A 144,179-nucleotide genomic window follows, 5' to 3' on the forward strand; every position below is an offset into this window, starting at 1 on the left:
TGTGTGTGTGTGTGTGTGTGTGTGTGTGTGTGTGTGTGTGTGTGTGTGTGTGTGTGTGTGTGTGTGTGTCTGTGTGTCTGTGTCTGTGTGTCTGTGTGTCTGTGTGTCTGTGTGTGTGTGTCTGTGTGTGTCTGTGTGTGTGTGTGTCTGTGTGTGTCTGTGTCTGTGTGTGTCTGTGTGTGTGTGTGTGTGTGTGTGTGTGTGTGTGTGTGTGTGTGTGTGTGTGTGTGTGTGTGTGTGTGTGTGTCTGTGTGTCTGTGTCTGTGTGTCTGTGTGTGTGTGTCTGTGTGTCTGTGTGTCTGTGTGTGTGTGTCTGTGTGTGTCTGTGTGTGTGTGTGTCTGTGTGTGTCTGTGTGTGTGTGTGTGTGTGTGTGTGTGTGTGTGTGTGTGTGTGTGTGTGTGTGTGTGTGTGTGTGTGTGTGTGTGTGTGTGTGTGTGTTGTGGGGATTATTGATCCTCTGACATCACTCCCAAATGTTGCATCGATCAGCCATCTGATTGAAGTTCTCTCCATGAAGTGCAGCACACACTAATGACCGAGTCACATGTTGCTCACCAACACACATTTAAACAAAGAACAAGCGGGCATGCAATGAGGGAGTGCATTGTTCTATATTCTTTTAGAGTATTTTGGATTCGACAGAATCCACACTTTGTCTTACATCGTGGTGTTCTCTGTGGTAAATCTCACAGATGTTTTTTGTTTTTTTTCTTGGTACTTACACATATAAGGAATTCGATCAATAAATGAAAACATTTGCTACTGAACATTTTTTAATTCTCAAAACACTCCAAACATTTCAAGAGAAACTGACATGGACAAATAACTAAAACATCAGTTTCTGCCTATATAAACCTAATAAATAATAGACTTAATAATTATCTAAATAATGAACCTAATAAAATGTTATTTGATTTTATGCTTTGACCAAAATGGTCTTTGATTATGGTCACAGTTGCAACAGCTGTTTATATAAATCACTGGGGCACATTTTTTACTCCTCTACCATAGTGACGGTTGAATAGTCTTTTATAAGTCTCAGCTGTGTATTATAAAGAGTAAAGCATTCTGTTGTAGAGTACTGAATGGCAGTGACTGGTGACTTTTTTTTTCTTGACTCATTACCTCCCCCTGTTGGCAAATATTACGTAGGTCTACACCTGAAAGGCAGCTTTATTACGTACAACTGAAAGGAGGACGCTTTAACTAGTATGTACTGCTGAAAGCAAGCTTTAACTACAGGGGTTAATGATGTTTTTTTGTATTATTAATTCAAATCTTATTTTAAACTGAAGTTTTTTCATTAAGATATATTAATTCGAACATCACATATAGAACAATATTGTTAAATTTGGTAGGTGTTTTGGACGTGTAGCATGTAGGCTAATATAACTCCATTGTATTCTTTAAAGTTCTATAAAAAACATTGTATATTAAATGAATGTACAGTAATAGTTTTATTCACCAAGATCTGCTTTTTATTTTGTCTAACTTTAGTCAGGCATTGATGTGCCTTTTCTGGTCTTCTCATAAACTTAAGGGTCAAAGAGTGGCTTGTAACTCCCCCTGTTGCATCCTTAATTCGTTTTTTAACACAAGAGGACACATTGCAAAGACAACCTTGTTCTGTTCGCAAACTTAAGTGGATCTATAAGGAGTCGAGGAGGATTCTGTTCGTGTTGCAACATAGTGGTTCAGGTGTGTACAGAATGTGCAATTGCATTTACAATCTTAAAAGATTCCTGGAAGTGCACAAACATGGTCACTAAGATAAGAATTGTGCTGTAGGCCTTATGAGTAAATGACAGAAAAATAATACAAGAAACCTTTAGCATTTGTGAATCAATCTTTGATATGGTTGAACTGCTTGATTAGAGCAGTAGTTTAGTTCCCATTGGCCTATGGGAGAGCAACACATGCTGTGTAGTCAAACCGTCATGTAATATTCTGACTTTTTAAACAGAATAGTCCAACAGAGGGCAGCATGCATCAGTTGAAGAGATTGTTTCAAGATCAAAGGATTTGTTCAGGACACTGTATTTCATTGACCTTGTACTGTACTTATTTGAAGTCTACATTAAAAGCAATGGTTTCGAGACATTCTATTTTTTATTATTATTATTATGGTCAGTCAGTTTGCACTTTAAATCAGATTCAACAAAATGTGTCCATCTGGGATGAAAATAAGAACTAAGCTAAATAGTATGTTCAGAAAATACAAACTCTTTGAAATTTAAATATATTCCTAAACAGCTCAATCTGTTTTTTGTTTTTTTTAAATACTGTAATTTGTTCTACATCAGGTTTTGATTATATAGGAGAATAAAAAGTAATGTCCACAGAAATTGCACAAGTCAAAACTTAATTAATGAATCTTATTTCGGACTTCAAACCTAATGCATGCTTCTGTTTATCCAGTGATTTTGAAACAATGCATATTTGCACATGACAAGCAGAAAACACATTACCAAAACACCAATCCTTGAAAAGAAAACTAGTTTTGAACCGGATTTGTGTGAGAGTAGAAAGTTTTCTTTCTTCTTAACTGTCTTTACGAGAACACAGTATCAAAAACCACATCGTCCCCCTCCTACACAATCCACGGATACCGTGTTCTCTATCTTCCTCCCACAAAGGTCATCAGAGACGAAAGAAACACACAGGTATTCTGAATAGTAAACAATGAGTTTGGCAGGATCATTTCAACAGTTTGAGCATGTGTTCAGGCCATTGCCCTTCACGCTATATACAATTATGTCTGTGTTCATCACTGAAATTTTATTTAACAACGAAATAAATCAGTCAGATGAATCATGATATGCATTGATGATATGCATCCTCATTGAGGATTCCTTGAATATAAAACAACTATACAGGACTGGATCCCTTTATTGTTATTTTTTTCTGTTATTTTCATACAAACTTTCAGAATTGTGCAGTTTGCAAAAATGTGAGTTTGCACAGTTTTTGCTAAAGAAAATCGACATTCTGGCTGATTTAGTTCAGCTTGAAGTTCATAATTACATTAAAAGATACAAAGTCTTTAGTAAACGCTAGGTATTTACCATCTGAGATCAGGTTAAGAGCAAAGTGGCTCTGCAACTGATTCTGCAACTGCAGCCTGCTAATAACAGCCTAACTGATCAAACATGTTGAGTATTCAATGAAAGTTCTGCATTTAATGTGTAGATTAGTTGACATCAAGTAAATAAAGACCACAGGAAATGTGAAATGTGAACATGGCTGTTGATATGGTTTTTACGCCCACATGCGTCAAAGAAAACATTCTTGTTCGGCGGTGTGAATTCCCTGTCACTGATACAAAACTGCTTTGTCCACACTTTTATGTTTTGTACTTTTTTTTTCCTTTTCTCGATATTGTCTGATATTGTGTTTTTCTTTTAGCTGTAACACAGCACCCTGCTGACTACAGTGCAAAATACTAGATCAAGTTATGAGAGGAAAACAAATGATCAACAAATTATGATGTTGATGTTTATCATTTTGTTTGTGTGTCTGTGTGTGTGTGTGTATATATACACACACACACACACACACACACACACACACACACACACACACACACACACACGCACACGCACACACACACTGGAAAATTAAGGATATATATAATGTATATAAAATGTACAATATCAAATATAAAAAAATCTCTCTGATGACTTCTGTCATAACTATTTTCCTGTGGTGCATTAAATTAGTGTGTGTGTGTGTGTGTGTGTGTGTGTGTGTGTGTGTGTGTGTGTGTGTGTGTGTGTGTGTGTGTGTGAATATTTTATTAACATAAATTACAATGTCATCACTTTAATTTACAGATTTAGGGAAATAATAGGCTATCTCTGTCTGTGGTAATCAAACAGAGTATTGAAATGATATTCTTTAACAAAACCCAAATCTTAAAGAATATATAGGCCTACTTGCATTTAGTTGGGTATAAATGTCTGACACCACATTGATAATCAAGTTTAAAATTAATTTAAATGTGGAAATAAACTGATTTCTAAGTATTTTGAGAAAATTAAAACAATGAACTTGTAAAAAATGTAATGTAAAAAAAGAGAGGAAATATTGATTTTCTGCAATATTTAGATAAAAAATATGTGACATTGGACATGTGAACTCCTATAAATAAATAGCCAAATGTTCTGGTTTTCAGTGATGCACAACATGCTCTTTGGTACAGCTCACATGATCATCTCGTACCAAATACTCAAAAAATCAGAAATTCAACTTTTGACTTATTTTGTAATGCTGATATTATAATTTGTATATATAATTTTTTATTAAATTAGAAAATTCTATCCAGAGTTATTTGTAAACCAGACTGAAGAGCAAAGATATATGGTTTATTTAAAGGGGACATATGCCCCTTTTTTACAAGACGTAATATAAGTTCCAGGTGTCCGCAGAATGTGTCTGTGAAGTTTCAGATTAAAATACCCCACAGATCATTTTTGAGTGGAAGGAAAAACATGCTGTTTTCGTGCATGTATCTCTAAATGCAAATGAGCTGCTGGTCACCACCCAGCTTTCCAGAAGAGGGCAGAGCCTGTACAGATTTATGCCTGGCATACTCTGCCAAAAACTAAAACATCGGTTTGGTTTTTTTAATTATTTTTTATCATCATGAAAGTTTTTATAATCTGCATACGTTTTTAAGCCATATAAGTCTAAACTTCTGATATATGGTTTTCTGAGCGCACACATCCAAAGCACGTGCACAGAAAGCTGACTGTCAGACGTCCCTTGAGTATTAAACTAAGTGCGTGTGTATATTTGTATTTAAGTGAAAGCAGCGTAATATACCTACTGCTATATATGCTTTTAATATGAATCAAACAACGAAAAATAAAATAAAAATTTATAGGGGGGTTATGTACAGTGTACACACACTGCTGACACACATTTATATTCAAAATTAATAGAATACATGGAATACAAAAATCTGAGACCATGAAAATCTGGAATTGAAAATCTAATATAAAACTGCAAAAACAAAGTTGTCAAATTTAAAAATGATGTAAATGATACAACTTTATGGTGTAAAATAAGTAAGCAATATACGAGATGCTTTGCTGTATTGTGAATATGGCACGGATAAATTATATAATATAATTGATATTGATTATTAAATATAATGATTATAATAATAATGATAATATAATAATATGTTACATTAATAATATGTTACAAAATATAACATTTTATTCAGTTATATTAAATTATTTCAGAGTTTATATTAATGTCATTTGTATAGTGTGTTGCTTTTACAATAAAATGCACTGAAGCACGTGGTCTTTGAAAGAGGACGGGTGATTCAACTGCAGCCGTTACAAAAACTACAAGACCCATAAGCCCACTAAGTTTGTGTATGTGTGTGCGTGAGTGAGTGATTGAGTGCGTGTATATGCGCGTGTGCGCGCGCTTGTGTTGTCTGCCGACTCGCCTGACGTCACCGCTGGAACTGCCCTGTCACGCGCTGTTAGTAAAAGTTGGGATAGGAGCTCGAGCCTCGAAACGGAGAGGAGAAGCGAATTTACGGACGAACTCGACCAACGGTCGCGCTGACGCACAACGCCACGGGCAGAAAGTTGAAGCCGCTGCGAGTTCGCTGAATCTCCGCAGAAGGTCGAGCTGTTTGGATTATTCTGAGGGAGAAGCAATAACATTTTCTGCACGGACTTAGAGAAATACAGCACGGAGGAAAAGTTAAAAAGTTTTGCCTTCAATATTTGTCAATGTAGTGAGTTTATTAAAGAGTCGGCGTACATAGACGGGGTGAGCCCGAGCTGTCAAACCCGATGACTACTGCAAACTGCCCCGGGAATGAAGAGCTGGACTTCAGACTGATCTTCGGGGAGGACGGGCAGCAGCCGCCGTTAGGCCCCGCAGGTCAGTGCCTTTTCTTCGGGATACTCTCTCACACTCGTTCAGTATAGATTAGCTCATGAATCATGCATCGAAAAAGTGAGGAGGTCTATAGCACATTGAAAACACGCAATCAAAAGCAGCGGACCGCGCCGTTAGAACGACAGCACTCGCCGGCTTTTCGCTTCACACCAACAGCTGCAGTTCTGTTTAGTTTTTTGTGTGGTTGTAAATTCAGCCAATGAAAACGAGAAGCGCAAGTTTAGGCGGGTGAATGGACTAAAATATAACCAACAAGCACCTGTATACTCTTTCCTGAATACTTTAAGCCGGTCAAAAAAAAAAAAAAACCTAGTTAGCCGACTAAGTTACCTAGAAAGCCTTTTTGGGACAACATAGTCGCGTTGAGGTGATTTGAGACAGACTGAGCCACCACGAATCTGACAGCTGCTGCACAATGAAATGCTATAAAAGTTTCTGTTATCACTTGCTTCTGCCTTCAGTTAGAGCTCATGGAAAAAGTTTCAACCCATAAGTTTCCACTAATACTAACTTACACTGTTCCATCTCTCCATATTTTACATCAATACAAACAGTATCTAGTTCTGTCACCGTTTATTTAGGTAATACACATTTATTAAAATGTATGATTATATACAGGTGAAACTCAAAACAATTTGAATATCGTGCAAAAGTTCATTTATTTCAGTAATTCAACTTAAAACGTGGAACTAATATATTATATAGACTCATTAAATGCAAAGTGAGATATTTTAATGAAATATACCACTTTTTTATTTTATTTTTTACAATATTCTAATTTTGAATTAGGGGTTTTCATAAGCTGTAAACCATAATCATCAAAATTTTGACAAATAACAAATTTTGACAAACAAATAAAGGCTTGAAATATCTCACTTTGCATGTAACGTGTCTATATAATATATCAGTTTTACCTTTTAAGTTGAATTACTGAAATAAAATAACTTATGCACGATATTTGGATTTTTCACCTGTGAGTCCCCATTACAGTTCAGGGAGGTGTAGATCTGTTTTTCCTTTTCCAGAATATAAACATATTCTGTGTGTGCATCTGATGTCAATTATTGTGTTCATCCATAAAGTCATAAAACTGCTAAATTTGATATAGCCTACTCTTTGATGAAGTATTCTTGCTTTTTTCTCATTATCAAACTACATAGCTATTCAAATATTTCATTAAGCAATATTTACATGCCAATCACATTAAGATTAGCACTAAGTGTTGCTGTAATAAATGTGAATATTTTCCTAGAGGGATAGTTTTTATGCTTTTGCATTATCAAAGTTTTAAGAGTTGTTAAATATCTCGGCAAGTGTTTCCACTTAATGTGGAAATTTAATTGATACCAGGGTTTTGATTATTTGATAATCACATTTTGTTTAATAATAATAATAATGTAAAAGCAGCAATGCAGATTGTCTCTAGTTTGCTACCACAAGCAAGGAATGACATAGACTATATGTGTGTATGTTTGTGTAATTGCCTAAGGAAAAAAAGTGTGTGAGAAGCAGCACCCCTATCAGCCTCTGTCAATGTACTCGAGTGTGTCGTGAAGGAAAGAGATTTGGGTATAGTGAAAGCAGAATGCCTGTGTGTGGGTGGACCCATGTCTGGCTTTTTTTGTTTGCGTGCTTTTTTTTAAAGTATTGCATGATGATCAGTAAATTGCATATGGATATTTCATACATTGCCTAGGCAAAAGAGGACTGAGCGTTTTATCATATTTTATCGGAGCAATCACCATGTTTTGTTATTAGGTAAAATACTGCATTATTTTGGTGTGAACAGTAACTTTGCTACTTCAAAAACTACAGGAATCAGTGGAAACATCACTGTTGTGCTTTTGTTAATGCACAAAGAGATTTTACCTCACACACGACCGCCTAATGGTCTGTATGGAAATTGACAGACGAGAAGAGAAAACCTGTAATTTGAGACAGAAGTTGGGAGGATGTATTTGGACTAAATGTTGGAAATAAAAAAAAACTTTGTGCAAGGAGGTTTAAGTTAGTTGCTCTGTATAATTTGGCCCGTATGTATGATTTGTGCACACGCAGACACAGGTTTGATAAGAGATTTGTAAATTATAATTGGTAGCGAACTGTGTTCATTTTTTTCAGCTACCTTATAGTCCAACTTTAAGAAAAATTTCAAACTGATTTTGCTGAGAAAATAATTGTTTAGGAACTTAAATTTCTATCTTGCCCGTTGGTTTGCATAGTCTAATCGCCCCCCCCCCCCCCCCCCCCCCCATATCATCAGTGACATATCATGAATAAAACAGGGGTTTTATTTTATTTTTAAGTAAAAATACAAGTTGTTGAACAGGTTTTATCCCAAGGTATGCTATGTAGGTGTCCGCTCATGCAAGAAGTCATCAGGATTTTAATGTAGCTAAAGGGCAGGGCTGTTGTTACTGTATACACAGTCACTCGTCTGTGTTTTATGCCTCTGGTTGTTTTTAGACAAAGATAACTGAATTGTATTTGTTAATCAACCTGAGACGGTTGAATTAGGTCAGGTCTCTATTTGTAAGATATCACAATATAATCACATCCTATTCAATTTTGATGACTAATTTTGTTTATTTTAATTGTAATTTATTTTTTGGCTGCCATGTTTTTTCAACTCATTTTATTGACCAAAAAACTTAACTCTGAAACTTTATAAAACAGAATTGAAACCTTTCCAAGCATGACATTATGGCCACTTGAAGGTGAAAAATGCTGATAATTGTAAGCATTTGCATTTTTATAGATTCACAGCAAGCTGTAATGTCTGCCGATTTAAACAAATATATATAAATGTTAAAGGTTTATGGATTTTTTAGCATGCCCATTTTCAAGCTTAATTACTGTAATTCACCTAAACTCAATAGTTAGTGTACAGTTAGATAGAGGAGAAAAAAATATAAATGAATTTAAAATGAATCAAACAACAAAGATGATAAGACAAATCTGCGTATGGGTGATGTAACGGGAGTGCTGACACTAGGCAGTGTGTGTAGCGTTAGAGACCGTTTAAGTGCTAATGTACTGATCTGAGTCTCACTCAAAATCAGTCACACATCATAACGCTATCTCTAACAAATCTGATTTGTTGTTGCTTGTTGTGATAATTGCAATAACAGCAATGCATCAACATATTTGTCAGATTCAACCATTCAACCCTGTTGAGAAAACTGCATACAAAATATTTAATGACCAACATTTAGTCCCAAAATAGTTTCATTTAGATCTGCCACCCTGTTACCCATTCTGTCACCATTTTTCCTTTTTTTCCACATGTAATCGATTTAGTCTATTTAATTTATAAATAGAAAAAAGATGCTATTTTCTTCTGGAAATAAACTTTTTTCTCTTATTATCTCTGTAAAGCTGCTTTGAAACAATCTGTATTGTAAAATGCGCTATATAGGTAAATAAATGTGATTTGACTTGACCTGACTATTATATTTATGTAAAAAAAATTTTTACATAATCAGACAACTTAATCAAATCAAAGTAAATCAAATACAATTCCCAACTTTTGTTAACAGGGTTAATCACACTCAATAAAACTCTAGTTCTGTTAGTTCTCAGTGATGTTTAGTCCAAAGTGAAATCTCACAGGACTGTCTGCTCGTTTGGTTAATCTGTGAATATTTGCATAGTGGCCATCGTCACCTTGAATGACCCACCCCAGATGAATTTGAGTAGGCCATGAGGCAACTATTAATTTGAACTTTTCTGTGCAGTTTTTCCAAACATAACCGGATGTGACATGGCAATATATTTATTATTTTGAGCAGAAAAGTAGAAACCATACAATTATTTAATTATTTATTTGTTATTAATTATTATACTTTTTTTTTTTTTTTTTTTATAATTAAGTTTCATTGTAACACATTTTTTTAAGGTTTTTGACTTATTGAACATCTTTTTCTTTCATAGCTATTTCATATCATGTTACTGAATCCAAACCACAATTTCTTGATCAGGCTCCAGACATTTTGTGACTTTTTTTTCTTGCCGGTGCAAGTAGCCTACATTTTGTTAGATGTCGCACTGATAAGAGCTGCCATTTATGTTGCATATGAAAAACAAACAAACGAAACAGCGCTTCTTGTTTGAGCTGCGCGGACTATTAATCTCAGAACAGGATTACTCGCGTAGTGATCACGCAATACTGTTACTACACAGCACTGGGAGATTCATTGGAGAAAGCGTTTGAGTATTAATAATCGCCTGATTGATCGGTTTTGCCGGCCAATAGTTTTTCCCGGATGTGTCTGTTGCTGAAGCTGCTGAGAAGTGTGCGCTATCATTAGCCTATACATTACGAGAGCGGCCTCTAGAGGCAAAATAAAAACCACCACTGATGCTTCGTGGTGTTTGTTTTGACACATGAGGCTGCACAGAACGGGACACTTCAGATACGTTTTAAAACATAGAAAACGAAACAATATACAGTGCGTGTTTTTCATATTATTATAAATAATACATTTTGATGCTGCATTATGTTTGCCGTCCAGGCTGAGAGGTTGCTAGTAACATCAGTAGCCTACCTCAAGCTGTTAAAATAATGTGACAAAAACAAATCCAACACCCAAATGTTTAATAAGGTGAGAGAGTATTACAGTACATACTGTAGGCCCTATGTGTCTAATGCTATGGCCTTTGTGTAGATAGGCCTATTTAAAGATGAACATCTTTAAGCATGACTATTTGGATTTATATGAAATGCCAACAGTACAATAAGAGTCCATTTGTAACATTAACTAAGAGTAATACAAGTTGTTCATTGATAATTTCAACATTTAGGCTACTAATACATTTTTACATTGTATAGTTGCAACATTAGTTAATACACTATGAACTAATATATTACTAATAATATATTAATACCTATATTTAAAAGTATAGTAGCCTACATTTTCAACACTATTTTATGGGTTATGTTTGTTACCATTCAGTATCCATTTGAAAGACAATGGGTTGATTAATCGGTTATTGTCCAGCGTGGTCCAACCTAATTATCGTTATCGGTAAAAAACCTCTAATAACATCATTGCGAGATCTAGTGAAAAGCATTCAAATTTGCCACAGAATTCTCTTGTTATAAACCATTTCCGATCAAAGAGTGCTGACGTGGAAACCAGGAGAATCATTGTGCCATGAACGACAAACATTCATCGTTGATTTAAAGGGATAGTTCACTTTGAAATTAAATTTTGGTATGGTTTAGCTTACCTGAAGTGCATCCAATATGTAGGTGTTTTTGTCTCTGCAGTAGTTTAAATTTTGATATTTTTAGGTCAAACCGTTCTTGTCTCTCAGTCATATAATGCAGGTATATCCAAAACTGTAAACTGTATCCAAAAGCATGCAGAGATGTCTCTAATAGCATGCAGAGAAAAGTCCAAATTAAAAAAAATCCCCATCGTAAGTGCACAATGATTGGATGCACTTCAGGTAAGCTAAAACATACCAAAATTTTATTTCAAAGTGAACTATCCCTTTAATGTAGTAACACTGTAATCATGGTATTTTGGCAGAAATAGTCAAATGTTTGAATTCATTTCAGGGTTCGTACAACCCTTTGAGAGTGAAATTCAAGCACTTTTCAAGGTCTGTGCTTCATACTTTTTTCAGCACTTCAAAGCTCTAAATATTATCCAATTTAAATGTTATTTTTAGTGTATGTTAGTGGAAATCAGGTTCTGGTGCCACCATCTGTAGAACTTAGTTCTAATGTTAGTCCATTAAACCAAATGTAAGTCTGGAGCCCTGTTGATGTTTGATGAATCTCTAGTTTGGAGATTATAAAATATCAGAACACAAACCATAATTTTTATGAAAACTGTCATACTTGCCTGCTACTATTATGTTATGCTATCTCAAATTCTTAGTTTCAAAAATCTAAATAATTTTATGCCGTCAGAATGAAGGCTTTGTCCCTTGTTTCTAAGACAGAGTTTGAGTGTGCAGTAAAAGTGGCCTCTTCCACTGTAAAGGTGGCAGTAGTAGGGCAGAAGGTGCTCTCTCAGGGCTGGGTAAAGTCAGATAGTGTGGAGCTGTCTGGCGTAGTGCCCAGACACAGCATGTGGTCTTCAGATGGCAGTGGAATTCAAGGGGAGGGGCACGAGACCCTCCTGCCTAGACAGAAACAGAAAAGGGGGTTGAGTCTTTCTCTGTCTCTTTCTCTTTTCCATTAGTAGTTGGCCCAAAATGCCACCTGTAAGTGTGTATGTTTTGTCTTTTAGTTTTATGATACACCTTTGTATCTTCTTACGGTCTTCAGGCTCTGAAAAACCAGGTTGACAGAGTGCATGAGTACCAGTCTAGAGGTATTTTTAGGAATGGGTAGTTAAATGTCGGTGAAGAAAAAGCGGGGCGTGCAGTGTTTAGCATCTGCTAGCATGCATCTGCTCATCTGGCTGGCTGGCTGTCTCAGTCGTGGGAAAGACTGAAATTACATCGCTCTCAGGGTGGGTTATTTTAAGCCACAGCAGAATTGGTAGAGGGCAGGTTCGCTAGTCCCGTCAGAGGAGAACTCCCCCCTCGTCCAGCAAGTGCCGCCGGACAAATCGCCACACCTTTCAGCCCTGCACCGCCTCGCGCTGTGTGTGCCGAGCAGCAGAGAAGTGTTAAAATGCTGTGCGCTACGTCCCCAGGTGAGGCCGCAGACTCAGGTGTATCATTGACGCTTGTTGGTCAGGGGACGAGTAATGGGGTGTAGCTTAGCCTGGCAGTTTTATTTAGACCACAACAGTGTAACTGCAAGCCGCTAGTATGGTAGGACGTTACCATGAAATCTATTGTGACATTAAAACAATTTTAAACATTGATTGGGAAAAAAATGTATTGGAACATTTTTTGTTGCTGCTGCTTCCTAAAGAAAGCATCAATTTTGGTTTCTAGATTTTTTTCTTTTTTTCTAAAACATTACCCCTAACCGTGTTACTCTACAGTGCACAACTTGTCGCACATCATTGTGCTACGGACATGAATGATACCTAAAATGGTGCGTCTTGTTTAGGAGATGTGCCATTACTTTTTCTAGACCATTGGGCTAAAGAAGTTTGCCTGGCAAATGTTACAAAAATTAGGGGAAAATACTTCTAGATTTGCATTGAAGGAGAGAATGCCTTATGCAGGGGGTTGGCTCTTTCTGACTTAACCAGTAAGAAACCACCTAGTAGTAATCACCCTAGCAACCGCACAGCAATACCCTAGCAACTCGCAACACCCTAACATTGTGGCAGTGAATATTCAGCAGAAATAGTTTATAAAACTCTCAATAGCATAAACATCATCTGCTCAAACATGCAAGTGTTTGTGTTAATGAAGTGCATTTAAAAAAAAAATTATATTCATATTCAATTCTGCCCAGGGTTTGAAGCAGGCTAACAGTGCTGACTCATTTTTGCCTCTGCAACACCGTGTTAACATGCAACATAAATGTGTGAATGATCTGCTTGCAGGCGATCCATCACAGAGGAACCATGATGAGATATTATGGATATTGTAGCTTCAGAAGTTTGCTAAACTCCAGCATGAAAGTCTACATGGAAGTTAACGATTTCGCACCCCCACAAAATTTCAGTCATTAGCCTTATTATTCAATTGTTCACAGAAGTTGGTCTGTGCGACCTTGGTGGTCAACAGGTGAACTTCAACAGCCGTGCCAGCTCGCCTCTGCTGGGTTAAAGGCATCTAAAACACAAAATATGTTTTGCAGAATAACCATTGACTTCCATGAACCAAAAACAAAACAGTAAAACATTTCTCAAAATATCGTCACTTCATTAGTTCCACAGAAGAAAGAAAGTCATACAGGTTTAGAGCAACATGAGGTGGGCTCTCAAGGCCTTACCAGTGATCAATAAGTTTCCCATCTCCAATTAATTATTTTATTTTCAGTCCAACAAATATGATCTGGTTAAAAATGCTTCCTCTTCTTTCTCTTATCCTCTGGAAACGCAAAAGCATGTATTGCTAAAGCTACAGCTTCGTTGTCCGTGGTGGTTACATCCATGTGGCGCTGCTGTTCTTATTTTGGGCTTCATGTTGATTTGCTGCCAGAATGTGGTGTTGTAATACATGACAGTGAATCAGCTTTACACGCATTAAGGGGACTTGATACTAATCGTAAGGGTCATCAACATTTCAAACTCATGTCCCACAAGTTGTTTCTAGAGCTATGTTTGGGGCAGTTTAGCTGTTAGCTTAGCTCCAGTAAGAGGACCATGTGTACCGGTGAATCGTCTGACTCGTCGGGTGTCAGAGTTGGTGTGTTTTTTGTTACAGAATCTGAACACTGTGTGAGAGGGGATCTGTAATGTGGTGGGTTTGAGGGGCTTGTTTCCTGGGGCGAGGCACGAGCAGATATGTGTGGCATTTGTCTAGTTTAAATTTAGTGTAACTGAAACCGGCGACATTCATTGGATGCTAATGCACAGGGGACATTTCTGAAGTTTTAGAGTTGGGCCATAGTAAGAGGTAGAGAGACGGGAGATTGTTGATCAGACACAGGTGCCAGCTGATTTTACATTTCAAATGGAATGCGTCATAGAGGCAGAGGCACCTTTGGCAACATTTTTTAGCTTTAAAAAACAAACAAAAAATAGATAAGATGACTTGTTTTACTTTACAAGAATAATAGTTTTAACAAAATTTACTGTAAAAGTGCACTACTGTTCAGAAGTTTAGTGTTAGTAAGGTTTTACTTTTATTCAGCAAGGATGCAAAGTGTGAGAGAGTAAAGGTTATGACATTGTTACAAAAGATTTCTGTTTCAAATAAATGTTCTTTCTTAACTTTCTATTCATCAAAGAATCCTGAACATTTTTATCACAGTTTCCACAAAAATATTAAGCGGCACAACTGTTTTCAACATTTATAATAATAATATATATATATTTAATTTTTTTTCTTGAGCAGCAAATTGGAATATTATAATTATTTCTGCAGGATCATGTGACACTTAAGACTGGAGTAATGATGACTGAAAATTCAGCTTTGCCATCACAGCAATAAATTACATTTTAATATATAAAACAGTTATTTTAAATTGTAATAACTTTTCACAGTATTGCTGTGGTTTTACTGTATTTTAAGAGAGTTCCAAAATCGAAATCTTCTTAAAAAAAAATTTAACGGTAGTGTACCGGTATGTTAATTGAGAATTTTTTTTTACAGTATTTTACAATAAAATTACTTATATTGACACACTTTACAATAATTTGTTATATTATGATTTACAGCATTTATTACCTGTCTAAATGTTAGTAAAAAAATCTTAATGTTCACGTTTGTTCAGTGCTTTAACTAATGTTAACAGATTTTAATCAACTTTTAATCTTAAAAATTTAGTAAAAGATGAGATTAACATTAACTAAGATTATTAGATACTGTAGAAATATTGTGCATTGTTAGTTCATGTTAACCAATACAGTGAACTGTTAACTGATGAACATTTTTTGAACTGATGAAAAGTGTTACCAATTTTACACATAAAATTATTAATATATTTATATTATTCGTTTATTTGATTAGTCAATTAAGAAATAACTTCAAATAATTATTGTAGTAAAATTTGGAACTTAAAACAGCTTCAGTCTGAAGATAAAGCATTGTCAAAAAAACTATAAAGTGATATTTTAAAACACTATTATTCTCTCGTCAGATGTGAGAGCTGGTATTTGGTTATTTTCTTAAGCAATATCTGAAATCACAAATCATATGAAATCCCAATAATTTTGTGACTTTATTGTTTTTTCTTTTCAATTTCACATTTGATCAGAATTTTATTCCGGATTAGCAACTTGTCAAGCGCAAGCCTCATTTTTATTGAAAAATTAATCAGGGGTTGTTCACACTCAGAAGGGATTTTTTTTTTCCTGAAGTTGATTTTCTTGAGTATTATTTATTTTTTGTGTACTCAAATTAGGGGTGTGTGATTTTTTTATTTTTTTATTTTTATTTTTTATTTTTTTTTTTATCGTGGACGATTAAAATGTCTCCACGATCTGCTTTTGAAGAAATATCGTAGTGTCGTGCTACAGTGCATTCTTCTATCAGTTGCAGTTCTGGCGCCTCCGTCTCAACATGTACAACGCAATGTATATTCATCAAATGTTAACGCAGAGTAACGGGACACTTCAGTTCACAGAATTGAATTATTTGCATGTGCTTTAAAGGGGTTATAGGATGCAAAATTCTCTTTTATATGATGTTTACATATGTGTCATTGCAGTGTGTGGACACAACCACCATACAATAAAAAAAAAAGAGTGAGTGGATATTTTTCAATCCTCAAAAAGCCTAAACACTCTCAATAATCAATAATCAAGCCGTTGTCAAGCCGACAAGCCGTCATATTGCTCATGCTCCGCCCACGACCACTGACGAACTGTCCCGTATTAGCATATTTCCGCCCTCAGCCATAGGGCTGCACGATAATGGTTAAATTGATAATCACGATTATTTTGCTCAAAATTATAATCACGGTAATTAATCCCAATTATTCTCATTTGAGGAATTACAGAGAAAGAGAAGAGACTTGTATATAAATTGCATAATTATCAAAAGTGGTAATGTAATAGGCCTAACGGCCATTTCGCGCATTCTTTACCAACCTACACTTCACCTAAAAGGCCTGTAGGTGGCAAGTCAATACAAAATGCATGGTTTTGACGAGTGCTTTGTGATCTTTACATTATATCTTCTAAGCGACAATTCGGTTGCAAGTGAGACAAACTACAGATCCAGATCGCTCTGCAAATTCATACTGCAAAGAACGACAGCCTACTTGTTGATAGATAGTGAAAATTGTGTCAGTGGCTGTCTTTTTCAACTGATTCACATCACGAAAACTGGTAAAACCTTAAACTTCAAAAGATAGAACAGTGAAATTCCTCATTATTTCCAATAATTCCAAATTATTGTTTATTTAATTCTGCAAATATAATCCCAAACAATAAGGTGGAGATCCATGTTTAGATTTTTCCCAAATAAATTGCTGAAGGTTTGATTGGCAGATTTAGTCACACAAAAAGCACAAGTGGTTTGTGAAGTAACAGACTGGCTGTATGACAATTTCATGTAAGCAGAATATCGCTGTGGAGATTGCTAAACTCCAGTACATGTTTGTTTTCAGATCATCAGTGCTTTTTCTTCAGTGTAGAGCGAGCGTGCGCAGGGTTGCCAGATTGCCCAGATTAAGTAAAACACCAGGCAGAACTTGTAAGAGAAAAGCTCTTTTGGGGGGGATTTAAGCTTACATCTGGCAACTACAAACATCAACGCTAGCGTTGACTTGACACAAATGTCAACAACAAAAAAAGGCGTTTTTCAGTTTAAATAATGAGTAGGCAAATATTGCTACGATTACCGGTATTTAAAATGAATCGAGAGAGGCAGATATTGTTATCGCGATTAAAATACGATTAATCGTGCAGCCCTACTCAGCCATTTGTATACTGTCTGCCAAGGCAGCACTTTACGTGTCTTGCACTTTACATGAAGACCCTAAAGAATTATAGCAACTTGTGGAAAATGGGCATTCGATGACCTCTTTAAAGCCTTGCCGGTTAAACATGTGATTCACGTGCTGATGTGCTGTTCTAACATGCGCTTTTCTGAGCGCAATCACCCGAAGCGCAGGAACTAAAAGCCTGTCAAACAGCGCTTGTTACTGGTTATCTTTCGAGTCTTATTGTTGTACTAATACTGTCAAATACACAAAGTTGGTTATGTCTAATGTGAAAACAAACAGAGAAAATTTAGAGAAAATCTGCTTGTCAAATGTGTGTATATTAGTCGCGTGCAGGTCTTAATGAGACATTAGCCTAATAGTAAACATGCTGTCGCTTGTCCTTGAAGGGATAGTTCACCCAAAAAAAAAAATTCTGTCATTATTTACTCAATCTAATGTTGTTCCAAACCTGTATTCATTTCTTCCTTGTGCTGAACACAAAATAAGATATTTTGAAGAATGTCACACTCCAAACAGTTGCTGGTCTCTCTTTTGAACTCTCCCAGTTCAAAACTAGACTAAAGACGCATCTCTTCAGCCAGGCATTCATATAAATGTTTTAATCTTACAGTTAAATCCGGCCTCTAGTTCATATAACCGCCAGAGGAGAACTGGCCCCCGACTGAGCCTGGGTTTTTTTTTTTCTCCATTAGGTCACCTGATGGAGTTTTTCGTTTCCTTGCCACTGTTGCCTTTGGCTTGCTCAGTTGGGGAAATTCATTTTAATTAATCAATGAATAATACTATTGATTAGCATTACCAAACATGGACGTTTTATTATTATTTTAATTTAATACTGTGAAGCTGCTTTGATACAATCTGTATTGTGAAAAGCGCTATACAAATATTCTTGACTTGACTTGGTCCTCATTGACTTCCATAGTAGGAAACTATGGAAATCACTGGTGTACATCAACTGTTTGGTTAGCCACATTCTTCCAAATAACTTTTATTTTCATCAGAAGAAAGAAACTTATTTGGGTTTAAAACAACTTGAGAGAGTAAATGATGACAATTTTCATTTTTGGAAGAACTATCACTTTAATTTTAATAAAACAACAAAACACAAAATCACTCACTGCTCTTGATTAATTGTAGTAACTTTAATAAGAATCAATGTATAATTTATACAGTGAAATCTATGTTGTTTTATTTTCATATTTGTTCATTTACCGTAATTACTTTCTTGAATGCTACTGTTAAATACACCTATTTTAGCTAAAAAATAAATAAAGCACTGTTTATTTCATTTGTATATTAAGTTTGTATGTGTATCTTTTGTTCTTGATTTTTAATAACAAAGAAAATAATGACAAAGATTTTTATCTTCACCACTTTGGGTTTAGGCCAAAGTGGTGAAGATAAAAATCTTTGTCATTATTTTTTACAAAGATCTTTGTCATTATTATTATTTTTTAAATAGGGACATTAGTTTGGCTGTAATGCTCAGTCACTTGCAAAATATTAAAACCAACATGAAAAAGAATTGAGATAAAATTGTGCATCACGATTTTCCTGAAAAAAAATTGTGATATGATGTTGTTGTCATATCGCGACGCCCACCCCTAACTCAAATTCACATTTATATCCAATGATCTTAATGCACAAACTTGGATTTAAGCTGAATGGGATTCTGAGGCTAGATTATTTAATCTTCTACCAGTCTTTCCTTCCCTCACACTTGTTTGCGTTGTACCTAAGGTCCCTCATTCTCCTCCGAGTCACCGCTTCACTTCCTTCCCCTTCTTTTGGTCCCAAAGGCACTTTTACACAATTTACCCTCGGGCCGTTGTTTGTCTGACAGCTGGATGTGTGTGTGTGTGTGTGTCTTGTAGGTGGTTGTGGCGTATCACAGATGAGGCTCTGAGACTTTTGGCGGCTGAGATGATGTGTATTTCGATTCACCTCAGCAAATATACTTTCAGTCATGTAAATGGCTGCATCCTCTGCTTAAAAGATGTAGTTTAGACCACAATTTGTTTTAGTGTAATAGGTAGTAAGTAATGCACAAAGTAAAATGCTAAAATCAGTTAACTTAATTGGCATTGCTCTTTGCAGCGCTATTTCTTAGTTTCCCATTCCTTTTTTTCTTTTACCTCTGTTTTTTTTTTGCACTTTTTTGTTTATTTTTTGGCTGCAGTGAAACCAAAAGTGTTCCTGAAATAGTGGACTGTCTGTCAGCTCATCAAAATCGGTTGAATTCTTTTTGCTCTGGTAACCACTTTGAACTAAGGGGATATCATCCGTTCAGATACAGTACGAACAGGCAAAAACCACTGTTTATGATTCATAAAGAGAGGCATGAGGCCTGTATTTACATTTATGGGTATTATAAGCTGTTCTGTAATGCGAACTGCAATTGGCCAGACGTAAGATTTGAAACCAACTCAATTGCTTTGGCTATTTCGGCAGTGATTGACAAGGTTGGGACTAGATGAACCTGAGGCGTTCCCTCTGCCGGCTGAGCTTTGTTTATCCTGTAATGTTATCACAGCATGAGATGGTTTAATTAGGGAGCTTTATTTAGAAAGCAAACATACGTTCATGTTGGCTTAGGCTTCCATCACCTAGCACAGCGGACATCCGCAGCTTGTTGGTGATGTAACTGGCTGCAGAACTGAGGCCACAGCAGTGACTCGCCTGCACGGCGAAGAGGATGCAAAAATCTAGTGAATGTTGCTAAAACAAAGAAACGGATGTAATCCTGTTTTTTTTTTTCTGTTCAATTTCAGTTTACCTAATAAGATTGCAGAATACATTTTTTGAAGTTACAACATTATTAAAGAAAGAAATGCTTCTGCTAAATGTAAAAATTGCTTAATATAATATTACGTACATTACATTATTTAATAGGGCTGTCACTAACGATTATTTTGGTAATAGAGTAATCCAATTGTTTTGCCGATTAATTGAGTAATTCAATTGTTTGTGTGGTAATAGAAATATACCTAATTGAACAATTGGTTCTAATAAAGTATCAATGGTTTTATTGAATGACACTGTTAAAATGCACAATGTAATGTAATATGCATAATGTAAACAATCAGCTTATGTACATTATGTATTTTAACAAATGCCTGCCAGGGCTCCAAACAAAAAAATCAAGTAAGGAGCCATTGGCTCCTATAGGGGAAAAAAACAGGCGCCAAATAATTTTTTTAAGAGCCACATAACAATGCATTTACTTTTAGTCACCCTGTTGTGTGCATGTCTCTCCTCTTCTTACAGTTTCAGCATTTTCATCTTGTGAATGTTCTGGGAACTGAAGCTTATTTGGGAACTGAATATCACTTCCGACTTATGAACTATATAGTCAAATAAATTTTTTTATATAATAAATAATAAATTCCCGCAGCTCGCATGCACGAGAAACTGCACGTGCTAACGGTGCAGTCTGTGGAGCATTCTTCGCGATTATGTGATCGCGTGCATTTTTATGCTTGTTACTGTCCCCGTGTTTTCTCACAGTGTCTTTTTTTAAAAATGGTTAGTTCCTGTAATGAACTCCGTTTTCCCCGCTATTTCTTTGCCCGCTCTTGAACTAAAGTCACAAAAAAAATTTTGTGTCTCGTGATCATACCTCAGTAGGGCTGCACGATTTTGGCCAAAATGATAATCACGATTATTTTGATCAATATTGATATCACGATTAATTATCACGATTATTTGTTGATTTGTCACATAGCCTAATTATAACTGCTTTTTACATTCATATTGTGCTACATTTCCTGCTTATGTGCATCAAAATAAAATGGGTCCTCTTATTCACCAAAATTCAGTGCATCTCCAGAATAAATAAAAATAAATAGGCCTAATGTATTAATATTTTAAATTGTATTTATATTTTATATACATTGTATTTATAATTATTAGGATAGACTAGAGATATTATCTTCTGTTATTATTCTTATTCACCAAAATTCAGTGCATCTCCAGAATAAATAAAAATAAATAATTTATTAATATTTTAAATTGTATTTATATTTTATATACATTGTATTTATAATAATTATTAGGATTGACTAGAGATATTATCTTCTGTTATTATTATTATTACCTATTATTACATGGCTTGGTTAAATTCTAATGTAGAATGCAGTATATTATTTCTTGATAAGACACAGCTAGTTGCCATGAAAAACAGAGCGTTGTCATGGACACGGAAGCAATACAATCGTTTTTAAATCAATATTTTGTGTCAAATTATTGATTTATTTGGAAGGTACCCATGTAAGCGGGATCCCGATGTCAGTTAATAAAATTCTGTAGTTGTTATTTGAAAGGTCTCTTGTTATTTGAAGTCTCTCGCGCACTATTGCTCGACGTCGGTCTCTCTCGCGCACTATTGCTCGCGCACAGACACACTCGGTCTCTCTCGCGCACTATTGCTCGCGCGCAGACACTCTGTCTCATCTCGTCCAGTTCGCTTCGCTTTTGTCCAGTCCGGCAAAACATTCTAGTTTCTACATCTAGAAACTAAGCTGTGCGGTGCAGGGAACAACTCTGATTATTGGCTCGTCATGGAGCCAGCGCTAGATTGGCTTTGCAAAAAAAAAAAAACTTTCATATGGAGCGTTCTATGAACAGAATGACGCATTTAAAATATCGCATATTATTTGTTAGCAGGTGTGTCATGCAGTCTGGTCTGGTATAATGTGTCGGGTGATTGACAGAGATGAGGATTGCTTGAAGAAGTCCAATATTTTTCGCTTTGACATTTTTTTTCTGGCGCGAAAGGTGACATTCGCTTTACCCGTTCATATTTTGGCGCTTTCACTCAGTTCACACAAAGCGTCTCATTTCATGACGTTAACAAAACAAATGAAGCGATAGGCTACTGGTTATAAAACATGCATGTATGATGCAGATTTTACAATCAAAGGGAGTAAATTTGTATTGTCGCCAATGGCGACCTTGGCAGAAATTTCACTCGCAAATAAATATATTTGGTCGCAAATGCGACCATTTTAGTCGCAGTTTGGAGCCCTGCCTGCAGATGGCGCCAACGGCCTGGTGATTGTTGTTGTTACAACAGATAAAGTCTTTGTTTCATATTGGCCAAACAACATTTAATTAAAATGTAGGGATCCACTGAATGTTCGGCAACTGAAATTATTCGGCCGAAAATATATAAAAAAGCACGTTTGGTGTTCGGCCGAATAAGTGAAAAGGCCGAATACATTTTACCGAACAATGACGTTTTTGATGACGCAATCTATTGGCAACCAGCATAGAGTGAGAGGCAGCGGATCACGCTTTATGAATCCAGTAGGAGTGTGGAAGCGTTTTAAAGTGTCAGAGAAAGACGATAGAAAGTCAGCGCGGAGATCAAGTCAGAGACGCGTGTGTTTAACGAGAATCTTAAAAAAAAAAAGAGTATCAAGTTATAAATTATGTGCAGTAAGTTGTGAAAAAATATCTCTAATGTTGTATCGGGCTGAATGACGTGCACCAGAAGCGCTCTCTCAGACAGCGCGCGATCTCGAATTCACTTCTCTTTGCACCTGAATGGTGAAATACTGACACACAGGTGTCAGTCAAACTGCCCATCATGTGCAGTATCTCACGTAAACAGTCGGTTATGGCTTAACCGCTCTGTGAAAACCGGATATGTGTCAGTATGTATTACCGGTAGATCCAAGCATTTGGTCTTAAAATGACAGCAGCCTTAGCCTTAAATACCTAATCAAACAACAAAAGATGCACTTTTTTTTTGTAGGCGTACAAACGTTACATTCTTTCAGTAATAATAATAATAATAATAATTCATTACATTTATATAGCGCTTTTCTGGACACTCAAAGCGCTTTACATAGAAGGGGGGAATCTCCTCAACAATCTCCAGTAGTTAGTTATAGGCCCAATATAAGCTCAAAGATGGTCAAATAAGAATATTAGTATTATAAGTTATATTGTGCTTTGTTGGTGCTGGAATGTCTGCTGGAGTGTAAACAAAATGTTCATTGTTAAATAAATATTTTTAAATTGTGGTTTTATAATTGATTTTTTCTTTGAAAAGCAAGACAAAATGGTAAAAAGCACATTTTGACTATTTAATTTATGAAATGGGGGAAAAATTGTCCAAATAAATGGGGGAAAAAGCGAAAAAACGTGTTCGGTATTCAGGCTTCGGCCAAGTCTTTCATCATATTTGGTTTCGGCTTCGGCTAAGAATTTTCATTTCGGTGCATCCCTATTAAAATGTCCACTTAATCTTTATTATTTGGTCCCTTCGTTGTTGTTTTTTCTTTAAACCATCACTCTGAATTTACATGTTCTTGTTAATTTTAAAATCACAATGAACAAAAGTTTGCACATATTGATTTATTCTCCTGTGTTGACTTAGGTTTATAAATGATTTGTGTTACAAATCTGGTGAAATTATGCACGTTTTGTTCCCAGATGAATGTTATAAGAAACCCAAACTCGCAGCATATGCAGAGATGGAGTTTAAAACGTGCTCCAAATGATAACAGTGCAACACTTTGCATGAAACGCAAAGCGCGTCAGATTTTATACGTTCCAAAATGCACGTTATTGGTACCCAAACAAACAGCGCATGCAGAGACTGAGTTTGTTTCAGCATTTACTGTGGAACGGAGCAGCTCTGAGAAACAAGTAACCTGTATGCATGTAAATAATTAAAGCGTCGCACTTCACTCTGAAACCCGCAGTGCATTTATTTATTTATCGCATCCTTTGTGATTTCACAGCATTGTGCTTATGACTTTTAATTGGTTTTAATATATTGTGCAGCCTTTGAAAACGGTCTAATAATGCTGGTCATGGATTCTCGCCCGTGGAATGAGGCACTTCCGGTATTTTACCGGTTTATTTGACACGGGCAAATTGCAAAATCAAGGTTTTTTTTTTTAATCGAGTATTCAAACTTAATTGAAGAATCGTGACAATCCTATTATTAACCCTGGTTAGGGAGGCAAAAAAAGGCATTTGTTCATCTCATGGCTTAGGCTATCTTTTTGAAATCTTACATAGATTTCATATTGGGACAAATTGAGTAGAAACATTTGTCCTCACAATGAACTTTCCCTGTATTTCATCGCTATAGAAGTATTTTGCTTTTGGATGGTCAATCATTTAACCTTTTTTTCAGCTATATTATAGGAAATTTTAAAGGAGTAGGCTAGTTTACTTGAAGATGAAAATTAGCCTATGATTTACTCACCCTCAAGCTATCCTAGGTGAATAAGACTTTCTTCTTTCAGACGAATTCAATCGGAGTTATATTTAAAAAAAATGCTGGCTCTTCCAAGCTTATAAATATTACACAAACTCATCGCTTTGCATCAGAAGGCCTTTATTAACCCACCGGAGTCGTGTGGAGTTCTTTTATAATAGATGGATGCACTTTTTTTGAGCTTCAATCTGATGGTTGCAATGGTTGCAATCCACCGCCATTATAAAGCTTGGAACCATCAGGGTGTTTATTAATATAACGATTGTATTCGTCTGAAAGAAGAAAGTCACTGGATGGCTTGAGGGTGAGTAAATCATGGGCTAATTTTCATTTTCAAGTGAACTACTCCTTTTTCATAAACGGTTTGATTTTTATGAATAGATTTTATGAAAATAGTCGTATCCATTTCATTTTCAGTTTCACCTTACTTTTAAATCTCACCTGACATTTTATTTATTTTGCAATCTGTAGTGTGATCATCAGTCTAGGGTCTGTTACAACTAAGCAGTATGTACTTGCTTCTTGGAAAGACAACTAGTCATCTTTGTTCAACTTCCTAAAGCTATGGTTTAATTTGTAAACAAAAAAACAAACATTTTTATTTGACATTTTTCTTTAAATTAAAAAAATTGCTATTCTAGAAATCAGTTTGGGAAATGATGGGACCTATTTATAGAGCCTGCCCCACAAATAACCAGTGTAAGGTGGCTAAGTTATTTTTTTATTATTATAAATTAATCTGTTGAATATTTTCAATGGACCAGATAATAGAAAATTAATTTCTGTGAATTCATTAGTCACAAGCAAACCAAATGGAAAAAAAAACAGCCTCTTAGAACTCGGTCTGATTGAATAAGCATCCAATATCGACTATTAGACACACATATGTGCACACACTCGTATGCAAGGTTAGACAAAGGCAGAAACGCTCAGTTGTGTGTTTCATTGTGTTCTTCAGCGGCTAGTTGTGCGCTACAGAGATGTCGGTGCTACAGGTGTGGGCTTCTCTGTGCAGTTTGCGTCAGAGACTCAGTGTTCAGACTTCAGTGTTTAGAAGTGACGGCACTCTGCCAGCAGTTCCTAGAAGCAGCTTGTGTTAGGAGGCCGCTTGTTCGGTCAAGCGAAAGCTCTTATTTAAAGTCTTCATCATTCATTTAAAAAAATGTTTTATAATGATTTGTTTGGGATAAGGCCATTTGTACAATATAGGCTGATGTTTGACCTGTAAGAGAAACCTTTCGCTTATGTGAACGTTCATGTAAACGGCATCTAAAAGCTGTCACAAAGAACCAGCAAAAGTAATGATTATGAATATGTAAAATATTGCAATGAGACATTTTAATTGTTTATTATTAACAAGTGTTTTCTGTGTCGGCTGCCTGCAAAGATGAAGTTGACGATACTGACGTGACTCGCGATCTTCGCAGTAGTGAACGCGCCGGAGAGAAATGCACATTTCATACGGATTACATAGTTTGATTTTGTTTTGAATGGTTCTGTTTAAAAGTAGAGATTTTAAGCTTTCTGTAAAAATAGATATATTTCTAAATTTTTGTAGGTCTGTGAGGCGAGTAGTCTAGCTTATACGCTGAATTTTGGTTCATAGATGAAAGCTTAAGCTCCAGTTCAGGCGCAGGCGCCGGCGTCTCCGTGTTGTGATTATCTGCTATATTTACTTTTTATTTATTAAATCCAGGAAATTGGTTAATGAAACATTGATTAAAATTAAGATACAATTAATACAAAACGAAATTCACTTTAAAGAAAGGCTTTGTGCTTTGTGCTTTCTGTTTGAGGTCACTGTAAAAGTCTTTTAGTGCCGCTTTTAGTCGCGTCCGTAATGGAGAACTGTCACGTGAGGTCCATAACATTGTTTTTTCCTCATAAATGCGAACACGAAAAATAAAAGACAAAATACTTTTTAAAAAAGACAAACCATTCGATTTTGGAAAAAGTGGATGGATTAGCCTATAGCGTTTTGAAAAAAAAAATTGATGGATTTATAACTTTTTGGAAAAAATGAATGTATTTATTGCGTTGTGAAAAACAATGGATGGATTTATAGCGTTTTGGGGAAAAAATGGATGGATTTATAGCGTTTTGGGGGGGAAATGGATTGATTTCTAGCGTTTTGGGGGGGAAATGGATTGATTTCTAGCGTTTTGGGGGGGAAATGGAAGGATTTCTAGCGTTTTGGGGGGGAAATGGATGGATTTATAGCGATTTGGGGGAAAAATGGATGGATTTATAGCGTTTTGGGGAAAAATTGATGGATTTATTATAGCGTTTTGGGGGGAAAATGGATGGATTTATTATAGCGTTTTGGGGGGGGGAATGGATTGATTTATAGCGTTTTGGGGGGGAAATGGATGGATTTATAGCGTTTTGGGGAAAAATTGATGGATTTATTATAGCGTTTTGGGGGGAAAATGGATGGATTTATTATAGCGTTTTGGGGGGGGGGGAATGGATTGATTTATAGCGTTTTGGGGGGGAAATGGATGGATTTATAGCGTTTTGGGGGGAAAATGGATGGATTTATAGCGATTTGGGGGAAAAAATGGATGGATTTATAGCGTTGTGAAAAACAATGGATGGATTTATAGCGTTTTGGGGAAAAAATGGATGGATTTATAGCGTTTTGGGGGGGAAATGGATGGATTTATAGCGTTTTGGGGGGGAAATGGATTGATTTCTAGCGTTTTGGGGGGGAAATGGAAGGATTTATAGCGTTTTGGGGGGGAAATGGATGGATTTATAGCGATTTGGGGGAAAAATGGATGGATTTATAGCGTTTTGGGGAAAAATTGATGGATTTATTATAGCGTTTTGGGGGGAAAATGGATGGATTTATTATAGCGTTTTGGGGGGGGGAATGGATTGATTTATAGCGTTTTGGGGGGGAAATGGATGGATTTATAGCGTTTTGGGGGGAAAATGGATGGATTTATAGCGATTTGGGGGAAAAAATGGATGGATTTATAGCGTTTTGGGGGGGAAATGGATGGATTTATAGCGTTTTGGGGGGGAAATGGATTGATTTCTAGCGTTTTGGGGGGGAAATGGATGGATTTATAGCGTTTTGGGGGGGAAATGGATTTATTTCTAGCGTTTTGGGGGGGAAATGGAAGGATTTATAGCGTTTTGGGGGGGAAATGGATTGATTTCTAGCGTTTTGGGGGGGAAATGGAAGGATTTATAGCGTTTTGGGGGGGAAATGGATGGATTTATAGCGATTTGGGGGAAAAATGGATGGATTTATAGCGTTTTGGGGAAAAATTGATGGATTTATTATAGCGTTTTGGGGGGAAAATGGATGGATTTATTATAGCGTTTTGGGGGGGGGGAATGGATTGATTTATAGCGTTTTGGGGGGGAAATGGATGGATTTATAGCGTTTTGGGGGGAAAATGGATGGATTTATAGCGATTTGGGGGGAAAAATGGATGGATTTATAGCGTTTTGGGGGGAAATGGATGGATTTATAGTGTTTTGAAAAAAAATTATGGATTTATAGCGTTTTGGAGAAATTTTTTTATGGATTTATAGCGTTTTGAAAAGAAAAAAAATAACTTTGAATTTATCATCAAATATTGTTGTTTGATTTAATAATCATTGTTCAACATGTTCAGACTGAGACAAAACATTTTTTTTACAGAATAAATTCAATATTCACAAAATGTGTGGGTCTAGGTAAAAAATTTAATTATGTTATAAAAAAATTATAAAAAACAATCCCTACCGACCCATGACCTCAACTGACAACCAACCGGAGCCAAACTTTTTTTTTATTTTTATGCCTGATCTGTTAACATAAAGCCTCTAGCATTGCATATCCTCATATTTTATATTGCTGACTATACTATCAAGTTTTTCCTGAATGGACTCTTTGGACTATGAAGGTAAGAGTGAAACGTCTCTTCTTCACTCCAACTGACTCAGATTACTGTTTATACAACACACATTATTGTGAGTATGAGGCACGCGATTGGCTGTCTTTTGCAAAGCATCCAGCCTTAACTTTCTAACACCACATTGTTTCACTGTACAATTTCACACATGCAGGGTTAACACCACAAATAAAACCCTGGGTAAAAAGCAGTGCTAACCCTGCTTTTAAAGTACAAGTATGAAACAATCCTCTGCCCGGTGTTGAAAGCGTGGTTTAGAACGATGAAAAGCCCTTTTGATGTTGATTCATCTACCACAGTGTTTCCCAAACCTGGTCCTGGAACTCCCCTTTCCCCCAACACTACATTTCACTGTACACTATGCTTTTCTTATCTGGCACAACCATTTCAGGTCTTGGAGTTTCTTCTAATGAGCTAATGAGTTGAATCAGGTGTGTTTGTTTAGGGAGACAGACATCTATAATGTGCAGTGCTTGGGTGGTTTGAGGACCAGGGTTGAGAACCACTGATTAGGCCTGGGTGATACAACAGTGTCTGTATTTATCAACGGTATACCTTTGTCGATAACGATTGGACAAACTATGTTAGATATAACGCTCGATAGTTTCACTTAAATGTATTGATGATGATGATGAATTTTATTTATAATAGCACTATACATTTGACATCAAATCTCAAAGTGCTACAAGAATCAACAAAAATAAATAAAAAAATAAATAAATACGCAGACCCATTAAAAAATACTTAAAAATATGCTTTTCTAAAAAGAAAGGTTTTCAGTTCTTTTTTAAAAACATCCGTAGTCTTGGGAGCTCTGAGTTGTTCTGGAAGGGCATTCCACAGACGAGGAGCGGCTGCTTTAAAAGCCCTGTCGCCCATAGTCTTGAGCCGTGTCCTAGGTGTAACCAGGAGATGCCGTTTGGCTGCTCTGATCCGGTATTAATGTAAAAAGACATGAAACCACAAAACTAGTTTGGTCCCTGATTCATAAACGGCCTTGATAAAGTGCTATGAGTGACAAGTAAACAGCCAATAATTTTACGAGTTGCGTTGCTGTGGGAGATTCATGTGACATCAGAACACACAAACTCATGGAAAAATGGATTCCGTGCCTGCCGGCGATGGGGAGATTATGAATAAAAAAAAGAACATGGATTAATCTACTACGATCCCAATACGTGCACATCGTATGTTATGTGCACATCGTATGATATGTGCACATCGCGATATCGATGTTAATACTATACATCGTGCAGCCCTACTTTTGCGTGCTGGCATGATTTCCCTCTCAATCCTGTATCTGATATTGATGTCTTAAACCACACAACATGCACACAAACACACAGACACACTGCAGCAGGTAGGGACAGTTGGACTCACCTCTGGGTGACTTTATTGGTGAAAGCCTGTGTATTAGGAGTGTCACAGACTGGGCAAGGCATTGAGTGCTTCTCAGCGCACTGCAGCGATTTCCCACTATTATTAGCTTAGGAACAGCAAAGCCTCTTAGGGCTCTTTATTTAACCAGATAGCTAGTCTGATGTGGATCTGAACAGCAGGCAACACTGAGACTCCTCTCCTCATTCTGCATACGAGTGTGTGTGTGTGTGTGTGTGTGTGTGTGTGTGTGTGTGTGTGTGTGTGTGTGTGTGTGTGTGTGTGTGTGTGTGTGTGTGTGTGTGTGTGTGTGTGTGTGTGTGTGTGTGTGTGTGACAATCATCTTCAAGGCAACAATCATCTTCAAGTATTTGTACTGCACACACAGATAAAATAAGACAGTTTGGGATCAGTAAGATTAAAAAATAATAATAATAATACTTTTATTCAGCAAGGATGCTAGCCTGATTTTCGTCATACTCATATTCTAGGCAGAATGTGATACTCACTGCTCCATAGGGCTTTGATTATGAGGCGTGTTTTAACCGAACCAGGAAAAAAAAAAAACTCTGCACTCAATTGGATAGACCTACAACCAATCAGAGCAACGCATGTTGAGCGACGCATAGTTTTCAACAGAGCTCAACTGCACGCACGCTGGAAGAAGTAGTAAATTAATGTAAGTGTAAAGTGTATAAGTGTAAACGATCTTTGCCGTTGTTGTAAAAATTATTTAAGAATGCGTGGAGTACTTACAAGCACGAATAGCATTTTTGAGAGAAATACAAAAGGTGTATGTATCCACACTATTCCTGCGCCCCATGACGCTTTGCGCGAATCATGGGTGTAACTTCCGTTAAACTGTAAACAATGAGTGAAAAGGCTCTCTCTATGAACGCAATTTAAGAAAGTGTCACCATAAGACGACGTTAATCTACTCACCGTTCAAACATCGAACATTAAAAGGAAATTTAAAAGTGTAAAAGCATCAACAAGGAAAAGAGATTGTGAGCCCATCCCTTCCATTGGTTTTCATTGCGTCCCATCTTCTTAGCGACCATCGGAGCCAGCTGATAAATTCAACTTTTGCCGAATCCCATAGGAAGGATGGCAAACACATCTTTCCGATCGACAAATGCCTTGATTGCGGTTCTCTGTTCGTCTTTTTTTATTATTATTGCGCTGTCGATTTCTTTTATAACAGACGCGATAGCGGAATCTAGCGAGATCTATCCTAAATCTAGCGAGATCTAAATCTCAATTCTCCAGCTGCAGTCATCTTTGTTGAAAACCAATTCAAACCAACCGCTCTTTGATGACTTGGTGATTACGTAACCGCAGATCATCTGTCCATCATCGATTAAAGCCCGCCCTGGCAATTTGATTGGCTCGGGCTTCTGGGAGCCGAGCAAAATTAATCCTCAACGGATCGAGTCCAGACCGAACTTCCCGACCAAAAAATGTTGTGGGCGGGGTTCGGGCTGGCACCCAGGCTACAAGGATACACTAAATTGATTGAGATGTTCTGTAAACATTTAACAAAATATTATAAAAAACAGATAGTTCCAGTCCTTTATTCTGATTGGCTGAGCCGTGTTCGAAGCCGTTGTAAATTACTCACCAAACATACACCTGCGACTGCATTACATTAGTATTACTGCGCAACTGCCGTTTGTGATTCTTTGTTGCTGCATGTGTTGCTTGGCAACCTCTTTGGAACTACATTGCTTGGCGGATGAATAAATGTGTTATTACGTTATATTTTTTGTTGCTGGTGTTTATTTTATGAATAAAATAAATATTAAAATGAATATTTTTATGGAGTAACCGTTTTATAAAAGCAATAAGCCCCTTGAAGCTGTGTTTTACAGTGGATTTAGAACTCCGCTCCACGTCGTGCCTAACAACACCCCTTAGCTGTTTTAAATCCACTGTAAAACATGGCTTCAAGGGGCTTATTGCTTTATTATACAACTTATCTCAAGTCAAGTCATCTTCATTTATATAGCGCTTTTAACAATGTAGATTGTTTCAAAGCTGCTTTACAGAGATAAACGTATAATTTAAGGTAACAGAGATTGTTTTGGCTTTATAGCGGTTCTTGAATATTGTTATTTTCCAGCTAAAGTTAGTTTTGATTGATTCACTTCCGTCGAAAGGATAATTTGTTATTAAATTATGGGCCGCTAAGATGAGACCGTTCTCTCTAAACAGACTTTAAACGCGAATCTGTGAGAAACGCTGATGGCGCTCACGTGCGCATCAAGAGTTAATTCTATAGTTATGTGTGTTGGAATATATGTGCGCATGTTTGTAATTCTCTACAAACCAAGCCTAAACAAACTACTTGTCCTGCCTATAAATTTGATACAGAATTTAATTTAATTTTATCACTACGGGGGAGATACGCGAATTTTCCACAATGGTTTATCTGTAGAATAATAAAGGGATCCTCCATAAGGAGAGGCTAGTTGGCACTTCAGCACTGCGTTGTCATCGGGTCCAGGCGAAGGTCCCTCGTCAGATCTGGATACGGCCTGGATCCGGCAGGCTGCGGGAAAACCTCGGGATAAACAAAGACACTAAAATTAGCGTAGATGCCATTCTTCTTATGATGTAACGAGTACATCAGGATTTATGGGAAGTGTTCCCAGTTCCGGCTGACCTAATCTATGCAGCCTAACATTGAGTTATAGAAGTCTATAATGCATAATGTGAATGCTAGGTCAAAGAGATGTGTCTTTAATCTGGCTTTGAACTGACAGAGTGTGTCTGCTTCCCGGACAATGTTAGGAGGACTGTTCCAAAGTTTTGGTGCTAAGTAGGAAAAGGATCTACCGCCAGCAGTCGATTTTGATATTCTAGGTATAATTAACTGGCCGGAGTTTTGAGATCGCAATAGACGTGAATGACTAGGCTATAATGCGTTAAGAGCTCGCTCAAGTACTGCGGAGCTAAACCATTTAGTGCTTTGTAAGTAATCAGCAATATTTTAAAATGTATACGATGTTTAATAGGCAGCCAATGCAGTGTTGGCAGAACGGGGCTAATATGGTTATACATACTTCCTGGTTCTGGTAAGAACTCGAGCTGCTGCGTTTTGAACTAGCTGTAGTTTGTTTGTTTCCAATAAATGCTATACTTTTGATTAACTTTTGATTCATCAAATAATCCTTAAAAAACGTATCATGGTTTTTACGGAAACATTAAAGTCCCTGTAAAGTCAAAATTAAGTATGTGTTCTGAGTTTGTCATATCACAGAAAAATGTGTTATTAGCCACCCAGCCAAATTTGAATGATAAAAAAAGCCGGCAAGTACATAAAATAAGCTATCAAAATCTTGAAAAAATGAGCAGTGGTCTCTGCTCTCAAACGCTGGGGGCGTGTCCGCCGGCTGCGCTGAAACCTGTCTGACTGACATCCAACTTCTCGACTGACTTTATGCATGAAAGACTCTGGGCCCTATCTTGCACCCAGCGCAATTGACTTTGAACACCGACGCATGTATCATTCCTATTTTGCACCCGCGCACAGCGGACTTTTCCCTCCACAGACGCACGTCGGTAAATTAGGAAATGAACTTGCGCTCGCGGGGGCGGTTCAGCGCAAAGAGAAGGCGTGTTCCGGCGCAAAACTCCCCTGGTGCTATTTTCCAGTTTTAGAAAGCAATTCCGCCACTGACCAGGAAAAAAACAGTCTAAAGACAGTGGCGCGTTGCGCGTTAGTGATATGGTATTTTAAGGGCGCGTGCGTGCTTGGCCATAATGTTAACGCGCATCCACTTTGATTCTCTAATATAAACAGATGCAGCAGTTTTCATTTTTGCAAATCATACATTATTACAAGGAAAAATATTAACACACGAGGGAAATCATTGTTGTGTCCGTGAAGATGTGAAAAAGATCTATCTAGATAAAAATAAAAATAAAAATCTAGATTAGGCTACACATTTACCCAAATTATACGTCTGTTTAACCGAAGCTAATTTGGGTGGGTTTCTCCCATCATCCCCAATATCACTTCTCTGTGTTTTACGGCCCTGACGAGAACGTCGGCCTCCTCGGATGTGAACTGCTCCTGGCGTGCGCCGGCAAATCCGCCGTTATAATAGCAATCCGCCATGGAACAAGCGCGCCAGCTCTTAAAGGGAATGTGAGAGGACGCTCTGATTGGTTTATTTCACGTTACGCCCAAACCACACCTATGAATAATGAAGCTACTTCAGACCAACCCCTTTTAGATTTGCGTCGGGCGCAAGAGTCATTTATGCCGCTGGGAAAATAGCAACAGCGCCGGGATCCGCCCACAAAGTTACTTGCGCTTTGCACTTTGACACTTGCGTTTCAGATCGTTAAAATAGGGCCCTCTGTCTCTTTTGTGGTCGGAAGGGACTGCTTTGTGAACAGATACTAGTTTAAATTACTTTGCTAAGGAATCATATTGATCATATAAATAATAATTAATAAAAAATCACGTTAGAGGGTTGCAGAATTTAGTACGTACTGTGGACTACCCAACGTTACTATAATTATAACATAAGCACACAAGGCAGCCTACCCTCATTGGTGGGCACGCACTGCCGATGATGGCACCAGTTGTCGGCGACGGGAGGATGAAGGCCGAGGCGGGAGATAGTCGGTTCGGCCACATTCACCAGTAACAGTGGATTATCGGAGCATCCCAGTTGTCTCCGACGAAAGTTTATAAAACTATCCCGTGTAAAATGATCACTACAGAGGCGGGTTTTGGTGGTGATCCTCAGCTCTTCATCAAGGTGGCTCTTCACAAAATTAATCCACCTCTTCTTGATGTGATCGTTTTTAGGAAATGTAAATAAGGACACCGATCTGTTTCGTACATGATCGCATCCAGGTAGCCTACGCATTTCCGTGACGAAGGCATAGCTAACTAGCAAACTAGGCTGTAGTAATAATATTACTGACAGTAACTCGCGATTGAGCGCCAAACTGATGCGAATGTGCTCTATTTATATTGTTAGTGAGCGGCCAGCCTCAGGGGCTCCAGTGCGTCATCAAGTAGGGGCGTGTCCAGGAGCTCAGGGGCTCCAGTGCGTCATCGAGCCCCCGTTTTAGCCCCGCCCAAAAAATCTGGAAAATAGCAATGGTGAAAAACTGTTTAACGGTCTAACTCCACAATCCAGTACTTCGCAGTTCACAGTCTTTGTAATATGTTTTAGCAATACATTTCTAACATTTATAATGTGTTTAGAATTTTTTTTTTAGAATTGCCTTTACAGGGACTTTAAGCGGCTGTTTGATAATAATATATATTTGCCATCACAGGAATAAAAAACAGAGCACTTGCAGTAATCGCTGCTGGTTTTCCACACTTTTCCACTTTTAGATGATGCAGATGTCACAATCACATTACAGTATTTATCTTTATCATGTGAGCTGAGGGCCCGTGGATGGCCATACTGCTTTCATCATGATATTCATTAGCTCAGCTAGGGAGTCTGAAAGGTCTTCTGGGGAACAAGCCGTTTTTGGAGAGGTATACAGTTGTGTTGCTCGTCATCACTCATTTTCTGTATTCTATTCTATTTTCTCTCTCTCTCTCTATCTATCTATCTATCTATCTATCTATCTATCTATCTATCTATCTATATATATAGGCTATATATATATACACACACACACACACACACGTATTATATCACAGTCTTTGTACAAATTAAAAAGCATGTAAATGGTTTGAACTGACTTGATGCTCTATTGGTGAGTATTCAAAGCTGTAATCAAGAGCTTTGTAGAACATCTAGAGAACCGAGGAAGGCCTAACAGCATATTTACTTTTGGCCTGATGCAAATACTTTTGTTCTTACGATTAATGTGCTGAGAAGAAGCATAGGCTGTCTGCTCCCTTCCTTCACAGACCTTTAGTTTGAGAAGCAGGGTAGGGACTATCTCACCACTTGCACACTGGACATTTTCTGTTTCAGATCATATAGGTCATAAATGGGGACACTTCTGTCAGCTGAAATTGGATGATTGTCATGCTTTTTGAATTATACTTTCTAAAAGGGTGTTCAATGAATAGACGATTGTAATGTTTTATAACTGTGGTTATAATTTTTGCTGAGATCATACAGTGCATTATAAGGTGCATTAAAAGGCATAACTGATGCATTAAAAATAAAAGTGAATTAGTAAAGTGTTGTTACCCTACTACTGTTGTTGTTATTGTTGTTATTATTTGTATTACTACAAAACCAAAATATTTTATACTGATTGGCTAGGCTATAGAAAGGATTGAATGAGTCAGGACCTGGTTAAAGCCAAATGATCCAGCACTCTGTGGGGCATTTTAGAGTCTGAATCACTTACAACTAAATACAAATTATTTTCTATGTCCATTTTATATTGAAGCACACCCATATCATTACAATATATGTCTCAAGCATCTCTTTACATGTCCGACCTGAGCCTTATATCAGACTCAAATAATCAGCCTGCTTTTCCACAAAGCTTTTAGTGCCTTTTTTCTCCTTTATTTTATCCCTTCATGACCATTGCATCTATTCATAGAGTTATGCTAATGAACTGGCAGTCAGCGTATGGTGCATTAATCAAAGCCTCCTTTGCAGCATAAATGAAGTTCAGAATGAAATTGTGGGTAAAAGAAAACATGGGTTTTGCCTTTGCCGATTATCTTTTGGATTGGGAGATCGCTGTAGTAAAATGCTATTCTGAACATGTTTTAGTAGGCCTACTTATACTGCAGTGTGTGTGTGTCAGACTGATAGACTGAACTCCCAGTGGTCTGTTTCCCGCGGGGTCAGAGTTCACAGTTGGATTGGCATGTTGAGTCTTGTGTGACATAGGTCTGTCATCACAAATAGGCATGTCTTATGACAGGGAGTGTGTGGAGCATCTATAAATAAATTGATCAGATGGAGAAGGATAGAGAGGAGTAAAAATAGAGAGATGAGAAATGGGGTAGAAAAACATAAAAGAGAGAAAAATAAAAATGAGTGTGTCAGTCAAAAGAGAATAGAGTGAGAGAAAGGTCATGATGACAGTGACTTCATTTACATTCATTACATGCATGTATTAAGCTAATGCTTTTCTCCCAAAGCAGCATACCAGTGGGGAATCAAGATAATATTTAACTAGACCTGATTGCGTTGCATTGTGAAATCGCAACGCTGTTTCTTTGACTCTGTAGGGCTGAATGCAGCTTGTAGAAACACATCTCACTGACTGCTCACTGCTGTCTGGCCCTGTCAGGCTCCCTCTGCCCAGTCACTGGAAGCTCATCAATAACCTTTAATAGACCACAGGCACAATATGCTCTGTGGGTGTGTGTCTGTACAGTATTAGAGCATAATAGCCATCTGTGTGTGTGTGTGTGTGCGAGCTGGCGTTATTAATAAGGTCGGTCTCTATGTGGTGACAGGCCAAAGCATACGCCTATGTGCGAATTTGTTTCCCGTGTGTTTTTTGCGCACGTCCAGAGATAGATGACATGTGCACGGGTTATTCCTCTCTGGATTTGAGCCCATCTGTCACCCCACCCAAAATTCTCCCCATTGACTAACCCACCGGCTCTCTGTCTCATTATATCCGCTTCTAAATGGATCAGACTCTATGGATCTCTCTCTCTCTCTCTCTCTCTCTCTCTCTCTCTCTCTCTCTCTCTCTCTCTCTCTCTCTCTCTCTCTCTCTCTCTCTCTCTCTCTCTCTCTCTCTCTCTCTCTCGCTCTCTCTCTCGCTCGCGCTCTCTCTCTCTCTCTCGCTCGCGCTCTCTCTCTCTCTGTTCTTCTCACCCATTCCCCTTGCGCTGATACTGCGATATCAGTACCGTTTGTGCTATAACGCTCTTATTGTTAACCTGTTGCTAGTGTTGTAGTGTCTGCAGATTCCCCAGTGGCTTGTTTGCAACTTGCCCAAGTCTTTCCTTTTCAAGGCTATCAGAACAGCAGTCCAATAAAGGAGTGAGAGAGAGAGGAGAGAAAATAGCCTGTTCTCTTTCATCTCCCTTATCAGCAGACAGACGCAGACCTTGAAGTGCCTCAATAGACAGTAATTATTTATGTGTTAGTTATACAAGCAATTACACTGTAAACTTCGGTAAACGTTATGCAGTTTCTGTGAGTCGCTTCTTTCATGCACACTTCCTGTCTATGCTGGTACTGAGTAGTACCATAGTTCTGTTTTTCAGGCCCTAATGTCCCTAAAACTGTAGAATTTGCTTTTTCAGAGTGCTTGTGCTGTTTTTAATCATAACAGAAATTAATTTCCCAAACAAGTGTGTTTCTAATGCACAACCAACATGTTTGCTATCTCTTGTTTACTTACTCACTCTAGTGATTGTGTATTGTGCAATATGGAAATGGGTTATTTATAAACATTTTGGTTGTGTGTGTGTGTGTGTGTGTGTGTGTGTGTATAATTTGAAAATACTGCTTTATCTATGATTTCTGCTCTATATCATTTTCAATGCAAGCTTTGAGGCTTTTCTCTATGTAGTTGAGCATGATGGGGGGAGGGGGGCTCTCTATCACTGCATTGCCACTGAAAAGGGGTTCAGGAAAACTACCTTAACTGCCCACCTCTTGTGTAAATACTTTTTAATATTGAATATTTATTCTTTTATTATATTTATGTATGTTTGTGACCGTTAATATGGCACATTAAAGGCCTGTTCACTGCAACTCAAATGTTCTGCTCAAAAATGTGTTGTTTTTTTGCATGCGATCTGTCTGTTTAGACTTATGCAACAAACATTTCTTTGCAGACAGACTGAAAGACAATGCAAATTGACAGTAGGTAGCACTCATAGAAAAGCAGAAATACAGCCCTTTACAAGGGCAGCAGTGCACAGCTTTATGTTTCTGACACCCGCTTGTCATGAAGAAGAAAAGTCAAACAGTATTTACATGTTTTTTAACAGCCGTTCAGATTTTTGTATTCATTATGGTTTTGATAAAGCAACGGCAAATACAAGAGTACAAAGACAAACAAGCCGGTTCCAGACTCTTCCTCTGCTTTTCATTGTCACGTAGCAAAATAGTCTGTTTGTGAGCACCACCAAGACGTAGTTTTTGCAACTGCAGCTGCTCTGGGCATGTAGCTTTTTCCACAGTCGTAAAAAACTGTTGCATTGACGTCATGTATTGTTTTTGATTTGTGTTGTTTTGTTTTATTTTTAGATCTAGAAACGGATGATAACACCTCATTTTACATCCTCAATGTGGGCCAACCTCCTTTACTGGTGAACCAATCACACGGTCTCCAGCGGCATGGAGGCCCGCCCCCAGCCCAACTCATTGCCACCTCCCCCTCCCTGCAGGCCCACCAAAAGACCTATGAGCAAAGCTATGAGCATCATGACTCTAAATACACACCCACAGGGATGGGTGGAGGAGGGAACGGCCCACCAAAGGCCTTTGAATGTCCCAGCATCCAGATCACCTCCATTTCCCCAAGCTGCCAGCAGGAGATGGAGGCCAGCGACGATGAGATGAGAGCAAAGGGTCCGGATGGAGACTACCACGACAGACCTCTGTCTCGAGACCACCTTTACCTGCCTCTAGATCACTCGTATCGAGATTCGTCCCTGAGCCCGAGTCCATGTAGCAGCCTTTCCTCACGAAGCTGGTTCTCAGACGCATCGTCCTGCGAATCCATCTCACATGTGTACGATGATGTGGATTCGGAACTAAATGAAGCAGCGGCGCGTTTTACCCTGGGCTCACCGCTCACTTCGCCTGGCTGCTCTCCGCAGGCTGGACCACAGGAGGAAGTATGGCAACAGCAGCAGCAGCAGCATCATCATCATCATCATCATCACCAGGCCTTCACTCACTCCCTTTCTCACTCACACGGCCATTCTCTCTCGCCCCGCCAGTCGCCCTGTCACTCGCCCCGTACCAGCGTCACAGATGAGAACTGGCTGAGTCCACGTTCACCTTCACGGCCCTCTTCACGCCCGACATCGCCCTGTGGGAAGAGACGCCACTCCAGCGCTGATATATGCTGCCTGGGCTCTTTATCACCCCATCACTCCCCGACTGCCACTCCCGGCCCCTCGCCCAGGGGCAGCGTAACCGAAGACACCTGGATAGGAAGCCCATCCATGGGTATGTCCCCTTTCCAATGTTGTCCCTCTGAGGCTGACATCCCCTCCAAGACCAGGAAGACCTCCCAGGACTGTACAGCAGCAATCCAGACAGGGAAGTGCGACATGGGCATGGATGATTCTGGGAATGTATCTCCTTTGCTTGACTCACCTGGTGAGGATGCCATGCACGGATTAAAGAAAGATGGATCTGGAGAGCAGTTTCTTTCGGTCCCATCTCACTTCACATGGAACAAACCCAAACCTGGACACACACCTATTTTCAGGTAAACCCCCTCCTCTGCTTTGAAGAGACACAAGTACGAGTAACCATTATAGAGTTCATCTGTATAAAGCTCTATAATGCTTCTTTCTTACAGGTGTTCATGTGTGTAGACGTTAGCTCTTTTCTCAAAACTTAGAGAGCTGTATGCTACATTGTCAGTGGCCTATTAGCCTATCTAAACTGACAGAGAACATCATGTGACTGATTTGGCAGCAACTTTTTCTCTCACTCACATGCAGCGCACAAATAGTGCTCCTTACACGCATAGGAGACTCAACTTTCAGTTAGACATGGCCGATACCCAAAATTATTTTTATTTTATCTTATGTCTAATAAGCAAAAAATGGCAGATATTAAAATCCTATAATATTTTGTCTATGCTACAAGTCATTTAAGGCATCACAAATAATACAATATAATAAGTTTGGATAATCATTATGAGATTTGCTAATGATTACATTTAACACCAGCTAAGTGAGTGTTTGAGGATGGCAAAGGAAATCTAAATATTGGGGACTTCGATTGATACCGATACATTGATATGAACTAAAAGAAACATTAATAACGATTATTTTTATTTTCATGAAAAAATCGAGACAAGACCTTTAAAATGAAATTTTTGAAGGCAGATTAGTCTCATTTGATGATAGTAAAAAAAAAAAAAAATCCTATAGATTCCTATATAGCCTATGTATAAAGGGGCTTGTACACTCTATAGTTGTTTTAGACATAAACCTTACTTTTATTAGGTTGAGGATTTTGCTATATATTTAGACATTTCTCAAATACGACTTTTTTTTCCAAGGTTTAGATATTTTTTGTTTGAAATGTTGATTTGAAGTGTCAGTTTTTATATACATTTTTCTACAGTTAAACCGGAACACAGAGAAAGACATTTTGGTAAATATAACATCAAAATTCCTTTTGGAATCCCTAAAGGAATCCTTATCAGAGATTGTGTAAGTGTGTGCAAGGGAGTCTGTGTGTTGTACTCTTGATGTTTTCGAATGTTTGTGGCTAAATTATTGATTTTATTTCACGCATTTGCAAAAACTTGCTTTGTGTTACAGTCACACCAGTTAATTTGGGTTGGGGTGGGTGGAGTGAGTCTATTTTGCACTCTTGATATTTTAGAGTGTCACCCCTTCACTGCTGTGTACTTTTGGAATTCGTGGCTGATTTGTAGAAAAATCCCAAAAAATTGCTCTGTCACTGAGTTTCGTACCGTTCCGATGAAGTAGCTATTTTTAAAAATTCAAAACGTTTTATTTGATTTTATATATATATAATTGAAGAGCAACACTAGAGGGCTAATATCCATTTAGAGTAGCATGAGGTAGTTGAGTGAGCCAATGAACACCAAGAGTTATAATTGTGTCTGCTATCCATATCAGAGCATCAGATAATGGTTGTGTGTATGTTAGTCAGATGAAGACGCCTACCCTGTATGTGTGTGCCCTGGCCTCTGTCACCATAAATCAGTAAAGAGAGTGTGTGGCTGTGGGTCGCAAATGTGTCCCTACCCACAGTCATTCTGTTATCGACCCCACCGACACAACACACTTTTTAACTCAGTCAGGCCCCTTCATTAATAATCCACAATGAATAGTAAACACACTTGGTACCTCGTACAGCAAAACAGTCACATCTGGAAAAGTACTCTTTCTCACAAACATGTCAAGAAACGTTCAGCAAAGCAACATGTAGGAGCAGTGTTGACTAACATCTTTACGGCCGTATCTTCATACAAAAGAGACATGATACTTGATCCCTGTTATATGAGCTCCGAGCTCTGTGTGTGTGTGTGTGTGTGTGTGTGTGTGTGTGTGTGTGTGTGTGTGTGTGTGTGTGTGTGTGTGTGTGTGTGTGTGTGTGTGTGTGTGTGTGTGTGTGTGTGTGTGTGTGTGTGTGTGTGTGTGTGTGTTTGTGTTTGTGTTTGTATATCAGTCAGCAGCAATAGAATGCTCTAGAAACTTGACTGGTTTAACAGATGGGAGTGGGTCTAGTGTAGGACAGCCAACAAAACATAACTTACTTTCAGATGAAGACACACCTGCCCACTCTTTGGACTGGCCAATGTATGAAATGGACATGGGGTCTCATTCACTAATAATTGCACAACAATTATTTCACAACACTTGCGTACGCACATGGATTTGTTCTTAACCTCGTTCGAATGTTAATCAATTTTGAGTATTCTAAAAGAGCGACCACGTGCCCAAGGTTTGTAATTTACATAAAACACACCCACACCATGGTTAGGCCTATATAAGGGCTTTACGCACATCCTTTCCTTTCGCCACTCTCTAAAGACGTGCTCTTGCCTGCTACCACTCGCAGCAAGATCCTCGAGCAATGCTAAGTGTGCCATCCTCAAAACGAGTTCAAACACAAGAAACACCTTAAATACAGACTCAGATATATATATATATATATATATATATATATATATATATATATATATATATATATAAATGATGATATATATTTCAAATTAATATGTATGTATGCATATAATTTCTTCTTTACGCGTTTATAACGCCACCCATGTTATGTGATTTTTGCGTACTAGTGGTTTCAGTTTTTTCTATGTTTTTCCGTAAATTTATACTGAGTATTGGAAACGTTTAAGATATTTGCGTATTGATATGTATCGAAATATTGATATTTTTGACTGCTAAATTGAATAGATCATTGCTGAATAAAAGTATTCATTTTATCCCCCCAAAAAAGGGGGGAAAATAACTTACCCCAACATTATGGTGCAGAAAAGTGTAAAGCAGGGCTGGGCAACCTTTTTTTCAGGAAGTGCCCTTTTTATGTATAGTTGTATAAATACACATAAACATTTTGAATATTCATAATGAAATAGTGCGGCTATTTGGGCCTATTTACATCTGGTCATTCATGCCTTTTAACTGATCGGATAGATATCCGTTTTGTAGCTATTCGATCAGAGAATACGCATGAAGTGACCAGGTATGGATGAATTAAGTTTTCACTTGCATCACAATCATTTTGATCTTTGTAGAATGTTTAATAGGACTTAGCCTAGTCAATGCTATAAATGTCAGAGATATCCAAACAAGTATACTATGTACAGTGTAACAAGCTATAAGCTGTCAGTCAGTAACTTGTTGTACGTGCGATGCGCAGTGGTCGTGCTAATGGTTTGTTAGAGACTGAGAGCTGCGTGCTTTCATTGACTTGCGCAGTTTAATTCTCACACTTTTAATAGTATTTATAACTCCTACCTTAATAAAACAAGCTGTGTTACTATGAGGAGTGATTTACCAGATTAAATGTAGATATATATGTAAGTACGAGGTACTTTATCTGAATGACCTCTATCGCTTTTGCTCACATGCCAGCGATTACCCTACGTGCCAGTGTTGGCACATGTGCCATAGGTTACCAACCCCTGGTGTAAAGACAATAAGACATGCTAAAATAGTGTCTTTGATTTAAACTTCAAATTTACTAACTCCAATTTTTGCAATTGACGAATCTTCATGAATCAGAACTTCATAAATCATTCTGTTTGTTTATGCAGTATTAATCGATACAAAATTCTGTTTCAGTGATTCGTCAACACTCGTCATCAATGCTGATGAAAGTATCTATGTTGCATTTATATGTATTATATATTAAAATATGTTGTTTAATATGTAATATTTGAATGTGTAAGTTAATATTCCTATTTATTGTCATATGTGTAATACTAAGGAAGGATAAGATTAAATATTTTTCCTTGTTCATTTTTGTGTACCGCAGTTGTGCATGTATAAGGCAAGTGTACATTTTCACCAAGTAAAGCTGTTTGGTTTCCTCAGGCCACTAGGCCACTATCGTTAGGTCACTACCGTCACACACAGCCTTCTCAAATTTCCCCTGACGATCCATCTCAGGTTACCATGACAGCAGGGCATGTACATGTCATATTACAGGAGAGGGGTGATCACGAAAGTAAGAGGATGTGTTAGAGAGCTAGACTAAGAGAAAATCTGTGAAAACAAAATCAGTTAAAACCTTTTTTGTTGATTTAGAAAATACATAGTTTTGCATATCCTTAAATGGATAGTTCACCCAAAAATAAAAATGTGAAAATCATTCATTCACCTTCATTTTGATCCAACCCTATATTACTTTTTTCTTCTGTGGAACATTACAGAAGATATTTTTAGAAATGTCTTTATTTTATGTAAAAACAAACAAAGTCAATTGTAACTAAAATGGTTTGGTTACCAAAATATTCTTCTGTGTTTGGAACGACACAAAAAAAATGACATTACTGACTGTTAGCATTTAACCTCCCCTCACAAAAGATAATCATGGTCTTTGATCACAAGTCTTATTCCTCATTTTAAAACCATATTTTAACATCCAATTCACAGCTCAAAAGATCATACATTCTTTTTTGTTATGTTTTTCTTTCTGTTATGAGAACTTTCTAATTTGTCCTGTATTTCAGTGGACAGGCATATGGCGAAAGGCATTGTGGCACACGCACACCACAGCTGTACGATTTTATTGTCGAATTTATAGGTGCCGTGCAGATGCAAGCTGTGCCAAGGCAGATTTTCTGGTCCCGAATCACATAGTCTTGCATAGCACTTGTGGGAACTGTTTCTTTCACCAGCAACAACCCTGGAAAAATAAGATTTGTTGAATTTCTGTGGTTGTGACAAGCAAAAGAACATGCAATCGATGCATCCTAAAATGTTGCAAAGCTGCTCAATGATTAATCTTGTTTTGTATGTCTTCATTTTTTACAATATCTACGACCCATCACTATGCATTGTGTAACATTTCTGTTTATGTTGCTCTTGGTCTGTGTACAGGGCATCATCCCTGCCTCCCCTGGACTGGCCGTTGCCAAATCAGTATGGGCAGTATGAACTAAAGATTGAGGTTCACCCCAAAGCTCATCACAGAGCTCATTATGAGACCGAAGGCAGCCGAGGGGCTGTCAAAGCCGCGTCTGGGGGACACCCTATCGTCAAGGTGAGTCTCCACAACAGGACTTTTACTGATGATGTCATTTTCCCTGGCTATATTTCCTGGTTGAATACATTTGTTTGTTGATTACCTCCAGTGGTTAAATTTGGTTTTGGATTTTCATACAAAGCCTTGTAGCCTTGATTTTTTTTAGAACTCATTACGCTGGCCACAAAAGTGGGAACAGAGCGAGATGCCATCCGTTCCCTTCACAGGAAGCAGAACTTGAGAAGCGAGACCACACAGAAAGTGTCTGCTATGTGGCCTAGTAACCTCATTACTGGTCATAAAATTCCTTTTACTGGGTAACAGCTAGTGCGGGACTGTGTTGGTTTCAGTTAGATCTAAGCAGGCAGTATAGCAGTCTGATTAGAGACTTTATTTAATACCGACTGCATTTGTGCTACTTGTAATAGCTGCTCACTGGTGGGAGCGTACTTCAGTAGAGGTGATGGCATCATTTATGTAAAATGAAGCCAAATTAGTAACCTGCTGTATCATGTGGTACTCCTGAACGGATAGGTAAACTTACCTGGCACTCTCTTGAGGGTAGCTCTCATTGAGAGAGAGAGAGAGCGAGAGAGAGAGCTTGCTGGTAAATATTTTATGGTCTTGGAGGCAGTGGCCTCTTTTGTGGTAGCCTTAATGAAGCACACACAACTCAGGAACCAAGATCATTGAACATGTGAGGAAAAGAAGGCCTTTCCCCCCTAATCATAACCTCTGGCATTGAATGGTCCATTAAACAACCACAATAACAGACCTGCATTTCTGCCACGTCACACCTCTGTCTTGGGGGCTATTAATTGGCCGTCATTCCTTGTTTATGACCTTCGTTATGTTACCTGCATGATCATCTTTCATTATCAGACATCTCTCCTCTTTTATACTACTGGGCTGCCTTTACAATGCCCTTTGTTCCAATTCCTCTTGGTTAGTTTGAGCCGTTTCTTTGTACTTTTTCTGGACTATGTCTCGTGAAATTTGTAGATGTCAAATGCAAAAGCAAATCACAAAATTGTGGGGGATTTCCTATCTCTCTGGTGTAGTTTGTTGTCAGTTTGTGTGTATGGGTTGTTTATATGGCAAATTGTTTTGTGTCCAAGGTTTTATACTGAAGATAGTAGTGAATAATAAATTAGTAACATATAAATAAAATTACTTAGTTATAATTATTTGAAGTTATATTGTTAATGTGTTAATTGAGTATACTTGAAACCTGAAGTTCAAACTGAGCATCAGAATGGGGACGAAAGGTGAGTCACTTTGAGCATGGCATGGTTAGTGCAAGAGTATTTTAGAAACTGCTGATCTACTTGGATTTTCACGCACAACCATCTCTAGGGTTTACAGAAAATGGTCTGAAAAAGAGAAAGTATCCAGTGAGCTGCAGTTCTGTAGGCAATACTGCTGGTGGTCAGAGGAGAACAGCCAGACTGGTTCACGCTTATAGAAATGCAACAGTTAGTCAAATAACCACTTGTTAAAACCAAGGTGTGCAGAATTGTATCTCTGAACGCACAACACGTAGAACCTTGAAGCAGATTACAACAGCAGAAGATCACACTTGGTGCTACTCTTGTTATCTAAGAAAAGGAAACTAAGCATATAATTCACACAGGCTCACCAAAATTGGACAATAGAAGATTGGAAAAACGTTGCCTGGTCTAATGAGTCTCGATTTCTGCTGCGACCGGGTCAGAATTTGGAGTAAATAACATGAAAGTAAACCACACCCGTCATTGTTTGTTTTAATGGTTCAGGCTGCTGGTGGTAGTGTAATGGTGTGGAGGGTATTTTCTTGGCACACTGGGCTTCTTTGTACCAATTGAACATCATTTAAACGGTACAACCTACCTGAGTATTGTTGCTGTCATGTTCATCCCCTTATGACCACAGTTACCATACCTACTTCCAACAGGATAACGCACCATATCAAAAAAGCTCAAATCATCTCAAACCGGCTTAGTGAACATGACAATGAGTTCACTATACAAATAAGGTTTTTAGAAACTCAAAAGGCCATGCATAATGTACAGGGTTTAACCGTTTAATTAATGTAGTGAAACTATCTGTTACCCATTTCTCTGAAATAAAATTAAGTTTGTATAAACCATTATTTGGACATCGATTTCAGTAGACTAATGACAATTAGTAATAATAAAAGATATGTTCCTTCTGCATTTGTAGAGAAGAAATGTGCTTTAATGTTTGAGCCAAAATACAAACAGTTCAGTTGTCCTTTGCAAAACAGATTTTTGTCTTGTTTGTTGAGATTTATTTCCCACTTCCAGCCTTTCATGCTTAAACATCAACTACCTGTATGCACATGAGAATCAGTTTTGTGTGAGCGAGCGTGCCTTACTTACTATTTCAGGGTATTAATGACTAACTCTTTAACATCATAGCCCCACTTCCCCTCACACTAAGACTGAGGATGCATAATTACCTCACATTAATGAAGTCTGTTCAGTGGTAGACACACACTGATTCACCCACAGGGAAAAAACTGCTAGAAAACCTGGCTAAATATCTGTTTGTTTGTTTTGTTTAGTTTTTTCAGGTTATGTGATCATATTTTTACAAAAGGCGAATTAAATGAATATGGAAACTACGCTCGTAGACAGATGCAAGCCTTAACATATATATGGGTAATAATATACTGAACAGATATACTTGAACAGATAAAAATCGGAGGTTAACATGTTTAAGCGATTGGCAGCTATACAGATGTGCATTTACAAACTCTCTCTGAGAACTACTGCAAACGTTTCAAATAGGAAGATGAGCTGACCAGCCTATGCATCTGCAGTAATTTTGATAAATCTTAGCAATCAAGTAATAAAAACGGTGGGTGTAGATTATTTAATAATTTCAGGTGATTAATATTAGTTAATGCATTAAGGATTAATTAACAATAGTTTTACAGCATGTATTAATCTAAATTAATTTTCTACATATAGTAATACATTTTTGTATAACTTATGTGTTATTAAAAGTTGTTAATTATAAATAAGCAATTGTACATGTATAAATTAACATTTACCTTGAATTATAAAAACTGCATTAAACATTTTTTAGTTAATGGTACCTAATGCATTAACTAATGTTAACAAATGTAACCTTACTGTAAAGTGTTAACATCGTATTTTCACACTTGACTCTTTTATATGCTGTTTGATTGTGGTTTTGAAACCCCCTGGTTCCGTTTTTGAAAATCTGCACATGGAAAATCTCCCATACCTTCAGACATTTCAGCGAACAGCTGTTTGCGATAATGTTTCCCATGATGCTTTCTGGGGCATGCGCTGCTGGACTCTGAGGCTGCTACTGTGGAGTATCTGTTGTTGTGACGTCAGCAGGTGACACCGCAGACTCCATCTGTCCCGGGAGTGAGCTTCTCTGCGGTGACTGGATCTTAGAGACGGTGAACAGACTCACTGAGCCATATTGCCGTCAGCAGCACTTGCGCTGCCAATTAGTCAGGACAGTTAGGACAGACCCATACACCTGTATGCCAGGTGTAAGCTAACACATATGCTGTTTGTGTGTTTTTATGTGTGCACCTGGGCGTTTGACAGAGAAGGCAGTACCTCAAAAACAAATGTATGAGAAAATGGTTATTACGGAAAGAAATCAAAACAATAATGAATTCTGAGATGAAATAGTATGAGAATGGAACGATATTGAAATTAACTTGAAATCTGATCTACATGACTACTTACACTTGCTGTCTTTACCGAGCATTTATTGACTAATGAACTAAAAAGAAGATGGCTATAGGCGAACAAACAGCCACTAGTATAGCCACTAAGATCTACACAAAATATACTTGTTCTTCCAATGTTGTAGTTATTAATGCTGTGTGTGCCTTTACTATGCCTTTAACGCAGAAACCATGTAAACATGAGATGGAATTGGAACATCGAATTATACTAGACAGAAAAAAAACAGGGTCTTGTAACCTGAAAAGAACACTTGAGTCAGTCTTGTAATTTTTCACAAAAATTGTTTTTGTTAATAAAAGCTGAAATAAAATATAAATGTTAGATGCATAACTATATTGTTGCCTTTGCAAAATAACTGAAAAAGAAATTTAAGCTAAATAGAAAAAAACTAAAACTAATAAAATTACAAAAGCACAACAAAACAAAACAACAAAAACTACAACAACAAAAAAACATGAAAAAAGAAAGCTAAATATATATGAAAATAAAAGCTATATAAATACTATAATAGTATATAGCCTAATAATACTAAAATGAGACGGGTGTAAGTGAATGTTAATGAGTGTTTCTGTGTGGATGATCTGACTGGATACTTCACCTTCAGCTAGGGTTGCATCCATTATTTTAATCTGAACAGAAAATTGACTATTTAAAAGTTATTGTTGTTAAATAGTGTAGATATCGATCTGAGCAAACCTTGTAAAAACAGCTCATATTTAATAAAAGATTAAATCATCTGAACGCTGTAATTACGTATTACACTATAGGCTATTCCAATAACAATCCCTTTACTGCTATCATAAAAATGATTATTTGTGTTGCATGTAGAATTTTAAACCTATACTTCATTTTTTTTTACAAGAAATATTTTAGCAAGCCAGAATTATTGCACTTCTGTTCTACTACGCTCCGTCTGTTTGATGCAGATACACGCACTGACGACGCTTGGTCATGGAAGTCTGTGTAGTTTAACGGAGACTCACTTATAGTCGGAATATGCAAAATGGAAATACTCGCAGGACTTGGACTTAGTTTACAGATAAGGATATAACAGTAAAATGTTATGTATTGAGGAAAACTTGTCTCAAAAGCATTAAACACCACATGCATTTCTCAAAGTACGACAGGGCAAGACAGTAAACGCTTATGCTTTAGTTTGAAGCGCATCAAACTTAACTGCTTATTTTCAACCCCCTTTACAGTATTGTTAAAATGTCGGTAACATGAAATGAACCATGTTTACTCATTCTCTGGACTGAGAAATTCATGTTTATTTGTCAGCAAAAGTCTTGCATCCTAGTCCTATGACAGCCCAGTTTTACTGAAAGCCTATTTTGCCAACGGTAAGGTACCGCTTTAATACAAACATTCTCATGTTTCAGATAACTTGGGTCAGGCACCTTTCCCCACAGCAGCTCGCTCTGTGTCCTCCTCCGCTATTTTACATATGCGTTTTGTCCAAAGAAATGTGTTATTCACTACTGTAAAGCTAAGTGACTCGTGGATGGTTTCCATGCATAGGTAACTAATTGATAACTGGATCCGTTGTCGAGTATTTTTATTATCGTTTGTAAGCGATTGTATCGATTAGTTGTTGCAGCAAGGTTAAGAGAAGGTCATGAAATTTGCTTTACAGGTGCAAAAGCAGTCTAATGTTACAACCAGAAACACATACTTTACCACTCCAATTATTGTGTGAGAAATCAGAGACATGATTTCCGGTGAAATCGAGAAACGTGTGTAAGTGTTTCTATCAGTTGTGTGTAAGTCAAGCTGCCATAACAGAAGGCTGCGGATTGCAGTGTACAGTAGCCAGACAAACACCAGCAAAACAAAGTGACAGTGTTTACTGCTAGTGTTTGGACTGGGCTAATTCACAGTTCAGAGATCTACGAGGAATGCTGTGTAATGCCCTACAAACCTTGCTCGTGTCTCGCTGGGTTCGTTGTTAACCAAAATCAGCACACATTTTGGTGGAGACAGAAGTTCTTCTGAACCCATCTGACTTAGACTTTCCTTAATGTAAGTATGTGAGTGAAAGATCACAATTGAACTGTTAAACACAGAGACGCTCACAAAGGGCAGCAGAGTTTACATATGCCGTAGGATCTGGAAAGTCACTTGCACCTTTCACCCAGAGCTTTTATGTGGATAAAAAAGGCTAAGTGGAATCAACACAGATGGTGGAAATCAGCTTTATGAAAAATAAATTACCCTGTTTTTAAAAGGATGATGGTAAAGGAATATTCTAGGTTAACTCTACTGAGAGCATCTGTTGCAGGCTGTCAATTACCACAGAGAAGATGCCTAATGGCAATTGTGCTGGAGAGGTTATTAAAAGCAGAAATGCAAAGCCACTGTTTTTGTTGAGCACTTGTCTAAATGTTTCTTTTGAGTTGGGAGTACCATTCTGAACTTGCCCATTGTAGAAAATCACCTGCTTCATGCCTGACAGGCTGAGGAGGCTCTAACTTTGCCCTTACAAGCCTGTAGGGATGATCAGCCTGTCAGACACTAAGCAGGGAACTTTTCGCCATTCTGGTTATGGGTTACCAATGTAATTCCTGTAGGTGAAATTTAGCTCCATAAAAAAAGTTGTTCTTGTGTTTCTTGGAAAATATTTGGGAAGAATTATTATTATTCTTTTTTTTTTTAGAAAAAAGATTGTAAATCAAACATAACATTTAAATTATGCATTTGGCAGACACTCTAATGAAAAAATAAACTTTTCTAGCAATTTCGATAGGGCAAGTAAAAGTCGGAGCAACTTTTACAAACTCAAAATCATATCTGTGGTAAAACAATTTAATCCTGAATAGTCTGTCAATTAATGTTTTCCCAAAGATATTAGCTTTATTGTTTTGTGCAACATGGCTCAGTATCAGATAACAGAAAAACAAAATGGCTGACCTTGGTGACCCTCAGATCTCAAGGTGGGTGATTTTTCTGTGCTGACCAGAGACATTTGTGTTGTTGTTTTCCTGGGGAGCAACCCTGTTGTCTGTATACCCTCATGAGTGCAGTGCTTTTGTTGTACAGTAGCCTGAGGCTGTATCTGATGTGGATTGAAGAGTGAAGGGTAGGACACAGCACAGTGCCAGCGGAGGGGGTGAGAGAGGTACACACCATGGTAAATGCTGTACTCCCTCTATACGAATGTTTATATCTTGACGTGTTTGTGTGGGAATCCTAGTGTAGCTTTTTACACATTGTGTGCGTGTGCGTGCGTGTGTGTGTATGTGTGTGTGTGTGTGAGAGAGACAGAGAGAATGTGTATTGACCTTATTTAAACAACAGGTTACCCAGCCTCCTGGGTCTGAGTGCTTTCTGTGTGTATACCTCTATTTATCTCTCTCTCTCTCTCTCTCTCTCTCTCTCTCACACACACACACACACACACACACACACACACACGCACACACACACACACACACAGGCATATGTTGTGTAAACACTGCATCGTGAACAGACTCTTACTGTGTCCAGTAAGCACAGAGAGTATGTCAGCGCTAATCCACGTTTTGGGGCAAGAGGTCACTGTGTGTGTGTGTGTGTTTTTGAGTGAGAGTGTGTTTGTGTGACCTTGAGTCTCCTCCCCACCCCCTTAGGCTCGGGTTTACCCACACACACACACACACACACACACACACACACTCAATCTCAATCATACTCGTGCATGCACACACACGAACCGGCTGGCCTTCACCATAGCAACCACAGAGCAACACAGGGAAACAACTTGCCAGCAGCGGGTTGGAAGGAGAAAGATAGAGAGAGAGATGGAGAAAGAGGGAGGAGTGGAGATAGAGATTGAAGAGAAATAGGGGAATGAGACATGAAGCTTTAAGGGAAGTTCAAAGTGTAAAGGGTGTATGAAGGGAGTTGAGGCACGATGAAACATGCAGCCAACAGCACAAAACGTGCTACACCAAAACATGTGCTACACATGCTTTTGTTGTACGCTAGACTGTGTCTTCCTGCTGTTTTTAAGACCACCTGATTCTGTGTTTCAGCCTGGGAATGCAATGAGAAACAGTCAGAATGAGAAATCTTTTAGTCTTCAATATGAAAGGCAACCCAGGGAGGCTATTTTTGCCCCTGCTAGCTTTATTTCAGCAATGGGACATGTGACTTTTCTTAATGTCAGCAGTTTAATATAACCAGTGTCAGGGCAGGGAGGATAGCAGCGCAGGGACAGTCGTCTTGTGAAATCTCACACAAACACACACTGTGGATCTCTTCAGGCCTGTCGATGACGAGAGGATGAATGAGAGAATGTTGTCTGTAGCTGCTTGTGTTTGAAAATATGGCACATCAACCCATTCAAGACTCCAGGTTTTAAAGCTTGTTTTCTGTAGTCCCCTCCTGTTTTGTGTTTTTCCCTCTCAGCACACGGCCACCTCTCTAAGCTTTTCTTCAGGATTAAAAGAAGGGAAAAAAAGTGGTAATAGAGCATGAATGTAGCCACTTCACAAAGTGATGTCGTACAAAACACAAATTACTTCCCGTTCCTTGCAGACAGTGGATCCACAAAACTCTTAACACATGTGCTACCTTCAGAAAGTAGAAAACAATTGGGTTTCCACTAAAATATTAAGCAGCACAACTGTCTTCAACATGGATAATAATAAATGTTTCTTGAGCAGCAAATCAGCATATTAGAATGATTTCTGAAGGATCATGTGACACTGAAGATTAGAGTAAAGATGCTGAAAATTCAGCTTTGACATTACAGGAATAAACTGCAAAAAATTATAAAAAATTAAAAATGATATCAAACAGAAAACAGCAATAATACGGTTTTAACTGTATTTTTTCTTAATACATTTTTCTTAATACATCTTAATTATTAAATGTACCCTGGTGAGCATAAGAGACTTCTTTCACAAACATGTGGCAAATACAAAAGGAGATCAGCTGTAATTATTTTGACTTAATGGAGGGAATGAGGGTGGTTGGCAATCTATTCTGAATGGAAATGACTGAACGAGAGAGAGAAAGAGTGCAGGGGTCGTGCTGAAGTCAGCAACAGAGGCTGAGCCGCAGGCCTTCAGAAACTTCTTGAGGATGTGGCGCCTTGTAGCTGCTCTAAATGTCTTGAAACTGAAGCAGCGCTCTGAAACTTTGCTGAGGCTGCAACATGTTCATGGAATTTCCAAAAGTCATAAATGTTCACGGACTGATATATCATCCTGTAAAGTGATTTTACATTATAATGCATCATACTGACCATTAGGGGTTTGGGATACTTCTTTTTATAGCGTTCCAGATCAAAATAAATGAATTTGGTTAACTTAAAATAAACATGAAATCAAAATTGACACTGTTTACTTTAATAATACATGTTCTCAGTCCTATATTGCATGATTCATCATCAGTGCACTTTATTTCTAACAGAAATGTTTGGCCATTTTTGATCAAAATGTACGGGCTCCATTGTGCTATGGAACATCCACTCTTCAGGATCCAGTCAGTTCCTATTTGAGTATTGAATATGTATTGAATATTTTGTTTTACTCAGTGAGAAATACATTTTGAAGTAAAATATGTTGTGAATGTGGTTTCATGTTGATTTAAATCATATCATACCATCGTTAAATAGAAAATTCACTTTTTGATGTTCTCCAGAGTTTGCAAAGGGTTTGGTTGATTGAGATGATGCACTATTTAGATCTATCTTGCACACTGTACAGTATATTTAAAATATATTCAAATAGAAAAACATTATTTTAAATTGTATAATATTTTACAATATTACCGTTATTGTATTTTTGGTCAAATAAATGCAGGGTTTGTGAGCATGAGATACTTCTTTCATAACATGAAACCTTTTTACTGACCATACATTTTTGATTGGAGTGTATTCAACTGGAAGCCAGTTTCATGCAGATTCACACATGCAACACAGGCTTGTTTTTTTGCGTACACAATGAAAATGAATTGTCCAGTTGGGTTTGGAGCTGTTACCTGGGGTGGTTCACTCTCACCACTGAAATAAATCCTTCAAGCATGTGGTGTTGGCGGGGTCATGGTTCATTTCAGTTGAGCTCTTCACCTTTTTCAGGTCTTGGAGCATAAACATGGCCTCTGCTCCTGAATCTCCCATTGCCTGCAAGTCTCTGTCTGCCGGGGATTGTTCACCTCGCAGAGTTCACTGCACTCACAGAAACAACATTGCTCGATGGAAAAGCATTTAATAGAAGGACGAGGCAAAAGTTTCATGAAGAAAAGTGACCAATAATGTGCCATTCCACGTTTTTTAGAAATAGTAAACTTTTTTTTTCTATAGTTCTGCCATCTATTTTTTTTTTTTAATCTAGTTTATTGTTAATTAAAAAAAACTAATAAAAAAAAAAAAACTTTTTCCCCCAAAAAATAAATTTGTTAATGTTAATTTATACCGTGGTCTGTCTGAATACTCTATTCTGATTGGCTGGAAGGTGTGCAATAAAACTGTTTAATGCATAGGTAGTCAGTTGAATCATATTAATGCGCTGCTTTCATTGGTGCGCACATGCGTATGTCACTCGCACACAGCGAGCAGAGGTCGCGCTGCGCACGCACAGAACCTTATCAACACTGCCGTGTCTTTTAGTAATACAATTTTATGCTACATTATATTTCTCAGCAACGAGGTGGTTACATCGCTATTTTGAAGTAATTAAACTCACTGCTTCATTGTTAATAGAGAGAGACACTGAACAGACGCAGGTACGCATCTCATACACAAGAGACATAGACCATGGAATGGGAAAATAGCGCTAGGTCTAGAGACATGTTTTTAAAAAGTTTGAACTACTTTTAACTTGAGCGCCACATTTTTATATTGCTGTGTCATGAATTGCGAAATGGAAAAATGCATTCTTTGTGAACGGCCCCTAATATTGTTGCTGTGTTCATCTTCTTACCAAGAAGATTGTTTTGTACACTCACTGTAATAGTTTATTAGATAATAAACGAATAAACGGGTAAGATTTCAAAACCGTTGCATATCTATATCTCTTGTCCCCATAATTTCTTTTGCGGTTAAAAGCTTTGATAAGTGGTATGACTGTACTTTATCCCTTAAATGTTTGTCTAGTTTGAACGTGATAGTCGTCTTGGCTTAGTTGGTTAAAAGTTGCTTAATAGCAACTGATTTCTTCGCGGAAGCTTTGCGTTTAGTGAGCCAATAAAATACTTCCAACAAAAATCAATATTTTGTGTCCAACTATTTACTAAAGTGGGAAGTAGTGTGTAATACGTAAGATAATGCACATCCAGCCAGTTGTTATCTCAAAATAAACCAACTTGATCCAAGTCCTAATCATCCTGTAGGGGTTTATTCTGCAATAACAATCAGCTGAATGTACTTTTATACCTTACCTAATAAATACTTAATAAATACTAAAGGGTTCTTTTTTATTGTTATTTCATGTTAATTATTAATCTTAACATATAGAAACTTATTGTAAAAAGTTACCATAAATATTTTGAAACAAAGCATACCCTTTTGGTTTAATATTTTTTTTAGTTATGCATGTCTCCAAGTGTAATAAAGCCAAGCTGTCCTGGGAACTACATGAACTACAATCCAAGTCTTCCGTTGTTCCCTGAGTCTCTTTTCCCAACGTCTATTTCTTTTTCCTCTATCCACAAATGTCTGGCTATGTTCTCAAGACCCGTCAGTTTAAATGTGAATCATGTTTTTCTCATTATTGTGTTGGTGTGGTTGGCTTGGTCCTTCCATTACCTGTGATGGGTCATATCTGTATATTTTATATCCACAGACATTTTAATTTTTTCTCTCTCTCTCTCTCTCTCTCTCTCTCTCTCTCTCTCTCTCTCTCTCTCTCTCTCTCTCTCTCTCTCTCTCTCTCTCTCTCTCTCTCTCTCTCTCTCTCTCTCTCATTCCCAGTTTCTCTCTCTCTTTCACTACATTGGATCAGTGTATCTCTCTCTCTCTCTCTCTCTCTCTCATTCCCAGTTTCTCTCTCTCTTTCACTACATTGGATCATTGTTTGCCAAGCATAACATTTCAACATTAGAGAAATTGTTAGGAGCCTGTGTGCTCAACCTAAGTAACACCCACCCACACATGCATGTCAGTGGAAAAGCTCCCTTCTGTTTGTGAACTCCTCACCTGTCTGGGAAGCTTATTGGCAGGTCATACGTACAAACTGCTGGATGTGGCATTGCGCTGCCTCACTGGAGGTTTGCGTTGGACACCCTGGTATGCAGCACCAGGAAGAAAAACGCTTCTGTAAAAGCTTTTTGTTCTGTAACTTCAACAACCTCAGAATGATGTGTTACTTCTAACTTCAACGACCTCAAAATGATGTGTTACTTCTAATGAATCACATTTTAATGGGTTTTTCACTTCCCTATTTCCATAAGTCTTGTTTATACTATTTCAGCAGCAAAAATTGAAAGTCTTTCATGGTTTTGTTTTTCTTTTCTCACCTTTTCTACCCACTCATTTATTTATTTTCCTTCAATTTGATTTTGGTGTTTTTTTTGTGGCTCGTGGCTCAAAAACTTGTTTTTATGTTCATGTCTGGATTTTAATTAGTCGTTACAGTGTGTTTTAGATTCGTCTTGGAAAAAGTGGGCTAACGTCTGATGTTAATGTGCATGGATGAGTATTTGGGAAGTAATTGCATATATACAGGGTCCTTCGGATGGAAATGCTTTGGGGTGGAAATGATTGTGATACAAATGGAGAATATTTGCCAGTTTGACCTGGTTGAATGTCCAGTGCCTTTAGATGAATAGATGAATACAGCCTGTAAAAAAATATAAGAGTTCGGCTATAAAGGGCTCAAGGGATGATGTAATTTTGCAGGCCAACCCGGAAGTTACCATCACCCTGATTCCCTCGACAAAAAGCACATAGGACTTTTCCATTGTCTTTTAAATTATTAAAGAAAATATACTGACTAACAAAAGTTGGTGAAAAATCACGAGTGGGGTCATTTAATAATTTCTTCACTTTTTTTTAACAGCTCGTTGGCTACAGTGAGAAGCCAGTGAACCTGCAGATGTTCATCGGGACAGCGGATGACCGTTATTTGAGGCCGCACGCATTCTACCAGGTTCACCGCATCACAGGAAAAACTGTCGCCACGGCAAGCCAGGAAATTGTCATCACCAGCACAAAGGTTCTCGAGATTCCTCTCCTTCCTGAAAACAATATGTCTGCCAGGTACCTGCCAGCACTTCTTCACTTCAACATCAACCTTGATTCTCTCTTAATCTCTCTCACACATACACATGCACATTTGTTTTTCTATTTTTCTATAGACTTTCCATTTGACATATTTTGCTTTTATTCTGGCCTAATAATGTTGTTTATCCCCTAACCTACCTATTGCTAAACCTAACCCTCACAAATTTTTTGTTTGCATTTTTATATTTTCATTATTTAGTACAGAATTATAAAGTTATTGTCTTTGTGGGGACCATTGGCTGCACCCCACAATGTAGGTGATTTTAGGTTTTATTATCCTTTGAAATTTGATATTCACAATGTAGTGAAATGCACACAAACTCTAGAAGCCATATTCACGATGACCTATGTTTTTTTCATACTGAAATAATATGTACTACACCTTTCTGCTTCTGATATTATTGGATTTGGATTAAAACATAATTTAGCCGGTTTAGTCTTAAACCATTAGAACACCTACCATACCGGTAAGTGGAGACATTTTCAAATAGTTGTCCTTCACAAGTAGAGCAAAACCTATACATCAACACTCTCATATACAACAGTTCAAAAGTTTGCGGTCAGTAAGATTTTCAGTTTTTTCTCTCTTAATCTCTTAAACTCATCAATAATATACATATATATTTAATCAGAAATACAGTAAAAACAGTAATATTGTAAAATATTATTCCAATTAAAATAGCTTTCTTTTTAATTACATTTTTTAAATGACAAAGCTGAATTTTCAGCAACAGTTACTCCAGTCCTAAGTGTCACATGATCCTTCAGAAATCATTCTAATATGCTTATATAGAAACTTCAAAAGCATGTATAACGTAATTTATGATTGAAAACACCAATAAACTCTTCCATTGTTTAATGAGTACAGCTTGAACTTTTATTTCTATGCCAGCTTTTAAAGTACAATTGAATTGGGTATGCAAATATACCCATTTGTTTGTTATCAGTCAATTATTAACTACATGAGAAGAGTATAAATGCAGAAAGTGACTTGAATTGATTAGAAGTCAAGCAACTTTGTTTAATACTATACATGGATACTCCTTCTTGACGTGCTTTCTTATGCTGTATTTTTCAGTATTGACTGTGCTGGAATCTTGAAGTTGAGGAACTCTGACATCGAGCTGAGAAAAGGAGAGACTGATATTGGACGAAAAAACACCCGTGTCCGCGTGGTGTTCCGGGTTCACATCCCACAACCTAATGGAAAAGTGGTCTCACTGCAGGCTGCTTCAATACCAGTGGAGTGCTGTACGTTTCCTACACAAACATATATTTAAGAAAATATTCTCTCTGTAAATTTGACTGTCTTATCTGTATTTGTGATTAAATAGCCCAACGCTCAGCACAGGAGTTACCTCAGGTGGAGAAGGCCAGTATTAGCAGCTTCCCAGTGAGTGGAGGAGAGGAAATGGTTATCACTGGCTCCAACTTCTTCCCTGAGTCAAAGGTCATTTTTCTGGAGAAAGGTCCAGGTACGAATACTCCTACCAATGAGGTTCAAGTGCTATTTTATATGGGAGTTTTAGCCACTTTTTCCTTTTTCTTCATGTAATGTTTTTGCTTTTTATAAGGCTCTCAGGGATACTTAATCAGTCCTTTTTATTTAATATTTTTTATTAATTAAAAAATGCATTTCCTTATATTCCCTTATATATTAAATAATTATTTCAGGGAAACAATTTACATAGTTACATAGCTATGCCAGTTTCATATCTCCCGAGTCTCTCTCTTCTTGCATACTTTTTCCTCACTTTATACAAGTCAAATCAATATTTCATACCCATTTTTTTATTTCGATTTTTTTATCTATTTATTTGGCAAGTAGCTCTGTACTAAACTGGATAATGTTCAGTCAGCAGGTCATTATATCAAAATTAACCCCTTTTAGAGTGATATTAGATCCCTCCACTTAGTATCGTTACTTGAGTTTGGCTAGTACTAATTCCTTTTAGCAGGTTGCTGCAAGCTCTGCAAGCACAGCTGATTATGCACTATTAATGTCTTCATCATTCACTGTGAGCAAATATTACTCCTCACCTGTCTTATCCTCAAGGGTCACAGTTATAACTGCACTAATCTCTGTCATAGTGAAACTAAACCAGCCTTATTGTTGAAAACATCAAGATCAGGTGGTTTATAGTTAAAGTATGTATAGCCTTGGGAAACTGGAGTGACGGGTAAAATGTGAGGGAGTGTCAATTTCTCACTTCTCATTTGAGAGTGGAATTCAACCCAGAGTGTTTTATCTTCACATTATCAGCATCTTGACCTCCCACGATTTCCCTTCTCCTCTGGGGACATTGTGTGTGTGTGTATATGTGTTAGTGCAGTTCAGCATGAACACACCTACACACACAAACACCACTGCACTCAAGCAAGCGTTCACTCCGTACACGCATAGACATAAACAGAAATGCACTATACACACTCCTACATCCACACACGCTCAACCCATAAACGCACACCATTGGTGCAAAGGCATTGTGCACAAATACATACCCTCATTACCTTATGCTTATAAACTTGCCTGTTTTTCCCTCCTTACTTTCTGTCGCTCTGTCCACACACACACATCGAGGCTATATTTATGGTTGGCGGTATAGTGGCATGACACTGATGTTCTGGAGCTCACCTGTAGTCCTCAGCATCTGCTGTAAGGATGATTCAGAAGTCAGCATGGTTGCTCTGGCTGTAGGCACACTGCTGATCGCTTGCTGGATCCAAGACAAAGCAACTAATAGCTTACTGAATGCCAGACAAACTCTGTGTGTTGTACCATATTAAGGACCTTTTTTTTCTTCTTATCTATAACTATTTATTGATTGCACTGAAGTCTGTGTATACAGTATAATGCATTTAAAACATATTCTTACATTGTGTATAATGTGTATAATAATATGCACACATGGTTTCATAAGTTGGTTCAAGCAAAGCTGTACATTTAAAAATCCTTACCTTTATATTGTTACACCTTTAAGGAGTGTAATACGTATATTGTGTTACAATGCCATCTGTACACAATTAACATAATACAGAATTTACCACTTTAATGTTTTTGTAAGGCTGCAGTCAGCTACTAATCAACTACCTAATTTGATTAATTAATCTGTTTCATAAAAAATTTGTTCAAATGACTGAACTAGTTTTAATTCAGGTAACCAAAATGTTTTACTAAGAAGAGCCAAAAATCTAACTTTATCGAGGGCCATGGGATGAAAGCAAAAGCTGCATTATATGCAACTATATTATTAATTTTATTATTAAAATGTACATTTCTCTTATATTCCAAACATTTCGATGCAAAATAAATGTTAAAAAGAAAAAGGAAAATTAGAAATGAAGATATGCTTTAATGGCATGTTTTTTTTATTTATTTTTTTACTTTTTTCCCCACCCACTTCTGACATGTCATGGTGGACCGAATAAAAGGTCATCATGGGCCAGCTTTTGCCATCTCTGCACAATATGCTTTAAAGGTCCCCTATTATGCTATTTTAAAGTTTCCTAATGTTGTTTTGGAGTCTCCTACAACAGGTTTACATGCATCAAAGGTCAAAAAAACGGTTTAATTTTCTCATAATATACATTTGCACATCACTAGATTTTCAATGATTCTCAAACGACTCGCCAGATAAATCAATCTCTCTAAATCCCTCCTTTCCGTGAGCTACTCTGCTCTGATTGGCCAGACAGCTCAGCCTGTTGTGATTGGTTTACCGCGTACAGTGCGCATCGAAAACAAAAACTCCCATTGCCATAACAACGTCAGCTCTGCGTGCATGAGGCTTCCTACACCGTAAAATAAACACAGTAACAAACAATGACGTCGATTTTACCATATCAATCTGAGCGTGAGTCCGATGATGAAACACTAGAAGAACTAGTTGTTAAACCCGAACCTCCATCGGAAGGACGACTCGAGCAGGACGTTTCTCAGTGATACACTACTCAGTTTGAGGTACATTATGAAATGTTGCAACTAATTCCTCAGCATTAGCTCAGCAAGTGCATGTCCATCAACAAACCGATTATTTTACTTACCGTATACCAATTTATTTACCAAGTATTTTTCTAATATATTGCGGTGAACATGTGGAAACTGTAGCAATAACAGTGCATGTATACATTAGCCGAGCTCTAGCATGACTGATGTAACATAAACAGTGGTAAAACAAATCTTGCTCCATGCTTAATCTTTCCTCAAAGTAGTGAGAACGACAATCTGCATTAATAGACACAGTTTTGTGTAATAGTGGCCCACAGCTGATCAGCAGAGGTATTTCAGAGGTACTCAAAACTAAGTATTTTGAACACCATCTTTCAAGAGCAAGTGGCTTGCGAATTCTGCATTGAACTCTGAGATTTGAGAAGTCGTCAGTAAAATAAAGGGAACACAGCAAAATTTTAGGATTATACTGCTGTAGTATCATGGTAAAGATGAATTTTAACCACTGATTCTTCACATGCTCGTCCTTGGGCAGTGAAAAAAAAAAACTGGCTTTACCTTCACAGTGTAGAGCACAGCATCTCCTCGACATAATGCTGTCCAGTATCCACAGGAATCAGCGGCAGTGTTCGGGGTTTCAAGTTTTCCCTGGTGTCTGCGCGCGCAATAAGTGGGCGGGCAATATGCTAATGTTTCGTGTTGACGTCACAACGAAACAGCTTATGACTCGTTTGAAAAACTATTAATTTCATTGACTCAGAGTCGACTCTTACTTTATATACAGTGCACTTTCAGATTTAAAACATTGCAGGATGTTTTCATTCACTTCGAGCTGTTACACACTACATGAAAGGTCATTTTCAAAAATCCATAATAGGGGCCCTTTAAAGTTGTAAACATGACAATCTAACACTCACATCTAATCACACAATGCACTGTTTTATCTAGTATAGTTTTTTTTTTTTTTTTTACTATTCATAACTGTCACACATACAACATTCTTTTATTAAAAGGTGTATTACAATGTGTCATTTATGCATTAAGAATATTTTTATAATGTCAGTACCAATAGCTGTCCAACATGTTGTCGTGTTGCGCTTGAGGTGACCTGAGTTTGAGTCCCGGCTTGCGGACATTTCCCGATTCTGTCCCCCCTCTCTCCCATTCGCTTCCTGTCAGTTCTCTGTACTGTCCTATCGCAATAAAGGCAAAAACGTAAAAAATAAATATATTAAGAAAATAATACCTTTTAAAGTGTTACCACAAGTGTTTTTAAAACTTAGTGAAATACAATGTGAAGTGAACACGGCCAAGAAATGAATTCGGGGTCAGATCAACCTGAAACCATCCTGATTTTTTAATGGTTTACTAAGGACTGAATAGTCAACTAGTCATTCAGGCAAACCACCGGAGTAGCAGTCCGTTTTCAATCTATTTAGTTTTGAATATCACTAGTTATGTCTGCCTGATAAGTGACTAAAGCTCAACTGTTGCTCTTTCTCTCCTATTTGACACATATGCCTACCATGTGGCCATCAGTCTGAAGCCTCAGCTTTTAGTTACTGTGCTTTCAAGAGGCTTTATTAGACAGACTTTTTGGGGTTAGACTGTCATAAGCCTCAGCAGCGCTCTGTCTGTATGGATTTTTGTTGAAATAGACTTTTTACACACTCAACAGAGCCTTCAGAGACTGCCTCTTTTTACTTCCTTCCTTCCTTCCTTCTTTATTTGTTTGTTTATTTATTTATTTTCTCTCAAACTCTATTACTCTTTATAACTAGCATAGTAGAACATAATTTTTCCCTGACTCTTTCCTGCATCATTTGTGTGCTCTTTTTGAAATTCTTTGATAAGCAACACTTCTCTTTTTCCATTTCCATCACTCATGGACGCACTCGTTTGTAAGTAATTAAACACAAGTTAGGACCTGCCTCAGATGAAGGCAATGAATGAAAGGCATTCTGGGAATACGAGTCTTGGCCTGCCGTGTGTGTGTGTGTGTGTGTGTGTGTGTGTGTGTGTGTGTGTGTGTGTGTGTGTGTGTGTGTGTGTGTGTGTGTGTGTGTGTGTGTGTGTGTGTGTGTGTGTGTGTGTGTGTGTGTGTGTGTGTGTGTGTGTGTGTGTGTGTGTGTGTGTGTGTGTGTGTGTGTGTGTGTGTGTGTGTGTGTGTGTGTGTGTGTGTGTGTGTGTGTGTGTGTGTGTGTGTGTGTGTGTGTGTGTGTTTCTAGTTTAGAGACAATGACACACTGACTCAATCAATAAGAGTTTACACATAAACACACAGGGCTGTACTAACCCAACAGACTGATTCAGAGAGACACCCTTTGGAACTTACCTATCCTCTAATTGGCTCCCTGTGAAGTGGCAACCCCTCTAGGCAATCTATATGGTGATTACCCATGCTTTTGTTGCATTGTATAAAAATGGAAAGTCCTGGGTTGCTTTAACAAGTAGGATGGAAATTTAGCTCTCACATCTGGCCTTTAGCAGCTCTGGGGGAAACGTTCATATCTTTTTGAGCAGGAGCTCATCAAGTAGTATCTGTGTGATTTGCAAGAATGTGTTCTGTAGTTGTGTTTGAAATCTTATATGTTGTTAAAGGAGCACTCAGTAATATAACACTGGTCTTGGACTTTATACCGACCTGGCAGCAAACTGTTGGTTACTGATGTCTAATACTGATGCCCTATTTGCAATAAGCCATTAAAAATATAACAAGTGAGATAAAATGAGTAGTATTGAGCTGGTCATGTTTTCTTAACATGGATGTGTTATCTAATGTGCGTGTACATAATTTTTAAATATATTTTTAAAAAGTATTATTCTTTTTTTTTTTTGTGTGTAAAACTTTTTAATAAGAAATTTACTCTGTGCACCCTTAAACTAATTTAGTATAGAGTGAAGTTTTTGTATTATTCATGGTAACATGCCACACATTGATGCAGTGTTCTTAAGAGCCGTCTGGTTAAGACTGAGACTTTTTTCGTTGCTCCAATAATAACCCATGCTGAATCTATAAGCAAAATGTTGTCTAAGATCTCTGGTTAAGAGTTGACCAAGTCTGGAATTCATAAAATGATATCCACAATTCACTCCAAAATATAGGGAGAAGTCTTTTTCGAGACTGGCACGGAGCCATCCATCTGAGAGACGTTCGTCCCTCGGGGCCACTCTAGCAGTAGGGAACAAAGCAGGACATATGAGAAGAAGGGGACTGATCATTTTTAGGTCTAAATTTGACACATTGTTTCTAATCGAATTTAATGATTATTGGATTATTGGTAGTTTCTAACGGAGCAGCCCATGTGGTGGTTCTGAGACTTTGTAACTTATTTTTGATTTGGTGAATGGATAGAAATGTAGAGAAGTAAACCAACCACAGAACTGGATAGCAGAAGTTGTATTGCCCTCGTATTCAGGAATAAAAATAAATTTTAAAGGATAGTTCATCCATAGTCTACAAATGATAGTACCGGTATTGGCCTTGATAAAAGTGTTTTTTCTTCCTAGAGTATGAGCTCCATATTTTGCTCTATCATACTATATGAGCCAAAAGTCTATTTATTGTATTCTATTTTTTTTCTATTTTGAATAAAGGTTCAATAAACTATAGAATTTGTTTTATTATTATTATTATTTCAGATATCAGACTTTACAGGGTTAACACCCTTTTCCCCCTATAGTCCTTAAACATTAATTCATTTGTTTTAGTTACAGTGACATAATATATATGGCAGATAATAAATAGTAAGGGCAATTGAGTTTTTTCTATGGAAAAAAAATCTGACCCAGGGAAGCTAACAAAAAAAAGTTTTTATAATTAATGAATCAGGAAATTATTATTGAAGAGTTACATTAACCATCTGTTTCAATTGAGACTAGTTTTCGCTTGCCAGCAGGAAATTTAATTCCACATAATGACACATAAAGGCTTTGTATGATTTTGCCAGAATTTTTTTTTGTGAGTTTGTTTATCACACTAGTAATAACAGAACAGCAGTGTTTCTGAGCTGAAGAATTAGGACAGCGAATGTGTGTTCTTGGAGTCTCGTTCCTGTTTGAACCTGCCCTCATGTGGGGCCCTCTCTGGTGTCCGGTGAATGTCAACATGTGCTGCTGTACTACTACTGCTGAAGTTAGAGGCGTCCAAGGTCATTCTCATATTAACAAAATGCCTTTTGACACAGAGGGGAGTTGAGACTCTACACAGTAACCTTGTGTAAACAGCAGTCTCTGGAGTGTAATGCACCAGGTGATAATGAAACTTCTCACTGTGGTATCTTCAGTCCTCAAACACTACACGTCTACCACTACATTACCCCTTTGAAAAAAATGTTGGGGGGGGGGGGGGTTAAGTTTTTTTAACTTATGTATTCCCAGTTTTTCAGACATTCTTGGGAGTATACTGCTGTTTGTCCCATGTTAGAGTCATGTCAAGCACAAACTTCAAAGCTGGAAATGTGTTTAAGTGTGTAAATCAGACCTGTGCCATGCAGTTAATGTAATTTATGATCCATGAAGTGACCGTTTTCCCTTCCAGGATCAGGATCAGTCTTAACCAGTCGGCTGGTCCCTTGGCCTTTATTTTCTGTCTGTAAGACATCTGCGCAGTTGATTAGCGTTGTGTCAAAGGAAAAATTAGATGACAGCATGTTTCCGAGAGATCCTGCGCCTCTCCGCGGGCAGCACGTGGAGGTGTTGTGCAATGAATAAATCTATTCTACGCATCTTGCAATGATTTAACAATAAATAAAGTTACTCCACACATCTCTCTTAGACTCTGACGGCCTTATAAAGGACATCATTACCTGTTAGGGGCCTAAGAGTCTTCTCTGTTCCTGTCAGCAAAGGGCAAACAGAGTAAGACTGATCTGATTTTCATTAAAGAGGCTCTTGAGTAGCCCACTGTGAAGAACTCACCCTGCTAATAAAGCTCCAGCTTTTCTAGCCCTCTTTCTTGGGAGTATTTTAATATAACATTTGTTTTCATGGTCAGGTCATTGCTGTACGCAGTCCCTGCTTATAGCTGACATTTTGATCTATTCGAGCAATTGAGTCTCTTTCCCTTTGTGGAAAAAGGCTTATCGTTTGCAAGCAAATTCAATTAATCATTTTATTATTCTAAAGGTAAGGCACAATTTTTCAAGCTTCTCACTGTGCAGGAGCACCTGTAGAAACATGCAGGAGTAAAGCTTCCTATTACTGATTAGCTATTTGTAACCTAGATCTTGAAAGTTTCAGAGGACTGCTGGAAGACATGGTGATGGTTGGGCAGTAATGATGAGAGGGTCAAGTTACCTAAATTTGAGGGGCAAATATTGGCACACAGTTCTTGTGTATGCTAGCTGACCTAATATGTTGTTTCTGTGTATGCAGCTAACGCTTTTCTTTCTTCAGATGGAAGACCGCAGTGGGAGGTGGAGGCGAAGATCATCAGAGAAAAGAGTCAAGGAGTAAGTGAATGCTTTCCTTTTTACATGTCTTTTCACAAAAAATATTTGCCAACAAAAGCACAGACATGTGTCTACATACCCTTTTTCAGTCTTTCGTTTCTGTCTTAAACATTTAGAAGACAGAGGGGAATTTCAGGTTTTAGTTCAGTTAAACACACTATAGATTTGAGGACATTGTAAAATGTAAAATGTAAAATGAACTATTTGAACTTTGTATTCTTCTGTGGATCAACTTTGAGAGGTTTGCCTCAGACATCCATGATGTGTTGTTTAGTAAAGTTATGTTTCATGTCTCCATCTGTAGTCAAGCATTGTGGTGGAGGTGCCTCCTTATCACAGTAAGACGGTCACTTCAGCTGTGCAGGTGCAGTTCTACGTGTGCAATGGCAAACGGAAAAGGAGTCAGTCACACCGCTTTACCTATCTGCCAGGTTTGTATTAGACAGCACATTACAACACTAGCTCAGAATATTACTCAACTATGTGCTGCTCTTAACTAAGCAATCTCATGTACTTTTATGGCCTCATAGAAAAGGATTTAGACTACCGTTTTAAAGTTTGGGGTTGGGAAGAGTTTTTTTAAATGCTTTTTTTTTTTAAAGACATCTCTTATGCTCACAAAGACTGCATATATTTGATCATACATACAGGAAAAAGTATCATTGTGATTTTTATATATATATATATATATATATATATATATATATATATATATATATATATATATATATATATATATGTATTAATTATTTTATTTAGTTTTAAAATGTAATTTATTCCATTGCTTCAGTCTTCAACACTTTTTCTGGATTCTAGATGACTGGAAAGTTCAAAAGAACAGCATTTATTTGAAATGGAAATCTTTTATACAAGAGTCAAACTCTTTACTGTCACTCATGGTCAAAATAATGTATTTTTACTGAATAAAAGTATTAATTTACTTCATAGATCCTAAATGCCTCACAGGTTCAGGTTGTATTTTACTCAGTACAGCACTGTTAAAAATTAGCTCAATATGTTTTTGTAATTGTGGTTACATTTTACAGTTAAAAAAAAGACAAAATAAAATTGATCAATTGGTACATCTTAGTATAAACAAGAAAAGGCAATATAAAAGTATATTGATTCATAATTTATGACAAATGCGACTTAATGTCCACATTACATTAAGCATTGGATTGTGTCTGAGTCTGGCCTTCATGCAAAATTGTTTTGTTGCTAACTTCACCTAACAGTAACAAGAATGGCACACATGTGGGTTTTCACAACATAGTCACCCGTTTGATCATGCCAGCGTTCCTCTGCACTGTGCACCAGTGTGGTTAGGGATGAGGTTGTTCCAGTAACAGTTGAGCACCTGGTAACCGCTCATGTAAAACACATAAAGAAAGAATCAGCATGATTTACATGTGGCAGGAGGCATGCAAATTTGGGGTACTCAAAAACTGGACCCCTTCAATGTCTTTGTCTTTCTGTTTTTCTCATTCTCATTAAATGCTCTCGTTCTGTTTCCATCTCCCGTTGGCTTCATATGTCTTAAGAGTCATATTCTGCAGAACTGCTTTGCATTTTGGAAGATTTTCCCTATGATAAGTCTGTTGAATCATGAGCTTGATGATTCACATGGCAATAATAATGTGTCTCACATGTTGAATTGACATGCATTACATCATCACATTATTAGCTCTGCTTTTGAAATTGATATTTATACATCTGATGGAATAGACCGACGTCCAGGGTGCAGTAAAAGGCGAAATCTAATTATGGCTTATAGAGTTTCTAATGAAGTGTAATTGTGTGTGGTTCTCATAGCTTTAAGCTGGTTTGGTATTAATTTCCCAAAGTGAGTCAAACCGAAAAACAGCGTTGGCGTAATTGAATCACACGTGAGCAACTTTTTTTTCTGTGTCTATCTCCAAGTTGCATGCTAACCTGTAAAAGAGATCGAGAAAGACAAAATGAGAGGGAGAGTGAGAGAGCGAGATAGGCCCAGCCTCCCGCCCACCCTCTCCGCTCCACAAAGCACCCACTCAAATTAGGGTTTCCTGTTTTCCACACTAACCCGCGTAGGGTTTCAGCCAATCAGACGACAGCACAGGCAGCCAATATTATGAACAGGCCACGGCGACTGTGGTTGCCATGGCATCAGCCCACTGAGAAAGTGGCATAGCAGGGGGAAGGGCTGAGGTGCTGTGTTGTTAGAGTAGAGCCAGACTTTTCATGGGTAATGAATAAGACGTCTGATGCAATGAGCAGAGATCTTAATCCAGATTTAAACATAATACAGTGTGAATGCTGTTGGGCCTACGAGGAAGTAGTTTGTAATCCACCTCATTGGATGTCTGAGGCTTCTTTGTTGGTTACAGACAAATCCACCAGCTTTGGTCCAAAATTCACCTGGAAATGTATGCTATTAGTTGAATTTATCAACTGAAACTAAGCTTTTTTTCAAGTGCATTGTAAATACACAAGGAGTAACACCAGACTCGAATGCATTCACACTCTCTCCCACACATGGTCACCACTTGCGCTTCATATCAGGAAACTACAGTTTTACTGCAGTAATGGCCTTGCAGCAGCGTATGGGCTGTGAACTGGATTTTGGTTCCCATTTGAAGCTATGCTGGAGGGCAGACAGCATTCTTAAGTTCCCAAATTCAGCACTGGTTTACATGGCACTTAAGCAGGCAACATATGCTCTCGCAGAATCCACAGCAAGTAAAAATATCCCCCACTCATGCGGGCCAGGGAAATGGCAGATCGGGAAATGGGTTACTGAAGACTGTGTTACTATTACTCATTGTGTGCACATTTAGGAGAGGAGAGGCGAGTTTAATGGAAATATTGGATCATAATGAAATATGTGCAATTTTTATACTGAGCATAGTTCTTTAACATATGTTTGTAATATAATGTTGCTGTCAGTTTGATCAGAGATGGGAAATTTTTATAATTGAAAATACATTGCCAAAATAATTATCAATATAATTATTAAGATGATCAAGTATTTTTTTAACTCTCTCTCTCTCTCTCTCTCTCTCTCTCTCTCTCTCTCTCTCTCTCTCTCTCTCTCTCTCTCTCTCTCTCTCTCTCTCTCTCTCTCTCTCTCTCTCTCCCCCCCCCTCTCTCTCTCCCCCTCTCTCTCCCTCTCTCCATCTCTCCATCCTTCCAGTCCTGGTCAAGCAGGAACATAGGGATGATCTGGACTCCCATGCTGTGCCGCCCATGTCTATGCCTCTGGTCCATGCTGCCAGTTTGGTCTGCGCTCAGCCGCTGTCCTCCCCAGAGCACTCCCACCCACCAGACGGCCTTCTGTCTAGCTCCCCACGTGGCCTGGCTACAGGCCTGCACCCACTCCAGGCCCCCTGCGCCCCAATGGGCTCCCCAACTCTTCCCCACCTGCCCCATCTTCAGGCTCAAGGGCTGAATGCGTCTCCCGAATGCCAGATGCCCTTCCACCCTGGCCCTTCTGCCACTGTCAGGCCATCTTACCCACCCATACAGCACAACATGTCCTTCAACGGCCAGCACAGTCTTCCTATGACTGCGGGCTCCGCACAGCCCTACGAGAGGATGCCGTTCCAGGCCGATCCGTCCGGGTGTCACAGCCTGGGTTTGGGGATGGTGTATGGCCCGGCTTCTTCAACACCCACCTCTGGAGTGCCGCCAGGGTCTGGCCCCAGCCTCAGCCATGCAGCCTGTACAGGTAGCAACCAGGTCATGGCCCACTCTGCCCCTCACCTTCACTCTCTAGGCTACCACTGCCCCACTCCAGGGCAGGTCCCATCACCCACCCACACGCTGGGACAGCAGGTCCCACAGCTGCAGCGTCCAATGGTTTACCATCCAGCCGGGCAGCGGTCTGCCTCCTGCCCCACACCCTCCAGTGCTCCCTCTCGTATGGTGCCATCTCCCCACTCTGGGCCCTCGTCCCCCCAGATCCATTCCCTCCCCTACCATTCACCTACCTCCCCGTCTCCTACATCCAGCAGCCCCTTGGGGCCCATGGCGCTCTCTGGACAGCCTTCCCCACAGGCTAGCAGCCCTGTTTTGGCTGGGTTGTCCCCTTCAGGTCCTTTGGTGCACCCCCTGACCCAACAGGAAGAGAGGCTGAACATCAAACAGGAGCCAGAAGATAAAGAGCCCACTTTCCGTACCATTGGCTTGCAGGACATTACGCTTGACGATGGTGAGTCTTTGCACTTTGTTAAACAGTGTCTTTTCATCTTATGACACTTGATAACATTTGAATGTGCCTGATCACGTCCACATTTAGCCCCATTGGCCACCACAACTTCCGGTGCAGCACAGTGTATGGAAGTTGTGAGAAAATTAAACCTTCAGGAATTGTCCCACAACAAGACAAAGCAATTGAATATTGATATGATATCATCACCTTTAGACTAAAGATATTTAAAGCTTCTAAAACTCATAACCAAAATGTGGTTTTAATATAATATAAAATGTTATGTTTAGTACAGTTAAAAATAAGTATTATACTATATTATAATATAATTCATTGTGATTGACATTTATTAAAAATATGACAGAAAGAGTTCAATATTACCAGTTTGCTGGGGGAGACTACTATACCGTAAGATTGCTTAGCTCTGAGTTTTTAGAGGAAATATATAGACACTTGGTATGTATAGTGTCCATTGACTTTTGACTGGGCCACTCCAGGTTGCATTTGATTTAGCTATGATGACTAAAACTACAATGCATGAGTCCCACCAGCAGGCATGTCTGTTTTCCTCCCTTCGTGATAGTTTATGTAGTACTCACTGAAATATTTTTCCTTTTATTCACTTTATTCATATATGATATTTATAGAGAATGACAGGTACTTGCAACAATTTAATCAGTCGACTAGAGCAGGGGTTCCCAAACTTTTCCATGACAAGGCCCCCCAAATACCACTTGGTTCTGGCCAAGGCCCCCCTTTTGCAGGATGTATTATTGAACCCATCGACAATACTACTGCAAATGTAGAAAAAAAACATCTGTGAACATCAGATTATGTGATGGTGTTTGATACCAGCCAATCAGAAAGAGTATAGAGATGCACCGATTACAATTTTCTAGGCCGATTCCGATTTTTCATTGAGTTTGACCTGCCGATACAGATTTTAGCCGATTCAATTTCATTTTTCTAACAACTTTACAGCACACACATTTATTTTCTATATTTTTTTATTATAAAACACCATATACTTTTACCCAAACTGAATAATAAAAGTTTAAATGGGTAAATTTTCTATAAATATTTTTGAGTCTTCATTTTATTTTCTGACATAGCTTACTCCAGTTCTTGTTAAAACACACTAGACGGACAAAATAAATATGATTTCACACAAAAAGTGCCTAAAATGCACATTATTTGCATATTAAAAGTGTGCTTTCATTTTAATTGAGCGTGAGCAGCGCAGCGAAACCCGCGCTTCACTGCTGCTCACGCTCCTGCTCGCGGTGTGAATGCACTCTTTGATTAACATGCACGGTGGAAAAAATACACGCCGCTCGCGCTTGCGGTCTGAAACGGCCGTAATTCACAAGGTTTCCTACATGTGCGTTCCGTGTGCACGTGTGATGGTGATGTTGCGCGATGTTAATCATGCGGCGCCCGAGTGCATTTGACCGGCATAAAATCGGCTAATCTCTAAAAGATTAGCATTAAAAGTATAATTTTCAGATAGGTTATGCGACAAATTCTTATAATGCTATTTTATAGGGCTGTAAACGATTAATCGCGATTAATCGAATCCAAAATAAAAGTTTGTGTTTACATAATATATGTGTGTGTTTTGTGTATAATTATTTTGTATATATAAATACACACACATGCATGTATATATTTAAGAAAAATGTGTTATTTATATATAAAATAGTTATATTTAGATAAAAATATATATGCAGTATATAAATGCAAATATTCCTCAAATATATACATGCATGTGTATGTATTTATATATACAAAATAATTATACACAACACACACACATATATTATGTAAACACAAACTTTTATTTTGGATTCGATTAATTGCGATTAATCGATTCTCATAATAATATAAAACATTTTCACGTTTTTTTTTTTTTCTTTTCTTTTTCTTTTTACTTGCTTCTGGGCCCTGGGCCCCCACTTTGAAAACCCCGGGACTATAGTGTGAATGTGATACTTTAAGGGTAAATAAATATGTGTGAATCTGTGCAGTAGTAGCTTATTCATAACAGGAACTAGTTAATGCTTCATTTACTAAAATGAATTTGCATGCACAAGTTGCCTGGGACATTAGAGTGGTTGGCAGGTCCCAGATCTTAAGATTGTCATGGCATAGGGCGGATTCATTACACTGTTAATCCTTTTTAGCCTTAAAATTCCTTCAAAAATCATTCTATGATGATTTGGTACTCACAAAAAAATTTCTTATTATCAGTTAAAAACCGTGCTGCTAAATATTTTTTGTGAAAACTGTGATACATTTTTTTTAGGATTAATTGATCAGTTTCAAACGAGCAGCGTGTTTTGTTTTGTAACAATATAAATGTCTTTCCTGTCACTTTTGATCAATTTAATGTGTCCTTGCTGTATTAATTGTGTATATATAAGAATAGTAATAATAATAATAATAATAATTCATTACATTTATATAGCGCTTTTTCTGAGACCTCAAAGCGCTATACATAGAAGGGGGGGAATCTCCTCAACCACCACCAATGTGCAGCATCCACTTGGATGATGCGACGGCAGCCATATTGTGCCAGAACGCACACCACACACCAGCTTACTGGTGGAGAGGAGACAGTGATGAAGCCAATCAGTATATTGTGTATATAACCATTTTTATTTATTTTTATTATTTTCCCGTCTCAATTACATGCACATTATGAGTTAATGACAGCATGAACAATAGAATACTACTAAAATGTTTATTGTTTTTGTGACTTTTAAAAAAGTTAGTTTTCAGTTTTTGTACTGTGCGGAATACAGTGGCTACGTCCGGAATGGAATACTTTGGTACGGCTTAGAGTGAGAGAGCTTGACCTCAGCTTCTGTGTTTATATGGATATTATTTTGCTGATGGTGTTTATTTGAGAAGTACAGACAACAGACCACAATGGATTCCTTATTCAAAACTCAGCAATTTACTACTGAAAATTAGTTTGCTGTGTATGCTGTATTACACTTAAACCTGGTGCATCAATCATAGTAGATTATTTGTTTCATGGATTACTGATGAGAGTTCAGGCTAATGCTGTTCATCAGCACAGATTCCAGCAATGTCATCATGTTTGTAAGATAGATACCATTCCTGGACCAGAATTTGATCACGGGGAGTCACTTCTGCTTTCTGGCATTCTTCAGTTACATATTCAAATGTGCAGTCAGACAGAGTTAATAAACAGCTTGAGTCACTCAAATTAGACAAGTGTGTGTGTGTAGTGAAGTGTGGGTCCAGAAGGATCCAGCATTTGTAATTAAAACACACACACACAGTTCACACACTTGGCCAGCCACATACTAATTCACAGATGTGCACTCATACACGCTCAGTATTTCAAAGTAGGTATGCTCAGCCACACAACATTTCCTCACTGCCAACATGTTGCTCACGTATACTGTAACATTAGATGTCCTCATGCAGTCAGTGTGCGAGATGGGATGAAGTTGAGCCTTTTTTTAAAGTGAAATTTTGAACTGATTCCACCAGAGACTGTATCCTCCCTAAAGCACACACTATAAATAGGGTCTGTGTCATTCTGACTGAAGCTCTTGAGCACTGTCGAGTTGTTAAGGAGGTCAGAAATGAACTGCAAATAGAACCGAACACAGCTCCACTCACTGACATAAACCTTCTTTCACGTCAACATACAGCTACCACTGTAACTGAAATGTACAGCATGTTTTGCTAAAGCATAACGCTTGGCCTATTTGAATAAACTGCAAATTTATAAACCCTATTTAGAAAAATGCAAATAAATTTGAAAAATCTCAAATGGCATTTATTTATTTACCACATCCCATATATTGATATGTATCATGTCATAATTATGATTGTTTATTGGATTCAAGTATAAACTCAACGTTTACATTTTTCTTGTCTCGTGTCTGTTCTTAAGAGTGATGCATCATCTTTTTATGGTTAACTGTAAGCGCTCTGCAGCTGGCTGAGAGTTTCACTAGATTTAAATGTAAGTTTATGTATCAGTCAGACTCTGCAGTTCTTAATCACACTTTCCTGGCACTTTTATGGCCCCAGATACTTTAGTTCCATTTGATGAATCACTTTTCAGCAGAATTCAGTGGCTGTCACTCTGTCAGCGGCAGTGCATTCTGGGAGTTGTGTGATTTCTGTGATTGTTTAAAACCTGGTGTTTATTTACAAATCGCACCGACTTTCATTTCCAAAGCTGTTTTGATACTGGTTAGACTGGTTTTAATAGTGCTTACTAGCAGATTGTGGTAGGCGGGAATCCCACCTGATATTCCGGTCCTATTGTTTTTATTCCAGGTCTGCATGGAGCCAGTGCTACAACTGTATGGATTAAAGTTGATTTATATAGAAAGCTAATATTAAAGTGCTGGAACTGTTTGGGGTTTTTCATGGACGAATAAGAATCGTTTGTATGGCGGTGTGTGTTTGTGTGTGTGAACAGATGGCACAGGTGATGTCAAAGACTCTTTGCAGGTGGTGTTGGGGAGGGGCTACAGACAGACTGACAGATGGATGACAAAAAAGCAGGGAATTGACACAAACGCACACACTCTCAAACAGAAAGGTCATAGAAGGAATATAATATAGTTATTAAAAGAGTATTGTAATTTGAGCAGTCTACTATTAGTACCACTGCATTTATCTCTCAACATGATATCCGTGATTAAATGTAGACTGCTTATGTGCTGAGGAGGCCAGCCCGTATGTGTGTGTGTCCGTGTTAGGCGAGCATAAGGAGTTGGGTGCCATATTTTCCCTGATGAGTTTGGATTAGTTCCCTCATGCTGAACAGAAGGAGCAGTGTGTGTCAGTACTTACTCTAGTCTTAGTCACTTCTCTTTTCTCTTGCCTCATCTCTTCTCTCCTCTCTTTTTAATGTCAATTGTATTTAATTAATGTCCTCCCAGAGGTCTGCGTTTGAGATGTGTACGCAGGAGTGTTCTTGTGCTGCTTTGTTCTCGTGGACGTCTGTGTGCAGCTGCCACCCCGGCATGAGTGCACTGATCTGGGTTAATAATAGGCAAAGGCCTGCTGTCTTCGGGTCCCGTATCCCTGTCGTACTGTATACACACACAAAGCCAGAGCTAATATCTCAGTGTCAGTCTGTTCCGCCATTGGATGAGAGTTAGTTTTAACGTGGAATTTACTAAAGTAACAATAATCAGTTGTTCTGAACTGCTCCTTATAACGTATATCCTCATATTATGTGCTGCCCTCATCTGTTACTTGTGTCTGTTTCCCTCTTTCCGTTTGTGGGTACGGAAACTTCATTGTGCAACATATCCCAGGTCTGTAGTTTTAAGCCAGTGGTAAATGACTGTCAAATTAATAGCACAACTCCTCTCATCTCTGGGGGAAAATGAGAGTGTGGAAGGGAAAAAACAGAGCTCTGGGCCCAATACAGCTCGTTAAACACAATCAGAGAACTCTTCTGAATCCAGTGGAAACCTGGTTTCGTGTCATCTTTCCGTACAATTACAGTTTCAGGAGCACAATTTTGAGGTCTTGGCAGAGGCGTGCAGCGGCATTATGGTCGGTCCAGTTTGCAATGCTGTGGTGTTTGGCTGCAGAGATGTGGCATGGTGCAAAGATCCTTGGGAATTGATGTGACAAGGGTGCGCTCCCTGACTAGGAAACTCCAAGTCAGACTTATTAATTCTCTTGCAAAACATTTTCACATTATTTAGTGCCCTACGATTTCCGCGATGTGGAAAACACGGACGGAATTCCAGTCATAAAAACTTAATTTACTGTATAATGCGAAATTTAATGGAATTTGTCACATTTTTGATGAATTAATTAAAAGGCAGGGCAGTACACTTAAATCAAATTGCAATATAGACTGTCTGTGAATATTAAACTGCAAAAAGACTATTTAAATACGAATCCTAAATGTTCTGCGTGTCTCTGTGTGGATGAATGGAGCAGACGCGTGGTTTCATTTACCCCACACACACATACACTGAAGTATGTGTGACGCTCGTGGTGTTTACAGCCTCTGCCACTACATGAATGCATGAACTTCAGCTCCAGAGCCACTCTGAGAGTCACTTCATGAGCATTTTACCATTTCATTTCATTTGAAAACTATCAACATATATCATAAACACACAAACTCAAAGGTCTTCACGGCAACCCATCAAAATAAAATTTGTTTAATTTCATATGATTAAAAGCTAAATTAAATAAATGTTTTATGCCAACATTTGATTGCCAGAAAAATTTAAATACACAAGACAAAATTTATGAAAAAAAAAAACATTTCATAGAAATAGAAAAATGTAAAAAAATAAATAATAATAATAATATTTGTTATTAATATTAGTTTTTATATTCAATTAGTTAGACATGCTTTTTGATTATTAAAATTTAATTCAACCCTTAAAATGGAATCCAGAAAACCTTGAAACAGAAAACATAGAATTTGGCAAAGATAAAACGAAATTTGAAAAGAAAAAGACACCGTATTACATGCTGGGGCCCTAAACAATTATTTTTATTTTGTTAAACTTTTAGTAAATTGATGTTAAATTGTATAAGTTCTATGATTTCAATAAATTAGACATTTAACAGAATTTTTGAAAAAATAAAACCGATTTCATAGTAAATCATAACTTATTATGTGTATATTTTGAATGGGTAATAAAACGTTCTTTCTGTTTTATCTTTTTTTTTGTGCTATTGTTTTTTTCACCCACAATTAAAATGAATTGAATTTTTTGTCTTCTGTGTAGCAAAAAGGTATTTTGAAGAATGTTTGTAACCTAACAGTTTTAATGCCTTTAAAAAAAAAAAACATTTTTCAAAAATCTTCTTTTATGTCACACAGAAGAAAGAACAGGTAAATAAATAATGGATTTTAAATATTGGATACAGGTTTTGAAATGGCACGAGGGTGCCAAAATTGTGAATTAAAATGTTTGGGTCTTCAAAAAGTTAAGTTTGATATTGTTACACTGTTAATATTGTTGATAAATTGCTCTTTGATAAATTCAATCTTTTCTCGTTTATAAGTTGATTTGGATAAGTGTCTGCTAAATGGTTAAATGTATTAGATAATTCTGTTTTGAATGGCATAATTTGAAATTTGCATTGTTTTGTTTGCAACTTTGCTCCACTGTGCATCTCTAAATTACTGATTCAAAGTTCCTTTATGAATCTAGTTATAGAAAGAAAATGTGTATTTGGGCAGAGGAGGGAGGCCAGAATAATTATGGAAAGGAGTGCAGCATGTGGCTCTATGCACTTTGTGCTTTTATTGTATCATCTTAGTTATAAGAATGTGCTCCTCCCGAACATTCATGAGAAACATTTTGTTTTATTCACCTGGGCTAATCTACTCATTTGAAGAGCTCCTTCTAAGTATTTGTTTATTTATTTTCCATAATTGAAAAGCACATTAAAACTCAACAATCGGCTTGAGTTTTTTACGGCACCTACACTGCTATGCAGTTTTTCTACGTTGTGCTGATCATTAAAACGAGTGACTAATCATGTAAAACATGTTAAAGAGGTCGCTGAAGCCTCTGGTCAAAGAAAAGGGGAGTGAATCACGGGCTGACTGTTTAAATGGGGAATCCACAATATGATTCACAGATCAAACTAACTGTTCCCTTGTGCTCTCTCAGCCACCGTTTGCTTCTCGTACTTGCACTCCCTTTTTTAGAGTTGTGTAGTTTACTGTACATTGTTGCCGAGGTCATAAGGGGTTGAGAAATAATAATACAAATAAAAAGAGCACCCTGTCATTGCCCATGTCTTAAACACAGTCTATATTTCACATTTCATGCTCTGTAATTTTGAAGCTACAGATCAGTTCATTTAAACATCTGACTTGTTTTTGTGTTTTTGTTTTTTCCTAAATGGAAATGGATGTTCTCTATCAGTTGCTCTGGTTGGTGAGGTCAGTCTTACCTAGTATAATACTTTACATCATAACACAACACGGTCACTGCTTTGAAAATAGAACAACAACAAAAAAAAAATATATATATATATCATCAGGATCCCACCTACAATGGAATTACATTTCATAGTTCCTGTTTTAGCAAATGGGTTCATTTTTTTTTTTACTTTTGCAATTTTGCAACTCTGTTAATTTCTAATTACAGTTTAAAATGTTAGTTTATTTGATTTGTTATTTTCAAGCAATATACATTTAAGTAAAATGCACAACATTTATAAAACTATCCCAGAATTGGTAAAAGGGTTGCAAATTTAGCTTCAATTAAGCTGTCACTCAGTAGGGCTAGCTTGTGTGGGACCAAATGTTTGTATTTCCCTCAAGTTAAAAAATTAAATAAAAAATAGTTTCATCCAGTAACCAGTTAGTCATTATTATTGTCAGGTTGCCCATTTGTGTTCATTCAGAAATGACAGCCCTTCTGAACGGTCAGCCAGTGCAGCGGCTAGTCCAGTGATTCACAGTCTTGGGGCAGCACCGTCAAACAATATCATTTACCCCAGCTCAGAGTTTTGCTGTCGGCGAGCTCTCAGACTCCGACCCTGTGTATTGTATGTTAATAAGGGATGGCCCCTTCCACTCATCCACAGAGGATCCCCTGTTTAAAGACTACGCTGAGACTCTAGCGTTATGCGAAAGAGATCTAGATGAATCATGCTTTCTTACATGTGGGGAAAGATGATGTTGAAACCTCTCATGTCAGTTGCTGCTATATTGCGATATATTGCACAGTAACTTCCCGTATTTCACTGAGTCAGATGCATCGCTAATATCGACAGAGCTCAGGTCACAGTTTAGACATTTACTCCCTCAATATGTTGTTGAGATTTGTACTTTGTGCTGTGTTATATTATTCACAGTAAGCAACTGCAATGGGATTTGGAACGACTTGTGAGTCCAGAGTTTTGGATGCCCTGTCCTGAGGTGACTTGCTTTCCAAACTGGTCCAAACGTTGAACAAAGAGAGCACGCATTGAACGGCAGCGTGTATGTGTGTGTTTGAATGAGAACATGAGAAACTACAGTGTGCTTTTGTGTCACACAAAATGGAAAAAGTGAGAAAAGAAAGCTTTTGATCTAGGAGGAGACAGGAAAATAACGTTTTAAAATAGGAAAGTCCTCTTCAAAGTAGAGTAAATACCGTGGCAGATGACATATTAGACTTCTCTGAAAAACGGTACCCTTAAAAATCTGCCAATACCACAGGCACACCACAGACGCTGATTAAATAGCTGTCTGGATTTATTGACTGACTGTGTACTGACATACATTTTTTTATTTGTTATTTTTCTCTTTACCAGATGTTCAAGTGTGCGTGTTTAATGCTCCATGGCAATAGCTAAATTAAACCATGTACCATTAGCTTTTTTCTTCAAATTTCAAATACATTTTTTTCTTAATTTTTTTTATTTTATTTCATTATTACTTTTAAAAGTATCTTCAAAAGTTAGTTGTTTATGGCACATTTAGTGGAATTTGCTCTATTATCATGAATTTATTTTGTTTAATATGTCTTAAACACCTTTGATGGAGAGGTGCAAATTATTGTATAAAGTGTGCAGAAGACACTGACATTCACTCAGCATGTTTCAATTGTATCGGTCTTCTACAATGTGTGTGAGTGTGTTGTGCAGTGCAGGTTTGTGCAGAGTGTGTGTGTAAGATTGTTAGATTGTTTGTGCGGCGTGAAAGGCAGACGGCACGTCGAGTGGCTTTTAAAGCAGAACTCACAATCAGCCCAGTGCAGGTCTGCATGTGTGAAGTGTGTTCATGCAAGAGGAAGAGCCGCCTACGCCAACAGGATGATCTGTGACAGCGGCTGGGCATTTGAAACACAACACACACACACACACACACACACACACACACACACACTCAGATATGCAACTTTCACACAAAACCATCACAAAATAATAACATCGACCACATGAGAAATTTACCAAAACAGCGCTAAACTTCGAACACACGAAACAACTGTGAACAGCGTAAACCTAATCAAAATGAATAAAAACACTAATAAAAGACTGCGAACAAAGCAACAAAAGATATCATCTTTAGTAAAAACAAATAACTACAATACTTATGCAAATGTGACCCGCTTAACCTGAACGATACTAATGTGACGGCGCTATAGTTAGTTCTCGTGACATTTAGATTTTTTTTTAAACACCAAAGAGCCGTGTGTAAGCAATCACAAACATCAGTAACGTTACATACTAAAGCACACTACACAACTGCTTTAATATTCACCCTACATAAGGACTATTATAGTAGATGCTCATTATTTTGATTTACCGAGCAGATCAGCACAGTCCCATATATGGTGTTCTGCCACTTTTTTGTAACACCCTCTGCCATATTTCACATTTAAACGCACATATTCTTTCATTTACCTTTAATGCTATTTTTAGCACCAAGCCCAGCTCTCTGACTTTTGATGTCTTTTTACCAAATGACTGTTTATGCCGTTATATACGTCTACTTAAGCTTGGCTCTAATCCTGTGTAGGCAATAGAGCGGCATATTTGTTCACTATGACTGAGCTCACCTTTTTTTAGTTCTGTTGGAAAATGTGTTGAAACACGGTCCATCCCATTCAGTCATGGTTTGTCTGGATAAGGAATGCAGGGATTATTAACTCGCTTGCAGAGACAGGCTCCCAAATGAATGATACCTGAGGCCCCTTAACAGTCAAACCTGTTCATCTGCTCCTCGGCTTTTCCCTCAGATTTGTCATCGCCTTTTATAGATGTGTTTTTTACTCTGAAGACAAGCTTGGAAATCTGGTGATTGAATGTTTTGGGGAGTGTGTCAAAACTCGCCATCTCTCCTAAGGAACAATCACTTTTTCCACAAAGTAATGAACCGTCTTTTCTCTCTCTCTCTCTCTCTCTCTCTCTCCTCTCTCTCTCTCCTCTCTCTCTCTCCTCTCTCTCTCTCTCTCTCTCTCTCTCTCTCTCTCTCTCTCTCTCTCTCTCTCTCTGTCTCTCTCTCTCTGTCTCTCTCTCTCTCTTTCCATATGGGATGAACTTTTGTATTATGATTGTCGATGACTGATTTTGTCATGGCAGCAATATCGTCGTGCTTGCTAAAACAAGACATGTTATTTGCTAAATGAAAAAATCCACTATCCAGTAGAGCATGTGGAGATATGGTCACATTTTCATTGCATTAATCAGAACCCTGCTGGGACAAACTGCTGCTTGCTTAACATCAGTCTCGCTGCCTGCTAAAGTAATTACCATACGTGCACCACTGTCTTCTGGGATGGAACATGTGTTTTAACAATGGATCAATTTTATACAGGCATTTCATAGTGCTCTAAAAGCCCAAGCCAACAGGCGAGAGGAAACGTAATCAAAGGCCATTAAACTCATAATGAACTGATGCAACTGCCTGCACTAAAGCCTAGTAGTAAAAGAAACGGAGGATGGTTTTATAGCCTGTGTTGTGGTCATCTTAATAAGACTGCTGCTGTCGGAACTTACATCCTCACGCACACAGACCCACATTCGCACACAACTGTTTTCCGAGTAGTCGCATACCAAAGTTCTTTTTTTTTTTATCTACCCCCCTTTTATTTGTCTTTTATTTCCATCAGCCCTCAAGGATGATGTCTATGCTCGACTTTACATAGCTCAACACTGCCCTTCAGTGGTTAGATGCAGAAATGTTTTTTAAAATCCTCAGCATGACATGAAAAAGCTCATACGGTTCAAAATATTTTTTTATTTTATTTTTAAAGAAATTGATGGTTCTATTCAGAAAGGACATGTTCTATTTCAAATAAGTTAATTTGAACTTTGTGATGAAAAAAATTCAGGATTTTTTGATAAACAGTTTACTAAAAAATATTAAGAAATGTTTCTTGAGCAGCACCAAATCAGCATATTAGAATGATTTATCATTTGACACTGAAGACTGGAGTAATGATGCTGAAAATTCAGCTTTGACATCACAGAAGTAAATTACATTAAAAGTTCAAATGAAAAGATAAAATTGTAACAATATTTTACAGCCATAGTGAGACTTCTTTCAAAAACGAAACAAAATAAAATTCTTACCAACCCCAAACTTTTGACCTCCTGTCATATCAGTCTTTGAAATATTGTCTTTTTCACTTTTGATTCCTCCTAAATGTAAATAATGTCTCTTTTTGTGTCTTTCAGTGAATGAGATCATAGGCAGAGACATGTCTCAGGCCCCAGGGGCTCATGGGGGCTCTCCATCTGCACACAGTCAGTCCTAGCCCCCAACACACCACGTCAGACTCGACACAGAGACTCTTCACAGGCTGGTCGGCGAGATTCCACCCAATAGGCTGAAAACCACCTTCCCCAGCGTGGATCCCGAAGCAATTTAAACAACAGTTATTACTTACTCTTGATTCATGAACACAGCTATATACTGTATGCAAAATCAGGTGTACTTTACACATGTGCAGACATGGTTGAGAGGGAGTAAACTTGGATTCTTTCTCTTGGAAATAAAACCAATAATTCAGGGCTCTCTGACAGCATGATGTATTATTATTTGCGGCTTGCAGATTCTCCCCTCAGATTGGCTAGCTATGTAGTCGAGCACCCTCATCCCTGACCGGAATATGCAGCAATTCTACAGTCACTTTAGTGGGATAGCCGAGGGCTGCTCGAACCGTGATAGATGCCCACGTTTCGCCTTCTTACCAGCGGAAACGCCGCCTTTTTCAGTACACATTCTCCCAGTGCTGCCCTCTAGTGGACGGGCCCTCAGGCGCTGCACTGAGTCTGTAGTAATAATATGCAACATTCCACATGTCTAGTGACCTTTCTGAGCTGTAGATAATGTTTAATGATTGGCCCCTTTCCTCTTCAGGTTGAACAAATGCCTTATATAGTAGCTGTGATCGTTAACAGGTTTTCTGCTGAGAATTTATATTAGTTTTTTCTTTCTTTTTTTGAATGAGGACATGGTTAAATCCAGAGTGTGTATTTTATACTTAGAAGTAGCTGAGCTTCATTTTGTGTTCTGGAGTGCTGTGAATTGTGGTAGTCCAATCTTACTTTCACAGTGCTGTGCTTTAAAAGTCAAAGGAATTGTTCTCAGACTCTAAAGATAAAACGTTTTGTACAGTTGCATGGGAAGATGAACTCATGACCATAGACCAAAAGGTCTGAAGAGAATTAAGTCCATATATATATATATATATATATATATATATATATATATATATATATATATATATATATATATATATATATATATATATATATATATATATATATAAAATGTGTGTGTGTATATGTTGACCATGCTGAGACTTGCTTTGTGCCTTCGATTAGAGAAATAATTATGCATAAACATGCTTTGGACAATGTAAAAAAAAAAACGTTTGCAGGTTTGATGACAGGGAATGACATTTGTTCTTGTATATATATATATTTTTTTTGGCCCATAAAAGGTTGCGTCCTGACAATCAACAAGTGAATTGTCTGTTACTATAGAGTGACTTGCAAGCTGCTCTCAGTTTGTGTCCCTTCTGTATTCTAGGACTTTTTATAACGGTTGAAAATCAAACCTATCAGCCCATCTTAGACAATTGTAGCGGTCACAATTTGCCCTCATGTGGACAAAAACAATGTAGGCAGGTTTCCTCTGTACTTCACTCTTTGGGTCAGACACAGACGACGGACACTGCCAGAGCAGACGCCGTTTGATGCCAACAAATCTATGAATTTGTATTGGTTTCTTGCCTTAAAATTTTAATTTGGAGATTACAGTTGTTTTTGCTATTTATTTATTTTTTATGAAAACTGGCACAAATCAATTAAGATTTTTTTTTTTATCTTTTTCAGTCTTTGTGAGACACACAGCTGTATCCATGACTGTTAATTTCGTTTGAAAGAGAAAAAAACTGCTATGCACTATAAACCTGCCTTCTGCCTATAAGAAAAAAAAGGAAAAAAGAAAACCTTGATGCCTCTAGATCCTGTAGAGATGCTTCTTCATAGAGTAGTATGCCAGACAGAGTTCTGTGTCAAGATGTGTCTGTTCATGCACAGAGCAAGCGTCTTAACGGTTTTGTGTGTATGCGCTTCTGTCTGTATCCAACGAATTGTAAATATTTGTTTTTGTATCGTTAAAAACCTTTGAATTGAAATGGTGTGCACACTGATACATAGGCTATGCAAGGATGGACAATATGATGGTGTGACATTTTCAAACATACAAATAGCAGGTACGTTTGTTACTCTTGCATCTATACTGTATGAAAGTATATATATTTTGTTGTATGTAAACCCTTACATATATTGACAGGTGTTTTTAATGCCACTTGACTATTTAATTTAAACTATATACATAGGAAAGCCTTAACTTGTGTTAAAATTCAATTTTAGAGAATGTGTGTCATATGGTTTGAGTTTGATTTAGGAATAGTGTTTTTTGAGCATCAAGACAGAAAAACAATCAAACAAACTGATGGGGAGTTCTGGGATGAAGCAGGGTCCCACGATTTGCACCTATTTTGACTCTTTAGAAACCAAAGATGGAACAATGTGTTCCCATTTTACATGCAGATGACAACGCAGACACCAGAAGTCTATTTTTGATACTTTGAAATGGATGTCATTCCTAAAGTTTGGGTAGCTTTGATGGTTTGTAAAATAAACGTACAGGTTCAGTTGATGTTTACGGAGCCTTGTATTGTTGTTTCATGTACATTTTGTATTTAATATTTTGTAATTTTTAAGACTGCAGTGCTTTTTGAAATTATTCAAAGGGAACACCGTGCGGCATAGGCTCTTCTGAGGTAGTGTATCAATAAAAATAATAAAAATGCCCAGATGCCTCTTATTGTGTCAATCTGTCAATGTGACCCGAATTCTGCATGCATCAAAAATTAAATTTCTATGGCCTGCACACTATAGTCTTTCATCAGGATTTTTTCACCACACTTTTATATGTCAGTGCTTAGACCACTAGGCTATGAGGGACAAGTGAAGAGGAAAAGTTTGTTGAATATTTGAACCTCACTGCTAAGAAAAATGAGAGGGGGGGGGAACAGAATCCGACGGCAAAAAACCAGCTGTCTGAATCCGTTCCCCCACCCTCATTTTGAGAGGTTTTGATGAAGTGGCTTAAAAAAAGGCTGATTCAATTTTTGTGTGGATGGAGCTTAACTGCCATCAGTTTAAAGAATATCTTTTGCCTTTTAATCATGATAGGACAGTATAAAAAAATAAAATAAAAACGATGACCCGGGACTTGAACTCCGGTCGTCAAAATTCAAAAAATGTTAAAAGTCAGCACTTAGACCACTAGGCTATAGGGGACATGTGGAAAGCAAAAGTTTATTGAGTATTTGAACCTCACTGCTAAGAAAAATGAGAGGGGGGGAACAGAATCCGACAGCAAAAAAACAGCTGTCGAAATCCGTTCCCCCACCCTCATTCTGAGAGGTTTTGATGAAGTGGCTTAAAAAAAGGCTGATTCATTTTTTTGTGGATGGAGCTTAACTGCCATCAGTTTAAAGAATATCTTTTGCCTTTTAACCATGATAGGAAAGTATGAAAAAAAAAAAAAAAAAAAAAAAAACGATGACCCGGGACCTGTCGCCAAAATCCCAAAAGTATGAAAAAAAAAAAAAAAAAAAACGATGACCCGGGACTTGAACTCTGGTCGTCAAAATCCCAAAAGCGTTAAATGTCAGTGCTCAGACCACTTGGCTATAGGGAACAACTGGAAAATAAATGTTTGTTGAGTATTTGAACCTCACTGCTAAGAAAATTTAGAGGGGGGGAACAGAATCCGACGGCAAAATAACAGCTGTCGAAATCCGTTCCCCCACCCTCATTCTGAGAGGTTTTGATGAAGTGGCTTAAAAAAAGGCTGATTCAATTTTTTGTGGATGGAGCTTAACTGCCATCAGTTTAAAGAATATCTTTTGCCTTTTAACCATGATAGGAAAGTATGAAAAAAAAAAAAAAAAAAAAAAAAACGATGACCCGGGACCTGTCGTCAAAATCCCAAAAGTATGAAAAAAAAAACCCAAAGACGATGACCCGGGACTTGAACTCTGGTCGTCAAAACCCCAAAAGTGTTAAATGTCAGTGCTTAGAACAGTGGGCTATAGGGGACAACTGGAAAACAAACGTTTGTTGAGTATTTGAACCTCACTGCTAAGAAAAATGAGAGGGGGGGGAACAGAATCCGACGGCAAAAAAACAGCTGTCGGAATCCGTTCCCCCACCCTCATTTTGAGAGGTTTTGATGAAGTGGCTTAAAAAAAGGCTTATTCAATTTTTTTGTGGATGGAGCTTAACTGCCATCAGTTTAAAGAATATCTTTTGCCTTTTAACCATGATAGGAAAGTATGGAAAAAAAAAAAAAAAAAAAAAACGATGACCCGGGACCTGTCGTCAAAATCCCAAAAGTATGAAAAAAAACCAAAAAAAAAAACGATGACCCGGGACTTGAACTCTGGTCGTCAAAATCCCAAAAGTGTTAAATGTCAGTGCTTAGACCACTAGGCTATAGGGGACAACTGAAACCAACGTTTGTTGAGTATTTGAACCTCACTGCTAAGAAAAATGAGAGGGGGGGGGAACAGAATCCGACGGCAAAAAAACAGCTGTCGGAATCCGTTCCCCCACCCTCATTCTGAGAGGTTTTGATGAAGTGGCTTAAAAAAAGGCTGATTCAATTTTTTTGTGGATGGAGCTTAACTGCCATCAGTTTAAAGAATATCTTTTGCCTTTTAACCATGATAGGAAAGTATGAAAAAAAAAAAAAAAACGATGACCCGGGACCTGTCCTCAAAATCCCAAAAGTATGAAAAAAAAAAAAAAAAAAAAACGATGACCCGTGACTTGAACTCTGGTCGTCAAAATCCCAAAAGTGTTAAATGTCAGTGCTTAGAACATTGGGCTATAGGGGACAACTGGAAAAAAAACGTTTGTTGAGTATTTGAACCTCACTGCCAAGAAAAATGAGAGGGGGGGGAACAGAATCCGACAGCAAAATAACAGCTGTCGGAATCCGTTCCCCCACCCTCATTTTGAGAGGTTTTGATGAAGTGGCTTAAAAAAAGGCTGATTAAATTTTTTTGTGGATGGAGCTTAACTGCCATCAGTTTAAAGAATATCTTTTGCCTTTTAACCATGATAGGAAAGTATGAAAAAAAAAAAAAAAAACGATGACCCGGGACCTGTCGTCAAAATCCCAAAAGTATGAAAAAAAAAAAAAAAAAAAAACGATGACCCGGGACTTGAACTCTGGTCGTCAAAATCCCAAAAGTGTTAAATGTCAGTGCTTAGACCACTAGGCTATAGGGGACAACTGGAAACAAACGTTTGTTGAGTATTTGAACCTCACTGCTAAGAAAAATGAGAGGGGGGGGGGAACAGAATCCGACGGCAAAAAAACAGCTGTCGGAATCCGTTCCCCCACCCTCATTCTGAGAGGTTTTGATGAAGTGGCTTAAAAAAAGGCTGATTCAATTTTTTTGTGGATGGAGCTTAACTGCCATCAGTTTAAAGAATATCTTTTGCCTTTTAACCATGATAGGAAAGTATGAAAAAAAAAAAAAAAACGATGACCCGGGACCTGTCGTCAAAATCCCAAAAGTATGAAAAAAAAAACAAAAAAAAACGATGACCCGGGACTTGAACTCTGGTCGTCAAAATCCCAAAAGTGTTAAATGTCAGTGCTTAGACCACTAGGCTATAGGAGACAACTGGAAAACAAACGTTTGTTGAGTATTTGAACCTCACTGCTAAGAAAAATGAGAGGGGGGGGGGGGGGGGGGGGGGGACAGAATCCGACGGCAAAAAAACAGCTGTCGGAATCCGTTCCCCCACCCTCATTCTGAGAGGTTTTGATGAAGTGGCTTAAAAAAAGGCTGATTCAATTTTTTTGTGGATGGAGCTTAACTGCCATCAGTTTAAAGAATATCTTTTGCCTTTTAACCATGATAGGAAAGTATGAAAAAAAAAAAAAAACGATGACCCGGGACCTGTCGTCAAAATCCCAAAAGTATGAAAAAAAAACAAAAAAAAACGATGACCCGGGACTTGAACTCTGGTCGTCAAAATCCCAAAAGTGTTAAATGTCAGTGCTTAGACCATTGGGCTATAGGGGCAACTGGAAAACAAACGTTTGTTGAGTATTTGAACCTCACTGCTAAGAAAAATGAGAGGGGGGGGGGAACAGAATCCGACGGCAAAAAAACAGCTGTCGGAATCCGTTCCCCCACCCTCATTTTGAGAGGTTTTGATGAAGTGGCTTAAAAAAAGGCTGATTCAATTTTTTTGTGGATGGAGCTTAACTGCCATCAGTTTAAAGAATATCTTTTGCCTTTTAACCATGATAGGAAAGTATGAAAAAAAAAAAAAAAACGATGACCCGGGACTTGAACTCTGGTCGTCAAAATCCCAAAAGTGTTAAATGTTAGTGCTTAGACCACTAGGCTATAGGGGACAACTGGTAAACAAACGTTTGTTGAGTATTTGAACCTCACTGCTAAGAAAAATGAGAGGGGGGGGAACAGAATCCGACGGCAAAAAAACAGCTGTCGGAATCCGTTCCCCCACCCTCATTTTGAGAGGTTTTGATGAAGTGGCTTAAAAAAAGGATGATTCAATTTTTTTTGTGGATGGAGCTTAACTGCCATCAGTTTAAAGAATATCTTTTGCCTTTTAACCATGATAGGAAAGTATGAAAAAAAAAAAAAAAAAAAAAAAACGATGACCCGGGACCTGTCGTCAAAATCCCAAAAGTATGAAAAAAAAAAAAAAAAAAACGATGACCCGGGACTTGAACTCTGGTCGTCAAAATCCCAAAAGGGTTAAATGTCAGTGATTAGACCACTAGGCTATAGGGGACAACTGGAAAACAAACGTTTGTTGAGTATTTGAACCTCACTGCTAAGAAAATTGAGAGGGGGGGGAACAGAATCCGACGGCAAAAAAACAGCTGTCGGAATCCGTTCCCCCACCCTCATTTTGAGAGGTTTTGATGAAGTGGCTTAAAAAAAGGATGATTCAATTTTTTTTGTGGATGGAGCTTAACTGCCATCAGTTTAAAGAATATATTTTGCCTTTTAACCATGATAGGAAAGTATGAAAAAAAAAAAAAAAAAAAAAAAAAAAACGATGACCCGGGACTTGAACTCTGGTCGTCAAAATCCCAAAAGGGTTAAATGTCAGTGCTTAGACCACTAGGCTATAGGGGACAACTGAAAACAAACGTTTGTTGAGTATTTGAACCTCACTGCTAAGAAAAATGAGAGGGGGGGGGGGGGGGGAACAGAATCCGACGGCAAAAAAACAGCTGTCGGAATCCGTTCCCCCACCCTCATTTTGAGAGGTTTTGATGAAGTGGCTTAAAAAAAGGCTGATTACATTTTTTTGTGGATGGAGCTTAACTGCCATCAGTTTAAAGAATATCTTTTGCCTTTTAACCATGATAGGAAAGTATGAAAAAAAAAAAAAAAACGATGACCCGGGGGGACCTGTCGTCAAAATCCCAAAAGTATGAAAAAAAAAAAAAAAAAAAACGATGACCCGGGACTTGAACTCTGGTCGTCAAAATCCCAAAAGGATTAAATGTCAGTGATTAGACCACTAGGCTATAGGGCACAACTGGAAAACAAACGTTTGTTTGCATGTCGTCAAAATCACAGCATGTCGTCAAAATCCCAAAAGTATGAAAAAAAAAAAAAAAAAAACGATGACCCGGGACTTGAACTCTGGTCGTCAAAATCCCAAAAGGGTTAAATGTCAGTGCTTAGACCACTAGGCTATAGGGGACAACTGAAAACAAACGTTTGTTGAGTATTTGAACCTCACTGCTAAGAAAAATGAGAGGGGGGGGGGGGGGGAACAGAATCCGACGGCAAAAAAACAGCTGTCGGAATCCGTTCCCCCACCCTCATTTTGAGAGGTTTTGATGAAGTGGCTTAAAAAAAGGCTGATTACATTTTTTTGTGGATGGAGCTTAACTGCCATCAGTTTAAAGAATATCTTTTGCCTTTTAACCATGATAGGAAAGTATGAAAAAAAAAAAAAAACGATGACCCGGGACCTGTCGTCAAAATCCCAAAAGTATGAAAAAAAAAAAAAAAAAAAACGATGACCCGGGACTTGAACTCTGGTCGTCAAAATCCCAAAAGGATTAAATGTCAGTGATTAGACCACTAGGCTATAGGGCACAACTGGAAAACAAACGTTTGTTGAGTATTTGAACCTCACTGCTAAGAAAATTGAGAGGGGGGGAACAGAATCCGACGGCAAAAAAACAGCTGTCGGAATCCGTTCCCCCACCCTCATTTTGAGAGGTTTTGATGAAGTGGCTTAAAAAAAGGATGATTCAATTTTTTTTGTGGATGGAGCTTAAATGCCATCAGTTTAAAGAATATATTTTGCCTTTTAACCATGATAGGAAAGTATGAAAAAAAAAAAAAAAAAAAAAAAAAAAAACGATGACCCGGGACCTGTCGTCAAAATCCCAAAAGTATGAAAAAAAAAAAAAAAAAAAACGATGACCCAGGACTTGAACTCTGGTCGTCAAAATCCCAAAAGGGTTAAATGTCAGTGCTTAGACCACTAGGCTATAGGGGACAACTGAAAACAAACGTTTGTTGAGTATTTGAACCTCACTGCTAAGAAAAATGAGAGGGGGGGGAACAGAATCCGACGGCAAAAAAACAGCTGTCGGAATCCGTTCCCCCACCCTCATTTTGAGAGGTTTTGATGAAGTGGCTTAAAAAAAGGCTGATTCAATTTTTTTGTGGATGGAGCTTAACTGCCATCAGTTTAAAGAATATATTTTGCCTTTTAACCATGATAGGAAAGTATGAAAAAAAAAAAAAAAAAAAAAAAACGATGACCCGGGACCTGTCGTCAAAATCCCAAAAGTATGAAAAAAAAAAAAAAAAAAAAAAACTATGACCCGGGACTTGAACTCTGGTCGTCAAAATCCCAAAAGTGTTAAATTTCAGTGCTTAGACCACTAGGCTATAGGAGACAACTGGAAAACAAACGTTTGTTGAGTATTTGAACCTCACTGCTAAGAAAAATGAGAGGGGGGGGGGGGAACAGAATCCGACGGCAAAAAAACAGCTGTCGGAATCCGTTCCCCCACCCTCATTCTGAGAGGTTTTGATGAAGTGGCTTAAAAAAAGGCTGATTCAATTTTTTTGTGGATGGAGCTTAACTGCCATCAGTTTAAAGAATATCTTTTGCCTTTTAACCATGATAGGAAAGTATGAAAAAAAAAAAAAAACGATGACCCGGGACCTGTCGTCAAAATCCCAAAAGTATGAAAAAAAAAAAAAAAAAAACGATGACCCGGGACTTGAACTCTGGTCGTCAAAATCCCAAAAGTGTTAAATGTCAGTGCTTAGACCATTGGGCTATAGGGGCAACTGGAAAACAAACGTTTGTTGAGTATTTGAACCTCACTGCTAAGAAAAATGAGAGGGGGGGGGAACAGAATCCGACGGCAAAAAAACAGCTGTCGGAATCCGTTCCCCCACCCTCATTTTGAGAGGTTTTGATGAAGTGGCTTAAAAAAAGGCTGATTCAATTTTTTTGTGGATGGAGCTTAACTGCCATCAGTTTAAAGAATATCTTTTGCCTTTTAACCATGATAGGAAAGTATGAAAAAAAAAAAAAAAAACGATGACCCGGGACCTGTCGTCAAAATCCCAAAAGTATGAAAAAACAAACAAAAAAAAAACGATGACCCGGGACTTGAACTCTGGTCGTCAAAATCCCAAAAGGGTTAATTGTCAGTGCTTAGACCACTAGGCTATAGGGGACAACTGATAACAAACGTTTGTTGAGTATTTGAACCTCACTGCTAAGAAAAATGAGAGGGGGGGGGAACAGAATCCGACGGCAAAAAAACAGCTGTCGGAATCCGTTCCCCCACCCTCATTTTGAGAGGTTTTGATGAAGTGGCTTAAAAAAAGGCTGATTCAATTTTTTTGTGGATGGAGCTTAACTGCCATCAGTTTAAAGAATATCTTTTGCCTTTTAACCATGATAGGAAAGTATGAAAAAAAAAAAAAAAAACGATGACCCGGGACCTGTCGTCAAAATCCCAAAAGTATGAAAAAAAAAAAAAAAAAAAAAAAACTATGACCCGGGACTTGAACTCTGGTCGTCAAAATCCCAAAAGTGTTAAATTTCAGTGCTTAGACCACTAGGCTATAGGAGACAACTGGAAAACAAACGTTTGTTGAGTATTTGAACCTCACTGCTAAGAAAAATGAGAGGGGGGGGGGGGAACAGAATCCGACGGCAAAAAAACAGCTGTCGGAATCCGTTCCCCCACCCTCATTCTGAGAGGTTTTGATGAAGTGGCTTAAAAAAAGGCTGATTCAATTTTTTTGTGGATGGAGCTTAACTGCCATCAGTTTAAAGAATATCTTTTGCCTTTTAACCATGATAGGAAAGTATGAAAAAAAAAAAAAAACGATGACCCGGGACCTGTCGTCAAAATCCCAAAAGTATGAAAAAAAAAAAAAAAAAAACGATGACCCGGGACTTGAACTCTGGTCGTCAAAATCCCAAAAGTGTTAAATGTCAGTGCTTAGACCATTGGGCTATAGGGGCAACTGGAAAACAAACGTTTGTTGAGTATTTGAACCTCACTGCTAAGAAAAATGAGAGGGGGGGGGAACAGAATCCGACGGCAAAAAAACAGCTGTCGGAATCCGTTCCCCCACCCTCATTTTGAGAGGTTTTGATGAAGTGGCTTAAAAAAAGGCTGATTCAATTTTTTTGTGGATGGAGCTTAACTGCCATCAGTTTAAAGAATATCTTTTGCCTTTTAACCATGATAGGAAAGTATGAAAAAAAAAAAAAAAAACGATGACCCGGGACCTGTCGTCAAAATCCCAAAAGTATGAAAAAACAAACAAAAAAAAAACGATGACCCGGGACTTGAACTCTGGTCGTCAAAATCCCAAAAGGGTTAATTGTCAGTGCTTAGACCACTAGGCTATAGGGGACAACTGATAACAAACGTTTGTTGAGTATTTGAACCTCACTGCTAAGAAAAATGAGAGGGGGGGGGAACAGAATCCGACGGCAAAAAAACAGCTGTCGGAATCCGTTCCCCCACCCTCATTTTGAGAGGTTTTGATGAAGTGGCTTAAAAAAAGGCTGATTCAATTTTTTTGTGGATGGAGCTTAACTGCCATCAGTTTAAAGAATATCTTTTGCCTTTTAACCATGATAGGAAAGTATGAAAAAAAAAAAAAAAAACGATGACCCGGGACCTGTCGTCAAAATCCCAAAAGTATGAAAAAACAAACAAAAAAAAAACGATGACCCGGGACTTGAACTCTGGTCGTCAAAATCCCAAAAGGGTTAATTGTCAGTGCTTAGACCACTAGGCTATAGGGGACAACTGATAACAAACGTTTGTTGAGTATTTGAACCTCACTGCTAAGAAAAATGAGAGGGGGGGGGAACAGAATCCGACGGCAAAAAAACAGCTGTCGGAATCCGTTCCCCCACCCTCATTTTGAGAGGTTTTGATGAAGTGGCTTAAAAAAAGGCTGATTCAATTTTTTTGTGGATGGAGCTTAACTGCCATCAGTTTAAAGAATATCTTTTGCCTTTTAACCATGATAGGAAAGTATGAAAAAAAAAAAAAAAACGATGACCCGGGACCTGTCGTCAAAATCCCAAAAGTATGAAAAAAAAAAAAAAAAAAAACGATGACCCGGGACTTGAACTCTGGTCGTCAAAATCCCAAAAGGGTTAAATGTCAGTGCTTAGACCACTAGGCTATAGGGGACAACTGAAAAAAACGTTTGTTGAGTATTTGAACCTCACTGCTAAGAAAATTGAGAGGGGGGGGGGGGACAGAATCCAACGGCAAAAAAACAGCTGTCGGAATCCGTTCCCCCACCCTCATTTTGAGAGGTTTTGATGAAGTGGCTTAAAAAAAGGCTGATTCAATTTTTTTTGTGGATGGAGCTTAACTGCCATCAGTTTAAAGAATATCTTTTGCCTTTTAACCATGATAGGAAAGTATGAAAAAAAAAAAAAAAAAAAAAACAACGATGACCCGGGACCTGTCGTCAAAATCCCAAAAGTATGAAAAAAAAAAAAAAAAAAACGATGACCCGGGACTTGAACTCTGGTCGTCAAAATCCCAAAAGTGTTAAATGTCAGTGCTTAGACAACTAGGCTATAGGGGACAACTGGAAAACAAAAGTTGTTTGAGTATTTGAACCTCACTGCTAAGAAAAATGAGAGGGGGGGAACAGAATCCGACGGCAAAATAACAGCTGTCGAAATCCGTTCCCCCACCCTCATTCTGAGAGGTTTTGATGAAGTGGCTTAAAAAAAGGCTGATTCAATTTTTTTGTGGATGGAGCTTAACTGCCATCAGTTTAAAGAATATCTTTTGCCTTTTAACCATGATAGGAAAGTATGAAAAAAAAAAAAAAAAAAAAAAAAACGATGACCCGGGACCTGTCGTCAAAATCCCAAAAGTATGAAAAAAAAAAAAAAAAAAAAACGATGACCCGGGACTTGAACTCTGGTCGTCAAAATCCCAAAAGGATTAAATGTCAGTGATTAGACCACTAGGCTATAGGGGACAACTGGAAAACAAACGTTTGTTGAGTATTTGAACCTCACTGCTAAGAAAATTGAGAGGGGGGGGAACAGAATCCGACGGCAAAAAAACAGCTGTCGGAATCCGTTCCCCCACCCTCATTTTGAGAGGTTTTGATGAAGTGGCTTAAAAAAAGGCTGATTCAAATTTTTTTGTAGATGGAGCTTAACTGCCATCAGTTTAAAGAATATCTTTTGCCTTTTAACCATGATAGGAAAGTAGAAAAAAAAAAAACAAAAAAAAAAAAACGATGACCCGGGACCTGTCGTCAAAATCCCAAAAGTATGAAAAAAACAACAAAAAAAAAACGATGACCCGGGACTTGAACTCTGGTCGTCAAAATCCCAAAAGTGTTAAATGTCAGTGATTAGACCACTAGGCTATAGGGGACAATTCGAAAACAAAAGTTTGTTGACTATTTGAACCTCACTGCTAAGAAAAATGAGAGGGGGGGGGGAACAGAATCCGACGGCAAAAAAACAGCTGTCGAAATCCGTTCCCCCACCCTCATTTTGAGATGTTTTGATGAAGTGGCTTAAAAAAAGGCTTATTAAATTTTTTTGTGGATGGAGCTTAACTGCCATCAGTTTAAAGAATATCTTTTGCCTTTTAACCATGATAGGAAAGTATGGAAAAAAAAAAAAAACGATGACCCGGGACCTGTCGTCAAAATCCCAAAAGTATGAAAAAAAAAAAAAAAAAAACGATGACCCGGGACTTGAACTCTGGTCGTCAAAATCCCAAAAGGGTTAAATGTCAGTGATTAGACCACTAGGCTATAGGGGACAACTGGAAAACAAACGTTTGTTGAGTATTTGAACCTCACTGCTAAGAAAATTAAGAGGGGGGGGAACAGAATCCAACGGCAAAAAAACAGCTGTCGGAATCCGTTCCCCCACCCTCATTTTGAGAGGTTTTGATGAAGTGGCTTAAAAAAAGGCTGATTCAATTTTTTTTGTAGATGGAGCTTAACTGCCATCAGTTTAAAGAATATATTTTGCCTTTTAACCATGATAGGAAAGTATGAAAAAGGAAAGTATGAAAAAAAAAAAAAAACGATGACCCGGGACCTGTCGTCAAAATCCCAAAAGTATGAAAAAAAAAACAAAAAAAAACGATGACCCGGGACTTGAACTCTGGTCGTCAAAATCCCAAAAGTGTTAAATGTCAGTGCTTAGACCACTAGGCTATAGGGGACAATTCATAACTAAAGTTTGTTGACTATTTGAACCTCACTGCTAAGAAAAATGAGAGGGGGGGGGGAACAGAATCCGACGGCAAAAAAACAGCTGTCGAAATCCGTTCCCCCCACCCTCATTTTGAGATGTTTTGATGAAGTGGCTTAAAAAAAGGCTTATTAAATTTTTTTGTGGATGGAGCTTTACTGCCATCAGTTTAAAGAATATATTTTGCCTTTTAACCATGATAGGAAAGTATGAAAAAAAAAAAAAAAAAAAAAAAAAAACGATGACCCGGGACCTGTCGTCAAAATCCCAAAAGTATGAAAAAAAAAAAAAAAAAAAACGATGACCCGGGACTTGAACTCTGGTCATCAAAATCCCAAAAGTGTTAAATGTCAGTGCTTAGACCACTAGGCTATAGGGGATAACTGGAAAACAACCGTTTGTTGAGTATTTGAACCTCACTGCTAAGAAAAATGAGAGGGGGGGGGAACAGAATCCGACGGCAAAAAAACAGCTGTCGGAATCCGTTCCCCCACCCTCATTTTGAGAGGTTTTGATGAAGTGGCTTAAAAAAAGGATGATTCAATTTTTTTTGTAGATGGAGCTTAACTGCCATCAGTTTAAAGAATATCTTTTGCCTTTTAACCATGATAGGAAAGTAGAAAAAAAAAAAAAAAAAAAAAAAAACGATGACCCGGGACCTGTCGTCAAAATCCCAAAAGTATGAAAAAAAAAAAAAAAAAACCGATGACCCGGGACTTGAACTCTGGTCGTCAAAATCCCAAAAGTGTTAAATGTCAGTGCTTAGACAACTAGGCTATAGGGGACAACTGGAAAACAAAAGTTGTTTGAGTATTTGAACCTCACTGCTAAGAAAAATGAGAGGGGGGGAACAGAATCCGACGGCAAAATAACAGCTGTCGAAATCCGTTCCCCCACCCTCATTCTGAGAGGTTTTGATGAAGTGGCTTAAAAAAAGGCTGATTCAATTTTTTTGTGGATGGAGCTTAACTGCCATCAGTTTAAAGAATATCTTTTGCCTTTTAACCATGATAGGAAAGTATGAAAAAAAAAAAAAAAAAAAAACGATGACCCGGGACTTGAACTCTGGTCGTCAAAATCCCAAAAGGATTAAATGTCAGTGATTAGACCACTAGGCTATAGGGGACAACTGGAACACAAACGTTTGTTGAGTATTTGAACCTCACTGCTAAGAAAATTGAGAGGGGGGGGAACAGAATCCGACGGCAAAATAACAGCTGTCGGAATCCGTTCCCCCACCCTCATTTTGAGAGGTTTTGATGAAGTGGCTTAAAAAAAGGCTGATTCAAATTTTTTTGTAGATGGAGCTTAACTGCCATCAGTTTAAAGAATATCTTTTGCCTTTTAACCATGATAGGAAAGTAGAAAAAAAAAAAAAAAAAAAAAAAAAACGATGACCCGGGACCTGTCGTCAAAATCCCAAAAGTATGAAAAAAACAACAACAAAAAACGATGACCCGGGACTTGAACTCTGGTCGTCAAAATCCCAAAAGTGTTAAATGTCAGTGCTTAGACCACTAGGCTATAGGGGACAATTCGAAAACAAAAGTTTGTTGAGTATTTGAACCTCACTGCTAAGAAAAATGAGAGGGGGGGGGGGAACAGAATCCGACGGCAAAAAAACAGCTGTCGGAATCCGTTCCCCCACCCTCATTTTGAGAGGTTTTGATGAAGTGGCTTAAAAAAAGGATGATTCAATTTTTTTTGTGGATGGAGCTTAACTGCCATCAGTTTAAAGAATATATTTTGCCTTTTAACCATGATAGGAAAGTATGAAAAAAAAAAAAAAAAAAAAAAAAAAAAAAAAAAAAACGATGACCCGGGACCTGTCGTCAAAATCCCAAAAGTATGAAAAAAAAAACAAAAAAAAACGATGACCCGGGACTTGAACTCTGGTCGTCAAAATCCCAAAAGGGTTAATTGTCAGTGCTTAGACCACTAGGCTATAGGGGACAACTGAAAACAAACGTTTGTTGAGTATTTGAACCTCACTGCTAAGAAAAATGAGAGGGGGGGGGGAACAGAATCCGACGGCAAAAAAACAGCTGTCGGAATCCGTTCCCCCACCCTCATTTTGAGAGGTTTTGATGAAGTGGCTTAAAAAAAGGCTTATTAAATTTTTTTGTGGATGGAGCTTAACTGCCATCAGTTTAAAGAATATCTTTTGCCTTTTAACCATGATAGGAAAGTATGAAAAAAAAAAAAAAAACGATGACCCGGGACCTGTCGTCAAAATCCCAAAAGTATGAAAAAAAAAAAAAAAAAAACGATGACCCGGGACTTGAACTCTGGTCGTCAAAATCCCAAAAGTGTTAAATGTCAGTGCTTAGACCATTGGGCTATAGGGGACAACTGGAAAACAAACGTTTGTTGAGTATTTGAACCTCACTGCTAAGAAAAATGAGAGGGGGGGGGGGACAGAATCCGACGGCAAAGAAACAGCTGTCGAAATCCGTTCCCCCACCCTCATTTTGAGAGGTTTTGATGAAGTGGCTTAAAAAAAGGCTTATTCAATTTTTTTGTGGATGGAGCTTAACTGCCATCAGTTTAAAGAATATATTTTGCCTTTTAACCATGATAGGAAAGTATGGAAAAAAAAAAAAAAAAAAAAAAAAAAACGATGACCCGGGACCTGTCGTCAAAATCCCAAAAGTATGAAAAAAAAAAAAAAAAAAAAACGATGACCCGGGACTTGAACTCTGGTCGTCAAAATCCCAAAAGTGTTAAATGTCAGTGCTTAGACAACTAGGCTATAGGGGACAACTGAAAAACAAAAGTTGTTTGAGTATTTGAACCTCACTGCTAAGAAAAATGAGAGGGGGGGAACAGAATCCGACGGCAAAATAACAGCTGTCGAAATCCGTTCCCCCACCCTCATTCTGAGAGGTTTTGATGAAGTGGCTTAAAAAAAGGCTGATTCAATTTTTTTGTGGATGGAGCTTAACTGCCATCAGTTTAAAGAATATCTTTTGCCTTTTAACCATGATAGGAAAGTATGAAAAAAAAAAAAAAAAAAAAAAAAACGATGACCCGGGACTTGAACTCTGGTCGTCAAAATCCCAAAAGGGTTAAATGTCAGTGCTTAGACCACTAGGCTATAGGGGACAACTGAAAACAAACGTTTATTGAGTATTTGAACCTCACCGCTAAGAAAAATGAGAGGGGGGGGGAACAGAATCCGACGGCAAAAAAACAGCTGTCGGAATCCGTTCCCCCACCCTCATTTTGAGAGGTTTTGATGAAGTGGCTTAAAAAAAGGCTGATTCAATTTTTTTGTGGATGGAGCTTAGCCATCAGTTTAAAGAATATTTGCCTTTTAACCATGATAGGAAAGTATGAAAAAAAAAAAAAAAAAAAAAAAAAACGATGACCCGGGACCTGTCGTCAAAACCCCAAAAGTATGAAAAAAAAAAAAAAAAAAAAACTATGACCCGGGACTTGAACTCTGGTCGTCAAAATCCCAAAAGTGTTAAATGTCAGTGCTTAGACCACTAGGCTATAGGAGACAACTGGAAAACAAACGTTTGTTGAGTATTTGAACCTCGCTAAGAAAAATGAGAGGGGGGGGGGGGGGGGGAACAGAATCCGACGGCAAAAAAACAGCTGTCGGAATCCGTTCCCCCACCCTCATTTTGAGAGGTTTTGATGAAGTGGCTTAAAAAAAGGCTTATTCAATTTTTTTGTGGATGGAGCTTAACTGCCATCAGTTTAAAGAATATCTTTTGCCTTTTAACCATGATAGGAAAGTATGAAAAAAAAAAAAAAAAAAAAAAAAAAAAAAAAAAAAACGATGACCCGGGACCTGTCGTCAAAATCCCAAAAGTATGAAAAAAAAAACAAAAAAAAACGATGACCCGGGACTTGAACTCTGGTCGTCAAAATCCCAAAAGTGTTAAATGTTAGTGCTTAGACCACTAGGCTATAGGGGACAACTGAAAACAAACGTTTGTTGAGTATTTGAACCTCACTGCTAAGAAAAATGAGAGGGGGGGGGAACAGAATCCGACGGCAAAAAAACAGCTGTCGGAATCCGTTCCCCCACCCTCATTTTGAGAGGTTTTGATGAAGTGGCTTAAAAAAAGGATGATTCAATTTTTTTTGTGGATGGAGCTTAACTGCCATCAGTTTAAAGAATATCTTTTGCCTTTTAACCATGATAGGAAAGTATGAAAAAAAACAAACAAACAAAAAAAACGATGACCCGGGACCTGTCGTCAAAATCCCAAAAGTATGAACAAAAAAAAAAAAAAAAACGATGACCCGGGACTTGAACTCTGGTCGTCAAAATCCCAAAAGGGTTAAATGTCAGTGCTTAGACCACTAGGCTATAGGGGACAACTGAAAACAAACGTTTGTTGAGTATTTGAACCTCACTGCTAAGAAAAATGAGAGGGGGGGGGGAACAGAATCCGACGGCAAAAAAACAGCTGTCGGAATCCGTTCCCCCACCCTCATTTTGAGAGGTTTTGATGAAGTGGCTTAAAAAAAGGCTTATTAAATTTTTTTGTGGATGGAGCTTAACTGCCATCAGTTTAAAGAATATCTTTTGCCTTTTAACCATGATAGGAAAGTATGAAAAAAAAAAAAAAAACGATGACCCGGGACCTGTCGTCAAAATCCCAAAAGTATGAAAAAAAAAAAAAAAAAAACGATGACCCGGGACTTGAACTCTGGTCGTCAAAATCCCAAAAGTGTTAAATGTCAGTGCTTAGACCATTGGGCTATAGGGGACAACTGGAAAACAAACGTTTGTTGAGTATTTGAACCTCACTGCTAAGAAAAATGAGAGGGGGGGGGGGACAGAATCCGACGGCAAAGAAACAGCTGTCGAAATCCGTTCCCCCACCCTCATTTTGAGAGGTTTTGATGAAGTGGCTTAAAAAAAGGCTTATTAAATTTTTTTGTGGATGGAGCTTAACTGCCATCAGTTTAAAGAATATATTTTGCCTTTTAACCATGATAGGAAAGTATGAAAAAAAAAAAAAAAAAAAAAAAAAAAACGATGACCCGGGACCTGTCGTCAAAATCCCAAAAGTATGAAAAAAAAAAAAAAAAAAAAACGATGACCCGGGACTTGAACTCTGGTCGTCAAAATCCCAAAAGGGTTAAATGTCAGTGCTTAGACCACTAGGCTATAGGGGACAACTGAAAACAAACGTTTGTTGAGTATTTGAACCTCACTGCTAAGAAAATTGAGAGGGGGGGGGGACAGAATCCAACGGCAAAAAAACAGCTGTCGGAATCCGTTCCCCCACCCTCATTTTGAGAGGTTTTGATGAAGTGGCTTAAAAAAAGGCTGATTCAATTTTTTTTGTGGATGGAGCTTAACTGCCATCAGTTTAAAGAATATCTTTTGCCTTTTAACCATGATAGGAAAGTATGAAAAAAAAAACAAAAAAAAAAAAAACGATGACCCGGGACCTGTCGTCAAAATCCCAAAAGTATGAAAAAAAAAAAAAAAAAAACGATGACCCGGGACTTGAACTCTGGTCGTCAAAATCCCAAAAGTGTTAAATGTCAGTGCTTAGACAACTAGGCTATAGGGGACAACTGAAAAACAAAAGTTGTTTGAGTATTTGAACCTCACTGCTAAGAAAAATGAGAGGGGGGGAACAGAATCCGACGGCAAAATAACAGCTGTCGAAATCCGTTCCCCCACCCTCATTCTGAGAGGTTTTGATGAAGTGGCTTAAAAAAAGGCTGATTCAATTTTTTTGTGGATGGAGCTTAACTGCCATCAGTTTAAAGAATATCTTTTGCCTTTTAACCATGATAGGAAAGTATGAAAAAAAAAAAAAAAAAAAAAAAAACGATGACCCGGGACCTGTCGTCAAAATCCCAAAAGTATGAAAAAAAAAAAAAAAAAAAACGATGACCAGGGACTTGAACTCTGGTCGTCAAAATCCCAAAAGGGTTAAATGTCAGTGCTTAGACCACTAGGCTATAGGGGACAACTGAAAACAAACGTTTATTGAGTATTTGAACCTCACCGCTAAGAAAAATGAGAGGGGGGGGGAACAGAATCCGACGGCAAAAAAACAGCTGTCGGAATCCGTTCCCCCACCCTCATTTTGAGAGGTTTTGATGAAGTGGCTTAAAAAAAGGCTGATTCAATTTTTTTGTGGATGGAGCTTAGCCATCAGTTTAAAGAATATTTGCCTTTTAACCATGATAGGAAAGTATGAAAAAAAAACAAAAAAAAAAAAAAAACGATGACCCGGGACCTGTCGTCAAAACCCCAAAAGTATGAAAAAAAAAAAAAAAAAAAAACTATGACCCGGGACTTGAACTCTGGTCGTCAAAATCCCAAAAGTGTTAAATGTCAGTGCTTAGACCACTAGGCTATAGGAGACAACTGGAAAACAAACGTTTGTTGAGTATTTGAACCTCGCTAAGAAAAATGAGAGGGGGGGGGGGGGGGGAACAGAATCCGACGGCAAAAAAACAGCTGTCGGAATCCGTTCCCCCACCCTCATTTTGAGAGGTTTTGATGAAGTGGCTTAAAAAAAGGCTTATTCAATTTTTTTGTGGATGGAGCTTAACTGCCATCAGTTTAAAGAATATCTTTTGCCTTTTAACCATGATAGGAAAGTATGAAAAAAAAAAAAAAAAAAAAAAAAAAAAAAAAAAAACCATGACCCGGGACCTGTCGTCAAAATCCCAAAAGTATGAAAAAAAAAACAAAAAAAAACGATGACCCGGGACTTGAACTCTGGTCGTCAAAATCCCAAAAGTGTTAAATGTTAGTGCTTAGACCACTAGGCTATAGGGGACAACTGAAAACAAACGTTTGTTGAGTATTTGAACCTCACTGCTAAGAAAAATGAGAGGGGGGGGGAACAGAATCCGACGGCAAAAAAACAGCTGTCGGAATCCGTTCCCCCACCCTCATTTTGAGAGGTTTTGATGAAGTGGCTTAAAAAAAGGATGATTCAATTTTTTTTGTGGATGGAGCTTAACTGCCATCAGTTTAAAGAATATCTTTTGCCTTTTAACCATGATAGGAAAGTATGAAAAAAAACAAACAAACAAAAAAAACGATGACCCGGGACCTGTCGTCAAAATCCCAAAAGTATGAACAAAAAAAAAAAAAAAAACGATGACCCGGGACTTGAACTCTGGTCGTCAAAATCCCAAAAGGGTTAAATGTCAGTGATTAGACCACTAGGCTATAGGGGACAACTGAAAGCAAACGTTTGTTGAGTATTTGAACCTCACTGCTAAGAAAAATGAGAGGGGGGGGGAACAGAATCCGACGGCAAAAAAACAGCTGTCGGAATCCGTTCCCCCACCCTCATTTTGAGAGGTTTTGATGAAGTGGCTTAAAAAAAGGCTGATTCAATTTTTTTGTGGATGGAGCTTAACTGCCATCAGTTTAAAGAATATCTTTTGCCTTTTAACCATGATAGGAAAGTATAAAAAAAAAAAAAAAAAAACGATGACCCGGGACCTGTCGTCAAAATCCCAAAAGTATGAAAAAAAAAAAAAAAAAAACGATGACCCGGGACTTGAACTCTGGTCGTCAAAATCCCAAAAGGGTTAATTGTCAGTGCTTAGACCACTAGGCTATAGGGGACAACTGAAAACAAACGTTTGTTGAGTATTTGAACCTCACTGCTAAGAAAAATGAGAGGGGGGGGGGAACAGAATCCGACGGCAAAAAAACAGCTGTCGGAATCCGTTCCCCCACCCTCATTTTGAGAGGTTTTGATGAAGTGGCTTAAAAAAAGGCTTATTAAATTTTTTTGTGGATGGAGCTTAACTGCCATCAGTTTAAAGAATATCTTTTGCCTTTTAACCATGATAGGAAAGTATGAAAAAAAAAAAAAAAACGATGACCCGGGACCTGTCGTCAAAATCCCAAAAGTATGAAAAAAAAAAAAAAAAAAACGATGACCCGGGACTTGAACTCTGGTCGTCAAAATCCCAAAAGTGTTAAATGTCAGTGCTTAGACCATTGGGCTATAGGGGACAACTGGAAAACAAACGTTTGTTGAGTATTTGAACCTCACTGCTAAGAAAAATGAGAGGGGGGGGGGGACAGAATCCGACGGCAAAGAAACAGCTGTCGAAATCCGTTCCCCCACCCTCATTTTGAGAGGTTTTGATGAAGTGGCTTAAAAAAAGGCTTATTAAATTTTTTTGTGGATGGAGCTTAACTGCCATCAGTTTAAAGAATATATTTTGCCTTTTAACCATGATAGGAAAGTATGAAAAAAAAAAAAAAAAAAAAAAAAAAAACGATGACCCGGGACCTGTCGTCAAAATCCCAAAAGTATGAAAAAAAAAAAAAAAAAAAAACGATGACCCGGGACTTGAACTCTGGTCGTCAAAATCCCAAAAGGGTTAAATGTCAGTGCTTAGACCACTAGGCTATAGGGGACAACTGAAAACAAACGTTTGTTGAGTATTTGAACCTCACTGCTAAGAAAATTGAGAGGGGGGGGGGACAGAATCCAACGGCAAAAAAACAGCTGTCGGAATCCGTTCCCCCACCCTCATTTTGAGAGGTTTTGATGAAGTGGCTTAAAAAAAGGCTGATTCAATTTTTTTTGTGGATGGAGCTTAACTGCCATCAGTTTAAAGAATATCTTTTGCCTTTTAACCATGATAGGAAAGTATGAAAAAAAAAACAAAAAAAAAAAAAACGATGACCCGGGACCTGTCGTCAAAATCCCAAAAGTATGAAAAAAAAAAAAAAAAAAACGATGACCCGGGACTTGAACTCTGGTCGTCAAAATCCCAAAAGTGTTAAATGTCAGTGCTTAGACAACTAGGCTATAGGGGACAACTGAAAAACAAAAGTTGTTTGAGTATTTGAACCTCACTGCTAAGAAAAATGAGAGGGGGGGAACAGAATCCGACGGCAAAATAACAGCTGTCGAAATCCGTTCCCCCACCCTCATTCTGAGAGGTTTTGATGAAGTGGCTTAAAAAAAGGCTGATTCAATTTTTTTGTGGATGGAGCTTAACTGCCATCAGTTTAAAGAATATCTTTTGCCTTTTAACCATGATAGGAAAGTATGAAAAAAAAAAAAAAAAAAAAAAAAAAAAAAAAAAAACGATGACCCGGGACCTGTCGTCAAAATCCCAAAAGTATGAAAAAAAAAACAAAAAAAAACGATGACCCGGGACTTGAACTCTGGTCGTCAAAATCCCAAAAGTGTTAAATGTTAGTGCTTAGACCACTAGGCTATAGGGGACAACTGAAAACAAACGTTTGTTGAGTATTTGAACCTCACTGCTAAGAAAAATGAGAGGGGGGGGGAACAGAATCCGACGGCAAAAAAACAGCTGTCGGAATCCGTTCCCCCACCCTCATTTTGAGAGGTTTTGATGAAGTGGCTTAAAAAAAGGATGATTCAATTTTTTTTGTGGATGGAGCTTAACTGCCATCAGTTTAAAGAATATCTTTTGCCTTTTAACCATGATAGGAAAGTATGAAAAAAAACAAACAAACAAAAAAAACGATGACCCGGGACCTGTCGTCAAAATCCCAAAAGTATGAACAAAAAAAAAAAAAAAAACGATGACCCGGGACTTGAACTCTGGTCGTCAAAATCCCAAAAGGGTTAAATGTCAGTGCTTAGACCACTAGGCTATAGGGGACAACTGAAAACAAACGTTTGTTGAGTATTTGAACCTCACTGCTAAGAAAAATGAGAGGGGGGGGGGAACAGAATCCGACGGCAAAAAAACAGCTTTCGGAATCCGTTCCCCCACCCTCATTTTGAGAGGTTTTGATGAAGTGGCTTAAAAAAAGGCTTATTAAATTTTTTTGTGGATGGAGCTTAACTGCCATCAGTTTAAAGAATATCTTTTGCCTTTTAACCATGATAGGAAAGTATGAAAAAAAAAAAAAAAACGATGACCCGGGACCTGTCGTCAAAATCCCAAAAGTATGAAAAAAAAAAAAAAAAAAACGATGACCCGGGACTTGAACTCTGGTCGTCAAAATCCCAAAAGTGTTAAATGTCAGTGCTTAGACCATTGGGCTATAGGGGACAACTGGAAAACAAACGTTTGTTGAGTATTTGAACCTCACTGCTAAGAAAAATGAGAGGGGGGGGGGGACAGAATCCGACGGCAAAGAAACAGCTGTCGAAATCCGTTCCCCCACCCTCATTTTGAGAGGTTTTGATGAAGTGGCTTAAAAAAAGGCTTATTAAATTTTTTTGTGGATGGAGCTTAACTGCCATCAGTTTAAAGAATATATTTTGCCTTTTAACCATGATAGGAAAGTATGAAAAAAAAAAAAAAAAAAAAAAAAAAAACGATGACCCGGGACCTGTCGTCAAAATCCCAAAAGTATGAAAAAAAAAAAAAAAAAAAAACGATGACCCGGGACTTGAACTCTGGTCGTCAAAATCCCAAAAGGGTTAAATGTCAGTGCTTAGACCACTAGGCTATAGGGGACAACTGAAAACAAACGTTTGTTGAGTATTTGAACCTCACTGCTAAGAAAATTGAGAGGGGGGGGGGACAGAATCCAAAGGCAAAAAAACAGCTGTCGGAATCCGTTCCCCCACCCTCATTTTGAGAGGTTTTGATGAAGTGGCTTAAAAAAAGGCTGATTCAATTTTTTTTGTGGATGGAGCTTAACTGCCATCAGTTTAAAGAATATCTTTTGCCTTTTAACCATGATAGGAAAGTATGAAAAAAAAAACAAAAAAAAAAAAAACGATGACCCGGGACTTGAACTCTGGTCGTCAAAATCCCAAAAGTGTTAAATGTCAGTGCTTAGACAACTAGGCTATAGGGGACAACTGAAAAACAAAAGTTGTTTGAGTATTTGAACCTCACTGCTAAGAAAAATGAGAGGGGGGGAACAGAATCCGACGGCAAAATAACAGCTGTCGAAATCCGTTCCCCCACCCTCATTCTGAGAGGTTTTGATGAAGTGGCTTAAAAAAAGGCTGATTCAATTTTTTTGTGGATGGAGCTTAACTGCCATCAGTTTAAAGAATATCTTTTGCCTTTTAACCATGATAGGAAAGTATGAAAAAAAAAAAAAAAAAAAAAAAAACGATGACCCGGGACCTGTCGTCAAAATCCCAAAAGTATGAAAAAAAAAAAAAAAAAAAACGATGACCAGGGACTTGAACTCTGGTCGTCAAAATCCCAAAAGGGTTAAATGTCAGTGCTTAGACCACTAGGCTATAGGGGACAACTGAAAACAAACGTTTATTGAGTATTTGAACCTCACCGCTAAGAAAAATGAGAGGGGGGGGGAACAGAATCCGACGGCAAAAAAACAGCTGTCGGAATCCGTTCCCCCACCCTCATTTTGAGAGGTTTTGATGAAGTGGCTTAAAAAAAGGCTGATTCAATTTTTTTGTGGATGGAGCTTAGCCATCAGTTTAAAGAATATTTGCCTTTTAACCATGATAGGAAAGTATGAAAAAAAAACAAAACAAAAAAAAAAACGATGACCCGGGACCTGTCGTCAAAACCCCAAAAGTATGAAAAAAAAAAAAAAAAAAAAACTATGACCCGGGACTTGAACTCTGGTCGTCAAAATCCCAAAAGTGTTAAATGTCAGTGCTTAGACCACTAGGCTATAGGAGACAACTGGAAAACAAACGTTTGTTGAGTATTTGAACCTCGCTAAGAAAAATGAGAGGGGGGGGGGGGGGGGGAACAGAATCCGACGGCAAAAAAACAGCTGTCGGAATCCGTTCCCCCACCCTCATTTTGAGAGGTTTTGATGAAGTGGCTTAAAAAAAGGCTTATTCAATTTTTTTGTGGATGGAGCTTAACTGCCATCAGTTTAAAGAATATCTTTTGCCTTTTAACCATGATAGGAAAGTATGAAAAAAAAAAAAAAAAAAAAAAAAAAAAAAAAAAAACGATGACCCGGGACCTGTCGTCAAAATCCCAAAAGTATGAAAAAAAAAACAAAAAAAAACGATGACCCGGGACTTGAACTCTGGTCGTCAAAATCCCAAAAGTGTTAAATGTTAGTGCTTAGACCACTAGGCTATAGGGGACAACTGAAAACAAACGTTTGTTGAGTATTTGAACCTCACTGCTAAGAAAAATGAGAGGGGGGGGGAACAGAATCCGACGGCAAAAAAACAGCTGTCGGAATCCGTTCCCCCACCCTCATTTTGAGAGGTTTTGATGAAGTGGCTTAAAAAAAGGATGATTCAATTTTTTTTGTGGATGGAGCTTAACTGCCATCAGTTTAAAGAATATCTTTTGCCTTTTAACCATGATAGGAAAGTATGAAAAAAAACAAACAAACAAAAAAAACGATGACCCGGGACCTGTCGTCAAAATCCCAAAAGTATGAACAAAAAAAAAAAAAAAAACGATGACCCGGGACTTGAACTCTGGTCGTCAAAATCCCAAAAGGGTTAAATGTCAGTGATTAGACCACTAGGCTATAGGGGACAACTGAAAGCAAACGTTTGTTGAGTATTTGAACCTCACTGCTAAGAAAAATGAGAGGGGGGGGGAACAGAATCCGACGGCAAAAAAACAGCTGTCGGAATCCGTTCCCCCACCCTCATTTTGAGAGGTTTTGATGAAGTGGCTTAAAAAAAGGCTGATTCAATTTTTTTGTGGATGGAGCTTAACTGCCATCAGTTTAAAGAATATCTTTTGCCTTTTAACCATGATAGGAAAGTATAAAAAAAAAAAAAAAAAAACGATGACCCGGGACCTGTCGTCAAAATCCCAAAAGTATGAAAAAAAAAAAAAAAAAAAACGATGACCCGGGACTTGAACTCTGGTCGTCAAAATCCCAAAAGGGTTAATTGTCAGTGCTTAGACCACTAGGCTATAGGGGACAACTGAAAACAAACGTTTGTTGAGTATTTGAACCTCACTGCTAAGAAAAATGAGAGGGGGGGGGGAACAGAATCCGACGGCAAAAAAACAGCTGTCGGAATCCGTTCCCCCACCCTCATTTTGAGAGGTTTTGATGAAGTGGCTTAAAAAAAGGCTTATTAAATTTTTTTGTGGATGGAGCTTAACTGCCATCAGTTTAAAGAATATCTTTTGCCTTTTAACCATGATAGGAAAGTATGAAAAAAAAAAAAAAAACGATGACCCGGGACCTGTCGTCAAAATCCCAAAAGTATGAAAAAAAAAAAAAAAAAAACGATGACCCGGGACTTGAACTCTGGTCGTCAAAATCCCAAAAGTGTTAAATGTCAGTGCTTAGACCATTGGGCTATAGGGGACAACTGGAAAACAAACGTTTGTTGAGTATTTGAACCTCACTGCTAAGAAAAATGAGAGGGGGGGGGGGACAGAATCCGACGGCAAAGAAACAGCTGTCGAAATCCGTTCCCCCACCCTCATTTTGAGAGGTTTTGATGAAGTGGCTTAAAAAAAGGCTTATTAAATTTTTTTGTGGATGGAGCTTAACTGCCATCAGTTTAAAGAATATATTTTGCCTTTTAACCATGATAGGAAAGTATGAAAAAAAAAAAAAAAAAAAAAAAAAACGATGACCCGGGACCTGTCGTCAAAATCCCAAAAGTATGAAAAAAAAAAAAAAAAAAAAACGATGACCCGGGACTTGAACTCTGGTCGTCAAAATCCCAAAAGGGTTAAATGTCAGTGCTTAGACCACTAGGCTATAGGGGACAACTGAAAACAAACGTTTGTTGAGTATTTGAACCTCACTGCTAAGAAAATTGAGAGGGGGGGGGGGACAGAATCCAACGGCAAAAAAACAGCTGTCGGAATCCGTTCCCCCACCCTCATTTTGAGAGGTTTTGATGAAGTGGCTTAAAAAAAGGCTGATTCAATTTTTTTTGTGGATGGAGCTTAACTGCCATCAGTTTAAAGAATATCTTTTGCCTTTTAACCATGATAGGAAAGTATGAAAAAAAAAAAAAAAAAAAAAAAAACGATGACCCGGGACCTGTCGTCAAAATCCCAAAAGTATGAAAAAAAAAAAAAAAAAAACGATGACCCGGGACTTGAACTCTGGTCGTCAAAATCCCAAAAGTGTTAAATGTCAGTGCTTAGACAACTAGGCTATAGGGGACAACTGAAAAACAAAAGTTGTTTGAGTATTTGAACCTCACTGCTAAGAAAAATGAGAGGGGGGGAACAGAATCCGACGGCAAAATAACAGCTGTCGAAATCCGTTCCCCCACCCTCATTCTGAGAGGTTTTGATGAAGTGGCTTAAAAAAAGGCTGATTCAATTTTTTTGTGGATGGAGCTTAACTGCCATCAGTTTAAAGAATATCTTTTGCCTTTTAACCATGATAGGAAAGTATGAAAAAAAAAAAAAAAAAAAAAAAACGATGACCCGGGACCTGTCGTCAAAATCCCAAAAGTATGAAAAAAAAAAAAAAAAAAACGATGACCCGGGACTTGAACTCTGGTCGTCAAAATCCCAAAAGGGTTAAATGTCAGTGCTTAGACCACTAGGCTATAGGGGACAACTGAAAACAAACGTTTATTGAGTATTTGAACCTCACCGCTAAGAAAAATGAGAGGGGGGGGGAACAGAATCCGACGGCAAAAAAACAGCTGTCGGAATCCGTTCCCCCACCCTCATTTTGAGAGGTTTTGATGAAGTGGCTTAAAAAAAGGCTGATTCAATTTTTTTGTGGATGGAGCTTAGCCATCAGTTTAAAGAATATTTGCCTTTTAACCATGATAGGAAAGTATGAAAAAACAACAACAAAAAAAAAAAAACGATGACCCGGGACCTGTCGTCAAAACCCCAAAAGTATGAAAAAAAAAAAAAAAAAAAAACTATGACCCGGGACTTGAACTCTGGTCGTCAAAATCCCAAAAGTGTTAAATGTCAGTGCTTAGACCACTAGGCTATAGGAGACAACTGGAAAACAAACGTTTGTTGAGTATTTGAACCTCGCTAAGAAAAATGAGAGGGGGGGGGGGGGGGGAACAGAATCCGACGGCAAAAAAACAGCTGTCGGAATCCGTTCCCCCACCCTCATTTTGAGAGGTTTTGATGAAGTGGCTTAAAAAAAGGCTTATTCAATTTTTTTGTGGATGGAGCTTAACTGCCATCAGTTTAAAGAATATCTTTTGCCTTTTAACCATGATAGGAAAGTATGAAAAAAAAAAAAAAAAAAAAAAAAAAAAAAAAAAAACGATGACCCGGGACCTGTCGTCAAAATCCCAAAAGTATGAAAAAAAAAACAAAAAAAAACGATGACCCGGGACTTGAACTCTGGTCGTCAAAATCCCAAAAGTGTTAAATGTTAGTGCTTAGACCACTAGGCTATAGGGGACAACTGAAAACAAACGTTTGTTGAGTATTTGAACCTCACTGCTAAGAAAAATGAGAGGGGGGGGGAACAGAATCCGACGGCAAAAAAACAGCTGTCGGAATCCGTTCCCCCACCCTCATTTTGAGAGGTTTTGATGAAGTGGCTTAAAAAAAGGATGATTCAATTTTTTTTGTGGATGGAGCTTAACTGCCATCAGTTTAAAGAATATCTTTTGCCTTTTAACCATGATAGGAAAGTATGAAAAAAAACAAACAAACAAAAAAAACGATGACCCGGGACCTGTCGTCAAAATCCCAAAAGTATGAACAAAAAAAAAAAAAAAAACGATGACCCGGGACTTGAACTCTGGTCGTCAAAATCCCAAAAGGGTTAAATGTCAGTGATTAGACCACTAGGCTATAGGGGACAACTGAAAGCAAACGTTTGTTGAGTATTTGAACCTCACTGCTAAGAAAAATGAGAGGGGGGGGGAACAGAATCCGACGGCAAAAAAACAGCTGTCGGAATCCGTTCCCCCACCCTCATTTTGAGAGGTTTTGATGAAGTGGCTTAAAAAAAGGCTGATTCAATTTTTTTGTGGATGGAGCTTAACTGCCATCAGTTTAAAGAATATCTTTTGCCTTTTAACCATGATAGGAAAGTATAAAAAAAAAAAAAAAAAAACGATGACCCGGGACCTGTCGTCAAAATCCCAAAAGTATGAAAAAAAAAAAAAAAAAAAACGATGACCCGGGACTTGAACTCTGGTCGTCAAAATCCCAAAAGGGTTAATTGTCAGTGCTTAGACCACTAGGCTATAGGGGACAACTGAAAACAAACGTTTGTTGAGTATTTGAACCTCACTGCTAAGAAAAATGAGAGGGGGGGGGGAACAGAATCCGACGGCAAAAAAACAGCTGTCGGAATCCGTTCCCCCACCCTCATTTTGAGAGGTTTTGATGAAGTGGCTTAAAAAAAGGCTTATTAAATTTTTTTGTGGATGGAGCTTAACTGCCATCAGTTTAAAGAATATCTTTTGCCTTTTAACCATGATAGGAAAGTATGAAAAAAAAAAAAAAAACGATGACCCGGGACCTGTCGTCAAAATCCCAAAAGTATGAAAAAAAAAAAAAAAAAAACGATGACCCGGGACTTGAACTCTGGTCGTCAAAATCCCAAAAGTGTTAAATGTCAGTGCTTAGACCATTGGGCTATAGGGGACAACTGGAAAACAAACGTTTGTTGAGTATTTGAACCTCACTGCTAAGAAAAATGAGAGGGGGGGGGGGACAGAATCCGACGGCAAAGAAACAGCTGTCGAAATCCGTTCCCCCACCCTCATTTTGAGAGGTTTTGATGAAGTGGCTTAAAAAAAGGCTTATTAAATTTTTTTGTGGATGGAGCTTAACTGCCATCAGTTTAAAGAATATATTTTGCCTTTTAACCATGATAGGAAAGTATGAAAAAAAAAAAAAAAAAAAAAAAAAAAACGATGACCCGGGACCTGTCGTCAAAATCCCAAAAGTATGAAAAAAAAAAAAAAAAAAAAACGATGACCCGGGACTTGAACTCTGGTCGTCAAAATCCCAAAAGGGTTAAATGTCAGTGCTTAGACCACTAGGCTATAGGGGACAACTGAAAACAAACGTTTGTTGAGTATTTGAACCTCACTGCTAAGAAAATTGAGAGGGGGGGGGGACAGAATCCAACGGCAAAAAAACAGCTGTCGGAATCCGTTCCCCCACCCTCATTTTGAGAGGTTTTGATGAAGTGGCTTAAAAAAAGGCTGATTCAATTTTTTTTGTGGATGGAGCTTAACTGCCATCAGTTTAAAGAATATCTTTTGCCTTTTAACCATGATAGGAAAGTATGAAAAAACAAAAAAAAAAAAAAAAACGATGACCCGGGACCTGTCGTCAAAATCCCAAAAGTATGAAAAAAAAAAAAAAAAAAACGATGACCCGGGACTTGAACTCTGGTCGTCAAAATCCCAAAAGTGTTAAATGTCAGTGCTTAGACAACTAGGCTATAGGGGACAACTGAAAAACAAAAGTTGTTTGAGTATTTGAACCTCACTGCTAAGAAAAATGAGAGGGGGGGAACAGAATCCGACGGCAAAATAACAGCTGTCGAAATCCGTTCCCCCACCCTCATTCTGAGAGGTTTTGATGAAGTGGCTTAAAAAAAGGCTGATTCAATTTTTTTGTGGATGGAGCTTAACTGCCATCAGTTTAAAGAATATCTTTTGCCTTTTAACCATGATAGGAAAGTATGAAAAAAAAAAAAAAAAAAAAAAAACGATGACCCGGGACCTGTCGTCAAAATCCCAAAAGTATGAAAAAAAAAAAAAAAAAAAAACGATGACCCGGGACTTGAACTCTGGTCGTCAAAATCCCAAAAGGGTTAAATGTCAGTGCTTAGACCACTAGGCTATAGGGGACAACTGAAAACAAACGTTTGTTGAGTATTTGAACCTCACCGCCAAGAAAAATGAGAGGGGGGGGGAACAGAATCCGACGGCAAAAAAACAGCTGTCGGAATCCGTTCCCCCACCCTCATTTTGAGAGGTTTTGATGAAGTGGCTTAAAAAAAGGCTGATTCAATTTTTTTGTGGATGGAGCTTAGCCATCAGTTTAAAGAATATTTGCCTTTTAACCATGATAGGAAAGTATGAAAAAAAAAAAAAAAAAAAAAAAAAACGATGACCCGGGACCTGTCGTCAAAACCCCAAAAGTATGAAAAAAAAAAAAAAAAAAAACTATGACCCGGGACTTGAACTCTGGTCGTCAAAATCCCAAAAGTGTTAAATGTCAGTGCTTAGACCACTAGGCTATAGGAGACAACTGGAAAACAAACGTTTGTTGAGTATTTGAACCTCGCTAAGAAAAATGAGAGGGGGGGGGGGGGGGGAACAGAATCCGACGGCAAAAAAACAGCTGTCGGAATCCGTTCCCCCACCCTCATTTTGAGAGGTTTTGATGAAGTGGCTTAAAAAAAGGCTTATTCAATTTTTTTGTGGATGGAGCTTAACTGCCATCAGTTTAAAGAATATCTTTTGCCTTTTAACCATGATAGGAAAGTATGAAAAAAAAAAAAAAAAAAAAAGAAAAAAAAAACGATGACCCGGGACCTGTCGTCAAAATCCCAAAAGTATGAAAAAAAAAACAAAAAAAAACGATGACCCGGGACTTGAACTCTGGTCGTCAAAATCCCAAAAGTGTTAAATGTTAGTGCTTAGACCACTAGGCTATAGGGGACAACTGAAAGCAAACGTTTGTTGAGTATTTGAACCTCACTGCTAAGAAAAATGAGAGGGGGGGGGAACAGAATCCGACGGCAAAAAAACAGCTGTCGGAATCCGTTCCCCCACCCTCATTTTGAGAGGTTTTGATGAAGTGGCTTAAAAAAAGGCTGATTCAATTTTTTTGTGGATGGAGCTTAACTGCCATCAGTTTAAAGAATATCTTTTGCCTTTTAACCATGATAGGAAAGTATAAAAAAAAAAAAAAAAAAACGATGACCCGGGACCTGTCGTCAAAATCCCAAAAGTATGAAAAAAAAAAAAAAAAAAACGATGACCCGGGACTTGAACTCTGGTCGTCAAAATCCCAAAAGTGTTAAATGTCAGTGCTTAGACCATTTGGCTATAGGGGACAACTGGAAAACAAACGTTTGTTGAGTATTTGAACCTCACTGCTAAGAAAAATGAGAGGGGGGGGGGGGAACAGAATCCGACGGCAAAGAAACAGCTGTCGAAATCCGTTCCCCCACCCTCATTTTGAGAGGTTTTGATGAAGTGGCTTAAAAAAAGGCTTATTAAATTTTTTTGTGGATGGAGCTTAACTGCCATCAGTTTAAAGAATATATTTTGCCTTTTAACCATGATAGGAAAGTATGAAAAAAAAAAAAAAAAACGATGACCCGGGACCTGTCGTCAAAATCCCAAAAGTATGAAAAAAAAAAAAAAAACAAACTATGACCCGGGACTTGAACTCTGGTCGTCAAAATCCCAAAAGGGTTAAATGTCAGTGATTAGACCACTATGCTATAGGAGACAACTGGAAAACAAACGTTTGTTGAGTATTTGAACCTCACTGCTAAGAAAAATGAGAGGGGGGGGGGGGGGGGGGAACAGAATCCGACGGCAAAAAAACAGCTGTCGGAATCCGTTCCCCCACCCTCATTTTGAGAGGTTTTGATGAAGTGGCTTAAAAAAAGGCTGATTACATTTTTTTGTGGATGGAGCTTAACTGCCATCAGTTTAAAGAATATCTTTTGCCTTTTAACCATGATAGGAAAGTATGAAAAAAAAAAAAAAAACGATGACCCGGGACCTGTCGTCAAAATCCCAAAAGTATGGAAAAAAAAAAAAAAAAAAACGATGACCCGGGACTTGAACTCTGGTCGTCAAAATCCCAAAAGGGTTAAATGTCAGTGCTTAGACCACTAGGCTATAGGGGACAACTGAAAACAAACGTTTGTTGAGTATTTGAACCTCACCGCTAAGAAAAATGAGAGGGGGGGGGAACAGAATCCGACGGCAAAAAAACAGCTGTCGGAATCCGTTCCCCCACCCTCATTTTGAGAGGTTTTGATGAAGTGGCTTAAAAAAAGGCTGATTCAATTTTTTTGTGGATGGAGCTTAGCCATCAGTTTAAAGAATATTTGCCTTTTAACCATGATAGGAAAGTATGAAAAAAAAAAAAAAAAAAAAAAAAAACGATGACCCGGGACCTGTCGTCAAAACCCCAAAAGTATGAAAAAAAAAAAAAAAAAAAAAACTATGACCCGGGACTTGAACTCTGGTCGTCAAAATCCCAAAAGGGTTAAATGTCAGTGCTTAGACCACTAGGCTATAGGACACAACTGGAAAACAAACGTTTGTTGAGTATTTGAACCTCGCTAAGAAAAATGAGAGGGGGGGGGGGGGGGGGGGGGGGAACAGAATCCGACGGCAAAAAAACAGCTGTCGGAATCCGTTCCCCCACCCTCATTTTGAGAGGTTTTGATGAAGTGGCTTAAAAAAAGGCTTATTCAATTTTTTTGTGGATGGAGCTTAACTGCCATCAGTTTAAAGAATATCTTTTGCCTTTTAACCATGATAGGAAAGTATGAAAAAAAAGAAAAAAAAAAAAAAAAAAAAGAAAAAAAAACGATGACCCGGGACCTGTCGTCAAAATCCCAAAAGTATGAAAAAAAAAACAAAAAAAAACGATGACCCGGGACTTGAACTCTGGTCGTCAAAATCCCAAAAGTGTTAAATGTTAGTGCTTAGACCACTAGGCTATAGGGGACAACTGAAAACAAACGTTTGTTGAGTATTTGAACCTCACTGCTAAGAAAAATGAGAGGGGGGGGAACAGAATCCGACGGCAAAAAAACAGCTGTCGGAATCCGTTCCCCCACCCTCATTTTGAGAGGTTTTGATGAAGTGGCTTAAAAAAAGGCTGATTACATTTTTTTGTGGATGGAGCTTAACTGCCATCAGTTTAAAGAATATCTTTTGCCTTTTAACCATGATAGGAAAGTATGAAAAAAAAAAAAAAAACGATGACCCGGGACCTGTCGTCAAAATCCCAAAAGTATGAAAAAAAAAAAAAAAAAAAAACTATGACCCGGGACTTGAACTCTGGTCGTCAAAATCCCAAAAGGGTTAAATGTCAGTGATTAGACCACTAGGCTATAGGGGACAACTGGAAAACAAACGTCTGTTGAGTATTTGAACCTCACTGCTAAGAAAATTGAGAGGGGGGGGAACAGAATCCGACGGCAAAAAAACAGCTGTCGGAATCCGTTCCCCCACCCTCATTTTGAGAGGTTTTGATGAAGTGGCTTAAAAAAAGGATGATTCAATTTTTTTTGTGGATGGAGCTTAACTGCCATCAGTTTAAAGAATATATTTTGCCTTTTAACCATGATAGGAAAGTATGAAAAAAAAAAAAAAAAAAAAAAAAAAAAAAAAAAAAACGATGACCCGGGACCTGTCGTCAAAATCCCAAAAGTATGAAAAAAAAACAAAAAAAAACGATGACCCGGGACTTGAACTCTGGTCGTCAAAATCCCAAAAGTGTTAAATGTTAGTGCTTAGACCACTAGGCTATAGGGGACAACTGAAAACAAACGTTTGTTGAGTATTTGAACCTCACTGCTAAGAAAAATGAGAGGGGGGGGAACAGAATCCGACGGCAAAAAAACAGCTGTCGGAATCCGTTCCCCCACCCTCATTTTGAGAGGTTTTGATGAAGTGGCTTAAAAAAAGGATGATTCAATTTTTTTTGTGGATGGAGCTTAACTGCCATCAGTTTAAAGAATATCTTTTGCCTTTTAACCATGATAGGAAAGTATGAAAAAAAAAAAAAAAAAAAAAAAACGATGACCCGGGACCTGTCGTCAAAATCCCAAAAGTATGAAAAAAAAAAAAAAAAAAAACGATGACCCGGGACTTGAACTCTGGTCGTCAAAATCCCAAAAGGGTTAAATGTCAGTGATTAGACCACTAGGCTATAGGGCACAACTGGAAAACAAACGTCTGTTGAGTATTTGAACCTCACTGCTAAGAAAATTGAGAGGGGGGGGAACAGAATCCGACGGCAAAAAAACAGCTGTCGGAATCCGTTCCCCCACCCTCATTTTGAGAGGTTTTGATGAAGTGGCTTAAAAAAAGGATGATTCAAATTTTTTTGTGGATGGAGCTTAACTGCCATCAGTTTAAAGAATATATTTTGCCTTTTAACCATGATAGGAAAGTATGAAAAAAAAAAAAAACGATGACCCGGGACCTGTCGTCAAAATCCCAAAAGTATAAAAAAAAAAAAAAAAAAAAACGATGACCCGGGACTTGAACTCTGGTCGTCAAAATCCCAAAAGGGTTAACTGTCAGTGCTTAGACCACTAGGCTATAGGGGACAACTGAAAACAAACGTTTGTTGAGTATTTGAACCTCACTGCTAAGAAAAATGAGAGGGGGGGGGAACAGAATCCGACGGCAAAAAAACAGCTGTCGGAATCCGTTCCCCCACCCTCATTTTGAGAGGTTTTGATGAAGTGGCTTAAAAAAAGGCTGATTCAATTTTTTTGTGGATGGAGCTTAACTGCCATCAGTTTAAAGAATATCTTTTGCCTTTTAACCATGATAGGAAAGTATAAAAAAAAAAAAAAAAAAACGATGACCCGGGACCTGTCGTCAAAATCCCAAAAGTATGAAAAAAAAAAAAAAAAAAACGATGACCCGGGACTTGAACTCTGGTCGTCAAAATCCATAAAGTGTTAAATGTCAGTGCTTAGACCATTGGGCTATAGGGGACAACTGGAAAACAAACGTTTGTTGAGTATTTGAACCTCACTGCTAAGAAAAATGAGAGGGGGGGGGGGGGGGGGGGAACAGAATCCGACGGCAAAGAAACAGCTGTCGAAATCCGTTCCCCCACCCTCATTTTGAGAGGTTTTGATGAAGTGGCTTAAAAAAAGGCTTATTAAATTTTTTTGTGGATGGAGCTTAACTGCCATCAGTTTAAAGAATATATTTTGCCTTTTAACCATGATAGGAAAGTATGAAAAAAAAAAAAAAAAACGATGACCCGGGACCTGTCGTCAAAATCCCAAAAGTATGAAAAAAAAAAAAAAAAAAAACGATGACCCGGGACTTGAACTCTGGTCGTCAAAATCCCAAAAGGGTTAAATGTCAGTGATTAAACCACTATGCTATAGGAGACAACTGGAAAACAAAAGTTTGTTGACTATTTGAACCTCACTGCTAAGAAAAATGAGAGGGGGGGGGGAACAGAGTCCGACGGCAAAAAAACAGCTGTCGAAATCCGTTCCCCCACCCTCATTTTGAGATGTTTTGATGAAGTGGCTTAAAAAAAGGCTTATTAAATTTTTTTGTGGATGGAGCTTAACTGCCATCAGTTTAAAGAATATCTTTTGCCTTTTAACCATGATAGGAAAGTATGAAAAAAAAAAAAAAAAAAAAAAAACGATGACCCGGGACCTGTCGTCAAAATCCCAAAAGTATGAAAAAAAAAAAAAAAAAAAAACTATGACCCGGGACTTGAACTCTGGTCGTCAAAATCCCAAAAGTGTTAAATGTCAGTGCTTAGACCACTATGCTATAGGAGACAACTGGAAAACAAACGTTTGTTGAGTATTTGAACCTCACTGCTAAGAAAAATGAGAGGGGGGGGGGGGAACAGAATCCGACGGCAAAAAAACAGCTGTCGGAATCCGTTCCCCCACCCTCATTTTGAGAGGTTTTGATGAAGTGGCTTAAAAAAAGGCTGATTACATTTTTTTGTGGATGGAGCTTAACTGCCATCAGTTTAAAGAATATCTTTTGCCTTTTAACCATGATAGGAAAGTATGAAAAAAAAAAAAAAAACGATGACCCGGGACCTGTCGTCAAAATCCCAAAAGTATGAACAAAAAAAAAAAAAAAAACGATGACCCGGGACTTGAACTCTGGTCGTCAAAATCCCAAAAGGGTTAAATGGCAGTGATTAGACCACTAGGCTATAGGGGACAACTGGAAAACAAACGTCTGTTGAGTATTTGAACCTCACTGCTAAGAAAATTGAGAGGGGGGGGAACAGAATCCGACGGCAAAAAAACAGCTGTCGGAATCCGTTCCCCCACCCTCATTTTGAGAGGTTTTGATGAAGTGGCTTAAAAAAAGGATGATTCAATTTTTTTTGTGGATGGAGCTTAACTGCCATCAGTTTAAAGAATATATTTTGCCTTTTAACCATGATAGGAAAGTATGAAAAAAAAAAAAAAAAAAAAAAAAAAAAACGATGACCCGGGACCTGTCGTCAAAATCCCAAAAGTATGAAAAAAAAAAAAAAAAAAAACGATGACCCGGGACTTGAACTCTGGTCGTCAAAATCCCAAAAGGGTTAACTGTCAGTGCTTAGACCACTAGGCTATAGGGGACAACTGAAAGCAAACGTTTGTTGAGTATTTGAACCTCACTGCTAAGAAAAATGAGAGGGGGGGGGAACAGAATCCGACGGCAAAAAAACAGCTGTCGGAATCCGTTCCCCCACCCTCATTTTGAGAGGTTTTGATGAAGTGGCTTAAAAAAAGGCTGATTCAATTTTTTTGTGGATGGAGCTTAACTGCCATCAGTTTAAAGAATATCTTTTGCCTTTTAACCATGATAGGAAAGTATAAAAAAAAAAAAAAAAAAACGATGACCCGGGACCTGTCGTCAAAATCCCAAAAGTATGAAAAAAAAAAAAAAAAAAACGATGACCCGGGACTTGAACTCTGGTCGTCAAAATCCCAAAAGTGTTAAATGTCAGTGCTTAGACCATTTGGCTATAGGGGACAACTGGAAAACAAACGTTTGTTGAGTATTTGAACCTCACTGCTAAGAAAAATGAGAGGGGGGGGGGGAACAGAATCCGACGGCAAAGAAACAGCTGTCGAAATCCGTTCCCCCACCCTCATTTTGAGAGGTTTTGATGAAGTGGCTTAAAAAAAGGCTTATTAAATTTTTTTGTGGATGGAGCTTAACTGCCATCAGTTTAAAGAATATATTTTGCCTTTTAACCATGATAGGAAAGTATGAAAAAAAAAAAAAAAAACGATGACCCGGGACCTGTCGTCAAAATCCCAAAAGTATGAAAAAAAAAAAAAAAAAAAACTATGACCCGGGACTTGAACTCTGGTCGTCAAAATCCCAAAAGGGTTAAATGTCAGTGATTAGACCACTATGCTATAGGAGACAACTGGAAAACAAACGTTTGTTGAGTATTTGAACCTCACTGCTAAGAAAAATGAGAGGGGGGGGGGGGGGGGGGAACAGAATCCGACGGCAAAAAAACAGCTGTCGGAATCCGTTCCCCCACCCTCATTTTGAGAGGTTTTGATGAAGTGGCTTAAAAAAAGGCTGATTCAATTTTTTTGTGGATGGAGCTTAGCCATCAGTTTAAAGAATATTTGCCTTTTAACCATGATAGGAAAGTATGAAAAAAAAAAAAAAAAAAAAAAAAAACGATGACCCGGGACCTGTCGTCAAAACCCCAAAAGTATGAAAAAAAAAAAAAAAAAAAAACTATGACCCGGGACTTGAACTCTGGTCGTCAAAATCCCAAAAGTGTTAAATGTCAGTGCTTAGACCACTAGGCTATAGGAGACAACTGGAAAACAAACGTTTGTTGAGTATTTGAACCTCGCTAAGAAAAATGAGAGGGGGGGGGGGGGGGGGGAACAGAATCCGACGGCAAAAAAACAGCTGTCGGAATCCGTTCCCCCACCCTCATTTTGAGAGGTTTTGATGAAGTGGCTTAAAAAAAGGCTTATTCAATTTTTTTGTGGATGGAGCTTAACTGCCATCAGTTTAAAGAATATCTTTTGCCTTTTAACCATGATAGGAAAGTATGAAAAAAAAAAAAAAAAAAAAAAAAAAAAAAAAAAAACGATGACCCGGGACCTGTCGTCAAAATCCCAAAAGTATGAAAAAAAAAACAAAAAAAAACGATGACCCGGGACTTGAACTCTGGTCGTCAAAATCCCAAAAGTGTTAAATGTTAGTGCTTAGACCACTAGGCTATAGGGGACAACTGAAAACAAACGTTTGTTGAGTATTTGAACCTCACTGCTAAGAAAAATGAGAGGGGGGGGAACAGAATCCGACGGCAAAAAAACAGCTGTCGGAATCCGTTCCCCCACCCTCATTTTGAGAGGTTTTGATGAAGTGGCTTAAAAAAAGGCTGATTACATTTTTTTGTGGATGGAGCTTAACTGCCATCAGTTTAAAGAATATCTTTTTCCTTTTAACCATGATAGGAAAGTATGAAAAAAAAAAAAAAAACGATGACCCGGGACCTGTCGTCAAAATCCCAAAAGTATAAAAAAAAAAAAAAAAAAAAAAACTATGACCCGGGACTTGAACTCTGGTCGTCAAAATCCCAAAAGGGTTAAATGTCAGTGATTAGACCACTAGGCTATAGGGGACAACTGGAAAACAAACGTCTGTTGAGTATTTGAACCTCACTGCTAAGAAAATTGAGAGGGGGGGGAACAGAATCCGACGGCAAAAAAACAGCTGTCGGAATCCGTTCCCCCACCCTCATTTTGAGAGGTTTTGATGAAGTGGCTTAAAAAAAGGCTTATTAAATTTTTTTGTGGATGGAGCTTAACTGCCATCAGTTTAAAGAATATCTTTTGCCTTTTAACCATGATAGGAAAGTATGAAAAAAAAAAAAAAAAACGATGACCCGGGACCTGTCGTCAAAATCCCAAAAGTATGAAAAAAAAAAAAAAAAAAACGATGACCCGGGACTTGAACTCTGGTCGTCAAAATCCCAAAAGTGTTAAATGTCAGTGCTTAGACCATTGGGCTATAGGGGACAACTGGAAAACAAACGTTTGTTGAGTATTTGAACCTCACTGCTAAGAAAAATGAGAGGGGGGGGGGGACAGAATCCGACGGCAAAGAAACAGCTGTCGAAATCCGTTCCCCCACCCTCATTTTGAGAGGTTTTGATGAAGTGGCTTAAAAAAAGGCTTATTAAATTTTTTTGTGGATGGAGCTTAACTGCCATCAGTTTAAAGAATATATTTTGCCTTTTAACCATGATAGGAAAGTATGAAAAAAAAAAAAAAAAAAAAAAAAAAAACGATGACCCGGGACCTGTCGTCAAAATCCCAAAAGTATGAAAAAAAAAAAAAAAAAAAAACGATGACCCGGGACTTGAACTCTGGTCGTCAAAATCCCAAAAGGGTTAAATGTCAGTGCTTAGACCACTAGGCTATAGGGGACAACTGAAAACAAACGTTTGTTGAGTATTTGAACCTCACTGCTAAGAAAATTGAGAGGGGGGGGGGACAGAATCCAACGGCAAAAAAACAGCTGTCGGAATCCGTTCCCCCACCCTCATTTTGAGAGGTTTTGATGAAGTGGCTTAAAAAAAGGCTGATTCAATTTTTTTTGTGGATGGAGCTTAACTGCCATCAGTTTAAAGAATATCTTTTGCCTTTTAACCATGATAGGAAAGTATGAAAAAAAAAAAAAAAAAAAAAAAAACGATGACCCGGGACCTGTCGTCAAAATCCCAAAAGTATGAAAAAAAAAAAAAAAAAAACGATGACCCGGGACTTGAACTCTGGTCGTCAAAATCCCAAAAGTGTTAAATGTCAGTGCTTAGACAACTAGGCTATAGGGGACAACTGAAAAACAAAAGTTGTTTGAGTATTTGAACCTCACTGCTAAGAAAAATGAGAGGGGGGGAACAGAATCCGACGGCAAAATAACAGCTGTCGAAATCCGTTCCCCCACCCTCATTCTGAGAGGTTTTGATGAAGTGGCTTAAAAAAAGGCTGATTCAATTTTTTTGTGGATGGAGCTTAACTGCCATCAGTTTAAAGAATATCTTTTGCCTTTTAACCATGATAGGAAAGTATGAAAAAAAAAAAAAAAAAAAACGATGACCCGGGACCTGTCGTCAAAATCCCAAAAGTATGAAAAAAAAAAAAAAAAAAAAACGATGACCCGGGACTTGAACTCTGGTCGTCAAAATCCCAAAAGGATTAAATGTCAGTGATTAGACCACTAGGCTATAGGGGACAACTGGAAAAACAAACGTTTGTTGAGTATTTGAACCTCACTGCTAAGAAAAATGAGAGGGGGGGGGGAACAGAATCCGACGGCAAAAAAACAGCTGTCGGAATCCGTTCCCCCACCCTCATTTTGAGAGGTTTTGATGAAGTGGCTTAAAAAAAGGCTGATTCAATTTTTTTTGTGGATGGAGCTTAACTGCCATCAGTTTAAAGAATATCTTTTGCCTTTTAACCATGATAGGAAAGTATGAAAAAAAAAAAAAAAAAAAAAAAAACGATGACCCGGGACCTGTCGTCAAAATCCCAAAAGTATGAAAAAAAAAAAAAAAAAAACGATGACCCGGGACTTGAACTCTGGTCGTCAAAATCCCAAAAGTGTTAAATGTCAGTGCTTAGACAACTAGGCTATAGGGGACAACTGAAAAACAAAAGTTGTTTGAGTATTTGAACCTCACTGCTAAGAAAAATGAGAGGGGGGGAACAGAATCCGACGGCAAAATAACAGCTGTCGAAATCCGTTCCCCCACCCTCATTCTGAGAGGTTTTGATGAAGTGGCTTAAAAAAAGGCTGATTCAATTTTTTTGTGGATGGAGCTTAACTGCCATCAGTTTAAAGAATATCTTTTGCCTTTTAACCATGATAGGAAAGTATGAAAAAAAAAAAAAAAAAAAAATAAACGATGACCCGGGACCTGTCGTCAAAATCCCAAAAGTATGAAAAAAAAAAAAAAAAAAAAACGATGACCCGGGACTTGAACTCTGGTCGTCAAAATCCCAAAAGGATTAAATGTCAGTGATTAGACCACTAGGCTATAGGGGACAACTGGAAAACAAACGTTTGTTGAGTATTTGAACCTCACTGCTAAGAAAAATGAGAGGGGGGGGGAACAGAATCCGACGGCAAAAAAACAGCTGTCGGAATCCGTTCCCCCACCCTCATTTTGAGAGGTTTTGATGAAGTGGCTTAAAAAAAGGCTGATTCAATTTTTTTGTGGATGGAGCTTAACTGCCATCAGTTTAAAGAATATCTTTTGCCTTTTAACCATGATAGGAAAGTATGAAAAAAAAAAAAAAAAAAAAAAAAAAACGATGACCCGGGACCTGTCGTCAAAATCCCAAAGGTATGAAAAAAAAAAAAAAAAAAAAACTATGACCCGGGACTTGAACTCTGGTCGTCAAAATCCCAAAAGTGTTAAATGTCAGTGCTTAGACCACTATGCTATAGGAGACAACTGGAAAACAAACCTTTGCTGAGTATTTGAACCTCACTGCTAAGAAAAATGAGGGGGGGGGGGGGGGGGAAACAGAATCCGACGGCAAAAAAACAGCTGTCGGAATCCGTTCCCCCACCCTCATTTTGAGAGGTTTTGATGAAGTGGCTTAAAAAAAGGATGATTCAATTTTTTTTGTGGATGGAGCTTAACTGCCATCAGTTTAAAGAATATCTTTTGCCTTTTAACCATGATAGGAAAGTATGAAAAAAAAAAAAAAAAAAAACGATGACCCGGGACCTGTCGTCAAAATCCCAAAAGTATGAAAAAAAAAAAAAAAAAAAACGATGACCCGGGACTTGAACTCTGGTCGTCAAAATCCCAAAAGGGTTAAATGTCAGTGATTAGACCACTAGGCTATAGGGGACAACTGGAAAACAAACGTTTGTTGAGTATTTGAACCTCACTGCTAAGAAAATTGAGAGGGGGGGGGAACAGAATCCGACGGCAAAAAAACAGCTGTCGGAATCCGTTCCCCCACCCTCATTTTGAGAGGTTTTGATGAAGTGGCTTAAAAAAAGGATGATTCAATTTTTTTTGTGGATGGAGCTTAACTGCCATCAGTTTAAAGAATATATTTTGCCTTTTAACCATGATAGGAAAGTATGAAAAAAAAAAAAAAAAACGATGACCCGGGACCTGTCGTCAAAATCCCAAAAGTATGAAAAAAAAAATGAAAAAAAACGATGACCCGGGACTTGAACTCTGGTCGTCAAAATCCCAAAAGGGTTAAATGTCAGTGCTTAGACCACTAGGCTATAGGGGACAACTGAAAACAAACGTTTGTTGAGTATTTGAACCTCACTGCTAAGAAAAATGAGAGGGGGGGGGAACAGAATCCGACGGCAAAAAAACAGCTGTCGGAATCCGTTCCCCCACCCTCATTTTGAGAGGTTTTGATGAAGTGGCTTAAAAAAAGGCTGATTCAATTTTTTTGTGGATGGAGCTTAACTGCCATCAGTTTAAAGAATATCTTTTGCCTTTTAACCATGATAGGAAAGTATGAAAAAAAAAAAAAAAAAAAAAAAAACGATGACCCGGGACCTGTCGTCAAAATCCCAAAGGTATGATAAAAAAAAAAAAAAAAAACTATGACCCGGGACTTGAACTCTGGTCGTCAAAATCCCAAAAGTGTTAAATGTCAGTGCTTAGACCACTAGGCTATAGGGGACAACTGGAAAACAAACGTCTGTTGAGTATTTGAACCTCACTGCTAAGAAAATTGAGAGGGGGGGGAACAGAATCCGACGGCAAAAAAACAGCTGTCGGAATCCGTTCCCCCACCCTCATTTTGAGAGGTTTTGATGAAGTGGCTTAAAAAAAGGATGATTCAATTTTTTTTGTGGATGGAGCTTAACTGCCATCAGTTTAAAGAATATATTTTGCCTTTTAACCATGATAGGAAAGTATGAAAAAAAAAAAAAAAAAAAAAAAAAAAAAACGATGACCCGGGACCTGTCGTCAAAATCCCAAAAGTATGAAAAAAAAAACAAAAAAAAACGATGACCCGGGACTTGAACTCTGGTCGTCAAAATCCCAAAAGTGTTAAATGTTAGTGCTTAGACCACTAGGCTATAGGGGACAACTGAAAACAAACGTTTGTTGAGTATTTGAACCTCACTGCTAAGAAAAATGAGAGGGGGGGGAACAGAATCCGACGGCAAAAAAACAGCTGTCGGAATCCGTTCCCCCACCCTCATTTTGAGAGGTTTTGATGAAGTGGCTTAAAAAAAGGATGATTCAATTTTTTTTGTGGATGGAGCTTAACTGCCATCAGTTTAAAGAATATCTTTTGCCTTTTAACCATGATAGGAAAGTATGAAAAAAAACAAACAAAAAAAAAAACGATGACCCGGGACCTGTCGTCAAAATCCCAAAAGTATGAAAAAAAAAAAAAAAAAAAACGATGACCCGGGACTTGAACTCTGGTCGTCAAAATCCCAAAAGGGTTAAATGTCAGTGATTAGACCACTAGGCTATAGGGCACAACTGGAAAACAAACGTCTGTTGAGTATTTGAACCTCACTGCTAAGAAAATTGAGAGGGGGGGGAACAGAATCCGACGGCAAAAAAACAGCTGTCGGAATCCGTTCCCCCACCCTCATTTTGAGAGGTTTTGATGAAGTGGCTTAAAAAAAGGATGATTCAATTTTTTTTGTGGATGGAGCTTAACTGCCATCAGTTTAAAGAATATATTTTGCCTTTTAACCATGATAGGAAAGTATGAAAAAAAAAAAAAAACGATGACCCGGGACCTGTCGTCAAAATCCCAAAAGTATGAAAAAAACAAAAAAAAAAAACGATGACCCGGGACTTGAACTCTGGTCGTCAAAATCCCAAAAGGGTTAACTGTCAGTGCTTAGACCACTAGGCTATAGGGGACAACTGAAAACAAACGTTTGTTGAGTATTTGAACCTCACTGCTAAGAAAAATGAGAGGGGGGGGGAACAGAATCCGACGGCAAAAAAACAGCTGTCGGAATCCGTTCCCCCACCCTCATTTTGAGAGGTTTTGATGAAGTGGCTTAAAAAAAGGCTTATTAAATTTTTTTGTGGATGGAGCTTAACTGCCATCAGTTTAAAGAATATCTTTTGCCTTTTAACCATGATAGGAAAGTATGAAAAAAAAAAAAAAAAACGATGACCCGGGACCTGTCGTCAAAATCCCAAAAGTATGAAAAAAAAAAAAAAAAAAACGATGACCCGGGACTTGAACTCTGGTCGTCAAAATCCCAAAAGTGTTAAATGTCAGTGCTTAGACCATTGGGCTATAGGGGACAACTGGAAAACAAACGTTTGTTGAGTATTTGAACCTCACTGCTAAGAAAAATGAGAGGGGGGGGGGGACAGAATCCGACGGCAAAGAAACAGCTGTCGAAATCCGTTCCCCCACCCTCATTTTGAGAGGTTTTGATGAAGTGGCTTAAAAAAAGGCTTATTAAATTTTTTTGTGGATGGAGCTTAACTGCCATCAGTTTAAAGAATATATTTTGCCTTTTAACCATGATAGGAAAGTATGAAAAAAAAAAAAAAAAAAAAAAAAAAAACGATGACCCGGGACCTGTCGTCAAAATCCCAAAAGTATGAAAAAAAAAAAAAAAAAAAAACGATGACCCGGGACTTGAACTCTGGTCGTCAAAATCCCAAAAGGGTTAAATGTCAGTGCTTAGACCACTAGGCTATAGGGGACAACTGAAAACAAACGTTTGTTGAGTATTTGAACCTCACTGCTAAGAAAATTGAGAGGGGGGGGGGACAGAATCCAACGGCAAAAAAACAGCTGTCGGAATCCGTTCCCCCACCCTCATTTTGAGAGGTTTTGATGAAGTGGCTTAAAAAAAGGCTGATTCAATTTTTTTTGTGGATGGAGCTTAACTGCCATCAGTTTAAAGAATATCTTTTGCCTTTTAACCATGATAGGAAAGTATGAAAAAAAAAAAAAAAAAAAAAAAAACGATGACCCGGGACCTGTCGTCAAAATCCCAAAAGTATGAAAAAAAAAAAAAAAAAAACGATGACCCGGGACTTGAACTCTGGTCGTCAAAATCCCAAAAGTGTTAAATGTCAGTGCTTAGACAACTAGGCTATAGGGGACAACTGAAAAACAAAAGTTGTTTGAGTATTTGAACCTCACTGCTAAGAAAAATGAGAGGGGGGGAACAGAATCCGACGGCAAAATAACAGCTGTCGAAATCCGTTCCCCCACCCTCATTCTGAGAGGTTTTGATGAAGTGGCTTAAAAAAAGGCTGATTCAATTTTTTTGTGGATGGAGCTTAACTGCCATCAGTTTAAAGAATATCTTTTGCCTTTTAACCATGATAGGAAAGTATGAAAAAAAAAAAAAAAAAAAACGATGACCCGGGACCTGTCGTCAAAATCCCAAAAGTATGAAAAAAAAAAAAAAAAAAAAACGATGACCCGGGACTTGAACTCTGGTCGTCAAAATCCCAAAAGGATTAAATGTCAGTGATTAGACCACTAGGCTATAGGGGACAACTGGAAAAACAAACGTTTGTTGAGTATTTGAACCTCACTGCTAAGAAAAATGAGAGGGGGGGGGGAACAGAATCCGACGGCAAAAAAACAGCTGTCGGAATCCGTTCCCCCACCCTCATTTTGAGAGGTTTTGATGAAGTGGCTTAAAAAAAGGCTGATTCAATTTTTTTTGTGGATGGAGCTTAACTGCCATCAGTTTAAAGAATATCTTTTGCCTTTTAACCATGATAGGAAAGTATGAAAAAAAAAAAAAAAAAAAAAAAAACGATGACCCGGGACCTGTCGTCAAAATCCCAAAAGTATGAAAAAAAAAAAAAAAAAAACGATGACCCGGGACTTGAACTCTGGTCGTCAAAATCCCAAAAGTGTTAAATGTCAGTGCTTAGACAACTAGGCTATAGGGGACAACTGAAAAACAAAAGTTGTTTGAGTATTTGAACCTCACTGCTAAGAAAAATGAGAGGGGGGGAACAGAATCCGACGGCAAAATAACAGCTGTCGAAATCCGTTCCCCCACCCTCATTCTGAGAGGTTTTGATGAAGTGGCTTAAAAAAAGGCTGATTCAATTTTTTTGTGGATGGAGCTTAACTGCCATCAGTTTAAAGAATATCTTTTGCCTTTTAACCATGATAGGAAAGTATGAAAAAAAAAAAAAAAAAAAAAAAAACGATGACCCGGGACCTGTCGTCAAAATCCCAAAAGTATGAAAAAAAAAAAAAAAAAAAAACGATGACCCGGGACTTGAACTCTGGTCGTCAAAATCCCAAAAGGATTAAATGTCAGTGATTAGACCACTAGGCTATAGGGGACAACTGGAAAAACAAACGTTTGTTGAGTATTTGAACCTCACTGCTAAGAAAAATGAGAGGGGGGGGGGAATGTGGTGTGATCTATTATATATATATATGCTGCCAGGACACTGGGTGGCAGTATGGGGCGTTCGGGTGCGAAGGCAGCGGAGAATGCTAGCGAACAAGAGTGTATAATAAAGTATTCCATGTGAATCTATCCAGCTACGTCTTCTTTATTATCTTAAGAACCCAACACAACATGGTGTCAGAAGTGGAGCTGGAGTGAGTGAATGGATAGCGGACTTATATGAGAAGTGGAGAAGCAAAAGTTAAGCAAAAATGTCGCAATCGCAACGAGGACAGCAAGCTGCCGGGGGCGAACAGAACGACCCTCCAGCACAGCCTCTTGCTAAAGCATGTGCAACGTTCTCAATAAATCCGCCGGAATCCTTCGACTTTTCAAAGCCACAAGATTGGGAAAAATGGATTAGACGGTTCGAGCGCTTCAGAGTGGCTAGCGACCTGGATAAGTCAACAGATGTTAATCAGGTAAACACGCTGATATATTGCATGGGAGATGAGGCAGATGACGTTTTAAAAGGGCTGACGTTAACCGCCGAAGCTAAACTGGTGTACAGCTCCGTCAGAGACGGTTTCACAAACTTTTTCGTGCCGAAGAAAAATGTGATATATCAAAGGGCTAAATTTAATCAGCGAGCCCAGGGGCCGTCCGAATCTGCCGATTCGTTCATAACTGCTCTATATGCACTGGCTGAAAACTGTGAGTACGGGGCACTGCGCGATGAACTGTTGAGGGACAGGATCGTAGTAGGCATCAGAGACAACGTGCTTTCACAGAAAATGCAGATGGAGAGCAGGCTGGATCTGGCAAAAGCTATTAATATGGTCAGACAAGCAGAAGACATTAAACGGCAACAAACAGATCTGAGAGGAGATGCTACACATGCTATTAAATCTTCAGTGGATGCAGTGCACACTAAGAAAGCAAAACAGCAAGCATGGAAAAATAAAAGACAGCCAGCTAAACAGTACAAAGACAAACATGAAGCACAATCAGGAGCAGAGCATAAGTCGTGCCCTAAATGTGGAAATCAGCATGCTAAATTCCAGTGCCCAGCAAAGAATGCAGACTGCCACAACTGCGGTAAGAGAGGGCATTACGGCAAAGTATGCAAGTCTACTAAAAGCGTGAGTGCTGTCACAGAGGATGATGATATATTCCTGGGAACTATTGATGCAGGAGAGGATGCATGGACTGTAAACTTACAAGTAAGACAAACGAATGTGAGGTTCAAGATAGATACAGGTGCCGATGTTACTGTCATACCGGAGCAGGTGTACAAACAGATATGCAGCGGCACCACATACAACCTCACTCCATGTAATAAAGTGCTGTTTGGGCCAGGGCGTGTACCTCTTTCTGTATTGGGTGTGGCTAAAGAAATACTGAAAAGTGGTGATAAACACACCACAGAGGACGTTTATGTAGTTAAGCACCTAAACACAGCTCTGCTGAGTAGGCCCGCCTCAGTTAACCTCAGACTGGTGGCCAGAGTAAATGGCATCGACTTGGACTCTGTAAAACAACAATACCCAAAGCTGTGCGGTGGGTTAGGCTTAGTACAGCAGCAGTACACAATTAAGCTCAGACCAGATGCCAAGCCCGTTTCTTTGAAGGTGCCTCGTCGTGTCCCACTGCCCTTAATGGGAAAAGTAAAGCAGGAACTCCAGCGCATGGAGCAGCTAGGAGTAATCAGCCGCATTGAGCAGCCAACAGAGTGGTGCTCTGGCATGGTCGTCGCACCTAAGAAATCAAAAGATGAAATCCGGATCTGTGTTGACCTTTCTCCCCTCAACGCTGCGGTGTGCAGGGAGAAGTTTATCCTCCCGTCTGTGGACCAGACGCTAGGCATGCTGTCTGGAGCAAAGATATTCACTAAACTGGACGCCAACATGGGGTTTTGGCAGATCCCATTATCAAAAGACTGTGCCCATTACACCACTTTCATCACCCCATTCGGGCGCTTCTTCTTCAACCGCTTACCATTCGGCATTGCTTCTGCTCCGGAACATTTTCAAAACAGGATGGTAACGGAAGTGACAGAGGGCTTGGAAGGAGTCGTCTGCCACATGGACGATGTCCTTATATGGGGTTCCACACAGACAGAGCACGACGCACGGGTGCATGCGGTCCTACAGAGGGCGCAGGCGGCTGGCATCACACTGAACACAGCCAAGTGTGACTTCAGCAAAACCAAGGTGAAGTTTCTCGGATACATCATCTCAGCATATGGGATAAGTCCAGATCCAGATAAGACACGTGCTGTGCGTGAGATGCCTCCGCCACAAAACATCAGTGAGCTCAGGAGCTTTCTGGGCATGGTGAACCAGCTAGGCAAGTTTGTGCCCAACCTGGCTGAAAAGGACAAAGCTCTCAGAGACCTGTTGTCTAAAAAGAACATGTGGTATTGGGGGTCTGAACAGCAGATGGCATTCACCAGCCTCAAACAAGAGCTAGCGTCCACTCCAGTCTTGCAGTTATACGACCCAAACCAAGAACTGAAAATCTCAGCTGATGCCTCGTCATATGGGCTAGGCAGTGTACTTCTGCAGAAATGCAAGGGGACCTGGGCGCCGGTGGCATATGCGTCCAGGGCGCTCACAAGCACGGAGCAACGCTATGCTCAGGTGGAGAAGGAAGCACTGGCCTTGACTTGGGCGTGCGAAAGATTCAGTGATTTCATCATCGGTCTCCATTTTGAGCTGGAGACAGACCACAAACCCCTCGTGAGCCTGCTGGGCGGACAAGCGCTGGATTCTCTCCCACCTAGAATACAAAGATTCAGGATGAGGCTCATGAGGTACAGGTACACAATCATGCACGTCCCAGGGAAAAGCCTTACTACTGCAGATACACTGTCACGGGCGCCGCTGAAAGATGGCGTGACAGATGGAGATGGCTTAATGGAGGAAACAAACATATATGTGGACTCTGTAATGGAACACTTACCTGCAAGTGAGTCTTACCTGTCCGAGCTGCGGAAACAGCTGAGTGCAGACAGCGTGTGCGCCGAGGTGATGAAGTACTGCATTGAGGGCTGGCCAGATCGCAGCAGACTGGACGTGCTAGTAAAACCTTACTGGACAGAAAGGGCTGTTCTCAGCACTCACAATGGACTGTTATTGCGGGGTACTAGACTAGTTATCCCTTCAGTAATGAGGAATAAAGTGCTTGAGAAAATTCACGAAGGACACCAGGGGATAGTTAAATGTCGTGAACGAGCCCAGCAATCCGTATGGTGGCCGGGGCTAAGCAGCCAAATAGGAGAGCTGGTGTTGAAATGCACTGTGTGCGTTAAAGAACGTGCCAATGCGACTGAGCCTCTTATGCCTTCCAAACTACCCGATAGGCCATGGCAGAAGCTAGGGGCTGATTTGTTTACTTTGAAAAACAAGGACTACCTTCTTGTGGTGGACTATTTTTCCAGGTATGTGGAGGTGGCCCAGCTGAGCCCGACAAGAAGTGCGGATGTGGTAATACACCTCAAATCAATTTTTGCCAGGCACGGCATACCGGAAATTCTAGTCACAGACAACGGGCCTCAGTTTGCGGGTGCTCACATGTCAGCCTTCGCCACCGAGTACGAGTTTGAGCATGTAACGAGCAGCCCAAGATACCCTCAAAGCAACGGTGAGGCCGAGCGTGCGGTCCAAACGGTTAAAAACCTGCTGAAAAAAGCAACTGACCCGTACCGTGCGCTGCTGGCTTACAGGAGCACTCCTTTGAGCAACGGCTTTAGTCCAGCACAGCTGCTTATGGGGCGCCGCCTGCGCACCACGGTGCCAACGTTCCCAGCAGTGCTGGAGCCAGCCATCCCAGATCTTTGGTCTGTGCAGCGAACAGAAAGGGAGAAGAGAAAGATGGATGCGAGTAACTACAACCGCAGACACAGAGTGAGAATTCTCTCTGACCTGTCACCAGGAGATCAAGTGTGGATCACAGATACAAGATCTACAGGTACTGTGACAGCCGCACATGAAACACCTAGATCTTACCTGGTCAGTGGACCACAAGGCACTTTAAGGAGGAATCGCCGTCACCTCATGCCCATGTCGGCAGACAACAGCAGTAACATACTAGAGCATGCTGCAGGGGTTGGCGTGCAGGATACTTCTGCAGACTCTGGACATGTGTCTACAGAGGGGCATAAGAACACTCCCACAACTTTGAGAACCAGATCTGGCAGGGCTATTAGAAAGCCAGATAAACTAAATCTGTGAGAACTATAGAAAAAGTATGCTAAATGTTTTTGGGGTTAAACAAGGAGGTTTAGTAATTTCAGTGTTCTAACAGTTTAATAATTGTAATAAGTTGAATCCTGGTTGGTGTTAACTGTCTAGGGTAACTAATGTGTGTTCATGTGTAGCTTAAAGAGGCCTCAAGGAGTTAATATTTCTGGGTGTAATTCAGTATCACTAATGTTTACAGGAAAGACAAGTGTTATTATAAAGACATGTTATAGTTAAGATACGTTTTGTAAGGATACAAAAGTTGGTTTAAGAGTTTTACCAATCTAGTATATATATATGTAATTATATAGGTCACAGTCTATTGCTTTTCAGAAAGGGAGATGTGGTGTGATCTATTATATATATATATGCTGCCAGGACACTGGGTGGCAGTATGGGGCGTTCGGGTGCGAAGGCAGCGGAGAATGCTAGCGAACAAGAGTGTATAATAAAGTATTCCATGTGAATCTATCCAGCTACGTCTTCTTTATTATCTTAAGAACCCAACACAACAGGGAACAGAATCCGACGGCAAAAAAACAGCTGTCGGAATCCGTTCCCCCACCCTCATTTTGAGAGGTTTTGATGAAGTGGCTTAAAAAAAGGCTGATTCAATTTTTTTTGTGGATGGAGCTTAACTGCCATCAGTTTAAAGAATATCTTTTGCCTTTTAACCATGATAGGAAAGTATGAAAAAAAAAAAAAAAAAAAAAAAAACGATGACCCGGGACCTGTCGTCAAAATCCCAAAAGTATGAAAAAAAAAAAAAAAAAAACGATGACCCGGGACTTGAACTCTGGTCGTCAAAATCCCAAAAGTGTTAAATGTCAGTGCTTAGACAACTAGGCTATAGGGGACAACTGAAAAACAAAAGTTGTTTGAGTATTTGAACCTCACTGCTAAGAAAAATGAGAGGGGGGGAACAGAATCCGACGGCAAAATAACAGCTGTCGAAATCCGTTCCCCCACCCTCATTCTGAGAGGTTTTGATGAAGTGGCTTAAAAAAAGGCTGATTCAATTTTTTTGTGGATGGAGCTTAACTGCCATCAGTTTAAAGAATATCTTTTGCCTTTTAACCATGATAGGAAAGTATGAAAAAAAAAAAAAAAAAAAAAAAAACGATGACCCGGGACCTGTCGTCAAAATCCCAAAAGTATGAAAAAAAAAAAAAAAAAAAAACGATGACCCGGGACTTGAACTCTGGTCGTCAAAATCCCAAAAGGATTAAATGTCAGTGATTAGACCACTAGGCTATAGGGGACAACTGGAAAACAAACGTTTGTTGAGTATTTGAACCTCACTGCTAAGAAAAATGAGAGGGGGGGGGAACAGAATCCGACGGCAAAAAAACAGCTGTCGGAATCCGTTCCCCCACCCTCATTTTGAGAGGTTTTGATGAAGTGGCTTAAAAAAAGGCTGATTCAATTTTTTTGTGGATGGAGCTTAACTGCCATCAGTTTAAAGAATATCTTTTGCCTTTTAACCATGATAGGAAAGTATGAAAAAAAAAAAAAAAAAAAAAAAAAAACGATGACCCGGGACCTGTCGTCAAAATCCCAAAGGTATGAAAAAAAAAAAAAAAAAAAAACTATGACCCGGGACTTGAACTCTGGTCGTCAAAATCCCAAAAGTGTTAAATGTCAGTGCTTAGACCACTATGCTATAGGAGACAACTGGAAAACAAACCTTTGCTGAGTATTTGAACCTCACTGCTAAGAAAAATGAGGGGGGGGGGGGGGGGGGAAACAGAATCCGACGGCAAAAAAACAGCTGTCGGAATCCGTTCCCCCACCCTCATTTTGAGAGGTTTTGATGAAGTGGCTTAAAAAAAGGATGATTCAATTTTTTTTGTGGATGGAGCTTAACTGCCATCAGTTTAAAGAATATCTTTTGCCTTTTAACCATGATAGGAAAGTATGAAAAAAAAAAAAAAAAAAAACGATGACCCGGGACCTGTCGTCAAAATCCCAAAAGTATGAAAAAAAAAAAAAAAAAAAACGATGACCCGGGACTTGAACTCTGGTCGTCAAAATCCCAAAAGGGTTAAATGTCAGTGATTAGACCACTAGGCTATAGGGGACAACTGGAAAACAAACGTTTGTTGAGTATTTGAACCTCACTGCTAAGAAAATTGAGAGGGGGGGGGAACAGAATCCGACGGCAAAAAAACAGCTGTCGGAATCCGTTCCCCCACCCTCATTTTGAGAGGTTTTGATGAAGTGGCTTAAAAAAAGGATGATTCAATTTTTTTTGTGGATGGAGCTTAACTGCCATCAGTTTAAAGAATATATTTTGCCTTTTAACCATGATAGGAAAGTATGAAAAAAAAAAAAAAAAACGATGACCCGGGACCTGTCGTCAAAATCCCAAAAGTATGAAAAAAAAAATGAAAAAAAACGATGACCCGGGACTTGAACTCTGGTCGTCAAAATCCCAAAAGGGTTAAATGTCAGTGCTTAGACCACTAGGCTATAGGGGACAACTGAAAACAAACGTTTGTTGAGTATTTGAACCTCACTGCTAAGAAAAATGAGAGGGGGGGGGAACAGATTCCGACGGCAAAAAAACAGCTGTCGGAATCCGTTCCCCCACCCTCATTTTGAGAGGTTTTGATGAAGTGGCTTAAAAAAAGGCTGATTCAATTTTTTTGTGGATGGAGCTTAACTGCCATCAGTTTAAAGAATATCTTTTGCCTTTTAACCATGATAGGAAAGTATGAAAAAAAAAAAAAAAAAAAAAAAAACGATGACCCGGGACCTGTCGTCAAAATCCCAAAGGTATGATAAAAAAAAAAAAAAAAAACTATGACCCGGGACTTGAACTCTGGTCGTCAAAATCCCAAAAGTGTTAAATGTCAGTGCTTAGACCACTATGCTATAGGAGAAAACTGGAAAACAAACGTTTGTTGAGTATTTGAACCTCACTGCTAAGAAAAATGAGGGGGGGGGGGGGGGGGGAACAGAATCCGACGGCAAAAAAACAGCTGTCGGAATCCGTTCCCCCACCCTCATTTTGAGAGGTTTTGATGAAGTGGCTTAAAAAAAGGCTGATTCAATTTTTTTGTGGATGGAGCTTAACTGCCATCAGTTTAAAGAATATCTTTTGCCTTTTAACCATGATAGGAAAGTATGAAAAAAAAAAAAAAAACGATGACCCGGGACCTGTCGTCAAAATCCCAAAAGTATGAAAAAAAAAAAAAAAAAAACGATGACCCGGGACTTGAACTCTGGTCGTCAAAATCCCCAAAGTGTTAAATATCAGTGCTTAGACCATCGGGCTATAGGGGACAACTGGAAAACAAACGTTTGTTGAGTATTTGAACCTCACTGCTAAGAAAAATGAGAGGGGGGGGGGAACAGAATCCGACGGCAAAATAACAGCTGTCGGAATCCGTTCCCCCACCCTCATTCTGAGAGGTTTTGATGAAGTGGCTTAAAAAAAGGCTGATTAAATTTTTTTGTGGATGGAGCTTAACTGCCATCAGTTTAAAGAATATCTTTTGCCTTTTAACCATGATAGGAAAGTATGAAAAAAAAAAAAAAAAAAAAAAAAAAGATGACCCGGGACCTGTCGTCAAAATCCCAAAAGTATGAAAAAAAAAACAAAAAAAAACGATGACCCGGGACTTGAACTCTGGTCGTCAAAATCCCAAAAGTGTTAAATGTCAGTGCTTAGACCACTAGGCTATAGGGGACAATTCGAAAACAAAAGTTTGTTGACTATTTGAACCTCACTGCTAAGAAAAATGAGAGGGGGGGGGGGAACAGAATCCGACGGCAAAAAAACAGCTGTCGAAATCCGTTCCCCCACCCTCATTTTGAGATGTTTTGATGAAGTGGCTTAAAAAAAGGCTTATTAAATTTTTTTGTGGATGGAGCTTAACTGCCATCAGTTTAAAGAATATCTTTTGCCTTTTAACCATGATAGGAAAGTATGAAAAAAAAAAAAAAAAAAAAAAAAACGATGACCCAGGACCTGTCGTCAAAATCCCAAAAGTATGAAAAAAAAAACAAAAAAAAACGATGACCCGGGACTTGAACTCTGGTCGTCAAAATCCCAAAAGTGTTAAATGTCAGTGCTTAGACCACTAGGCTATAGGGGACAATTCAAAAACAAAAGTTTGTTGACTATTTGAACCTCACTGCTAAGAAAAATGAGAGGGGGGGGGGGGGGGGGGGGGGGGGAACAGAATCCGACGGCAAAAAAACAGCTGTCGAAATCCGTTCCCCCACCCTCATTTTGAGATGTTTTGATGAAGTGGCTTAAAAAAAGGCTTATTAAATTTTTTTGTGGATGGAGCTTAACTGCCATCAGTTTAAAGAATATCTTTTGCCTTTTAACCATGATAGGAAAGTATGAAAAAAAAAAAAAAAAAAAAAAAAAAAAAAAAAAAAAAACGATGACCCGGGACCTGTCGTCAAAATCCCAAAAGTATGAAAAAAAAAACAAAAAAAAACGATGACCCGGGACTTGAACTCTGGTCGTCAAAATCCCAAAAGTGTTAAATGATAGTGCTTAGACCACTAGGCTATAGGGGACAACTGAAAACAAACGTTTGTTGAGTATTTGAACCTCACTGCTAAGAAAAATGAGAGGGGGGGGAACAGAATCCGACGGCAAAAAAACAGCTGTCGGAATCCGTTCCCCCACCCTCATTTTGAGAGGTTTTGATGAAGTGGCTTAAAAAAAGGCTGATTACATTTTTTTGTGGATGGAGCTTAACTGCCATCAGTTTAAAGAATATCTTTTGCCTTTTAACCATGATAGGAAAGTATGAAAAAAAAAAAAAAAACGATGACCCGGGACCTGTCGTCAAAATCCCAAAAGTATGAAAAAAAAAAAAAAAAAAAAACTATGACCCGGGACTTGAACTCTGGTCGTCAAAATCCCAAAAGGGTTAAATGTCAGTGATTAGACCACTAGGCTATAGGGGACAACTGGAAAACAAACGTCTGTTGAGTATTTGAACCTCACTGCTAAGAAAATTGAGAGGGGGGGGAACAGAATCCGACGGCAAAAAAACAGCTGTCGGAATCCGTTCCCCCACCCTCATTTTGAGAGGTTTTGATGAAGTGGCTTAAAAAAAGGATGATTCAATTTTTTTTGTGGATGGAGCTTAACTGCCATCAGTTTAAAGAATATATTTTGCCTTTTAACCATGATAGGAAAGTATGAAAAAAAAAAAAGAAAAAAAAAAAAAAAAAAAAAAACGATGACCCGGGACCTGTCGTCAAAATCCCAAAAGTATGAAAAAAAAAACAAAAAAAAACGATGACCCGGGACTTGAACTCTGGTCGTCAAAATCCCAAAAGTGTTAAATGTTAGTGCTTAGACCACTAGGCTATAGGGGACAACTGAAAACAAACGTTTGTTGAGTATTTGAACCTCACTGCTAAGAAAAATGAGAGGGGGGGGAACAGAATCCGACGGCAAAAAAACAGCTGTCGGAATCCGTTCCCCCACCCTCATTTTGAGAGGTTTTGATGAAGTGGCTTAAAAAAAGGATGATTCAATTTTTTTTGTGGATGGAGCTTAACTGCCATCAGTTTAAAGAATATCTTTTGCCTTTTAACCATGATAGGAAAGTATGAAAAAAAAAAAACAAAAAAAAAAACGATGACCCGGGACCTGTCGTCAAAATCCCAAAAGTATGAAAAAAAAAAAAAAAAAAAACGATGACCCGGGACTTGAACTCTGGTCGTCAAAATCCCAAAAGGATTAAATGTCAGTGATTAGACCACTAGGCTATAGGGCACAACTGGAAAACAAACGTCTGTTGAGTATTTGAACCTCACTGCTAAGAAAATTGAGAGGGGGGGGAACAGAATCCGACGGCAAAAAAACAGCTGTCGGAATCCGTTCCCCCACCCTCATTTTGAGAGGTTTTGATGAAGTGGCTTAAAAAAAGGATGATTCAATTTTTTTTGTGGATGGAGCTTAACTGCCATCAGTTTAAAGAATATATTTTGCCTTTTAACCATGATAGGAAAGTATGAAAAAAAAAAAAAACGATGACCCGGGACCTGTCGTCAAAATCCCAAAAGTATAAAAAAAAAAAAAAAAAAAAACGATGACCCGGGACTTGAACTCTGGTCGTCAAAATCCCAAAAGGGTTAACTGTCAGTGCTTAGACCACTAGGCTATAGGGGACAACTGAAAACAAACGTTTGTTGAGTATTTGAACCTCACTGCTAAGAAAAATGAGAGGGGGGGGGAACAGAATCCGACGGCAAAAAAACAGCTGTCGGAATCCGTTCCCCCACCCTCATTTTGAGAGGTTTTGATGAAGTGGCTTAAAAAAAGGCTGATTCAATTTTTTTGTGGATGGAGCTTAACTGCCATCAGTTTAAAGAATATCTTTTGCCTTTTAACCATGATAGGAAAGTATAAAAAAAAATAAAAAAAAACGATGACCCGGGACCTGTCGTCAAAATCCCAAAAGTATGAAAAAAAAAAAAAAAAAAACGATGACCCGGGACTTGAACTCTGGTCGTCAAAATCCATAAAGTGTTAAATGTCAGTGCTTAGACCATTGGGCTATAGGGGACAACTGGAAAACAAACGTTTGTTGAGTATTTGAACCTCACTGCTAAGAAAAATGAGAGGGGGGGGGGGGGGGAACAGAATCCGACGGCAAAGAAACAGCTGTCGAAATCCGTTCCCCCACCCTCATTTTGAGAGGTTTTGATGAAGTGGCTTAAAAAAAGGCTTATTAAATTTTTTTGTGGATGGAGCTTAACTGCCATCAGTTTAAAGAATATATTTTGCCTTTTAACCATGATAGGAAAGTATGAAAAAAAAAAAAAAAAACGATGACCCGGGACCTGTCGTCAAAATCCCAAAAGTATGAAAAAAAAAAAAAAAAAAAACGATGACCCGGGACTTGAACTCTGGTCGTCAAAATCCCAAAAGGGTTAAATGTCAGTGATTAAACCACTATGCTATAGGAGACAACTGGAAAACAAAAGTTTGTTGACTATTTGAACCTCACTGCTAAGAAAAATGAGAGGGGGGGGGGAACAGAGTCCGACGGCAAAAAAACAGCTGTCGAAATCCGTTCCCCCACCCTCATTTTGAGATGTTTTGATGAAGTGGCTTAAAAAAAGGCTTATTAAATTTTTTTGTGGATGGAGCTTAACTGCCATCAGTTTAAAGAATATCTTTTGCCTTTTAACCATGATAGGAAAGTATGAAAAAAAAAAAAAAAAAAAAAAAACGATGACCCGGGACCTGTCGTCAAAATCCCAAAAGTATGAAAAAAAAAAAAAAAAAAAAACTATGACCCGGGACTTGAACTCTGGTCGTCAAAATCCCAAAAGTGTTAAATGTCAGTGCTTAGACCACTATGCTATAGGAGACAACTGGAAAACAAACGTTTGTTGAGTATTTGAACCTCACTGCTAAGAAAAATGAGAGGGGGGGGGGGGAACAGAATCCGACGGCAAAAAAACAGCTGTCGGAATCCGTTCCCCCACCCTCATTTTGAGAGGTTTTGATGAAGTGGCTTAAAAAAAGGCTGATTACATTTTTTTGTGGATGGAGCTTAACTGCCATCAGTTTAAAGAATATCTTTTGCCTTTTAACCATGATAGGAAAGTATGAAAAAAAAAAAAAAAACGATGACCCGGGACCTGTCGTCAAAATCCCAAAAGTATGAACAAAAAAAAAAAAAAAAACGATGACCCGGGACTTGAACTCTGGTCGTCAAAATCCCAAAAGGGTTAAATGTCAGTGATTAGACCACTAGGCTATAGGGGACAACTGGAAAACAAACGTCTGTTGAGTATTTGAACCTCACTGCTAAGAAAATTGAGAGGGGGGGGGACAGAATCCGACGGCAAAAAAACAGCTGTCGGAATCCGTTCCCCCACCCTCATTTTGAGAGGTTTTGATGAAGTGGCTTAAAAAAAGGATGATTCAATTTTTTTTGTGGATGGAGCTTAACTGCCATCAGTTTAAAGAATATATTTTGCCTTTTAACCATGATAGGAAAGTATGAAAAAAAAAAAAAAAAAAAAAAAAAAAAACGATGACCCGGGACCTGTCGTCAAAATCCCAAAAGTATGAAAAAAAAAAAAAAAAAAAACGATGACCCGGGACTTGAACTCTGGTCGTCAAAATCCCAAAAGGGTTAACTGTCAGTGCTTAGACCACTAGGCTATAGGGGACAACTGAAAGCAAACGTTTGTTGAGTATTTGAACCTCACTGCTAAGAAAAATGAGAGGGGGGGGGAACAGAATCCGACGGCAAAAAAACAGCTGTCGGAATCCGTTCCCCCACCCTCATTTTGAGAGGTTTTGATGAAGTGGCTTAAAAAAAGGCTGATTCAATTTTTTTGTGGATGGAGCTTAACTGCCATCAGTTTAAAGA

At 38.4% G+C, this 144,179-nt stretch overlaps 1 protein-coding gene across 2 annotated transcripts; it reads left to right on the forward strand.

Annotated features, from left to right (window-relative positions):
- The first annotated feature begins 5,390 nt into the window (after positions 1-5,390).
- Positions 5,391-84,336, forward strand: nfatc3a (nuclear factor of activated T cells 3a). Of its 2 annotated transcripts, none has more exons than XM_079587377.1 (10): positions 5,391-5,911; positions 39,113-40,307; positions 45,148-45,310; positions 58,017-58,216; positions 59,319-59,491; positions 59,575-59,715; positions 67,587-67,642; positions 67,947-68,073; positions 70,815-71,831; positions 83,991-84,336. In XM_079587377.1, exons 1-10 carry the CDS (start codon positions 5,821-5,823, stop codon positions 84,068-84,070), a joined length of 3,243 nt encoding a protein of 1,080 aa, XP_079443503.1. In that variant the 5' UTR covers positions 5,391-5,820; the 3' UTR covers positions 84,071-84,336. The 2 variants fall into 2 exon arrangements, with proteins under 2 accessions (XP_079443503.1, XP_079443504.1); XM_079587378.1 differs by lacking the exon at positions 5,391-5,911 and adding an exon at positions 12,486-12,585.
- Positions 84,337-144,179: the final 59,843 nt, after the last annotated feature.

The sequence above is a fragment of the Phoxinus phoxinus genome (assembly GCF_949152265.1).
Source record: "Phoxinus phoxinus genome assembly, chromosome: 2".
Classification (NCBI taxonomy): domain Eukaryota; kingdom Metazoa; phylum Chordata; class Actinopteri; order Cypriniformes; family Leuciscidae; genus Phoxinus; species Phoxinus phoxinus.

Excerpts from the sequence above, each read along its gene's own strand:
- nfatc3a (XM_079587377.1), top strand. The coding sequence starts at position 5,821 with ATGACTACTGCAAACTGCCCCGGGAATGAAGAGCTGGACTTCAGACTG. Across the intron at positions 58,217-59,318 it reads GAAAACAATATGTCTGCCAG|TATTGACTGTGCTGGAATCT; the intron begins GTACCTGCCAGC and ends TGTATTTTTCAG. Across the intron at positions 71,832-83,990 it reads GGACATTACGCTTGACGATG|TGAATGAGATCATAGGCAGA; the intron begins GTGAGTCTTTGC and ends TGTGTCTTTCAG.